The 144,179-nt window shown below is 42.8% G+C and overlaps 1 protein-coding gene across 3 annotated transcripts; it reads left to right on the forward strand.

Moving 5' to 3' along the window:
* Positions 1 to 71,354: 71,354 nt before the first annotated feature.
* Positions 71,355 to 116,447, forward strand: LOC147446103 (SAGA-associated factor 29 homolog A-like). Of its 3 annotated transcripts, none has more exons than XM_086525416.1 (9): positions 71,355 to 71,532; positions 112,578 to 112,671; positions 112,752 to 112,828; positions 113,502 to 113,623; positions 113,713 to 113,798; positions 113,875 to 113,925; positions 115,277 to 115,427; positions 115,560 to 115,573; positions 115,663 to 116,447. In XM_086525416.1, the coding sequence occupies exons 1-9, from the start codon at positions 71,427 to 71,429 to the stop codon at positions 115,772 to 115,774; spliced, it is 813 nt and encodes a 270-aa protein (XP_086381542.1). In that variant the 5' UTR covers positions 71,355 to 71,426; the 3' UTR covers positions 115,775 to 116,447. The 3 variants fall into 3 exon arrangements, with proteins under 3 accessions (XP_086381542.1, XP_086381540.1, XP_086381541.1); XM_086525414.1 differs by having other exon boundaries at positions 71,358 to 71,541; XM_086525415.1 differs by having other exon boundaries at positions 71,360 to 71,541; positions 113,505 to 113,623.
* The last annotated feature ends 27,732 nt before the right edge of the window (positions 116,448 to 144,179 follow it).

Genomic DNA, 144,179 nt, shown 5'->3' on the forward strand with positions numbered 1-144,179 from the left:
GTTCATTGATGATTTCTGCATTTATAGCTCAAAATCATTACATCTACAAAGGGTAGAAGAAGGTTTAAAGAAGCTCTACGACATGGGAGGTCAACTCAACCCCGACAAGTGCCACATAGGTGAGGATGAAGTGATCTTGCTCGGTCACAAGGTTTCCTATAAAGGCATTGAGGTGGATCCTTCAAAGGCAAGGAGGTCATCTCTTTCATTCAGAAGGTGAAGTATATGTCACTCTTCATTCACTTAGCCTCGGAGTTGCTTCATCCTTTGCAAAAGTTGACACAACAAGCAGAATTTGCATGGTCTGATGAGCTTGAAGAGTATTTTTGTAACATTAAAGTCATTTTGTCAGAGCTACCAACACTCATGCCTCCTTGTTGGGAGTACACATTCTTTGTTAGCTCTAGTGTTGGAAGGGAAACAATTGGTGCTGTGTTGCTACAACAAGATCCCCACAGTACAAGGATGCGACCCATCTACTTTGCTAGTAGGGTCATGAATGCTTTGGAGAGAGACTACACAGAAGTAGAACTCATGATGCTTTCTCTCATGTTTGCGGTGAGAAAGTTTAGATCCTACCTGCTACCAAAACCTTTTGTAATTCTCACTGCAGAAAATTTGTTCCCTTGGGTGTCATCTCAAATGAATCTTAGTACTAGGATCTCAAAGTGGATTATGGAGTTGCAAGAGTTCCAATACTCTTTCAAGGTAGAAGATAGTGTGCGTGCACAATTGGTAGGGATTCTCACTTATAGGGTACATGAGAAGGAAATTAAGGTGCCTCAAGTAAAGACCCTACCATTGCCACCACCAAAAAGTATTCCCAATGCTTTTACCTTGTTCTTTGATGGAGCTTTTCGACGAGCCACAGGGAAAGCAGGGGGAGGGCTAGTGTTGCTCAACCCAAGTGGAGAGGTGGTCATGAAAGAGAAGGTCAATCTACCAGGTTCAACTAGCAACAATGAAGCAGAATACGACACACTACTTCATGGTTTGAAGATGTGCATTGGCCAAGGGATAAAACGTCTCATGGTAAAGGGAGATGCACTTCTCATTGTTAAACAGATTTTAAGCATTTGGGCATGCAAGAATGAAAGCTTAAGGACAAAAGTTCATGCCATTCGTAAGATGTTTAATCAGTTTGAAGAAGTGCAACTATATCATATTCCGAGGAAACAAAATGAAGATGCCGATTTACTTGCACAACAAGCAGTTACATGTGTTGAGAGAGAAGTGCAGGTCATCATGGTGGCAGCAGCTGTCAAGCAACCGAGATACCAGGGATTGGAGTCATTGGCTCCCACTATTGGCTACATTTTGGAGGGTGAGTTTCCACAAGACTTCACGAAGGCTCAGAAGAGGAGACTCATGAAGAAGGCAAGTTTCTATCTCTTCCTAGAAGGCTCCCTCTATCAAAAAGGGAAGGATCAAGTGTGCAGAAGAGTACCAACTATCGATGAAATTCCAGCCATTCTAAAAGGTTTGCATGAAGAGGCATGTGGTGGTCATTTTGCCCAAGAATCAACTGTGAAGAAGATTTTGCTTGCGGGGTATGTTTGGCCAAGCTTGCATGTGGACGTTCAACATTGGTGTAAAAGCTATCACAATTGTCAGATAAATGGAAATAGAAGGTTGGTGCATGGCCCGAGGCAAATAGTTCTTGCAAATGGACCCTTTGAAAAGTGGGGCATTGATGCTATGGGTCCTCTACCTAGGACAAAAAATGGTAAACTCTACATTCTAGTGGCTGTAGACTATATGACTAGGTGGGTGGAAGCTCAAAGTGTGGCAAGAGTGAATGAGAGGACAGTTAGCAAGTTTGCGTACAATCACATTTGTTTCAGATTTGGCACACCTTTGGAGATTGTTTCTGATAATGGTCTAGGGTTTAGGAAGGGCTTGCTCACAGAAGTTTGTGAAGAGCTTCACATTCTACATCGTCATAGCACACCATACTACCCACAGTCAAATGGTTTGGTGGAGAAGGCTAATGGTGTCATTGCAGGAATCATTAGAAAGATGGTGCAAAACAAGACAAAATTATGGGATGACTTCTTGGATGGTGCCTTGTGGGCATATCGAACCACATATAGGGAAGCCACGGAGTTCACACCATTTCACTTGGTCTATGGTCAAGAGGCTTTACAGCCAATTGAGCTAAACATTCCAACAATGCGACTTCATGGCAAATCATCACAAGATGATCAAGAAGCATGGATGGATCGACTTCTTACGTTAGTGGAGCTTGAGTGGAAAAGAGAAGCAGCATATGAGTGCTACAAGAGGAAAGCCACACAAGCGAAAGAAACGCACGACAAGAAACTGAAGGACAAAGGCATCAAGGAAGGAGAGCTTGTGCTAAGGTATGACGATCTACTTGACAATCGTTTTGATGCCAAGTTTGAAACTAGACGGCAAGGGCCATACATAGTGAAGAAGGCTTTCAATTCTAGTTACTATCAGCTTATGGACTTGAATGGTAAAGAGCACTCCAGGAAGGTTAACGGGTATCGCTTGAAGCCCTATTTGAGTCGCCTTCTACCAAAGGATCTACCAAAGATCTGTCCAAAGGCCGCTGTCTCATGTAAGTATTGTTACATGAAGCATGAGTGTAACTCCAGCCAAAATTCTGAGGGGCCAAACAATGAAGATCTCGTCAAGGACTCTGAAGCACTCTCTTTGGAAAAGATGCTCTATGATGGTACATGAATATACCATCATCCTGGGGGAGGGCTAATGATAGCCGTTTTTTGGCTCTCCATAATTGCCATAGTAAGTTACTCCACCCTACCAAATTCACCCAAACGCTATGGCTATACCTACCATTTCACTGTACATAGGCGTGTGTGAGTTAGGGGGCTTTTCCCATATCTTCTTAAAAACCCTCAGCTAGCTAGTCACTGGGCTAGTTGAGCCAAAAAAATTAAAAAAAAAAAAAAGTATATTATGGCCTCTTTGTGTGTAAATATTTCATTGTATAAATGGCCTAAATATAAGGATTTTTTATAATTATTTTGGTATTTTATTTAAATATTTTAACTTAGGTGTGTGTTTTATTAAACCTATGTACACCTTCTTTCCTCCTCTTACACCATAATTATATTTTTTGCCAATATGTACATACTCTAACCTCATATTTTTTCTTTATACATATCACTCCCACATTTTCACCCTCACTCTCGTGAAAACAAAAAATTGATTTCTACTCATTGGTTATGTTTATTATATTATTTACTTGCATACAAAAGGAGATCACTTTTCCCTCCCATTTCAGGATGAGATACTAAATGAGGTAGCTGGTCATGAGAGGTACACTGTGTGTGATGGCTACTCAGGCTACTTTCAAATAGGTATCGCATTGGAAGATCAATTGAAAACAACCTTTATCACTCCTTGGGGTTGTTATGCTTTTAGAGTCATGCCATTTGGTCTGAAAAATGCTCCTGCAACATTCCAACGTTTCATGAACATGGTGTTTCAAGCATTTTTTGGAAAGTCAATTAGGGTGTTCATTGATGATTTCTGCATTTATAGCTCAAAATCATTACATCTACAAAGGGTAGAAGAAGGTTTAAAGAAGCTCTACGACATGGGAGGTCAACTCAACCCCGACAAGTGCCACATAGGTGAGGATGAAGTGATCTTGCTCGGTCACAAGGTTTCCTATAAAGGCATTGAGGTGGATCCTTCAAAGGCAAGGAGGTCATCTCTTTCATTCAGAAGGTGAAGTATATGTCACTCTTCATTCACTTAGCCTCGGAGTTGCTTCATCCTTTGTAAAAGTTGACACAACAAGCAGAATTTGCATGGTCTGATGAGCTTGAAGAGTATTTTTGTAACATTAAAGTCATTTTGTCAGAGCTACCAACACTCATGCCTCCTTGTTGGGAGTACACATTCTTTGTTAGCTCTAGTGTTGGAAGGGAAACAATTGGTGCTGTGTTGCTACAACAAGATCCCCACAGTACAAGGATGCGACCCATCTACTTTGCTAGTAGGGTCATGAATGCTTTGGAGAGAGACTACACAGAAGTAGAACTCATGATGCTTTCTCTCATGTTTGCGGTGAGAAAGTTTAGATCCTACCTGCTACCAAAACCTTTTGTAATTCTCACTGCAGAAAATTTGTTCCCTTGGGTGTCATCTCAAATGAATCTTAGTACTAGGATCTCAAAGTGGATTATGGAGTTGCAAGAGTTCCAATACTCTTTCAAGGTAGAAGATAGTGTGCGTGCACAATTGGTAGGGATTCTCACTTATAGGGTACATGAGAAGGAAATTAAGGTGCCTCAAGTAAAGACCCTACCATTGCCACCACCAAAAAGTATTCCCAATGCTTTTACCTTGTTCTTTGATGGAGCTTTTCGACGAGCCACAGGGAAAGCAGGGGGAGGGCTAGTGTTGCTCAACCCAAGTGGAGAGGTGGTCATGAAAGAGAAGGTCAATCTACCAGGTTCAACTAGCAACAATGAAGCAGAATACGACACACTACTTCATGGTTTGAAGATGTGCATTGGCCAAGGGATAAAACGTCTCATGGTAAAGGGAGATGCACTTCTCATTGTTAAACAGATTTTAAGCATTTGGGCATGCAAGAATGAAAGCTTAAGGACAAAAGTTCATGCCATTCGTAAGATGTTTAATCAGTTTGAAGAAGTGCAACTATATCATATTCCGAGGAAACAAAATGAAGATGCCGATTTACTTGCACAACAAGCAGTTACATGTGTTGAGAGAGAAGTGCAGGTCATCATGGTGGCAGCAGCTGTCAAGCAACCGAGATACCAGGGATTGGAGTCATTGGCTCCCACTATTGGCTACATTTTGGAGGGTGAGTTTCCACAAGACTTCACGAAGGCTCAGAAGAGGAGACTCATGAAGAAGGCAAGTTTCTATCTCTTCCTAGAAGGCTCCCTCTATCAAAAAGGGAAGGATCAAGTGTGCAGAAGAGTACCAACTATCGATGAAATTCCAGCCATTCTAAAAGGTTTGCATGAAGAGGCATGTGGTGGTCATTTTGCCCAAGAATCAACTGTGAAGAAGATTTTGCTTGCGGGGTATGTTTGGCCAAGCTTGCATGTGGACGTTCAACATTGGTGTAAAAGCTATCACAATTGTCAGATAAATGGAAATAGAAGGTTGGTGCATGGCCCGAGGCAAATAGTTCTTGCAAATGGACCCTTTGAAAAGTGGGGCATTGATGCTATGGGTCCTCTGCCTAGGACAAAAAATGGTAAACTCTACATTCTAGTGGCTGTAGACTATATGACTAGGTGGGTGGAAGCTCAAAGTGTGGCAAGAGTGAATGAGAGGACAGTTAGCAAGTTTGCGTACAATCACATTTGTTTCAGATTTGGCACACCTTTGGAGATTGTTTCTGATAATGGTCTAGGGTTTAGGAAGGGCTTGCTCACAGAAGTTTGTGAAGATCTTCACATTCTACATCGTCATAGCACACCATACTACCCACAGTCAAATGGTTTGGTGGAGAAGGCTAATGGTGTCATTGCAGGAATCATTAGAAAGATGGTGCAAAACAAGACAAAATTATGGGATGACTTCTTGGATGGTGCCTTGTGGGCATATCGAACCACATATAGGGAAGCCACGGAGTTCACACCATTTCACTTGGTCTATGGTCAAGAGGCTTTACAGCCAATTGAGCTAAACATTCCAACAATGCGACCTCATGGCAAATCATCACAAGATGATCAAGAAGCATGGATGGATCGACTTCTTACGTTAGTGGAGCTTGAGTGGAAAAGAGAAGCAGCATATGAGTGCTACAAGAGGAAAGCCACACAAGCGAAAGAAACGCACGACAAGAAACTGAAGGACAAAGGCATCAAGGAAGGAGAGCTTGTGCTAAGGTATGACGATCGACTTGACAATCGTTTTGATGCCAAGTTTGAAACTAGACGGCAAGGGCCATACATAGTGAAGAAGGCTTTCAATTCTAGTTACTATCAGCTTATGGACTTGAATGGTAAAGAGCACTCCAGGAAGGTTAACGGGTATCGCTTGAAGCCCTATTTGAGTCGCCTTCTACCAAAGGATCTACCAAAGATCTGTCCAAAGGCCGCTGTCTCATGTAAGTATTGTTACATGAAGCATGAGTGTAACTCCAGCCAAAATTCTGAGGGGCCAAACAATGAAGATCTCGTCAAGGACTCTGAAGCACTCTCTTTGGAAAAGATGCTCTATGATGGTACATGAATATACCATCATCCTGGGGGAGGGCTAATGATAGCCATTTTTCGGCTCTCCATAATTGCCATAGTAAGTTACTCCACCCTACCAAATTCACCCAAACGCTATGGCTATACCTACCATTTCACTGTACATAGGCGTGTGTGAGTTAGGGGGCTTTTCCCATATCTTCTTAAAAACCCTCAGCTAGCTAGTCACTGGGCTAGTTGAGCCAAAAAAAAAAAAAAAAGTATATTATGGCCTCTTTGTGTGTAAATATTTCATTGTATATATGGCCTAAATATAGGGATTTTTTATAATTATTTTGGTATTTTATTTAAATATTTTTACTTAGGTGTGTGTTTTATTAAACCTATGTACACCTTCTTTCCTCCTCTTACACCATAATTATATTTTTTGCCAATATGTACATACTCTAACCTCATATTTTTTCTTTATACAAATCACTCCCACATTTTCACCCTCATTCTCGTGAAAACAAAAAATTGATTTCTACTCATTGGTTATGTTTATTATATTATTTACTTGCATACATTTTCCTCTTTCACCCAAAATAATTCAAGGAGGGACCATATCATATGATTCCAATATCTTTCCATATCCATAACTCCTCCATATTTTTATTATTATTTTTACTCATTATTCTAACACCATGTGCTCATTGAGCTAAAGTCCATGAATAGTCAATACACTAGTCCCACCATGTATATATTTCTTTATCCACCAATAATCCTCCTCCATGCATGTGTCAAGGGCAACTTGGATGCTTTGTATTATGATATGACAAAGGAGGGGCTCACTCTTGGATGCATTGTACAAATTCAACAAAGGAGGGGGCCACTAAAAGACTTTTGCAGGCATAAAAAAAGGCTTTTTGATGAGAATTTTGGCACCTATCTCCAATCCGAATTTGGAGCAGTGGTCAAAAGAGAAAATGTAGCCCACGCTCTGAATAATCACCTCAAATTGTTTCATGATTTTTGGAGCTACCAGCGGTGAGATATGATTTTTTGAGTGGACCCCAATCTGTCCACTTTTCTCACAAGTAGCCCATAGTTTTCTCTCACCCTTCCACACACCTACTCACTCTTACACATCCCTCCCTCTCCTTCCCTCACTCAAACCTGCAATTTCCATGGCTTCTCCCACCCTCTTCACCATTACCCTTCTCTCTCATCCCTATAGTTCTTTTATGAACCTCTACATACATACACCCTCTCCATGTCTCTCTCTATTGCTTCTATGTTACAATTTCATTTACCTCTCCTAAAAATATCTAAAATTCAGCATCTTAACCATGATAACTTTTGCAAATTGAGGATTTTTCATCAACAAATCCTCTTTTCATCGTGGTGGTCAACCGTGGCGGCTTCGTAAAGAAGCGAAGAAGAAGAAGAAGACCAGTGGTCATTTTTTCCTTAATCTACACAAGGGTGAGTTCAAGCTTCTTCAAAGCTTCACCATCTCAATGATTCTCTTTTAATTCACCCCTCTTCCTTCATCAAATCAACTCATCCTACCCATTGTAAATGTATCACTAACAATTCTAGTGATTATTACCACTAACAACTAACTTCTCTTGTAAAAATGCACCCACACTATCAACATATGGAGTAGGCAACCGCACAAGTAAACCAAATTCACTCACTCCCATGGAAGTTTCTCTCCTTTCACCACATCAATAATTCTCTTACTTGAGCCCACATCCATGTGACTCAAGAGAAAAGAGAGACCCTACTCTCATTTGAAATTCATAAAAATTCATAATCCTTGATCTTTCCTAATAAAATTGATTAGGCTTAATCCTAATCAAGGATTCTAAAACCTATAAATAGAACCCATTCCTCCTTGTAAAAGACATCACTATACCATTGCACACTAGATTGAGCGTACCACACGCCAGTTCTATCTTGGTTGTAAAGAGAGAGTAAGCTTTCTATACACCATCACCTTGGTGCATAGAAAAGCTTGAGCTAGTTTGAGTGAGTGCGAGTAGAAGATATTCTTCCTACCATTGTTGTATCTACCCCAACATCAATGAATTGGTAGTTTTGGGTGCAATTCATGTCCAAAGGCTCACGCTTCTTCTCCAATTTGGCTTGGCAAACTCATTCAGCTTCATAAGGTGATTTGTTTCATTAAAGGTTGTTGTTTTGTTGCTTGTGATTCATTGGCTATTGTTTGGCTACCATTGTAAGAGGGTGGATGGTGAGAGGGCTCCCATAACCCTAAGACAATGTGCTAGTGATGCTATAACCAAATCTTGTCACTTGATTCCACAAGCTCTAAGTCCCTTTTTGTGCAAAATATAAAGTTGAAGCTAAGTTGTACACCATCTCTCTCTCTCTCTCTCTCTCTCTCTCTCTCTCTCTCTCTCTCTCTCTCTCTCTCTCTCTCTCTCTCTCTCTCTCTCGTGTTTTAGTGTGTGAGAGTGTTCCATTGGTGTTAGGGTTAGTGTAAATTCCTTGCTTGTTTGTGGGTTGCTCTAACGATTCTCCTCTTTTGCGTCCTAGTTCGCTCTTAAACTAGGTGGTGCCCCTTGTGTAGTTGGGATTTGGCTGTGGGTTTGTTGTTTTGGTTTGTGTTGTGTTGTGCCCCAGCCCCATTGAGCAGCACGGGAGCCTTGAAGGGTGTCTAGAGGTTGCTCTTCTTGTTGCCCCCCCCGGACCTCCTCAATTTTGGTGCCCCCACTGAGGACAGACTTGTATATGTTTTGTGAAGGCTCAACCTTTAGCATAATCAAGTAGCTTGCATGAATCACGAGAATTTGTATGATCCCTTCATTCCCATTGCAAGGCAAAAGGTACACATAATTGTTAGTACTAAGTTGCAATTTCAGCGAGTAATTCGTAGAATTTTAGGTCCTCTTAGGTTGGTAGAGATAAACGCATCAGTAAATCCTTTTATTTTGCCTCTCATTAGGTACGACTTTAGTTTGGACGTCTATATTTTTGTTTTGTTTTAAGAATTAGGTCATGCATAGACCATGGATAATGGCCCAGGAATACAGGTTTTTCCCTTTCATTTCACTCCACACATTAGAGTAAACATTGCAATTAGTAGAAAAATCCATTTTCAACAACGTATGGTATTCATGTTTGGTGCCCAAAGAGTAGGAGAAATTCTCGCGTCACCAAACCCTGTCATTCTACCTTTTATTGATTATCATAGGTCATTTGATGTGAATATTTTTATTTTGTTGTAGAATAGATTGCAATTTAGAAAATATTATTGTGTAAATCTTTAAAAAAAAGAAAAAACAAAAACGCGTCACTTTGAAATCAATTCAATGGAGAGCCAACGCCAAATGTCTGGATATCCTCTTTTCTTTGGAGAGCCTGGAGAGGATGCAGAATTATTTCTAGCGAATTTCAAGATGTCTTGCCGTATCAAGAGGATAGTTACTGATCAAGAACGTGTAGAAATGTTGAGGTGGTCCTTAGGAAATATGCTAGCACTTGGTTTGACTCTTTGCCTGAAGAAGTTAAAGGGAATTACACGGAAGTTTTGAATCGTTTCAAGAAATACTTCTTTGATCCCCAAAACACTCAGAAGTTATGGCAAGACATTGTTTCTCATAAGCAAAAAGACTTAGATGACTACTACTTGTACAAGCAAGAGTTCCTACGTCTTTGGGCTCTATGGATACGAAATGTTGCTAACCCTGGTGATGGTGCAGAATTTCTAAAGAAGGAGAGGTTCATAGCCGGACTCTTTCCTGACCTTAAGGTAAAAGTTGAGGCGGGTGCACCTGCTACCTTTGATGCAGCTGAAACTAGGGCTGCTGAGAAATATAGGAAACTCAAGTGCTTAAGGGGGGAGGTTCCAATAGAAGGTCTTAGACCCAAAGGTAATTCACAAGCATCAACATCTAAGGAGCTTCCTGAGGTAACGGCGGAAGTGATTGAGAAGTTAAATGACTCTTTAAGCAACTTGTCAATTCACCTTGCACAAGCTGTAGGTCCAAAGGAACAAGCAAAGAAGTCTGAAGAGCGAGACCCACGACCTAGGAGAGTCTTGCAATGTTGGAATTGCGGTGAGTCTGGACATGGGATGTATAATTGTCCTTGGCCCCGTGGGGAGCCAGGGAGACCTAACTTGAATTACCCAGTGATGAATGCAGGTGAAGGAACTAGTCAGCAACCACGGCTTATACAAAGGCCAAATGGAGCAAGACCACCTTCACAAGGAGTGGAAGGAGTTCCACCTTTGCCAGACCCAAACGTGCATGTGGTAGAGGTGACAAATTCAAGAGAGGTTGACATGGAAGCAAATGGCATTAAGCGTGGCCGAGGGAAAGGTAAGGAGAAAGAAGGAGTTACATCACAAAGTGACCATGGACGAGAAAAGAAGGCAAAGGAGACCAAGGAAGCTAAGAGCACTCGACGTCGTATCAACCTCCAAGACTTTCCTCTTGGACATGGAATGGCTCCATACAACCTGTTGGAAGACATGAGAGGTAAGGGTCCTGATATCTCATGGCCTCAATTTCTTGCATTATGTCCACAAGTTAGGAGGGATTTAACAAGGGCAGTTAGCACTAGGAGAAAGGTAAAAGAGAGTGTGCCAGTTGTAAAAATTGCACAAGCTGAAATGAATGAGGACATTACACCTGTGCTAGATTGTTACATAAAAGGGAGATTGGTTAGGAAAGGTCTAGTGGATGGGGGTGCACAAATTTGCATCATGACAGAGGAACTCATGCAAAAACTAGGCATGCACATCCATGAGACACCTGAAATTAAGGTCAAGATGGCAAACAATAGCAAGGCTAGGTGCGTAGGCATTTGTAAAAATGTTTTTGTGGAGGCCTTTGGCATTAAGAAGGCAGTGGATTTCTATGTCATGTCTACCAAAAGAAATGGTTACCCATTTATCCTAGGGAGACCATGGCTAATGAAAATGCGAGCTTTACAGGATTGGGAGAGTGGAAAGCTAATTTGCAGGAATGACAATCATAAGAAGATTGTCTTTGACATGAAGGAGCAACGCCAAGAGGAGCTCCATGAAGAATCATCTCAAAGTGAGACGGAAGAAGGTTGGACCGATAACACTTCAGAAGAAGAAAGTAGCGGCAGCATTACTGAAGAGGAGTCTTCCATCGAAGTCATGGGGGTAAGGTTTAAGCCAACCAACCAAGAGACCTCTTGTCAAGGTTTGGAGGAGGTAGGTTCCCAAGAAAACCAAAAAGTGGAAGATGAAAGAATGCTAGAAGGTATGCTATCTACAACACTTACAAAGGATGAAAGAGAGGAGTTTAAATGTGTGCTAAGGAAATTTCCTAGGCTTTTTGCTAAAGACTACACCGATGTGCGTGGAGTAGATGCTGTTCAACACAAAATTGAGTTGAAGCCAGAGGCCACACCTAAGGCTCAGAAGCTACGAAGGCTAGGAGTCATCAAGGAGCAGGCTTTACTCAAGGAGGTAAGAAAGCTTCTAGCAGCAGGTTTCATTTATCCAGTGGAGAATTCAGAGTGGGTCTCTCCCGTTGTTGTCACTCCTAAGAAAAACGAAAAGTGGAGGGTGTGTGTGGATTACCGTCCACTCAATGAGGCAACAAAAAGAGATCACTTTCCCCTCCCATTTCAGGATGAGATACTAAATGAGGTAGCTGGTCATGAGAAGTACACTATGTGTGATGGCTACTCAGGCTACTTTCAAATAGGTATCGCATTGGAAGATCAATTGAAAACAACCTTTATCACTCCTTGGGGTTGTTATGCTTTTAGAGTCATGCCATTTGGTCTGAAAAATGCTCCTGCAACATTCCAACGTTTCATGAACATGGTGTTTCAAGCATTTTTTGGAAAGTCAATTAGGGTGTTCATTGATGATTTCTACATTTATAGCTCAAAATCATTACATCTACAAAGGGTAGAAGAAGGTTTAAAGAAGCTCTACGACATGGGAGGTCAACTCAACCCCGACAAGTGCCACATAGGTGAGGATGAAGTGATCTTGCTCGGTCACAAGGTTTCCTATAAAGGCATTGAGGTGGATCCTTCAAAGGCAAGGAGGTCATCTCTTTCATTCAGAAGGTGAAGTATATGTCACGCTTCATTCACTTAGCCTCGGAGTTGCTTCATCCTTTGCAAAAGTTGACACAACAAGCAGAATTTGCATGGTCTGATGAGCTTGAAGAGTATTTTTGTAACATTAAAGTCATTTTGTCAGAGCTACCAACACTCATGCCTCCTTGTTGGGAGTACACATTCTTTGTTAGCTCTAGTGTTGGAAGGGAAACAATTGGTGTTGTGTTGCTACAACAAGATCCCCACAGTACAAGGATGCGACCCATCTACTTTGCTAGTAGGGTCATGAATGCTTTGGAGAGAGACTACACAGAAGTAGAACTCATGATGCTTTCTCTCATGTTTGCGGTGAGAAAGTTTAGATCCTACCTGCTACCAAAACCTTTTGTAATTCTCACTGCAGAAAATTTGTTCCCTTGGGTGTCATCTCAAATGAATCTTAGTACTAGGATCTCAAAGTGGATTATGGAGTTGCAAGAGTTCCAATACTCTTTCAAGGTAGAAGATAGTGTGCGTGCACAATTGGTAGGGATTCTCACTTATAGGGTACATGAGAAGGAAATTAAGGTGCCTCAAGTAAAGACCCTACCATTGCCACCACCAAAAAGTATTCCCAATGCTTTTACCTTGTTCTTTGATGGAGCTTTTCGACGAGCCACAGGGAAAGCAGGGGGAGGGCTAGTGTTGCTCAACCCAAGTGGAGAGGTGGTCATGAAAGAGAAGGTCAATCTACCAGGTTCAACTAGCAACAATGAAGCAGAATACGACACACTACTTCATGGTTTGAAGATGTGCATTGGCCAAGGGATAAAACGTCTCATGGTAAAGGGAGATGCACTTCTCATTGTTAAACAGATTTTAAGCATTTGGGCATGCAAGAATGAAAGCTTAAGGACAAAAGTTCATGCCATTCGTAAGATGTTTAATCAGTTTGAAGAAGTGCAACTATATCATATTCCGAGGAAACAAAATGAAGATGCCGATTTACTTGCACAACAAGCAGTTACATGTGTTGAGAGAGAAGTGCAGGTCATCATGGTGGCAGCAGCTGTCAAGCAACCGAGATACCAGGGATTGGAGTCATTGGCTCCCACTATTGGCTACATTTTGGAGGGTGAGTTTCCACAAGACTTCACGAAGGATCAGAAGAGGAGACTCATGAAGAAGGCAAGTTTCTATCTCTTCCTAGAAGGCTCCCTCTATCAAAAAGGGAAGGATCAAGTGTGCAGAAGAGTACCAACTATCGATGAAATTCCAGCCATTCTAAAAGGTTTGCATGAAGAGGCATGTGGTGGTCATTTTGCCCAAGAATCAACTGTGACGAAGATTTTGCTTGCGGGGTATGTTTGGCCAAGCTTGCATGTGGACGTTCAACATTGGTGTAAAAGCTATCACAATTGTCAGATAAATGGAAATAGAAGGTTGGTGCATGGCCCGAGGCAAATAGTTCTTGCAAATGGACCCTTTGAAAAGTGGGGCATTGATGCTATGGGTCCTCTGCCTAGGACAAAAAATGGTAAACTCTACATTCTAGTGGCTGTAGACTATATGACTAGGTGGGTGGAAGCTCAAAGTGTGGCAAGAGTGAATGAGAGGACAGTTAGCAAGTTTGCGTACAATCACATTTGTTTCAGATTTGGCACACCTTTGGAGATTGTTTCTGATAATGGTCCAGGGTTTAGGAAGGGCTTGCTCACAGAAGTTTGTGAAGAGCTTCACATTCTACATCGTCATAGCACACCATACTACCCACAGTCAAATGGTTTGGTGGAGAAGGCTAATGGTGTCATTGCAGGAATCATTAGAAAGATGGTGCAAAACAAGACAAAATTATGGGATGACTTCTTGGATGGTGCCTTGTGGGCATATCGAACCACATATAGGGAAGCCACGGAGTTCACACCATTTCACTTGGTCTATGGTCAAGAGGCTTTACAGCCAATTGAGCTAAACATTCCAACAATGCGACTTCATGGAAAATCAGCACAAGATGATCAAGAAGCATGGATGGATCGACTTCTTACGTTAGTGGAGCTTGAGTGGAAAAGAGAAGCAGCATATGAGTGCTACAAGAGGAAAGCCACACAAGCGAAAGAAACGCACGACAAGAAACTGAAGGACAAAGGCATCAAGGAAGGAGAGCTTGTGCTAAGGTATGACGATCGACTTGACAATCGTTTTGATGCCAAGTTTGAAACTAGATGGCAAGGGCCATACATACTGATGAAGGCTTTCAATTCTAGTTACTATCAGCTTATGGACTTGAATGGTAAAGAGCACTCCAGGAAGGTTAACGGGTATCGCTTGAAGCCCTATTTGAGTCGCCTTCTACCAAAGGATCTACCAAAGATCTGTCCAAAGGCCGCTATCTCATGTAAGTATTGTTACATGAAGCATGAGTGTAACTCCAGCCAAAATTCTGAGGGGCCAAACAATGAAGATCTCGTCAAGGACTCTGAAGCACTCTCTTTGGAAAAGATGCTCTATGATGGTACATGAATATACCATCATCCTGGGGGAGGGCTAATGATAGCCGTTTTTCGGCTCTCCATAATTGCCATAGTAAGTTACTCCACCCTACCAAATTCACCCAAACGCTATGGCTATCCCTACCATTTCACTGTATATAGGCGTGTGTGAGTTAGGGGGCTTTTCCCATATCTTCTTAAAAACCCTCAGCTAGCTAGTCACTGGGCTAGTTGAGCCAAAAAAATAAAAAAAAATAAAAAAGTATATTATGGCCTCTTTGTGTGTAAATATTTCATTGTATATATGGCCTAAACATAGGGATTTTTTATAATTATTTTGGTATTTTATTTAAATATTTTTACTTAGGTGTGTGTTTTATTAAACCTATGTACACCTTCTTTCCTCCTCTTACACCATAATTATATTTTTTGCCAATATGTACATACTCTAACCTCATATTTTTTCTTTATACAAATCACTCCCACATTTTCACCCTCACTCTCGTGAAAACAAAAAATTGATTTCTACTCATTGGTTATGTTTATTATATTATTTACTTGCATACATTTTCCTCTTTCACCCAAAATAATTCAAGGAGGGACCATATCATATGATTCCAATATCTTTCTATATCCATAACTCCTCCATATTTTTATTATTATTTTTACTCATTATTCTAACACCATGTGCTCATTGAGCTAAAGTCCATGAATAGTCAATACACTAGTCCCACCATGTATATATTTCTTTATCCACCAATAATCCTCCTCCATGCATGTGTCAAGGGCAACTTGGATGCTTTGTATTATGATATGACAAAGGAGGGGCTCACTCTTGGATGCATTGTACAAATTCAACAAAGGAGGGGGCCACTAAAAGACTTTTGCAGGCATAAAAAAAGGCTTTTTGATGAGAATTTTGGCACCTATCTCCACTCCGAATTTGGAGCAGTGGTCAAAAGAGAAAATGTAGCCCACGCTCTGAATAATCACCTCAAATTTTTTCATGATTTTTGGAGCTACCAGCGGTGAGATATGATTTTTTGAGTGGACCCCAATCTGTCCACTTTTCTCACAAGTAGCCCATAGTTTTCTCTCACCCTTCCACACACCTACTCACTCTTACACATCCCTCCCTCTCCTTCCCTCACTCAAACCTGCAATTTCCATGGCTTCTCCCACCCTCTTCACCATTACCCTTCTCTCTCATCCCTATAGTTCTTTTATGAACCTCTACATACATACACCCTCTCCATGTCTCTCTCTATTGCTTCTATGTTACAATTTCATTTACCTCTCCTAAAAATATCTAAAATTCAGCATCTTACCCATGATAACTTCTGCAAATTGAGGATTTTTCATCAACAAATCCTCTTTTCATCGTGGTGGTCAACCGTGGCGGCTTCGTAAAGAAGCGAAGAAGAAAAAGAAGACCAGTGGTCATTTTTTCCACAATCTACACAAGGGTGAGTTCAAGCTTCTTCAAAGCTTCACCATCTCAATGATTCTCTTTTAATTCACCCCTCTTCCTTCATCAAATCAACTCATCCTACCCATTGTAAATGTATCACTAACAATTCTAGTGATTATTACCACTAACAACTAACTTCTCTTGTAAAAATGCACCCACACTATCAACATATGGAGTAGGCAACCGCACAAGTAAACCAAATTCACTCACTCCCATGGAAGTTTCTCTCCTTTCACCACATCAATAATTCTCTTACTTGAGCCCACATCCATGTGACTCAAGAGAAAAGAGAGACCCTACTCTCATTTGAAATTCATAAAAATTCATAATCCTTGATCTTTCCTAATAAAATTGATTAAGCTTAATCCTAATCAAGGATTCTAAAACCTATAAATAGAACCCATTCCTCCTTGTAAAAGACATCACTATACCATTGCACACTAGATTGAGCGTACCACACGCCAGTTCTATCTTGGTTGTAAAGAGAGAGTAAGCTTTCTATACACCATCACCTTGGTGCATAGAAAAGCTTGAGCTAGTTTGAGTGAGTGCGAGTAGAAGATATTCTTCCTACCATTGTTGTATCTACCCCAACATCAATGAATTGGTAGTTTTGGGTGCAATTCATGTCCAAAGGCTCACGCTTCTTCTCCAATTTGGCTTGGCAAACTCATTCAGCTTCATAAGGTGACTTGTTTCATTAAAGGTTGTTGTTTTGTTGCTTGTGATTCATTGGCTATTGTTTGGCTACCATTGTAAGAGGGTGGATGGTGAGAGGGCTCCCATAACCCTAAGACAATGTGCTAGTGATGCTATAACCAAATCTTGTCACTTGATTCCACAAGCTCTAAGTCCCTTTTTGTGCAAAATATAAAGTTGAAGCTAAGTTGTACACCATCTCTCTCTCTCTCTCTCTCTCTCTCTCTCTCTCTCTCTCTCTCTCTCTCTCTCTCTCTCTCTCTCTCTCTCTCTCTCTCTCTCTCGTGTTTTAGTGTGTGAGAGTGTTCCATTGGTATTAGGGTTAGTGTAAATTCCTTGCTTGTTTGTGGGTTGCTCTAACGATTCTCCTCTTTTGCGTCCTAGTTCGCTCTTAAACTAGGTGGTGCCCCTTGTGTAGCTGGGATTTGGCTGTGGGTTTGTTGTTTTGGTTTGTGTTGTGTTGTGCCCCAGCCCCATTGAGCAGCACGGGAGCGTTGAAGGGTGTCTAGAGGTTGCTCTTCTTGTTGCCCGCCCTGGACCGCCTCAATATATTTTTTAAAATTTTATTTATTTATTTGCCTCAACTAGCCTAGCGATTAGCTAATTGAGGGCTTCTAAGGAGATATGGAGAAAGTTTCCTAACTCACACACGTATATGTACAATATAAGAGTGAAGATAGCCATAGTATTAAGGTGATTTTGTTGGGTGAAGCGGCTTACTATTTCATGATTTGAGAGCCAAAAAAATGGCTATCATTTAGCCCTCCTCCAAGATGATGGTACATTCATGTTTCATCAAAAGGCGTCTTTTCCATTGAAAGTGGTTCCAATATCTTGATGATCTTTGTTGGTTCATTGCAATATTTGTTTTGTATCCTATCATCATCTTTGCTTGAGTTACACACATGCGTCGATTGACAATACTTACATGATGGTGTAGATTTTTTATCCTGCTTTTGTAGACCCGATGGTAAAATGCGACTCAAGTAGGCTTCTAACTGATACCCATTCACCTTCTTAGAGTGTTCCTTTCTGTCCAAATCCATGAGCTGATAGTAACTTGAACTGAAAGCCTTCTTGACTATGTATGGTCCGTGCCATCTAGTTTCAAACTTGACATCAAAACGATTATCAAGTTGATTACCATACCTTAGCACAAGATCTCCTTCCTTGATGCCTTTGTCCTTGAGTTTCTTGTCAAGCTTCACCTTTGCTTGTATAGATTTCCTCTTGTAGCACTCATAAGCCGCCTCTCTCTTCCATTCAAACTCTGCTAAGGTAAGAAGTCGATTCGTCCATGCTTCTTGATTATCTTGTGCTGCTTTACCATGAATTGCATTGTTGGAATGTTGAGCTCGATAGGCTACAAAGCCTCTTGACCATAAACCAAGTAAAATGGCATGAAATCTATGGCCTCCATGTATGTGGTTTGATATGCCCACAATTCTTCATCTAAGAAGTTGTCCCACAACTTTGTCTTGTTTTTCACCATCTTTCGGATGATACCTGCAATGACACCATCAGCTTTTTCTACCAAACCATTTGACTGGGGATAGTAGTGTGTATTGTGACGATGTAGAATGTGAAGTTCTTCACAGACTTATGTGAGAAGGCCCTTTCTAAACCCTGGATCATTATCAGAAACAATCTCCAAAGGTGTGCCAAATCTACAACAAATGTGAGTGTAGACAAATTTGCTCATTGTCCTCTCATTTACCTTTGCCACACTTTGTGCCTCCACCCACCTAGTTATGTAATCCACAACCACTACAATGTACAACTTACCACTTTTAGTTTTAGATAGAGGACCTATAGCATCAACCCGACAATTATGACAACTTTTGCACCAATGTTGAACATCCACATGCAGGCTTGGTCAAACTTACCCGCAAGCAAAATATTTTTCACATTAAATCTTGGGCAAAATGGCCACCACATGCTTCCTCATGCAAAACTTTTAGAATGGCAGGAATTTCCTCGATAGTTGGTACTCTTCTACACACATGATCTTTTCCTCTTTGATAGAGGGAGCCTTCTAGGAAGAGATAGACACTTGCCTTCTTTATGAGCCTCCTCTTTTGAGCCTTTGTAAAGCCTTGTGGAAACTCACCTTCTAGAATGTAGCTCACAATGGGAGCCAAGGACTCCATCCCTTGGTACCTATTGCTTTACCACTGTTGCCGCCATGATGACATGCACTTCTTTGTCAACATATGCAATTGCTTCCTGTGCAAGCAAATTAGCATCTTCATTTTGTTTCCTAGGAATATGATACAGTTGCACTTCTTTAAATTGACTGAATAGTTTGCGGATAGAATGAACCTTTTGCCTTAATCTTTTATTTTTACATGCCTAAATGCCTAAAATCTGCTTCACAATGACGAGTACATCCCTCTTTATCACGAGACGTTGTATACCATGACTAATGCACATCTTCAAACTGTGAAGTAGTATATCGTACTCCGCTTCATTATTGCTTGTTGAACTTGGTAGATTGACCTTCTCTTTCATGATCACCTCTCCACTTGGGTTGCGCAACACCAGCCCTCCCCCTGCTTTTCCTGTGGCGTTCCTGAATGCTCCATCAAAGAACAAGATGAATGAATTAGGTATGCTTTTAGGTGGTGGCAATGGTAGGGTCCTTACTTTAGACACCTTAATCTCCTTTTCATGCACCCTATAAGTGAGAATCCCTGCCAACTATGCACGACATTATCTTCTACCTTGAAAGAGTATTAGAACTCTTGCAATTCCATAATCCACTTTGAAATCCTAGTAATAAGGTTCGTTTGAGATGACACCTAAGGAAACAAATTTTATGCAGTGAGAATTACAAAAAGGTTTTGGTAACCGGTAGGATCTAAATTTTCTCACTGCAAACATGAGAACAACCATCATGAGTTCTACTTCTATGTAGCCTCTCTCCAAGGCATTCATGACCCTACTAGCAAAGTAGATGGGTGGGTCGCATCCTAGTACTATGAGGATCTTGTTGTAGCAAAACAACACCAATTGTTTCTTTTCCAGCACTAGAGCTAACAAAGAATGTGTACTCGCAACAAGGAGGCATGAGTGTTGGTAGCTCTGACAGAATGACTTTAATGGTACAAAAGTACTCTTCAAGCTCGTCAGACCATGCAAATTCTACTTGTTTTGTCAACTTTTGCAAAGAGTGAAGTAGCTCCGAGGCTAAGTGAATGAAGCAGGACATATACTTCACCTTTTGAATGAATGAGATGACCTCTTTGAGATTCTAGGGTGATGGGAGCTCAATACGAGTCTTTGCCTTTGAAGGATCCACCTCAATACCTTTATAGGATACCTTATTACCAAGCAAGATCACTTCATCCTCACTTATGTGGGAATTTGTCGAGATTGAGCTGACCTCCCATGTCGTAGAACTTCTTTAAACCTTCTTCTACCTTTTGTAGATGCAATGATTTTGAGCTATAAGTGCAAAAGTCATCAATAAAACCCTAGCGGAATTTCCAAAAAATGCTTGAAACAACATGTTCATGAAGCATTGAAAAGTTGCAGGAGCATTTTTTAGGCCAAATGGCACGACTCTAAAAGTATAACAACCCCAAGGAGTGATGAAGGTTGTTTTCAATTGATCCTCTAATGTGATACCTATTTGAAAGTAGCTTGAGTAGCCATCACACAATGTATTTCTCATGACCAGCTACCTCATTTAGTATCTCATCCTAAAATGGGGAGGGAAGTGATCTTGGTTGCCTCATTGAGTGGCCTATAGTCCACACACACCCTCCGCTTACCATTCTTATTGGGAGTGACTAGGACTGGAGAGACCCACTCTGAATCCTCCACTTGGATAAATGAAACTTACTGTTATAAGCTTTTTGACATCCTTGAGTAGAGCTTGCTCCTTGATGACTCCTAGCCTTCGTAATTTTTGTGCCTTAGGTGTGGCCTCAGGCTTTAGCTCAATCTTGTGTTGAACAGTATCTATTCCACACACGTATGTGTAGTCTTCAGCAAAAAACCTAGGAAACTTCCTTAGCACACATTTGAACTCTTCTCTTTCTTCCTTTGTAAGTGTGGTTGATAGCATACCTTCGAACATCCCTTCGTGTTGCAAACCTTGGTTCTCTTGAAGACCTACCTCTTCCAAGCCTAAGCAAGAGGTCTCTTGGTTGCTTTTGGCTTAAATCTTACCCCCATGACTTTGATGGAAGACTCCTCTTTCGTATTGCTACCGCTATCTTCTTCTCTGAAGTGTTATCAACCCACTCTTCCTCCGTCTCACTTTGTGATGATTCCACATGGAGCTTCTCTTAGCGTTGCTACTTCACGTCAAAGACAACCTTCTTATTATGTTAATTCCTACAAATCAACTTTCCACTTTCCCAGTCCTGTAAAGCTTGCATTTTCATTAGCCATGGTCTTCCTAGGATAAATGGATAGCCACTTCCCTTGGTCGACATAACATAAAAATACACTGCCTTCTTAATGTCAAAGGCCTCCACAAAACATTTTTACAAATGCCTACGCACCTAGCCTTGCTCTTGTTTTCCATTTCACTTTGATTTCAGGTGTCTCATGGATGTGCATGCCTAGTCTTTGCATGAGTCCTTCTGTCATGATGCAAATTTGTGCACCCCCATCCACTAGACCCTTCCTAACCAACCTTCCTTTGATGTAACAATCTAGCACATGTATAATATTCTTATTCATTTTAGCTTGTGCAATTTTTACAACAAGCACACTCTCTTTTACCTTTATCCTAGTGTTAACTGCCTTCGTTAAATCCCTCCTAACTTGTGAACATAATGCAAGAAACTGAGGCCATGAGGACCCTTACCTCTCATGTCTTCCAATGGGTTGTATGGAGCCATACCATGTCCAAGAGGGAAGTCTTGGAGGTTGATTCGACGTCGAGTCCTCTTGGCTTTCTTGGTCTCCTTCGCCTTCGTTCTTTTCTCGTCCATGGTCACTTTGTGACGTGGCTCCTTCTTTCTCCTTACCTTTTTCACGTCATGCTTAATGCCATTTTCTTCCATGTCAATCTCATTTGAATTGTTACCTCTACCACATGTACATTTGGATCTGACAAAGGTGAAACTCCTTCCACTCGTCGTGGAGGTGGTCTTGCTCCATTTGGCCTTTGTAGAAGCCTTGGTTATTGACTAGTTCCTTCACCTGCATTCCCCTGGCTCCCTACGGGGCCAAGGAAAATTATACATCCCACGTCCAGATTCCCCACAATTCCAACATTGTAGTACTCGCCTGGGCTCTCACTCTTCAGCTTTCTTTGTTTGTCCCTTGGGACCTAGAGCTTGTGCAAGGTGAATTGATAAATTGCTCAAGGATTCATTTAGCTTCTCAATTACCTCAGTTGTTACCTCAAGAAATTATCTAGATGTTAATGCTTGCAACTTCCCCTTGGGTCTAGGACCCTCTATTGGAACCTCTCCTCTTAGTCACTTGAGTTTTCTCTCAGTTTTCTATACTTCTCCACATCCCTAGTTTCATCTGCATCAAAGGTAGCAGGTGCACCCGCCTTGACTTTTCTTGAGTGTGGGATAGAGACCGGCTATGAACCTCTCCTTGTTTAGGAACTCTGCACCATCGCCAGGGTTAACAACATTTCTCACCCATAAAACCCAACGACGTAGGAACTCTTGTTTGTACATGTAGTAGTCATCTAAGTCTTTTTTCTTGTGAGAAACAATGTCTTGCCATAGCTTTTGAGTATTCTGGGGGTCAAAGAAGTATCGTTTGAAATGATCAACAACTTCCTTATATTTTACCTTAACTTCTTATGATAGAGAGTCAAACCAAGTGCTAGCATCTTTCCTGAGGACCATTTCAAACATCTTTGAGCATTCCTCATCTCCTAACACCCTTTTTGTGCGGCTAGCCATTTTGAAATTTGCTAAATATAACTTGACATCCTCGTCAGGCTCTCCAAAAAAGAGAGGATATCCAGAAATTTTGGCGTTGGGTCTCCATTGAAACAATTTCAAAGTGACAAATCGTTTCTTTTATTATTTCTAAAAAATATTTACACTATATTTTTTTCTAAATTGCAATCTATTTTATAATAAAATAAAAATATGCAAATCAAATGATCTATGATAGTCAACAAGAGCAGGATTTGGTGACGTGAGGATTTCTCATACTCTTTGAGCACGAAACATGAACACTATACATTGTTGAAAATGGATCTTTCTACTAATTGCAATGTTTATTCTAATATGTGGAGTGAAATGGAAGGAAAAAACCTCTATTCTTGGGCCATTATCCATGGTCTATGCATGACCTAATGCTTAAAACAAAACAAAAATATAGACGTCCAAATTAAGGTCGTACCTAATGAGAGGCAATATAAAAAGATTTACTAAATCATTTATCTCGGCTAACCTAAGAGGGCCCAAACTTCTACGAATTACCCGCTCAAATCGTAATTTAGTGCTAACAATGATATGCACCTTTTTCCTTGCAATGGAAACAAAATGGGTCATACAAATTTTTGTGATTCATGCAACCTAATTGATTATGCTAAAAGCTACACATTCATGCAATATGAACAACAATAGACACCAAGCCCTTCTTGGTGGGGCACCACAATTGAGGCAGTCCGGGGAGGGCAACAAGAGAAGTGACCTCTAAACACTCCTCAAGGCTCCCATGCTGCTCAATTGGGATTAGAGTGATTACAAGCAAACACGACAACAACAAACCCACAGTCAAACCCAACAAAAGAAAGGGGCACCACCTAGTTATGGATGCAAACTAGGATGCAAATAGTATTTAGTCAACCATGCAAAGAGAGGAATGCAAAGTTTCCACACAAACACACACCAAACTAAGTTCTTCACAGCCGTAGGGATTTGGAAGAGATTAAGGTAGAGAGTAGAAATCAACTTGAACAATTAGATCCTAGCATAAAAGATTAGATGATTCCAAGCTTAGAAAAATTAGGGAGACAACACAAAGCTTGATCTTATTGCCATTATACCATTGTCTTAGGGTTACGGGAGCTCTCTCACCATATCACCCTCTTACATTTAGTCCTAGGCAAACAATTCAACAAGCCCCTTAAAACCAAAAAGCATGAAAGGATATAAATAATCTTGGGGACAAGTTCACCTTATACAAGCCAGTGAGCCAAATTGCCGAGTTGCTCTTTTGGAGAGAAGAGGAGTAGCCGTTGTACACAATTTCACCCAAACTATCAATCTTATTTATGAGCAAGTGAAAGCTACAAATGTGATGGAGAGTAGGACATCACTCAATTTCTTTCAAGAGCCTCAAGGCATCTCTATCCACATATGAGTATAATGTGATAGAGAGCTCTCAAAGCTTACAAGCTCCTCACACAACTAGGGTTGGAGAGTGCTATGTTATGTGTGCAATGGATCTATTTTACAAAGAAAAGAAGGGCTCTATTTGTAGGTTTTTGGAAGCCCTAATTAGGGTTAAGCCTAATCAATTTTATCAAGAGAAACAAGGATTATGAATTTTTTTTTTCAAATGAGAGTGGGTCTCTCTTATCCTTTGAGTCACATGAATGTGGGCTCAAGGAAAGAGAATTATTGAGGTTGAAAGAAGAGAGGTTTGAGTGAATTACTTGGGTAGAATGAGTTGGATAATTAGAGATGGTGAATGGAGTGGGAATCCTTGAGATGGTGAATTCTTGAAGAAGCTTGGACCTAACTTGTGTAAATTGTCAAGAATGACTACCAATCCTCTTCTTCTTCTTCTTCTTCTTCTTCTTCTCTTCTTTACACCTACGTTGCCAATGTCGATCACCAATTATGAAAATGATGATTTGGTGACAATATTTTTCAATTTTGTAGAGGTTAGGCATGAACTACATGCTGAATTTTATGTACATAGAGAAGAGGTAAGATGAAATTATGTTTTAGAGGTAATAGACAGAGACATAGATATGGTATATATACATGTATAGTTCATATAAGAGCTAATGGATGTGAGAGGGGAGGTTAGTGGTGAAGAGGGTGAAAGAAACCATGGAATTTTCAGGTTTGAATGAGTGATGGAGAGGAATGAGGGTGTGTGTGTATAGAAGTGTGAAGGGAGGTAAGAGAAGACTAGGGTGACTTGTGAGAAAAAGTGGGCAGACTGAGGTCCACCATAAAACTCATATATCATTGATGGTAGCTCCAAAAATTATGAAAAAATTTGAGGTGGTTATTCAACTCTTGAGCTACATTTTGTTTGTTGGTCACTTCTTCAAATTACAAGTGGACATAGGTGCCAAAAATCTTGTTTTTATTCCTGCAAAAGTCTTCTAGTGGCCCCTCCTTTGTTTAATTTGCACAATGCATCCAAGAGTGAGCCCCTCTATGAGTCATATCATGATAAAAAGCATCCGATTTATCTTTACACATGCATGGAGGAGGATCATTGGTGAATAAAAAAATATATACATGATGGGACTAGTGTATGGACTATTCATGGACTTTATCTTAAAAAGCACATGGTGTTTGAATTATGAGTACAAAATAATAAAAAATATGGAAGAATTATGGATATGGAAAAGATATTGGACTCATATGATATGATCCCTCTTTTGTATTATTTTGGGTAAAAGAGGAAAAATACGCAAGTAAATGAAAATAATATAATAAAAGTGACTAAGGAAGTAGAAATCGATTATTTGTTTTCACAAGGGTGAGGGTGGAAATGTGGGGGTGATCTGTATAAAAGAAAATAAAATTTATGAGATTAGAGGATGAAAGAAGGCATAACATGAGTCTAATAAAACACACACCTAGGTATAAATATTTAAATAAAATACCAAAATAATTATATTAAAAATCCCTATATTCAGGTCTTATATACAACAAAATATTTACACACAAAAAGACCATTATATATATATATATTTGGCTCAACTAGCCTAGTGACTAGCTAATTGAGGGTTTTTAAGGAGATATGGAGAAAGTCTCCTTACACACTCCTATGTACAATATAAGAGTGAAGATATCCATAGTATTAAGGTGATTTTGTTAGGTGAAGCACTTACTATGGCATAATTTGAGAGCAAAAAAAACGGCTATCAATAGCAATGTCTCTATAGCTCAATAGTGAACACATGTAACCTGCATGCTGTATTTTCATGCTCAGAATATGCATCCATGTGAGAACATGAGGCAAATTCAAAGAAAACTGTAACCACTACAAGCATACCATAAACCTCACTCTTGCGAGAGTGGATACGAGAACATGGAAATGTGTCCAAAACTGACAAGAACCTGTAAAAGTGAGACTAGAACTCGATCACTGTCAAAAGAATGGCGAGAACCTGGAGAAAATCCAGAAGAGTTTCCCTGTAAATCGAGCAAAATCTCAAGTCAAATCTCAACCATAAACGGCAACACAAAAGTGTAAACTACCTCAAGTGAAGCCAAGTGAGGCTATACGCATAATCAGACTGCAAGTCTGTCACTGCATAGCTGATGAAAATCAAGTCAACTGACCAAAACACTCTCTATACACGATAGAGGCAAGACAACATATCTGTGATAACAAAGCGCATAAACCTATCAAGAACTGATCCACATAAGGCATACATAGGCCAAAACCATGGCAAAGTGCTTACTCCTGAACGAGTGGCTCTTGGGGACAATCTGTACCTGTCTGTGTAACTGGTACACCTGTGAACCTGTGATGTATGAGCTATCTAGGGTAGCTCACCTGCACAAAACATGTGCCCAAGTGAGAGTAAACACTCGATGACTATCTGAGTGGCAATAAATAGACCACTGTGTGGGAGTCACACTCGACCACTAAAGCATTAGAGAATAACACTGCAGATATGCATGTAATTCCATGGCAAGAACCTGGGAAAAATCTACCAAAGTTCCCCCACAAAGTGATCAAAATCACATCAAAACTCAGCCATAAAATACAATCCACATCATGCATACATCACCTACCAGACATATGGCAATTGAGCTCACTCCTGCATGAGTATCTCTCTGGACAAAGTGCCCAACACTTATATGCACATGAATCTGTCACCTGTGAGCTCTAAGTAGCTCAAATTGTATCCGCACATGCCATACATAGCAAAGCCTCTTTGAATCTTTTACCACACAATCATTCATGTGCACAACAGTTGTGCCACATAATCCGCATGATGGGGAAAAACCTGTGAGCAAAATAGATCCACAACCTACTCAAAGCGTAGAGCACTTGGCTGCAAGGAAATCACCTGGAGAGTAAACCACCTACACTCTACCTTGGTGATGGCTCGAGTCTCACCAAATCAGCCCCACAGTTTCAAATATGCATTCATTCACTTTAAATTGGCTGAAGATTCAGCTCTTCAAACCTTTCCATCACCCTAATCCGAAGCCCCTGATTTAAACTTCGAAACACGTACCTGTGAAAAATCCGCAATACACACAGCTACAGCAGAAAATTTTGTGATCAGAGTTAGATCAAGTGAACATCACCATTGCGTGTGAAACATGCCAAAACCCTAGAAAAGAGTCCTGGGTTGCACAAATCTGAGTCCATATGAGGGATTTATGCCAAAAAAGTGATTTCCGGGCCCAAAAATGCACCTGTGCGAATTTTTTTCTGCAAACCTGTCTGTTGTGTGGTGTGTATGGGCTGATTTGTGGACACAAGGAGCTCAAAATACACTCCTCCTACAAGCCTCTGCAAGCTGGGTCGCAAGCTCTTCGATCTGTGCTCCGATTTATGACCTCCCCACCATGGTCAAGCTCCTACAAAGCTTCTGCTACTGCATATGTGTGCTCTCCCTCTCTGTGCCTATGCTCTGATACCAATTGTAGAGTGCGTGTGCGGTGCACAAAGCGTTCATGCGAAAGAGGTGAGTGCAAGCGTGAGAGGGTGAGGTGCAAGGGAGACAATATGTGGTGGAGCTCTCAGAGGCAATACCCTCTAGCCCCTTATTCTCTATATGTACATAGGAATAAGATGAGGGTTAGTGTGAGTGGTCAGTGTCAGTGGGCGGTCGGGCACTTGGCGCCCAGACCGGGGTGAGGCACATCGCCTTTACCCCAACAGTACTCTCAAGGGCGCCATACAAGATGTCACTTCCAGAGGCTATAGAGCTCAAGAAGCTCAAGCAACTGATTAAACAAGGGTTTATCCAACCAAGTACATCTCCATGGGGTGCACGTGTTCTTTTCCAAAAGAAAAAGGATGGACCTCTTCAACTTTTCATAGATTATAGAGGCTTAAAAAAAGTTACCATCAAGAATAAATATCCAATTCCTCGTATTGACAAGATGTTGGACAGACTACATGGAGCCAAAATTTTAATAAAAATCGATCTTCGATCTAGCTATCATCAAATTCAAATCCAGGAGGCTGATATCTCCAAAACAGCTTTCAACACTTGTTATGGTCATTAAAAATTTATAGTAATGGTTTTCAAACTTACGAATGCTCCTTCAACTTTCAATCATCTGATGCACGATATCTTTAGAGAATTCTTGGAGGATTTTGTCCTAGTATTGTTTGACGATATCTTAATTTATTCCAAATCACAGGAAGAGCATAGTCCTTTATAAAGATCCTGTACCACCCTCTGATACCCTCTGACCTCGTTTTGTGAAGTGGGTTGAGGCCATTCCACAATATCCTAACCAACTTGTTAAAGAAAGGAGCTATGATACTTTGGGAAGAATAACATGAAGCTTGCTCCAAACAACTTAAGGAGTATCTTGCTTCAGAACCTCTTCTAAACCTTCCAGACTTCACCCAAATATTTGAAGTGATCAGAGATGCTAGTGACCTTGCATTCGGAGGAGTCCTTACTCAGGAAGGAAGGCTTGTAGCTTACACTTCTTGAAAGCTTAGGATTCATGAAGTGAATTATGCTACACATGATTTAGATTTGCTAGCAGTTATTCATGCTCTTAAGCTATGGAGACATTATCTATTGGGATGCAAATTCCAATTGATAACAGATCACAAGAGCCTTAAGTGGATTTTTACCCAACCTAACCTTAACATGAGACAAAGGAGATGGATAGAGCTCATGCACGAATATGATTTTGATATTAAATTTAGACCAGGTAAGAATAATGTTGTGGAAAATGCCCTAAGCTGTAAAGGTTTTCTGGGGACAATTGCTAATATCCTATGTGAAGAGAGGGTATCATCAAATCAGCATAAACCTCAACATTATTCCTTGGAAGATGGCAAATTTACTATAGGAATCGACTATGCATACCTAAGGATTCTTCCCTAAGGAATGCTATCCTATATGAAGCACATGATGGCCCAACTTCAGGACATCCAGGTTATGCTAAAACCCTCAATGCAGTTTGCAAAAGCTACTATTGGCAAGGTATGAAGGGTGATGTCCTTTGCTATGTCAAGCATTGTTTTTCTTGTCAAAGGATTAAGGCAGAGAGTCTAAAGATGCTAGATAAATTACATCCTTTAGATATTCCCCATATGAAATGGGAATGTATTAGCATGGACTTTATCATCCGATTTCCTTTTGTTCAAGGTGGCTATGATCCAATCATGTTCATAGTCGACTTGCTTACTAAGGTGGCTCACTTAATCCCAGTTAAGACAACCTTTACACCTTTAGATATTGCTCATCTGTTTGTGAAGGAGGTTTTTAGAATTTATGGTTTACCCAAGAGGAGTGTCAGCAATCATGATGCCAAGTTTACTTCAAAGTTTTGGGTATCTTTGTTTCAAGCTATTGGAACTCAGTTATGTTTTAGTACTTCTTATCATCCTCAAACTGAAAGAGTTAATCAAGTAATTGAAGACATCCTCACAACGTACTGCAATAGAGAACCTCGCAAGTGGATTCGATACCTACCCTTAATAGAGTATGTATACAATTCCTCTACTCATAGAAGTAATGACACCTTTTAATGCTCTTTACGGTCAAGAATGTTTATCACCTCTTGACTTTTTTGGCCCCACTATAAGGGTAGAAGCCTCAAAGAAAATGCTTGAAGAAATGAAAGCTCAAACCAAAGCTATTCAAAGGAATATTCAAGCGGCTCAAGATCGACAAAAGAAGTGTGCAGACTTGAAAAGATCTGCCCGGATTTTCAAGGAAGGTGACAAAATTTTCTTACAAGTAAAGCCCAAAAAGAGAAATATGTCTCTCGGAAGGTATAAGAAGCTTAGCTACCGATATTGTGGACCTTACAAAGTAATCAAGGTTGTAAGTGATCCAGCTTATAAACTAAAACTTCCTTCCCATCTCAAAGTGCATGATTTATTTCATGTAAGTCTATTAAAACCTTATGTACATAACCTTGACCATGTCCTTGATGATGAGCAATTCATTTTACCTACTCAAGGTGTTCTACATATTCAATGTGATACTATCCTAAAAACTCGAGAAAGAAAGTTTAGAAATAGATCTATCAAAGAACATCTTATCTTATGGAAGGATTTTCTTGTAGAAGATGCTACTTGGGACGATGAGACAACCCTTCTTGAAGATTACTCTTCACTGTTCTTGAGATGAGGGCATCTCAAATTGTAAGTTGGGTAGATTGTAAGGTCTCTACTTTTGAATTTCACATAAGTTTTATTATGCGGTTGAATTTTTCAACCATCGCTCATTATATAAGATATTCAAGTTCAAATTATGAATCGTAGGCTGACAAAACCTAGAACTTAAAATTTAGGCTACAAAATTGTGACATGTTTAGCTATATAAAATACTGAGTAACTTATTGCAAGACTTATTTACTGATTGTAGAGTTCTCTCTTACTACTGTAAAGTTTAACTTAAGAATGTAAAGTAATTTATCAGTAAAGAAATAAATAAAATAATTATAAAGTCAAAAGAATACACATGGACGATACATGAAGGCACGTGGACTCACATAGGAGGGGACAAAGTGGGACACACAGACACATGGAAATGAGAGGTTAGTCTTGACTAATGTTAATGAGGGGGTTGTGTGGCCTTATCTTTTGATGATGAGGACAAATTGGTCAAGCTAATGGGTACCACAAGGGGACCAAAAATGCGGGTATGAATTTTAAGAAAAAAATAAATAAATTTTAATTTTAAAAAATTAGGAAAAAAAGTTAGACGTTTTTGTTTTGCTATAAATAGAGCATCCATACTCACACTTGGACATAGAGATTGCCTCTATAATGCTCACGAAGTGCTGCCACTTCTCTTAGAGAGAATGCGTCCACAAACCACTAAGAGAGCAAAAACTCTAGTGGATTAGTAAGGTACATATTAATTAAGCATTCAATTAGCTTTAGAAATGATGTGTGTATTCTCTCGTACTCTAATCTCTCTAATGGATCAATAAGATTGTGGGACGGGTGTCTAACCTCACTCCTATCTTATTGTAGATTTAGCGAGAACCACGATTAAATTGTCAATCCATGGGATGAAGCTGACTCGACTAGTGCATAAAGGCTACAAGAGGTTGTCAATCTCTCAAAAAACAACAGACAACTCGCATCTAACTCAAGCTACACTCAAGTGACCGAAATCACCAAAAGCTAATCGCTCATCGGCAAACAAATCACATCCGTTACAGCATCAAATGGCATCAAAACGTAACGAAACTTCTAGACATGTTTATAATACCTAAGCACACATGCTTATGGTCTCAAATTCCACTTTAGGTCAAGTGCAAAAATCGCAATTATTAACAACAGTGGATTTTGACCTAGTCGTTTTCGACCCAGAATGCGCCTAAATGCTTAGCAATGATGCCCCAAGACCCCGCCTATGCTTAGTTTTTAATTTTGAAGTGTAAATTCTTACTTATGATGAAATTAGGCCGCGGGTCAACAATGCCAGAAGCTACAAAATATCGTGAAGTATTTACGTCAATGCATAGAGCTCTTACCTGCGGTTGCAATGCAACAAACGTGACTGCAATGTGACAATCGAGGAGGGAGTACGAAGCGCGAGAAGGAGAGAAGTGAGCGTCGTTAGCTCATGCTGTGTATTTCATTATCCAAAACTTGAAATTAACTTACAAAAATTGGCTTCTATACCTTAGCCAAGGTTTTTGGTGGTCAAAACTAATAATCTGGGAGCTCTAACTAAAGATGGGTAATAACAGATTGATACAATCTGGAAGCTTGTAGCCCCGGCTCGTCTATTACAAAGTTTATTTGTAAAATAGGAGTTACAATATTCTCGATTTATAAAAAATAATAAGTGTTTTTACAATGAGAGCTCCAAAAAATGGTATCTGAGTTAGCTTGTTGCTAACATTCTTCCCCTCCTCGCCTGTGTCGTCCCTTGACACAACTCTATGAGCTGAAGTAGTCTTCGAGTTGACGACTGGCAAGGCGATCTTTTAGTGCATTTAGAGCCTTTTTGTATCTGATCTTTCTTTCTTTATTTGGCACCTGCAAAAACTGCATAGTGACTCTGTTTTTTAGCTCAACTATGGAGTAGCCTACAAATCTCGAAGTCAGGTTGCTGATCACAGGCCCAAAAATCTTCATTCTCCAAGTGAAGAATCCTATGTAGAATGCTTCCTCAAATGCCAACATATTATGTGAAGGTAAGAACATACATCGAGCGTAGAAGCCATAGAGGACTTCTTTGGAAGGTTAACCACTGAGATCATAGCATAAACCTTTATTACCCTCGAGGAATGACATCCACGGGGTGTCTACTTGCTCTGGCTCATGAAAAACTTTGATGCAGGGGTGAGCAGCATTCGGCAGATTTTATAAAGCATTGCACATGATAGATCAGGTACACTTTTGAAGAATGACATGGCGCCCGTTAGGGTTTTCACCATCTATTCTTCTGTCGGCGGTCCCTTTTCTGGAGCTGGCAATCTTGGGTAGTTCAGCCATGTTGGTTTCTTCTTTGTTATTGCCTCATACGCTTGCTAAGTCCTTACTCTTGGTACATGATAAAAAGTGGGATCCTTTTGAAGTGATGCAGGTGCTCTTGTGAACAGAATCAGGTATCTTGGATTCTTGTTCAACTAGCTCAGCCTCCACTTGGGGTGGTCTTCATCTGCACCTTCTACTTGCATGTCTTTGTACAGCCTCTCTTTGACTTGGAGCAACTCCACCTTTATCAAAGGATATGGCAGGGATTAATGATGCCATTGTGCATTGATTTGATTGGGAGTGAGTTGAGTAACGTTGACAGAGTAAAGGACTCCCAACTCCCAATCAATAGCTGCTTTTCACTGCTCATCCACCTCCTGGGTAATCTTCTCTTTGAGTGCATCTTCCTCAGCTTTTGACAACTGGACCATTGGCACTGTATCAACTTCTATTAATTGTACCTGGAATTCCTCCTCGCCACCTAGCCCTTTTGCTGGCTGTGTCTCCATCTCAGCGAAAGAAATTGAGGGGATATCTATCTGTGGCTGTTTTGAAGTTCCTGCTTCTTCTTGCGTTTTTGGCCGTCCATCTCTCATCATCTGGTTGACTCTTTTAAGCTCGACTATTTCTTTTAGCAGCTCTTCTTCTCATGGCACCCGCATTAATGCCAGGTCTCTGCGGTGAGACTGCTCCAGTTTTAGCTCCAGCTCAAGGTCTTTGTTCTTTTTCTGTATGCTTTGTAGACTTCATATGTTCCTTTGATCGAGGCAACTGTGGGAGTTTCTCGTATTTGTCACAAAAAGGTTGCCTGATCATTTGTTCTCTTCTCTGAAAATTGCAGGGAGGCATTCGCTACATGCACTTGAATCTTCTGAACTGACGGGGTTGTAGTTAGAAGTTCGTTGGTAACTTCTGTCAGTTGTTCATCTTTGGCTTTGCAAGCATTTGACAACTTTGTAAGAAGTTCACCTTATTCCTCCATCTTCTTTGGCTGTTTGTCTCGTGCTAGCTGGTGTTGTTTAGCTTTAGCTTTCAATTCATGCACTTGTTTTTGTAGATTGGTGATGACATTTAATCTGTCTTCTAACTCTCCTTGGAGAGCGTCAATCACCATCTCCAGTTCTTTAGCCTTTGTGCTGCGGCTAAGTGCTACTGATCGGAGTCTTTCCGTCATATCTTGCATTTGCCTTGCATATTTGTTGACTTGCAGGATTACCTCATCATTGGATTGCCAATTCTCATTTCTTGTGAGTTGCCTAGATGTCTCAACAGTCTCTTGTGTCTCTCTCGGTGGTGGCGTGGCAACTGGTTGTTCTTGCCCTTGAGGCTGTGGTTGGCCTTCTTCTGCTTTGTTATCCTGAGGCTTTGTGGATGCCTCGGGGCTGTTTCGTGCTGTGTGGAGATAGAAGGTGTTTCCTCTATTCTATGTTCCTTTGTTTGCTCAAACTTTGTGGTTTGCTATGGTGCATGACTCACTACCCTTTCCGGCTTTGGTTCCTGTGCTTAGGCTTGGTCTTGAGTAGTGTCTTCTTTCTGTTCAGGCTCAGTTTCTTTTGTGGGCTCAGTTTCTGTGGCTTTATCTATTGGTGATGGTGGTGGGCTTGGCATAAGGGTGATCATGTTGTTCTGGAGCAAGTGAAGAAGGTCGGGGAGACATGTCACCTTGTTCATGTTGGGCTTCTCCTTGTGCAGTTGCTTCTTCTGCTTGTTTTTGGTGCTCTACTGCCTCTTTAGATTTTCATTCTGCTTCTTGGGCTTCTTTCAGCTTCAATGCTTCTGCCTCCTGATACATTTTTTCCAATAACTCTGTAGGGTCTTCGGCCTATTTCCTATCATGGTCCTTTGTTCTTGGTCTTTCAATTCAATGGGTACCCACTTTGCAGGGTCCTTGCCTTGAGCTTGGTGGCTATGTTTATAGGAGTGCTTTTCTCTTTTAAATCTGGCCTATTTCTGTTGCAGCTCCTCTTGATGTGCTGCCACGGCTTTTCTTTTCATTTCCTCGATACGTGCTCTTCTTTCCTCATTATCGGAACTTTCACTACTATGCTCGTCTGACGAGCTCTCAGCAGATTCTTCTTTAGACTTGTATGTTCTCTTGGTAGATCTTGTGGCTCGAGGGGAAGGTTGTGCAGACACAATCCAAGTGTTCTGATCTGGGGCAGGTGGCAAGTTGTATGCCATGCCGATAGCATGGTAGGCAATTCTTGTGAGAACCTTTGGTGCTCCCAGATATGTTATTTTACCCTCTTTCTTTGTCCCTTTGAGTGTGGACAACACATATTGTGCGTGGTCGATTGGTTGTCTGGTTGTCAACTTTAGAACTTGTGTAAAATTGGTCGCAACAGCATGATTGGGTGTCGTATACCTTGGCAGTCTCTAGGTGAGGAAGTGGAAGTGTTGGTGGTATAATCTTGCAGGTTCTTCCACCTGTTTTTGGATGAGATTGGCAAATGTGGCAGCAGCGGTTTCCTTGGTGAAGGTTCCTGCCGTCTTTCTATCTCTTGCCATCATGGTCATTCCTTTTGTTGGCAGTTTAAGAGCTTCTACCACTATCTCTTTTGTAATCACCACTTCGACTTTATTCCCTTGCTGGTCAGAGATTTGGGCGGTTCCATCTTCTTTGATTGTGGACAAGAGCTCATAAGCTTTTTGGAAATCCACTCCACATGGCTCTTGTTTGTAAAACTCTCTGAGTCCAAGTCTTCTGTTGGCTTCTTTTGTCTCGAGCTTTGCGGCAACATCATAGACTTCTTTTGGTAGAATTTGCAGTTCTATATGATGTCCTTCTTCGCTTTTGAATCTAACTGTGAAAACCGTTGTGTTGTGCTCTTCAAGCTGTTATTTTGACAGGTAGGTCGCTTTGGCATCTTGATTGAACCGGGGTCCAGTTGGTATGGTGGTAGCTCTTGCAGCTTCTCCTTTTGCAAGAGCTTCTTCTTGGCCTTCTCTGCAACTTGCATGGCTCCTGTTGAGTGAGTAGAGTGTCAAAGTTAGCAAATTTGATAGATTCTTCTCTAAAATGTCCTTCACTTTGAAATGTTGACAAATTGAGTCCAATTTGCTTCAAATCAATTCTTGAACATGCATAGATGCATAAAATTATGTAAAGATCAAAATTGTGAACTCTAAACAAAATTTGCAACAAAAATAAATAATTGCAATTATTTATAGCTGAGTAATTTTTTCATCTTTTTGCAAATTTGGCATTACAAGCTTGAAGTATACATCAATTAGATACTCTTAGTGAAATATAGGCTCATTTGGGTGCACATGATGAAATTGGTGCCAAATTTAGGCTTTAGGTCTCTGAAACAGTAGATGTAAAGAAATTTTGAGATTTTGAGCTCCAAATTTGTTCAAACTTGGTTAGTGGGCTTAGGACATCATGTATTTTGGTCCCATGATGGCAAAGTTGCAATTTTTCCCCATCTTGGCCAAAAAGTAAATAATCACGATGATTAAATTCATCAAAATGAACATTTTTTGGTGCAGCTTGGTTCTAGGCATGGTATAGACCCTGTGTATGTGATATGAGGTGATTTGGATCAAAAAATGTGGCTCATAACTCATGATTTGGCTTGCAAGGACTTCTTTGCGTTTTTTGGCAAATTTCCAAGTTATAATTGATCATTTTGGCTCATACTTGAAATTTGGCATGAAATAGGTGTGTACAAGTGATAGGTGAGGTGATGATACAATTTTAAGTTAAAATATTACAAAAGTAAATAATCATGATTATCTACAACTTTTTCTTGCAAAACTTACATTGTATATATACCTCATAGGTAAGCTGTCTGTGGAGTCAGAATCCAATTATGGCATCTGTCAAAAACCTAGCTTTTCTACTTGGGACCCCCTCGACCCTTGCCGAATGGTCAATTGTTGATATAGAAGTGTTCTATTATCTTGGGGCATGCTACAATTTAAATCTCATCCGATTTGGTTGAGCTGACAGGCCGCTATGGTTGATTTTTGGTCGTAGGTCTTCGTGCATTGCTCGGATTCTAGAGTTTTTTCCAGGGGTTTAGATTAGCTACTAGCCGTACAAAATGGATCATTGATAAGTAAAGAACTTACCCCTCATGTCTCGTTTGAGACATTGCTGAAAACAGGTGACTATGAACTCCGGAAAACACGCACGGAAAGGGTCGAAAAGCTCTCTCTCCAAAGGCAACAAATGGAAATGAGGTGATTTTAACCTACCTTAATGGGTATCTATACTTGGACTTCACGATTCATTATTCCTAGATTTCCCTGCTAGTCCTACTAGGCCGTGAAATCTATGTTAGATTCAAAGAATTTCCCAATCGGATTCCTGTAGCTCATTCTGCAAGAATTCTGCAAAAGTAGGTCTGGCCGCCTAATTTAGGCTTCCCGCTTCCATCTGTCGATTTGATTGAAATTTTTTGTGCTTATCCGTCTTGTCTTTCTGATCATCATTGTGTGTTCACTTTTTCCCATCTGAGCTCCTTTGCTATTTATATTGTTTATTGGAAAAATCAAAGAAAATAACAAAATACGGTAAGAAAGCAAAGTGAATATCCAATAATTAAGAAAATCCATTGAAAAACATAGATTTATTGTTTTTTTTTATTTCTCTGTTTTTAAGTCTCAATATCAAGAAAAATGATAAAAAAAATAACAAAAAATGACTTTTTTTAATGATTTTTTGATAGTATATACACTATTTACACTCATCGGGGAGATATTATCAGTTAAATTTTCCCTGTTGATGATTTATAAAGACATTATTAGGTAATTTGGCAAAAAATCACACGTTCACATCAAACTTTTTCCTCCCTCTTCAAACATTGCCCTTAATTGCTTAGTGCCCTTCCACCCCTCCTAGATGGCGTACTCCAGGACGATTGTGTGTATGGGTTGAACAATCGTGTCTAAACATAGCCGTGGTTGGCTCTACCATGCTTTGAAGATCAATGCAGTTCAAACCATTATGTTGTGCAAGAGTTGGGTCTCGAGTAATTAACTCAAGGGTTTCTGATGTCGAGGCTTTTTGATGTTGTCTTCCAAAGAGCAAATCCAATAGCTTGTGTGCTCTTTGCTTGACTGTACCATCAGGATGCTTTAGCACTCTAATTTCTTAAGCTTTTGATATCAATAATGACTATTGTCGAGCTTTTACCCGCCATTGATATCTTGGTTTGTCTTGGTCAGAATGGTGTGGTTGAGGTTTCTAAGACTTAACTCTCCATTGCTTGATTGATTTTCCAGTTTTTGCAGAGAAGATAAGCACTCCTTTTTCTTCCAAATCCATTTTGTGTTAGGTTCCTTGCTCGGAGATGCTCGTCTCTGTGTTTTGACCTTTGTAACCGTCTTTGATATTTTCAATGATTTTTTGGACACTCAGATTTGAATCGGCTTGTCCTTAAGCTGTGCTTTCACCCAAATTTTCCTGACTCCTTGCATGCTACTTGTAGCATTTGCTTATCGATAGGATGGAGAAGATTGATTGCTTCGTGTTTGCTCTGTTGATAAGATCCTTTTCATTCCTCCTTGCTTGGTGCAATTGGAACAATGAGTTGTCCGCCTTTAGATGATAGCTTGAGCTGATTGGTATCCCAATCTGGTATTGTCTTGTATGTCCGCATCCATGGAATTCCAAGAATCATTGTCTCATTCATGTGTTCATCTAGTAAGCATACAAACTGATGAGGACATGAACATCCATGTACTATCACATTCAAGTTGACTACTCCCAATGTTGGCGTTGGGTTCTTGTTGCATCCTCTAATAGTCGCTATTCCTGCTGTCAGAGACTGACTTGTTGCCTTCTTGTACGTGGAATAACTGATTGTATTTACTCTAGCTCCTGTATCGACCAAAGCATTTGGGTTATGATTGTTGAGCTGTACTTTGATGCGAAGGTCCATTCCATCTAACCATTCATCATCTGTTGACACTGCATCTTTCTGCAATTCCCATTGTCGGTCATCTATTTCCAGTGTGTTGGTGGGAATAGGTATTTGTTGATTCTTGAGATCAGCTTTCCTTTTGAGTACCCAAAGTCGAGCTTCCTCTTGGGATTCATCAATAACCTGCTGTTGTTTTATCTTTCTTTGCTATGCATTCTTTTTAGCAATTCATTGGTTAGCGACAAATTGTACTTCTTGAAACGACATCCACTAATCCAGTTAGCCATTGGTTCACTGTCAAGGCTAGGGACTTGCTACGCGCCGTGTGCGAGCCACAAAGGCTCCTAGCACACAGTCATACAACAGACAAGCTCACAAGGAAGAACGGTGTGTCACTCACCTTCCTGCGTAGTTGCGAATGAAGGATTCCCGCGCCGCGAATAAGAGGGAGACGCCGCTACGCCGCGCTCAACTGCCTCGCCGCCGTCGTGCCACCGCAACTCTCGATCGCACTCTCTCTCTCTCTCTCTCTCTCTCTCTCTCTCTCTCTCTCTCTCTCTCTCTCTCTCTCTCTCTCTCTCTCTCTCTCTCTCTCTCTCTCTCTCTCTCACGCACACACACAAGGAGATGGTGAAGGAGAAGGTGGAGATGGAGCAAGAGCAGCTTCTATTGCACAATGAGAGAATGACTCAATTTTAGGTTTAATTGGCTTTTATGTGAGCTCACCCCATTCACACTTGGGCGCCCATGCTTAGCCAACTAACCCTAGCATGTTCGTGTTAGAGTGCGCCTCTCATCGGCGATCACTCTACCTTTCCCTATTGGACCGACAAGCCCGGTGCCTGACTCTACTTAAATAAATAATACGGTTACGGTGCCGTCGTAGGCGATAGGGTGTCCGTGAGCCATGAGGGTTAACATTGCCCCCCTTCCTGATGTAGATTCCGTCCTCGGAAGCTATTGAGTTGAAGCTTGGTATGTCCATGTTGTAGAGCATCTAGATTTGAATCTGCAAGGCAAAGTCACTGTTTTAGCAAGCGGAATTATATTGCCATAAATCATGAGGGGAATGTAAAGTACATGTGGAAATGAGTAAATGCAAGATTTATGAAATGTTAGACTGCCATTAAGGACAAATAAATTGCACTTTGAGTAAATTAATTAATCAAGAGTTTTGAGCTTATGGGTGAGTCTATCAATTAGTTAGCTATGACTAAGGTTAAAACAACTACTCTATTACTAGCTAAGCTAAGAAGATTATCTAAATGCAAGATTCCCTAATTATGCTTTTCAGCTTTGATTAGCCAACTCGCTCTCACAACTGCAAACAAAAGCTTGAAATGTTAACTGTAAGCTCAATGGAAGTCTTTTAATTTTTCTTTTTTTCTTTTTTTTTTTTTAAAAAAAAATACTTTTTTACTTTGGGTCACAATCATGTGACGTGTGTGCTTATTTTGTATGTCCGGGGTTTTTTGCTTCTCAAGGAAAAGCGCCCACACTGGGAACCTCTAGGGCTCTAGTACCATAGACAATACATGTGAGTAAAGTACCAATTCAAGCCAGGATTTCTCTTCCAGCGTAAGATTTTTCATTTGTGGCACTTATGTTTTTTTTTTTTTTTGCTTCCATTTCCTTCGTATTCGCACTAGTGTTTTTTGTTGTTTAAGTGAGCAAGCCTTTCTCTGCCTAAAACATTCCTAAGGTCTCAAATACTCGGATAATTTTATTAGCTAGGCCTTGTGGTCAAGTAAATGAGTTAACCTAAAGTCACGGTCTCCTAATCTCCAGGCTCATCCATAAGATTAAACTGAAGTTCAATCAACTTAAGCAAAGACAAATTTATACATCTATAATGGCAGATAACAATCATAACTATTGCACTCAAACAAAGCATGAAAAATCATTATTAGCAATTATACATATCCACCAACATGAATCATGGAAAGTAGTACACCTGGAGGTATGGAGTGGCTCATTTCGTTGAAGCAGATGTCCTCAGCCATGTGGATGGAGATCCATATAAGTCCTACCTAACAAATCCAAAAACAGGCACTATACCTCTAGGAGGCATGTCAGTGTGAAAAATTAAAACTCCTAAAAAACAAACTCAAAACACAATCTAGACCCCTAACCTACCTATCTGTCACCCCTTTTAGAATCAAAGAAAGAGGATATTATATAAACCGGGTGGCCACCCTAAGGCTAGGCCTCTATCCTCATCATCTAGATAAATAAAATCGTTGTCCGTGAGGCCATAGTCTTCCTCAGTCTCTATTAGTTCCTCTTCATCATCCTCTTGTGCAAGCATGCTAATCAAGAACCTCGCGATGCGTGGATACTCATCTTGTGCAAAAGAATAAGCATGTGCCACTGGAGACACATTCGCTACTGGGTAGGGATCACTAGTTAGCCATAGACGTATCAACCATTCTAACTCCTCAAAATTTCTCTCACATGCAAGGCTCTCTATCAAATCCCATTCGCAAGAAAGTATAGGGTAGCATATGTAGAACACTTGAGGAAAAGACAAAGGGTACCTTTCATCAAAAATAGAAGTGCATGCCCCTGGTGAAGTAGCCATTTCTGACAATACAAATAGATTTGGTTAGGCCTTTAAAACATAAGAGTTGTTTTTGTGTGTTGCTTGAATTGACACGGTGAATTTGGACTTATATGTAAGATCTGATAGGGTGCTCTCTCGTTGCTAGTCGCTCTTGCTCTTTACTATTTTTGTTTCTTGTGAGTATAAGGCTATATATATACATTCCCTAAGATTGGAATTGAGAGGTCAGGGAGGAAGGTTGAGAGGGGAGCGAATGAATGATTGATGTTAGCAAACACTCCCCCCTTCCTTGGGTAGATCATACCTTTTGGAATGAGGTCGTCACCTTTTGAAACCAATTGTTCCAAGTTGTTATGGGTGAAGGCTTTAACCAATAGTTTTCGACCGCCCTATGCGTTTCATCTAGTTGCAAGGGTGGTAAGGTACTCTCCCATGATTTTATTTGCAACATTGTTGTAGGTGGTGAACTTACCCCGGGAGGTGCAAACTCTTTCGTGCTTGTATGGATATGTACAGTGGTAGGTGGAGGTTGTGTCGAAGCTTCTATTTGCGTATAGGAACTACATGAAGAGCAAGAAGCTTCATTTGATTTCCCTGTTCCTGAGCTAGGTGGAACAAATCGTTCTTTCTTTGGTACCCAAACTAGCTCTAGAGCGGGTGTATAACATTCCATGATTTTTTCTTTTCCGTGATTTTCAATTTTTTCTGGAGCCACAGGATTGGGTTTACATGGGCCAGGTGACAGGTAAGAGTACACTTTACGTTTGGGCACCCAGATTTGATCATTTCCTTCATAGTATCCTTGGGCTTCCAATAGTCGTTTAGGAATCCAACGCAACGTTTCTTTACATTTCTTGGAGTGAGTGGGACGGTTCTTACGAGGTTTCCGTTTTTTTGCATCAACCATGCTCACTACAGAAGCTTTAGGGACCCACTTGTATGTTTTCTCTGTTATATTAGGATGGTTCTTGTGTGTCTCAAGCATTCTTTCAACTACATCAGTTGAAGCTCTAGAGAGTTGGGCTATGGGGACGTATGGTTCAACCTCCTGGACATGCAATGTCTTGGGTTTTATTTCCTTAGGCAATATCTCAGGGACTATGGCTTGAGTGGTAGGGCTAAGAGTTGGCTTTTGCCTTGTAACACCCCCAGTCCCCCAATCAATAGTGCATTTGGTGGCTATCATCCACGTGCGACCTAGGTTTATATTACCCTCCATAGTTCCAGTAGGCATGACCAAAAAGTCTTGAGCTACAATTCCATTGTCATAACTGACAGAAGTGTGCCAGATTCCAAAAACCGTAGTTTTTTTCTTGTTGACACCCTTGACTTGGATAATGCTCTCAGATAGAGGTGGCTTCCCTAACTGACACCACACCCCATAGGATAGCAGATTATATTTAGCACCCGTGTCCAATAAGGCGTTATATAGCACTTTTCCATAGGCACTATTTAACTCAATAGGGTATCGTAGAGGTGTGTCAGAGTCCAACCCATCCTCTTCGATTTCCACGTGGAATGCATTTGTGACTCCAAGGTTAGCCTCTTGTTTTTGTCTTATACGTTGTTGTCGCTCCTTAGCCTCATCTTGAGCTTGTATCTTGTTTAACTCGGTTTGTGCTTTGGCGGCCTTCTTTTGATGAATGGCCCGTAGTTCTTCTTGGCTTAAAGGATCATAATATCTTTTGAATTTACTCCCATTGAGGAATCCAATGGTTTCAACTCCATCAAGAGTTTCCACACGAAGGGTACCTTGTGGGGTAATTTCACATACTCTATATGGTCCTTTACCAGCATATTTCAACTTTTTCTTCTCTTTACGTACTCCATACATAAGGACTTTATCACCAACTTTGATGTCCTTGTCCTTCACATGGCGATCAAACCACTTCTTTCTCCTATCCTTTTCCACAAGAGAATTTTGCACAGCCAACTGTCTCTCTTCGTCTAGTTTTTCTAAGATATACAAACGCTCGGTTAAGGGGTTACCATTCCATCCTTCTTGCGAAGCTACCCTAAGACTAGGAATGACAAACTCCCAAGGCATAACCGCTTCTTGGCTGTATACCATTTTGAATGGTGTACAATTAATAGCCACTTTATAAGCAGTACGATAAGCCCATAGAGCAGATGTCAACTTCAAATCCCAATCGGTGCGATGAGCTTCTACCGTCTTGGTTAAAATAGAGATTAGAGTCTTGTTGGTGCTCTCGGCTTGTCCATTAGCTTGCGGGTAATAAGGTGTAGACTTATGGTGGGATATCATAAAGGTCGTGGTAAGCTCTCTTATTACCTCATTTATAAAATGGGTACCATTATCACTAACAATTTCAAAAGGGCAACCAAATATTGTGATAATGTTCTCAAAAAGAAACTTAGCTGTTGTCCTCGCGTCAGCTTTTTGTGAAGCCTTAGCTTCAGCCCACTTTGTTACATAGTCCGTAGCAACTAGAATATATCGAGATTGAGTGTTGCGAGCTGCGGGACTAATTGGACCTACAAAGTCTAAGCCCCATTTTTCAAATGGTTGGGTTACTTTAATAGGATGTAAGGGCATTCTGTCTTTGCGCTGTGTGGTCTTGTAACGTTGGCACTCATCACACCCTTTTGTAAAAAGTGATGCATCCTTAAATAAAGTTGGCCACCAATAGCCTGATTGCAGCACCTTTCTAGCAGTCAGGTCTCCTGAAAAATGTCCTCCTGCTACGCCCATATGTGCTTCTTGCAAGATATACAAATATTCATCCTCGCGGGCACAACGCCTAAGAATATCGTCCTTGCCTAGTCTATACAGAGTTCCGGCAATCAAACAATAGGGTTCACATTCTTTTACTAGCCTTCGAGCGATATCCTTACGAAGTTCCTTGGGTGGAAAACCATTAACTAAAAAGTTAACAATGTTCTCACTCCATTCAGGCATAGTCTCAACTATGAATAGGGAAGTATCGGGTAATTCATCATCAACTCCTGTAGGGGCTTCACCATTGGGTATGCGAGACAAATGATCAGCCATGACGTGCCTTTTACCGGGTCTCACTACAATCGTGAAATCAAACTCCAGAAGAATTAACAACCATTGTGTGATTCTTCCTGTGGAGCATGGCTTGTTTACCAGATACAGAAACGCTTGATGATCCACATAAAATACAAACTTGTTTGCCAGAAGGTAGTAGCGAAATTTCTTTACTGCATAAACCATTGCCAAACCTTCTCGCTCTGTAGTGGTGTAGTTCCTTTCAGCATCGTTCAATTGACGACTTGCAAAGCTAATGGGATAGTCCAATTTATGTTCTCCTGGTTGAGTGAGAACACACCCAATAGCAAAGTTTGATGCATCAATATGCACATGGAAAATGACATCCCAGTTAGGTGTCCTTAAAATCGGAGCACTTGCTAGTGTTTTCTTCAATTGTTCATAGGCCTGGTCACACTCTTTAGTCCATTTAAATTCAATGAGAAGCTTGTACAAAGGACGTGCTATCTCAGCGAAAAATAAAATAAACCGTCGATAATAACCCACGTGTCCCATGAACCTTTGAACTCCCTTGTAATTGGTTGGTGGTGGTAACTCTAGAATCACTTTAATTTTGCTCTCATCGGTTGAGATACCATTCTTAGATACTATATGCCCTAAAATAACTCCATGCTTGACCCAAAATTGGCATTTGAACGGGTTCAATGAGATACGATATAACCTACACTTTTCAAACACCTTCCGCAAACATGATAGATGTTCTTTCCAAGAAGAGTAAACACAAAGGTCGTCTAAGAAAGCTTCACAAAACTCTCTCAAATATTCTTTAAAAGCAGTGTTTATTAATCGTTGGAATGTAGCAGGGGCATTTCTTAAGCCAAAAGCCGTCACACGAAATGCAAACACGCCAAATTCCGTGATAAAGGCAGTTTTAGCTTGGTCCTCTAGCGCTATCGTGATTTGGTTGTAGCCTGAGTACCCATCTAGAAAGCTATAAGCTTCCTTGCCTGCAACTCTTTCGAGTACATGTTCGGAATATGGTAGGGGGTAATGGTCTCTTCTAGTAGCTGCATTAACTTTTTTGAGGTCCACGCACACCCTGAGTTTCCCATTCTTTTTTGGCACGATAACTATTGGAGACACCCATTCAGAGTGTTCAATAGGATATATGAACCCACATTTGATAAGCTTTTCTAGTTCTTCTTGAATGATCTTTGCGTACTTAGGATTCATCGGGTAGGGTCTTTGTTGTACGGGCTTCGCAGTGCTAATCATAGGGATTGTATGTTGGACCACAGAAGGTGGAACACCTTTCATATCATGGTATGTCCAAGCGAATATGTCCTTGAATTCCTTGAGAAGCTCTTTGAGGACCGCCTCTTCAACTTCTGTGAGGTCTTGGGCAATAAAAACAGGTTTGATTCTTCACCGGGGTCGGCTAATTCTATTTCTTTAACTATTGCCGGACCATCATAGATTCCATTATTCCCATCGATAGGTATTCTTTGGGCTTTTGTGTACACAACCTTTGCTTCCCCTGTGGTGTAAGATTTGAAATGTTCTGGTGCAGGATGCAAGTCTGTGGATTCTGGTTGTGCTTTGGTCTGTGCTTCCATTTCTGCTTTCTTGTGTTGTCGAGCTAACTCTTGGTTTTGACGCCTCCTTGCAGTGCGGCTCAACTTTGGCTTGTCTATGATCTCTAATTGGGCTATGTCATGGGGTCGTGGTCTACACCACATAACATTTTGGAGATATTCAACCCAATCGTCTACCAATTTTCGACGAGCATCACATGCTCCTATATAACTGAGCCATTCTGCTGAGGATCTCTTCTTTTTTATCCTAGCACGTACATTGGCTCGATATCGACGCCTCTTAAAGTTTTTCTTTTTCTTATTTGAGACCTGCTTTTGATTTGCATTTAGATCTGGCTCACTAAAGGAGTCCTCGTTGGTGTCCTCTTCACTCTCGGAGGAGCTATCATGGGTTGATGTGCTCGGTCCTTCCGAATGTTTTGACTCTGAACTTGCTCCACTCTTTAATTCATGAGATTCAGAATCCGTTTCACTGTGGAAGTCAGTGTCTGAGTCGTGTTGGTTAAAGTCTTCTATTGAGCTATCGGTGTCACTGTCAGATTGGTCCACAATTGCCTTGCCCTTAGAAGATGCATGTATGGCACTTATCATGTTCAGAGGTGCAATTTGTGGTACCTCTTCCCCCTCTGGTGTGACCCAAGTGGTTCCTCTATTTCCCCAGGTATCTATGGTTGCAGCTAGGTGTACCCAGTCTACGTTGTCTGATTCCGTCATACCCGGTAACACATCCATGTAAGGAGAATCTTGGCCAATGTCTGTATCCTTCTTACAAGTGTAACAATATTGTAGTGGGGCCGAGTGAACTGTGGTGTCAGAGCGATGATCAATAATGGTTTTACTCCCTAAGGCGTGTACCTTACCAGTCACCAAATCCACTCTAAGGACAGAGTCTTGGAATTGCAAATAGACATGATTTTTAGACCAATCATGAACCATTTGTGCTTCCCTCATGAATGGTCGTCCTAAAATCATTTCATATGACATAAGGTGTTTAGAGAAATCCATTACAATGAACGTATGTCGTACCTTGTGTCCTAGAACTTTGATCTTAAGATCCTTGAGCATCCCCATAGGTTTGGCTATGGTACCATTTTCCATCTTTACCACAATGTTAGTAACACTGAGGCGGGGTTTTCCCATGGATTCCCAACAATCTTTTGTAACGATGCTAACTCCCGCACCACCATCAAGAATTCCCTTTATAGTTAATCCCTTGGTAGTGATGGGTAGGGTCGCATTAGACTCGTCGCCTTCAAAATACTGCCCTAATTCGTTAATGGGTACCTCGATCACGGACTCGTGTCCATCTAAGTCAAGTGATTGCACATGATTTTCCTCATAGATGTTTCACTTGCTCAATCTCGTCTACTGGGTTTGGGTACGTCCCAATCTTCTTTTTACGATTCTTCCCTTTTTGCCCCTGCGGTTTATCTTGGGGGTCTTGGATTGGATTTGGAAACACTTGTGGTGTTTTCAGAGGCTCTTTATGGTTTTCTCTTATTCGGTTTTCATTTGGTTCCATGTTACGGTTTTCTTTGTCGGTCTTTCCCTTTGTGGTATTGGTTCTAGTCTCCATTGTCTTGACTGAATCTGAATCATCCTCGAGGTCATTCATATACACGGGGTCATCTCCTGTTCCTATGTTTGTTTTGGAACTTGGCTTTGAATTTCCCGTATTCTGCAACCTCTTCCTTCGTGTCTTCTTTTTCTTTGCTTGGATAACTGACGCGGTATCTCTCTCTTCGAGGATATGGCCTGGCCCTTGAAGCATGGACCGTGTAATCGCATAAGCGGGTGCGACGAGTGGTATTGGCGATGTCACACTAGCAATTTCGACCAAATTTAGGGGTGTGATTTTAGGCGCATTTGGGTTATAGGGGCATTGGGCAATCAAGTGATCTATGCCACAACGATTACATGTGAGTATTGGCATTGCAGACGTGCTCCCTTGATTCATTTGCATCTGTGCAGCATTCTTTTGCAGCCTAATAGGGCACTCCGCTGCCCGATGTGGTCCACCACACTCGTAGCATTGAAGAGGTGGCCTCCTAGCCTGGGTGTTGATATTTTGACCTCTGGATGCGAGAGCAGCAGCTTGATAAACCGGCTTGACTTGCCCCCAACAATCTTCCATGTAGTATATAGGACACTCTTCCAATGTATCAAGTCCGTAGGCAATACTAGTGTCTATTTCCTCCTCACAGCCATCTGCATAAGCATTTGATGGCTCGCAACCCACTTGGTTCATAGGGGCGACTCTTGGATGCGGGGGATGCGGTCCTAGCACAGGAGGTGGTAGCGGTGTAGCTTGTACAACATTTTGAGATCTAGGGACCATGTGTTGCGGTAGTTGCTCAACACGTGGAGCAGGCATCAATACAGGAGCTCGAGGTGCATCCGTCCAGGCTACAGGTGGTCTATTTGCCATCATACGTTTGATCATTAAACAATCCTTAGCTTGGTGACCATACCTACCACATGCATTGCAAGTTCCATTAAATTTTACTCTAAACGTAGGGCACTCACTAGTGCTATGTGGACCTAAGCAAATGGAACACCATTGTTGCTCCCTTCTTGGATACATGTGACTATTTTGAGGGGGTCGATTATCCTTAAGAGACTCTTGGATTGCCTTGGTGAGGTCTGTCAAGAATGTTTCAAATACCTTTGGCTCATTGGCAATGGGCTTTGCAGTCATGGGTTCATACTCAATGGCTTGTGAGCTAGTGGATCTCGTGTCAGTAGACACCCTCATGCCTGCTATCCTCAAGTTGTCTTCTAATTGGATTGCATTGGCAGTGACATCTTCCCAGGTTGTGATACCTCTAATCACTAGTCCATTATAGATTCCTTCATTCCTCAACCCTCGAATGAATCGATCAAGCAGTTGGTTATTGTTGAAGCGCTCATTTACAGGGCAGCAAGAGTTTAAGTGCTTTAGACGACTAATGAAGTCCCTTACTGACTCTCCTTCCTTACGTTCGGCCTTCTGTAGCTGAGATGCTACACCCCAAAGCACACCTTCTCGTATGTACTCCTTTAGAAACAACCTTCGAAGGGTAGGGTAGATTGTTTTCTCGTCCACCCTTAGGGTTCTATACCAATCTCCAGCCTTCCCACTTAATGTCAAGATTAAGGCATTGCACTTATGTAGTTCGTTGTGTTCCCCTAAGGAATCACATACTTGTTCAAACACTTCAATGTGTTTTCAAGCATCTTCGTCCCCATTGAATTTTTGCGTGAGTTTGGCAATTTGTACTGCCTTACTTCTAGGCTCTCTATCAGATGCATGACGCATATTTTCCGCGATAGATCGACCTATGGTTTGAGCAAACGCTGCCAAGTCACCTATGTGAGGAGGCAGGGCTGGTGGAGGTACTCTTGGAATCATATGTGGGAGAGGGACGGGTACCGGTCTTGGCATATGTGTGGATGATGCAGGATATGGAACATAACCGGGCATAGGTCCACTCGGATAAGGGCTAGGGAGCGGCACTCGAGGAGCATAAACAAGTGGTACAATTGGAGGTGTGGGGGTCATGTGTGCATAAGGGGCTAGAGGCACATACGGTCGAGGCCCCATATTAGGTACTACGACACTAGGTAGTGGCACTACGCTAACCGTAGATGTCATCGGTACATTCTCTGTCAGGCTTATCCCTGGAGTGAGCACTGTGTTTTCCTTAATAGAGGGTTGAGCCAAGTTAGGGAAGCTAAAGTTGTCGCTCGGAGGCTCAGATTGCATAGAGACCCCAGGTGAAATGACGTAAGATGGGTCCATGGGACTCATTAGAGGAGTCTCCATTTGTGATAGAGTAGGCTGTTGAGCCTTGCTCGTATCCAGAAATCTCATGGGGCCAATTGAGAGTATATTTACCCCTCGGTTTTGTCTTTCCGATTGAATAATGCCATGGATAACATTACAGATCATTTTCTGTTGATCTTCGATGCTCGTGGCACTAAAGGTGGATTGTACAATCTCTATCCATCCTACATGGTAGGCATGGCCAGAGTGTAGATCCGTCAACACCTCAGTGTGGAGGTCGTATGTCCAATGATCGTTAATGAACAATCCTTCTAGAGTCGACGTGTTAACGGTTTCTTGTGAGGTAGAAGCAATGTTGCTCCCCGTGGTTTTACTTGTCACCAACGGTACTCTAGAGGGAACTTCTGAAGGAGGCAGCTCAACAGGGCCTTCTTGGTAAGAAGTTGGCAGGATATCCACATGGACACTCTTTGGGGGTGTGGGGTCCACGTGCGATGTGAAAGGAGAGTCCACTTCCCCACCCCCTTCGTGTGCTTCATTTGCATCAGGTTCCGAGCAAGTAGCTCTACCTAATGTTTCCATGAAACGGCTAAACATACTAGTACTAGGCTATGGAGCTTCGGGAGGTGCATGGCCTTCTCTCTCAGTGTTTTGGGTAGGGTATGCTTCCATGATTTCTGAGTCGGAGGAGGAATCACTAGCGGCTATTTTAGGGTCTTGGGTGGTGCTACCTTGTGTCCCCGCTGAGGGTCTAGAGCCTATCGTGGATGTGTAATGGGTGTCCGTATGAACAGAGGCACCCTCAATATGCTCGTATTCTAGCACCCGCCCAAAGCGTAAGTGCATGTGCTTTTGATACCCTAAGGTGTCAAAAAGCTGCTCTAGGAGGCCTTGTGACTAGTTTTTTGCGTGTTTTTTGTTTGTTTTTTTGCTAGATTTTTTAGAGAGTATCGTGGAATGGACCGTGTGATAGCTCGAAATGAGCGTATCGCTAGGAGGGACACGTTGTGCTTTATAGCCCACCGTTTGGTTCTATTTTGCTCCAGAAAAGCCCGAAACAGTCTTTTCCTAGCTGGGGAACTAAGCTCCAAATAGCAAGTCTAAGGGTGCAAGTGGGAAGAGAAGGGAGGAGAGTGGAGGACTTGTCCCACATGCTCTCATTCCCTCTTGAGGGGGTAGGGTATATATATAAAAGTGAGTCTAGTATATATCATAAGATTGAGGACTGAGGCCTGGGCCTGGGCCTGGGCCTGGGCCTGGGCCTGGGCTTGGGCTTGGGCTTGGGGAAATGATCCCGATCTAACTTTTATACAAACCAACCCGTCCGTTTTTATAACTCACGTTTATATCATAAGAGTGAGTCTAGTATATATCATAAGACTGAGGACTGAGGCCTGGGCCTGGGCCTGGGCCTGGGCCTGGGCTTGGGCTTGGGCTTGGGGAAATGATCCCGATCTAACTTTTATACAAACGAACCCGTCCGTTTTTATAACTCACGTTTTTTATTTTCGAAAATCTAACCTCCCCCTCACTCACGTTTTTATTTTTCGATTTTTTTATTTTTATTTTTTTTCGAAAAAGCTTTTTTTTTTTGGATATTATTTGGTACGCGTTTTTGGTGCGCGTTGACCTCACCTAACTATTTACTGTCCCACCTACCTACTTACCTGCTAATCAGTGGTTCACCTAATTACTAACCTGCTTAATTAACTAACTGTGTGCCTAACTGTGCACAAACCAGAAAACACAGAAAATGCAGAAAATTGAAACTTGACAGAACTGTGCAGTGCAAACCAGAAAATGCAAAAAAAAGCAGAAACGCAAGAAATGCTAACTGTGTAAGCTGAAATCGGAGCTTAATAGAGCTAACAAAATAGAGCTTAACAGAACACAGAAAACTTGAATGCAGTCAACAACATTGTGTCTTTCTCTACTGTTTTTGCATAACAACAATGATCAAACTTAAGCCGCGCCTTTCCTACCTAAAAAATAGCTTCAATACAATTTACAGGTCACCATTGGAGCTTCACGCACAGCAGCTCCCTGGCAGCGGCGCCAAAAATGTCAAGGCTAGGGACTTGCTACGCGCCGTGTGCGAGCCACAAAGGCTCCTAGCACACAGTCATACAACAGACAAGCTCACAAGAAAGAACGGTGTGTTACTCACCTTCCTGCGTAGTTGCGAATGAAGGATTTCCGCGCCACGAAGAAGAGGGAGACGCCGCTACGCCGCGCTCAACCGCCTCGCCGCCGTCGTGTCACCGCAACGCTCGATCGCACACACACTCTCACACACTCTCTCTCTCTCTCTCTCTCACACGCACACACACACAAGGAGATGGTGAAGGAGAAGGTGGAGATGGAGCAAGAGCAGCTTCTATTGCACAATGAGAGAATGACTCAATTTTAGGTTTAATTGGCTTTTATGTGAGCTCACCCCATTCACACTTGGGCGCCCATGCTTAGCCAACTAACCCTAGCATGTTCGTGTTAGAGTGCGCCTCTCATCGGCGATCACTCTACCTTTCCCTATTGGACCGACAAGCCCGGTGCCTGACTCTACTTAAATAAATAATACGGTTACGGTGTCCGTCGTAGGCGATAGGGTGTCCGTGAGCCACGAGGGTTAACATTCACCATCTAGGGTGGACAATTTAACTGCTCCACTCAGAGATACATCTTTAATATAAACGATCCGTTTCCCTTTTTCTTAAACTTGGGAATGTGTTGCTTAAGGGAATAGATTAAAACTAAGTCCCCTTTTTTGAAGATTTTTGTAATTAGATGGGAATCAAAAAACTGTTTTTGTTTTCGCTTTTGTGCTTAGATGTGAGCTACAACAGTTAGCCTTTGCTCATCTAGCTTCTCTAAATCTTCAAGTCTCTCTGACAATTCATGTCCAGTCCACTCAAGATCCTTAGCTACCCGTAATGTTGGCAATAGAAACTCTATTGGCAATATGGCATCGAGACCATAAACAAGGTTAAAGGGTGTAGCATTTAAAGCTGTTTTGAATGAAACTTGATAAGCCCATAGAGCAGCATGTAGATTCATTTTCCAGTCAGTTCTTCCTAAACTAACCACTTTAGTCAATACCGAGCTAAGAATCTTATTCGTATGCTCAACTTGTTCGTTTGCTTGTGGGTGATAGAGAGCTGATTTGTTATGGATGACCATAAATTGATTAAGCAGATACTCGATTACCTCATTGAGGAAATGAGTTCCCCTATCACTGACAATTTCTATTGGCAGTCCATATCTTGTGAGTACATACTCATATAAGAATGTGGCAGTGATTCTGCCATCATTCTTTTGAGTTGCTTTAGCCTTGGTCCACTTAGTAAAATAGTCCATAGCTACAATGATATATTGAGGTTGGATTCTATAATCAGGTGATTGTATTGGTTCAACAAAGTCTATACCCCATTTTGCAAAAGCTCTAGCTCCCATCATTGGTCTTAAGGGCATGCTATCTACACGTGTTGGCATTTTTGCTCGTTGACAAGCATCACACCTTCAAACATATTTTTTGGCATTTGCAAAAAGTGTTGGCCAACATATGCCTGCCATTAAGATTGCTCTTGTGGTGGTCTCACTAGAAAAGTAACCTCCAGCTAATCCAGCACGTGCTTACTATACAATTGGAATATATTCATCTTTATTTGCACAAAGAAGAAAAAATTGATTCTTACCTCTCCGATACTATTGGTTTCCAATAAGAGCATAGTCTCTTGCTTCAGTTTCAATTGCTCTTTGATGGCAATTACTCATATCCTCAGGAAATGTTCGACTAGATAAGCAAGTAACTAGATAGTTACTCCACTTAGGAACATGTGAAATTTAGAACAATGTCACATGAGTTATGGGTGTTTGTGTTTGACATTGAGGACAATCCTTTACAAAAGAGCGAACATCACTCCTCATAGTTGGCCAAAATACTCCAAGTCTCAAGATCCTTTTCTTAGTTTGTTCTTCCGCAAAGTGAAGTCCTACTATGGTAATATGTGCTTGACTTAGGTATTGGGTTTTCTCATCAAGATTAATGCATAAGAGCAATATTCCATCTCGGTTTCTTTTGTATAGCTGACCAACTAGTAATTGATACATAGCCAATTGCTTGATTAATTAATCCAATTGTAATAGGATGCGGTATTTGCGAATCCACTTAAGCTATGGTCATCAATGATACCATATTTTCCGATCATTGAGGTATCATTTCCACGGAGAACAGATATGCATCTGGTAGATCATCGTCTACTCTTTTAGGTGGATCCCCTGAAACAATTCTAGACAAATGATCTGCTCTTTGATGAGTAGTGCCCTTTTTCACAACTACATTGAAAATCAAATCCTAGAAGAATGATGAACCATCTCACTATTCTTCATGTGTTGCATGGCTTATTGACCAAGTACAATAAGGCTTGGTGGTCCACAAAGAACACAAATTTGTTTGCTAATAGGTAATGTCTATACTTTTTTACAGCATAGATCATTCCTAATCCTTCCCTTCTTGTGGTGATATAGTTCTTTTCCTCCATGTTCAACTATCGGCTAGCATAAGAAATAGGAAAATTAAATTTCCCGTCTCTTGGTTGAGCTACTATACACCCAATGGAAAAATTGGAAGCATCTACATGTATGTGGAATATCTTATTCCAATTTGGTGCTTTCAATATTGGAGCTGAAGTGAGAGATTCCTTAAGCTTCATGAAGGATTCTTCACACTCATCAGTCCATTCAAAGTGTGTAATCAAGCTATACATGGATTTTGCAATTATAGAGTACATATAAATGAATCGTTTGTCATATCCACAATGTCCCATGAAGGCTTGAACCCCCTTGACTACTGTTGATCTAGGAAAATCAACAATAACATGAATTTTATCCATATCAGTAGATATGCCATTTTTAGACACTATATGTCCAAGAATTTTTCCTTGTCTACCCATGAACGTGCACTTTTCAGGATTTAAGCAAATCCTCTAAAGTCTACATTTTTTGAATACCTTTTTGAGGTGTTCAAAATGATCAGCCCAGATTGATGAATGTACGCATAGATCATCCATATATACTTCCAAGAATTTTCTAAGATATTCTTTAAAAGCATGGCTCATCAATCTTTGAAAGGTGGCGAGAGTATTAGTTAACCCAAAAGGCATAACCCGATAGGCAAAAATACCCCATTCCGTTGCAAAAGCAGTTTTATGGTGAGCTTTTGGGTCAACCAAAAGTTGATTGTATCCTGAAAAGACATCTAAGAAACTGTAAGCTTCTTTTTCTGCAACTCGTTCTAAAACATGCTCAATGATTGGAACAGAAAAGTTGTCTCTAATGGTAGCTGCATTCACTTTTTTGAGGTTGACAAACACTTGTAATTTTTTATTTTTCTTGGGTACTACCACAATTGGAGACACCCAATCTGTGTGTTCAATTTCATACATGAATTCGGATTCCTTTACTTTTTTAATCTCTTCTTTGATCTTCCTAGCAAATGTTTCATTGTATGTGTATGTCCTTTGTCTACTTGGTTTTGCATCATCTCTCATGGGTATGGTATGTTGACAAATTTTTGGATCAACACCCTTGAGATCTTTGTAAGACCAAGCAAAAATATCTCGGTATTCTTTCAGTAAGCTTAACAAAAGCTCTTCTTCTTCTTTTGTTAAGTCATTGGCAATGTAGGTAGGCCTAGTATCTTCTGCTGGTTCAGCCAAATCTATCTTTTTTGCATTTTCAAGCCCTTCGTAGGACTCGCCTTGTTTTCGTAGTTCTCTAACAGGTTGTTCAACTATGATTTTTTTATCTTGGAGAGTATATTTCTTGTAATGAGATGGAACACTCGTTACATCTTTACAATCCTCTTCTGTGGTTTCCATTTCGGTCGTATATATCTTCTTTAGAGCTTTTTTCAACTCTTGATACTTCTTTTTTCCGCTCAACTTGTGTCATGGTTGACTCCTTGTCCTGTTTTTTTGGCTTTGTTTGAGTATCTTTTCTCGTTTTTCTTGTTTTTTTTGACATTCCCGGACTTTTGTTTGAAAGATATCTTCCAGTGATTTTGTCCTTGACACAATCATGTGCATCTATCTGCATTAGGAACTGTGTTCTACTGGAGACTGATGAAATAGGTATAGCTTTCACGTTTCTGGTGTCTCTTTTTCGTCTATACCATTTCTGTCTTCTTGATTTCTGGTTAGGAAAGTCAAAAAACTTTTCCTCCCCTCCTTTCATGAGTAGCTTAGCTCTCACATATTCTTTTCTCGACCGCGAATCCTCTGAGGTAGTTGAATGTTCTTCTAAGTCATATGTTGCATCATAGTAGAGGTCTGAAAAGACTTGTTGATCTTTCATCAAGTCCTTGGGTTCCTCAATTTCATCTTCAATGTGGAGGGTTGAGATCATTTGTATGGGAGTTATATCATAACCGTCCTCATTGCAAAATTGAGTAGGCATAGACGTATTCACACATACATCCATTGTAGCTAAAATTTGAGTCCACTCAAAGGGCTCAAACAGATGCTCTGGAAAGGATTCAGGTACATAGGCTTCGTCGGTGCAATCCCTTTCTAAGATACATTCTTCTCTTTTTAAGCTCTCATTTTTTGAAGCTCCGCACATCCAAATAGAAGTGTCTTTGTTCAACCAAGATGGAAGCTTAGTTTCAGCCGAAGAGACTGAATCAAACTCTTGTATGGGCGTTTTTATGACATCTCTATAAGTGTGATCCTTTAGATTAACCCTTGTTATTGATCCCATTGCTTCAAGTATAGACAATTGTTTCCCCAATCTTGGATGAGCTATACCTGTCGCATGAAAGGTCTTCCCAATATAATTTCGTAATTGAGTTTCTTCCCATAGTCTACTATGGCAAAAGTGTGTTGATATTCAATCCACGGGAATTAACTATCACTTTTTCAAGCAGTCCTAAGGGTCTTTCAATATGTCCATCAACCAATTGCAATTTCTTTTGAGTTTGTCTAATGGCTGGTCATCCCCAGGATTCCCATACTGCTTTCGTGGCTATGGCTATGCCTGCCCCACTATCCAATACTGCCATGGTTTCTATGTCATTATATTGCACTGGAAGGTGGTGTTTCCTTCTTTCCCTTCATAGTATTCTTCGACTTTGTTCATTGGAACAGATCAAATCTATTTGTTATCCATTTCATGTTTCAATTTTCATAAATTTTTTGCGATTAACCCTATTATCCCCACCTTCTCTAGAGTTTTCTGTAGATCATTCCATAAATATGGGCTGAGTTTTAATAGTCCTCCCAAAGTAAGATTGCATTGGATGGGTGTAGACATGATTGAATGAATGTTGTCTACTTCTAGGGTTTGTTCCGCTCTTTTTACTTGAGTGGTCTTACACACTATGGATTCATCTTCGTTATCTCCCAAGTAGGAGGGTAATGTTTTCAAGGTCAATGGTTTAAACATTCCTGAAGCTTCAGATCCGCAATCCACATACAAGGATTGTACATCCATGTCCATATCAGGAGGTAGGTTGTCTAACCAAACTTCCTCTATAAGAGCTGACTTTAAGGTTAGGCTCCCATCATTGATCTCTCTAACTTTTTTTCATAAGTGTCCTGGCCAATCTTCCTCTACGAATGGAATTTTGTCTAAGGCATCATCGTTGTCCGACACTATAAGTTCTGGCTCTTTTGTTTCAAGGTGGGGTTCTACCACCACTTTGGATTTTTCATGATTGTCTCTTACCACAAGCTCCTCAGGTTTTTTCATACTTTCGAGCTTGGTTTTTTATTTTTCCAATATTTCTTGCGTGATTCTTATCAAATTTTGATAAGCTTCAAAGCTTAGCTGCTTCCATGTCTGGAGAAGGATAGTTTTTCCATTTGTTTTTCATGTTTTGGCATGCTTTAAGTTCTGCTTGGTAAGCTTCCAAGGCTACATTAATAGGCTCAAAAATTTTATCAACCAAAATTGATCCTCCAGATTTCACGGTCGTTTCTTTGATTTCACTTTCAGTTTCTTTTACCTTTTTTTGGAATAGTTATTTTTGCTTTCTCCTCAATTTCGGCCCTTTGTTTCTGTTTTCTCATCTCATACCTTTTGCTTCTATCTTCTTTTTGTCTTTTGAGAGGAAATTTTTGTATTCTCCGAATCATCATAGGAGTTATGTTTCTTTTTCTTAGCCTGAGCTCTAGTGATTACCTTGATTGGAACAATCGGTTCACTCTCAGATGAGCTATTAGGTATCACTTGAACTACGTTCACTATTGTTTTACCCTTGTTTAAAGGATTTTTAGGACAATCTTCCGGAAAGTGTCCTTCCTCTTGCAACATTGTACGCAATAAGCTTCAACTGCCTTGAGGTTTTTTTCAGGATCTAGGCATTAATTTTTCCAATGATCGTCTGCACCACAGTTATGACAGTTTCCCGTTCTTGGCTTAATCATGGGTCTTACCATAGGAGGTCTAACACCTTGATTAGCCACATAGTACATTGGTACAAGCTCTGGTGTAGTATAAGTCACAGGTTCTTCCAATGGTGGTGGATGTGAATTATACCAATCTCCTTCTACCATTATTGTAGATGGACTAGGCTCAGCATAGGGTGTAACAGGCACTAGTGCTTGTTCATCTATGACTCCCCCTGAATGCATGTACTTTACATGCACTGCATTATGTCCCGGATATGGAGGTTGTTGACCCAACACGGGTTGAGGTCTTTCCATACCCATCGGTGGTCTTTGAGTTGGTGCCATATTAGACTCATATCTGTACATGGGTTGTCCTTGTGGCCTCATGGGCCCGTACTAAACATTCTCATCATACTTTGGTCGGTAGTAGCACTCATTTGTTTCATGGTTGGTCCATTTACCCTCGATTGCACACCATTTCTACGGTCTGATTGGTTCTCCCTGTTGAGGTATCCCTTGTCCTGGTCCCCTCATAGGTGCTTTTTTGCATGTTATTTATCATGTTATTTATCCTTTTGAGCATATCTTCTATAGCTGAAAGTGGTGCTGCAGTAGAGCCGTTCCCACTTGTTTTCTCACTTTGTTTATCCTTAGGGACATCTTCTTCGTTGAAAATGTCACAATTGTCTCTTAAGTCAATAGCATCTGACACACACTCTTCTAGGGTCGTATGCTTCTTGCTATACAGTATAGCATGAAGTTCTTTGATTAGCAGTCCCTCTAGAAACAATGATACTAGTCGTTCCTCTGCACGTATCTCTAGCTCTAGGAGTGTGACAATGTATTGTTTCATTCGAGTTGCACAATCCCTAACAAACTCACCTTATTTCTGCTTAAAGCTATAGATTTGATCTACCGTATTGTGTTTGATCCCCGTTTTGAAACAAGCAGCTACAAATCCTTGAGCTAATGTATTCAAGTCCATGATTGACCTTGGTGGAATGTTTTGGAACCATGTTAATGCTTCCCCTTATAATGTCATTCCAAACCCCTCGAATTGAGTATGGAAATCAAATATGCTTTATGCTCTTAGCACTTGCTTAAAGCTTGCTAAGTGGTCATATGGATCCCCCGATCCACTGTATTTTTTGACCCATTTTTTAAAACCAGCTGGTCTAACGCGTCTATTTGGTTCAACTCCCGGTCTCTTGGCAGCTGTACCTGTTTCGAGTCCTTCAAATCAGTCTATTAGAAATAGTGACTCATGTAGCACTGGACTGGCTTTAGTGTCACTCGGTTTTCTGTGTGAAGAAGTGGTTTCTAGTTTCTTAACATTACTCTCAAAAGATCTCTCACGGTGTTCATCTCTTGGATTAGTTTCTGGTCCTTGGCCCAATATCCAATCCCTTATAGAATACCCTTGATATTTGGTTTGTTCTACCTCCTCAGGAGTCATCATAACAAGGTCGTTGTTATAACAATCCCCAAAACAAGTAGGTTGGTAGATCTGTTGATCCCTTATCCTTGATCTTGAAGATATAGATGATCTTCATGGGTGTTAGTTGTCCTAATTTGGCATGCGAAGTCCATAGAAGATCTTTTGCATTTCTATCCTCCCAACAATAAACTCCGATCTTAGGATTATTTATACTAAGCCGTTTCAAAGGCTTCAAATCAACTTGATCGTATCCCTCGAATTCTAAAGTTGGTGGTCCTTCTTTGGCTGCCATATATGGAATTATGGTGTTTACTTCTAACGCCCATTTGTCTATCACGTCAGGGTTTTCGACTTGTAAATACTGAGTTCCATTTCTATCCATGTACACCTTTCCTTGTTTGTTTGCCCTGATCTCTTCTTCGATTTAAATACCATAGTCATCAATGCGAATAGCATACTCTTCGTTAGGATCTAGGTAAACCTGAGCTCCATGGCGATTAGTCTTATAAAATGAGAATATATGCTTATAGCGCATTGTCGTTCCGGTTCATGAGTGAGTCAAATAAGAAAACATTTCAGATGTTGAATCTGAAAAAGTGTGAGACTTCTTCAAGGATAGTGTGCACAGAATTGCCTTGATTCACACTTTCTTCAGTGGATACTCTACTGGAGGTTTCTCCAAATATGCCTTGATTTCCTAGTACACGACCAGATCTAAGGTTCATAAAGACTTGTGAAGCCCTGGATAGAGTACTTACCGTCGGACTGACTTGTTGTCAATTTCCTCTAAAAAACTTGACTTGATTGCAACTTCTCTCAAGCTGCCGCCGATTCCTTGTCTGCAACCTGATTTCTGTATCAATTTTGATCAAGTTAGCTATTCTTTCACAAAGACTGTGTAGTTTTTTCTAACTATTCTGATTAGTTTGTGTGGATCACGTCAATTTCAAGCTATTTGAGTCAACAGTTGAGATTTTCAAACTCGACTTTGGCAAAAAAATCAAACGATTAATCTACAATCTGAAAATTGAGTGAACATACCAATTTGGATTCGATTGAGCCCAAAATTGTCCGGTGGCTTTGTATTATGCTGGTCTAACACTGTACAAGTTCAAAAGTCAAAATTGGTGGCTCTGTGTAGCAGTAGTATATAATCGTGATTATTTACTTTTGTCAGTTTTTTGTACTTTTTGGCTTGGTTTGCCAAGTATATAACCTGTTAAGATCCTTGGACAAGTTTCACTAAGTTTGGACAAAATCTGTTCAAGTTTATCCATTGTTTAGTATCCGCAGACTCTGATTTCAAGAATATTGCTTAAGTCTCACTTTTGTGATCCAAATTTCACCAATATTGATTTGTGTGGTCTACTTGATATGCTTGACCTTGTAATATGCTCAAATATGCAAGATTGTCAATTTTTGAAGCAGATGTAAATAATCGCGATTATTTACTCTAGCTAATTTTTTGCAAGTTTTTGTCCTAATCTTGACACATATATGTAAAGAACCTCAACTTAAGGTCTCTAACCAAGTTTCATCAAGTTTATGCAATTTTTTGTCAAATGGTCATCAATTTTGTGTCCGCGGACTGACTTTGCAAATTTGGTCACAATTTTCAATCCAATGATCCAAATCCTAATCCTACCAAATTTGGTTTGTGAGTTTATTACAACATGGTAAAGCTAGTGGTATGCTAACTTGGTCAAAAAAGTTGAAAAATGGAAATAATCACGATTATTTACTTCTGTCAACTTTTTGCATCTTTTTGGTCAAGTGAGCATGTACACATGTCTATCATATCAATATAAGCCGAATCAAGTTTCATTGAATTTGGACAATTTTTTTCCCAATTTGCACTCAAGTACTTGAAAGTCAGTACAAACTTTAGTTTTTACCCAGTTTTTTGCCAGTTTGGTGATCCAAATCTAATGTGCCTTTACAAAAGTTATTTGTACACATGAAATAAGTCACTGGTATCAACCTTGGTCAATTTTGAGATGAAAGTAAATAATCACGATTATTTACTTCAGGCTTAACTAAAAAAAAATTTGCACTTTTCCAATGGACAGTCTTTTCATGAGTTATTTTAAGGCTATGAATCAAGTCAAAACTTATTTTGGACTAAAATGTCAAGAAAAAGTATCTGAGTTTTTGCAAACTCCTGAAATTTTTATCTCAATGTGTCCTTGAGCTTACCCACTGGTTTATACAACTTTTAAGCATACTCTCCAGTTGGATCGAGTGGTTTGGAGTCTTTTTGTGCTATTTCTAGCCGTATACAACTTTTAAGCATACTCTCCAGTCGGATCGAGTGGTTTGGAGTCTTTTTGTGCTATTTCTTTTTGTGCTATTTCTAGCCGTAGACCTGAAATTCTACAGCTTCAAATAACAACTCACAATGATTCTTTCGGAGAGAGCAATTTTATGAAATCCACATCGGATCCTACTTACCCTACTCCTAGGTTCTCATGCAATGGGGTTGTGGAATGTGTCCACAAACACTTGTTTTCTTGTTTTTTATATTTTTTTGAGCATTGATCTTAAGACTTGTCTCGTCTATCAATCATCCTCAAAATCCTAATCTAGTTCTACAATCCTACAATCCTAAAGGCACTCGGCAAGTACAACTTACCTCCAAACTACCTCTGTACAGCAAAAGACGACAATCTTAAGCTATGTGGTTTCTAAAAAAAAGTTTTTATTCTAGAAGATCCTAGAGGAAGTTAAAGGATAAGTTGACAAGACGCTCGTGTTTTTCTCTCGTTTAGGTCTCTTCGATCCTCAGCAATGGCGCCAAATGTGGGACGGGTGTCTAATCTCACTTCTTATCTTATTGTAGATTTAGCGAGAACCACAATTAAATTGTCAATCCATGGGATGCAGCTGACTCGACTAGTGCATAGAGGCTACAAGAGGTTGTCAATCTCTCAAAAAACAACAAACAACTCGCATCTAACTCAAGCTACAGTCAAGTGACTGAAATCACCAAAAGCCAATCGCTCATCGGCAAACAAATCACATCCGTTTTACAGCATCAAATGACATCCAAACGTAATGAAACTTTTAGGACATGTTTATAAAACCTAAGCACACATGCTTATGGTTTCAAATTCCACTTTAGGTCAAGTGAAAAAATGGCGATTATTAATAGCAGTGGATTTTTGACCTAGTCGTTTTCGACCCAGAATGCACCTAAATGCTTAGCAATGATGTCCCAATACCCCGCTTATGCTTAGTTTCTGATTTTGAAGTGTAAATTTCTACTTACGATGAAATTAGGCCGCGGGTCGACGACGCCAGAAGCTATGAAATATCGTGAAGTGTTTACGTCAATGCATAGAGCTCTTACCTGCGGTTGCAATGCAACAAACACGACTGCAATGTGACAACCAGGGAGGGAGTAGGAAGCGCGAGAAGAAGAGAAGTGAGCACCGTTAGCTCACACTGTGTATTTCATTATCCAAAACTTGAAATTAACTTACAAAAATTGGCTTTTATACCTTAGCCAAGGTTTTTGGTGGTCAAAACTAATAATCTGGGAGCTCTAACTAAAGATGGGTATTGACAGATTGATACAATCTGGAAGCTTGTAGCCCCGGCTCATCTATTAGAAAGTTTATCCGTAAAATAGGAGTTACAATATTCTCGATTTATAAAAAATAATAAGTGTTTTTACAATGAGAGCTCCAAAAAATGGTATCCGAGTTAGCTTGTTGCTAACAAAGATTCAATTAGCTTCAGGAAGGATGTGTGTGTTATCTCTTACTCTAATCTCTCTAGTGGATTAGTAAGATTCAATTAGTTTTAGAAAGGATGTGTGTGTGTTCTCTTTTACTATAATCTTTCTAATGGATTAATAAGATTCAATTACCTTTAGAAAGGATGTGTGTGTGTGTTATCTGTTACTCTAATCTCTCTAGTGGATTAGTAAAGTTTAATTAGCTTTAGAAAAGGATATGTGTGTGTTCTCTTTTACTCTAATTTCTCTAGTGCATTAGTAAGATTCAATTAGTTTTAGAAAGGATGTGTGTATGTTCTCTCGTACTCTAATCTCTCTGGTGGATTAGTAAGATTCAATTAGTTTTAGAAAGGATGTGTGTGGTCTCTTTTACTCTAATCTTTTTAATGAATTAATAAGATTCATTTAGCTATAGAAAAGATGTGTGTGTTCTCTCTTACTCTAATCTCTCTAATTATACCTATTCTCTCTACTTAGTACATCTTAACTATTGACTTATGCATAGTTAATTGAAAGTTAATACATAAGAGTACTCATCACACTCTTATTATGCATGATGAAATTCTCATTCACTAATTTTATTATCAATTAGATTAATTAGTATTCTGAATAATACTAAAAACTAATTTTGTTGAAGTACAGGAATTGAAGTTAGAATTGGATTAGGAATGTCATGTATAAAAGTAATGTATGTCAAACTTTCAATTTCATAGTTTACACACTTAATTTTTTATTAATTAGGATTAGAAAAGATTTTAATTTATAGAAATTAAATGTAGTGTAGTAACACTAAGTGCGAATCCAAATTGGCAAGGGTTCAAATTATAGACTCTTTTTGGAAAATTTTAGTAAAGTAATATTAAAAAAAAAAAACACGGTTACTTACATGTAAAAATGACCTTAGATTTCAAGGAAATTACTAGGAAAATTGACCAATTTAAACTTCTAAGTGTATAGCCTAAGTGTAGTACAAAAAAATGACTCCAAAGCATGCTCGAACCCAAAGCGCTAATGATCATGAAGCCGATACAAGTAACGGGGGAACTCCTACGGAACATGCTATGTCTCCACCAATCGGGCCAATCGGAGCTATGGTACAAGTTAGTATTGCATTTTCAAATTATGCATCATTCCGTATGCTAGACCATAGACATATATTAATCACCTTAGGAAAGGAAAACACGGACCAAAATCAAGGGGCTTAACCCCAAGAAACTCGGCATATGTATGAAAATTATGAAAAAATGTTTGGTTAAGTTGTTTTCCATAGGAAAGAATGATGTCCAATACTTTCGGTATGGTTTCCCACAAGGCTCTCTACTTATTAGCAATGGCATTAGGTGGCAGTTGTTGAGGCGTGAGATGACGTCCAGGGTGGTACAACTGATGCTGCGGTGGGAGTATACCCATAATGGCCCAAATGGATATTGCAATTATGTTTTGCCATGGCGTGAGGATGACGCTTGGTTTGGTACTGTTGTTGCTGTGGCGAGAGTATGCCCAGGTTGGCACAACGAGTACTTTTTGAGCGGTATGGGACGCTCAGGATGACAAGGGTTTTTTGAATAATGTATATATCGATTGGACCTAATGGTGGAAGTAAAGATTCTTAAGTGAACCTAATCCAAAAGTCATTGGTTTAAAAATGGACTACTTCTTGCTTGATTACTGTTTGTAATATTGTTTGAAGGGTTGTTTTAATGAACGAGTATCATGAATAAGGTAAAGGAACATTGTGTTTAAACAATGTGGTAGTAATTAGGTAACAAAAGAAGGGTGAGTACGGTGTGTAAAGTGGGAGAATGATACCCTCATGGTATCATTCTATGGACGGGTGGACCTGCTGAGTCGCGTAACTTTCCAACGCTAGAAATTTTCTTTTTTTAAGTCATAAATCTTAGAAGAGGCGAACCTTGGCGGCTGTGCTTCTGAAACATGGGGAAAAAAACGCACAGGTTGGTCACTCTAAGGTTATACTATTGGGTATAATTAATTACATGCAGTGTTTAGATAGGGTTATGGTGGTCACCCTCCGGCATAGCGAGATAGGACCAATTCTTCACTAACGGCTCATGCTCGTGGCTAAGGCAATGTCCATTGGTTTTTATTTCTTAGGATTGGAGACCTATCAAAGGTACTCCGCTCCTCTCAGAAGGAAGCAGGGACCTCACGGTCTAGCTTAATCCTTAGATAGTTGTCTATCGCAAATCTCTGAACCGTATCTACCGTATCTTCCAAGCATTCAACTATGGAAAACCTGATTGGTGAACCCCGCCAGACTCAAGTGCTCCAGTTAATTATGCACATGGCTTGACCATCAAGCTCGATTTAGGGAACTCGGTCAAGCTCAAGTATGCCTTAGTCTGTCTGCACATGGAATGGTAATCAAGTCCTTCTTTTCAAGTTTTGGCAACAGAACTGACTCAAAAGATGTGAAGATACTTTATCATTTGTACAAAGATGTCAATTGGTAGATATCCATGTAAGCATATTTACCACAAACCTAAAAGTCATCCCACTTAACATAAATCAAAATGCAAAATCTACTACCAAGTAACCTGCTACTACAAGAAAATAACTTATGTCCCTGAATCTGCAGCATGTACTTCAGTAGCCCCCGAGATCAAATGGAATTATAAGAATTGCCCAAATACTAGAGCAAAATAATATCCACATGAGCATACATTTCTTGTATCAATCAATATCAAGAATTTCTGGTGCAAATATGCTATCCCTGGTTCAAATAGCACGCAATTACTATGCATACTTAACAGTATCCATCCATATTGAATCTACTTATGAATATCCTTAGAATCTCCTGGATCAAACACCATTGAGATCACATAGCATTGAGGGACTCACAATATACTAGAGCTTCGCCTGAAGCATAGTGCAATACCCACATTTCATAAACTTTTGGTAACTTAAGCTCGTTACTAGCAAGCATTAAATAATTCTGACTCCCTTTCACTGGCAGCTAGGACATCACTGACATAAGCATCAATAGGAATAACATCCAAATCTAGCCATATTTGGCACATTGTCCAAGGAAATGAGAAACCTTGTGCACTTTCTGCAGTATCAATGATGATTTAGCATCATCACCCCCTCTAGCTTCATAGCCATCACGAAAAACCTTGGGAGTCTCTGGACCTGTATCATTAGAGGAATTTTTGTTTGTTGGGGTTTCAACTTGATCATGAAAAAAATCTTTATCCTGTAGATCTTCATCCATAGCATCCATAGCAAAGGTTCATCTGGCACCCCCTCTAAAAAGGTACATGCGTCACAAAGCTCTCCTATACTGTTATAACCATCTCCTTCATATCTGACCAAAAAACCATCAAATATGGCATCTTCTTTTGTGATAACAGAATCTGCAAACATATTGTTAGGAGCAACCATAGGCTCATCGGCATTCTCAGGCTCATCATGTGTTGGCTCCACAATCTTTGTCACTTCATCAGCTGTTGTAAATATAATAACTTTATTAATGCAATCATCTACAATAAACCTGTTGTCCTGCTCCGCTATACTGCTGATAGATCCATTAGTATCTTGTAGAGACTCATCTTCTTGATGAACTCTTGGAAAACATCCCATGCCAAGGTCAGTTGCTTGTGAAACACTTGCTGTACAATCTACTTCCTCATTGGAATCATTATTGTAGGTAACTTCCATGCGAGAATCTTTGAAAAAATTTCGTCTATTTTTGTTTTAGCGTTAAATTCATTTTTTTCCTTTTCAAGGTTGCTCAAAATATGGTCCTCTGAAGCTGAATCTACTACCACCAAAGCTGTATTTACTTTGGCTTTACTTCTTGCAGAAATGTGTTCCCAAAATTTATCATAGTTGAGGAACCGCATCTGATCCCCTTCACCTTTACTGAAGACAACCTAGCTTTGTTCAGTAAACTCTTTTATTTCCAGATATTCCCACCGTGTGGGATATGCTTTTGCCGGTTCTTGAACCTGCTTTTTAAAATCTAAGTTTACAACCTCTTCAAAAGCTGCAATCATCCGATTTTTTGGAACATTTCGGCTCTTCATCTTGGCTTCATAACATGCAATAAAACCTTCTGGATCATATCCCTAAAAATTACGATACTGCTCCTATACAACATCAAGTTCTAGCTCTTCAATATCATCAATCTGCTTTTTTATTTGCATGGCTTTTGCTTCCTGCGGACATCCCTATACGAATTCTAGGATTTTTGGTAATTGTGCAACTGCTAGATTTTTATCAAATCCATTGGAATTGAAATCATCAATAAACTCCTTCAATTGTTTTGGCATCTCCATCTTTATCTTCCACCCCAGCTCGTTTCACATCGGGTTCACCAAAGATGTCGCGGGATATGGGTTTGAACGTGAGCCTGGTAGGTGTGGGGCCTCTGGCTGTGAGAGGTGTGAAAGAGAGAGAACGAGAACAACATATGCAAATGGCTGGAAATCATCATAAAATTCAATTAATTGAGTCAAGCTTTGAGTACAATGTAATGGGTAGTCAAGCGGGCTGTTAGCAGCACCAACACTTGGAGAGGTGTGAAAGAGAGAGAACGAGAACAACATATGCAAATGGCTCTGGAAATCACCGTAAAATTCAATTAATCAAGTCAAGCTATGAGTACAATGTAATCGGTAGTCAAGGTGGGTTGTTAGCAGCACCGACACTTGGATTAATTGGTAAATAGGAGTTTAAGCTCCCTTTAAAGATTAACCGGGCCATTAACGACACCAGGGTTTAATAAGATGATTAATTAATCTTTGGACTGATGACGCTGATGGAAATTTTTGCATGTCGCTTTACCTACTTCAACAGCCCTCAAGAGCCTCTACACCCTCTGCTGCTTCCTTCCATTGCTCTAAATAATCTTCGTACTTCCCTTCTCTAATGTTCCCAAATCAAGGTCAAGAGAGACCATGTTTCTTCTTCCTTGCTCCGAGAGAGAGAGAGAGAGAGAGAGAGAGAGAGAGAGAGAGAGAGAGAGAGAGAGAGAGAGAGAGAGAGAGAGAGAGAGAGAGAGAGAGAGAGACTCTTCTTCCTTGCTTTAAGAGCGAGAGAGAGAGCGAGTTCGTCCTTGCCGAGCTCTGATCGAGAGAGGGGAGGTTTCTCGCTTGCAATTCCCTCCCTATTGCCTATCACACAATACTCATGCCATCCTATTTTCGTCTTCTTCCTGCTCTTTTTTTGCCTCCAAAACTCTCCTCCTCGCTCTTCTATTTTTAGGCTTTAAAAATACCCCTTCTATTGCTTGTCACGACGGCGTGACAAGATGCCTGATGATGTGGCAACCTGCGGGTCGAGCAACACAAAACTCGGCGAGAAGAGCTCCGAAAATGGGCGCCAAGGCGAGCTGAAGACTTTTCCCTTCTAGGCCGCGCTCAGCCGAGCTAACTTAGCATAAAAAACATAAGTTTTGGCCGCTTAAAGCGGCATCTGGCATACATTTAGCATTAAACTTGGTCTGTTAACAAGCCGTGATCACTGCTCAATAAATGTGTAGGCTTCATAGAAGCTTAGCTTGCATTTCTTTGCTCTTTTTTCCATCATGGAAGCGGAGCTGCACGACAACGCATGTGGCAAAGCTTGGATTTTGGCCATACATCATGCCATCTCCATATGTAACCCGTTTCTCCTCTCTACAATGCCATTTTGCTAAGGGGTATACAATATTGTGCATTGATGTTTTATCCCACGACTGGCCATAAATACATTGAACACTTTCGACATATACTCTCCACGCTAATGACAACGGATGGCCCGGATGGCGGGTGACCACACTACAACCAGATACATTTTCAGCCACAATAAGAAATTACTTGAAGCACATAAATACTTTGGACTTTCCCTTAAGTGCATACACCCATGCATGCATAAAGTAATCATAAATGAAAGTAACAAAGTATAAATAATCTCCAAAGGAAGGTGTGTACATCAGACCACAAATATCATTGTGTACAAGTTGCAATTTGTAAGTAGCCCATACAGAACCATCCTTTGGAAACTTAGAATGTTGGAATTTTCCAAAAATACAACCTTCATATACATGCATCAATGGTGCCCGAAGAGGGTGCAATGAAGCAACCATATTGAATTTTTGCAAATGTAGCAAACTAGTGAATTCAGATGATCAAAACGAGGAAACCAAGGTTTTGCATCTAAAATAGCCTTCAAATTAGAAACTATACGTGCTAAATCTACCACACAGTGCATTGAGCTTATACAACCCACAAAACAAAGTACTAGATGCCACAATAGTATCACCAAAACTGAAATCATGCATACTACACCTACCATCACAAACTTCATTACAAAAACCAAATTTTGTGAGTGGAGACATAGACAAAAGATTATTCTTGATCCCAAGTATGTACAAAGAATCCAAATCTGTGAAAGAGCTAGCACCTATATTAGTGAGCACAATCCTCCCAAATCCTTGAACTAGATAAGAGGCATTGTTAGCACACATGATAGTACATTAGGATTAGTCTAGAGAGAAGTGAATGTCATGATGTGACACAATGTGCGTAGTTGTACCACTATCAAAGTGCCACACATAATCCATAAATTCTGCAATACATGCACATGAATAGATGGGTCATAATGACGTTGCACACTAAAAGCCCATTTGGTATCCTACACAACATTAGCCGAATGTGCATTGGAAGAAGCGTTGTAATGGCTACATTTGCCTCTTTCTTCCGAGCCTCTTAGCCTTGAGTTTAGGGAATTAATTGATGAGATCACCATTTTCCTTACAATAATTGCATTTCAGCTTCTTTTTGGGTTCTGATACGTATTTCTATTTGAAAAAGTAGTAGCTGTGGGGGAAGATGTGTTACCTGTAGAAGCATGGAAGTAGCAACAACAGAAATCTTCTTTTCCTGTGTAGACACAAATTCTTATTTTCATGTGTAGCCACAAATGCTTGCTCAACAACACACTGCTCAATCCTATTTTATGATTGGGCCCCTCGAGGACAATATAGAGACAAGATCAGTAAACTTCACATCATCTTTACCCTCGGTCACAAGCCTAAAGGTGGAGTCAAAAGTCTAATAAGAATTTGGCAAGGCATCAATAATTGTGCGCAAGAGTATTGAGGAATAATCTCACCTATCGTATTGTTCATTGAGATCTTTAATCCCCATGACAAACACATCTATATCCTCCTCCTCATGCATAACCTTGGACTCTAGCTCCTTACATAGATAAGCAACTTTTTCCAACTTCATAGTGACATACTAAGAAGCTAGCCTATCCCATGCTTGTTTTGCTATTCGTGGTGAGTGAATGTGTGGAGTAACGGAACACTTAACAAAAAGCTCAATAAATGCATGAGCCTATGCATCCTTTGCATCCCAACGTGCCTACTCCATAGTAGGCAAAACAACTCTAATAGCAACATTGGTAGAACATGCACCATCATCCATAGAATCCCGGTCTTACATGAAAACCCTACACAATGTTCCAAATGCCCTTTGCAACAAGGACATGTTGCATTATGTATGCCCAAAGTGGGTAGTTGTCCCTATCTAGTTTATCCTCAACATACAACATGCACAAAACATCATTGTTGTTGGCCATGGTCTATGATTGCACCTGATGCAAGAATTGCCTGTATCAAAGAAAAACTACACAATACCTACATGTGCTATATAGCATGCCCATACTTGAATACGCAGCTCAATGGGTGTTGACATGTTGCTATAGAAAATTAGCTAATTTAGCTCTCTCTCGACTTTAGAGTCAATGATGAACAATTCTAGTAATCTCTCCTCTCTCCCCTCGCCCCCCAATTCACTCACGCATGCTGCATATTGTGGTGTTTGAGCATGCTGGCACGTGTCACAATATTTGCGTACGTACCATCTTGTTTGGTGGAGCAAGAAACAATGGTGGTAGTGAGCGACATGGTTTGGGGTCTTAAAGCTCTCAAGCATACATTCAAAGATCTCACCTTGGGTATTTCCCAACTAGCTTCCGTGATTTGCAAGGGCTTCGTATACGTCTTTAACAAGTGCATGCACATCAAAGAATCCAAGAAAGTCTTCTTGAACTTTTCCTCTAGTGTTGTTTGGGTAGTTTTAATCATGCCACTTCTTTTTAGCTCTCTCCCCCTACTTCTGCACCTTAGTTTTACCAAACCTTGTTTTATATTCTTTCAAAGGCATGTCACTTTATACGTCTTTCCCAATCGTACCAATTTTGGATGAATTGCTTCAACTTCTGCATAGTTTATTCGTTTTGATAATAGAGATGTATCTTTTAAGTGCCTTAGAATTTTCAAATAAGGAATAATGTTATTGCATCAATCTTCTAAAGAAAGTATGCAAGAAATAATTATTCTAGTGGCAAAGTTGAAGGGTATTTTGGTGAATTTTTTTCGCTCTTCCTTCGCCAGTGCTGCGTGTGCGAGACGATGGCCAGCTACGAAACAGCGCATGAGAATTTACGAGAATTGGAACGCCTGCGAAGGAGCCAGGAAGCCGTCATCAACAAAATCAACAAAATCCACTCCAGACTCAGTAGGACAAGTACCTCTCTCTCTCTCTCTCTCACACACACACACACACACACACACACACACACAAAGAGAGAGAGAGAGAGAGAGAGAGAGAGAGAGAGAGTAGACAAATTTTAACGTTGTAGGAACAATCCCAAGAGACCTTGAAGATTCATCCGACTAGTCTTGAACTCAAGACTTGTTTATCAAGACGGAACTGGGATAACCTATCTACTACACTAAAGAATTAGAAATATTTTATTCACGTTTGTGAAAGTCTATGGTGGCTTGTGAGACAAACAGTATACGATGATGTCCACGTCCATCTAGTATCATCCATGAACTTTTTTTTAAATTTTTTTTTTTTTAAGATGATAGGAACTGGACGATGGGGCAATGCAACTATGGGTACTCAACTAAGATTGTGTATACAGGGACTCCCAAAATGCATCCTAACACTAGCATGCTATAGGTGTACAATATGCTCTTTGAAAGAAACTACTCCAATCCCAAGGATATTCTAGGATTAAGGATAAAGTACATAGGAAAGGTGAAATGGAAGCTCTGAATAAGCTTTCATCTTTATATGATCAAGTTTCTCCGATGAAGTGGATAGCTTTGGAGGTGCAATTGAGGACCCTAAATGCCAAACACTCATCTATGAGAGAGCACATCAACAAGATGCAGGAACTCGACGAGATATAGTTCATATGAGAAAGCTGATCAGTTCAGAGGACATGGCCATCCACCTTTTGGCCCAGTTACCTCCTTGGTATTCCAATTTCTATTCTCGCTTATTATCAGATACTATTGTTATTCTAATGGTGTTGGACCAAGAGGAGCGGTTCAACAAGGGGAAGAAGCTAGGCGCCGAAGCCTTGGCTAGTTTTTCCAACAACAACAACAAGAAACAAAAGGGTAAGAAGAAAAGCAACAACAATTCAAAGAAGAGCGATGCTGAAAAGGAAGCTTTGAAGGAGGATCGGCATTGCAATCATTGTGGGGATAAAGGCCATTATTGGCGGAAGTGTCCAAAGTGAGTTGGAGATGCTTTGACTTGTACGGTGGTAGTACAGTCACCAAGCTTCAGTCATTTGGAGATTCCTTTCTTAGAGGACTCACCAAGGATATCGGAGGTTGAGACAGTTCTTGTGGTTCGAGATGGTTGTGATTGGATTCTTGATAGTGATGCTTCATAGTACGTGACACCATCAAAAGATCTCTTGTCCCCAACATGCGGCGGCACTGTGAACTATTTTCATTAGCGACAAATTTGATATACTTGTTCACAGGTGTGCAGGCTAGGCATGGAGGTGATCTTCATAGAGGATGCGATGTCCATTCAGGATCTAGACTCTGGCAAGGAGGTCAGAGGGGACAAAGTGGAGAATAGTCTCTACAAGATCCATGCTCTTTCTTTAGTGACTAGCACTCATATAGGTGATCTATTGCATTATAGGTTAGGTCATTTGAACATTGATGCTCTTCGTTATGTTTTATGTGAATAGATGATTAAAGGCTTACCAGATGTTGGGAGTAAGCATGGGAAATGCATTACTTGCATTCGTGGGGAGCAACATAGACACTAGAGAGGCTATTCAGAAGCACTCTACACGCCAAGCTACTGCTGTTTTGGAGTTGGTTGAACCTATGTAGATCTCTTCCTTGGGTAGAGCTCTTTACTTCATATTGCTGGTGGATGATTTCAGCTGCTTTACTTGGTTATATTTTCTACAACACAAGTCAAGGGCTTTTTTTTCAAGAATTGGCGTGCTCTTGTGGAGGAGAGCAATGAAGTGTTGAAGACAATACGATTGGACAAGGTAGGGAGTTTACCTTAAAAGCATTGATTCAGTTTTGATGTGCGGACCATGGCATCAAACGGGAGCTTGCGAATACCGGACGTCCTCAGAGAACGGAGTCGTGGAGCAGAAGAATAGGACAGAGGTTGAGACGGCATGGACTATGCTTGAGCATTGTGATTTGCTGGGCTTTGACACGTCAGCAATTTGTGACATCAGTTGCAGGGAAGACTCTATATGAGGCTTGCTTTGGTAGAAAGCGCGATGTCTCTAATTTTTGCATATTTGGGAGCGATGCATATGTCCATGTAGCGAAGAAGCAGAGGGGGAAGTTTGACCCCAAGTCCAATAGAATGTTCTTTGTCGGCTACAATGTTCTTTCCGAGGGATATTGACTATGATTCAATGAAAAAGGACGTTGTACTCAGTTGTGATGTGTTCTTCGATGATCATATTCCTTCAAAGGGGGCTAACGCTTCCAAATCTTCCACGACAACCGCAGATTTGCTGATACTTGGAGTTCTTGACAATGATGTTCCTCTTGGGTTGATGAACCCTCTTCTCCTACTCCTGTCCATCAGGCTCCGGAGGAGAATGCACCCATTTTGGATGATGCAAATGATAGTGATTCTCACCATAGTGCGGGTAGAGCTAGATGTACTAGTAGCTCCCTCAATAGGGGGCTAGTCAGACAAGTTACTGAAGTGGCTATTGGAGACCTTGCGAGATGTAGCTACTTCAGATTCCACCAGATTGGCGTGATGTCGGTAGTACACGACGTTCTTAGCGACTTCGGATTGTTGAGACAGATGGGAGTCGGGACTTTATTACAGGTAAACTATGCTTTGATGTCTACAATGATCAAGGACGGAGACCCTCAGACAATTGAGGATGCACTTTCACAACCAAAGTGGAAGTTGGCCATGCAGAAAGAGCTTTATTCCATCAAGAAGAATAACACTTAGAAGTTGGTTCGTGGCTTGCCAAGCGAAAGGTGATTGGTGTCAAATGGGTCTACAAGACTAAGTACAACTTTGTTTTATGGATAAGCACAAGGCATGACTCATTGCTAAGGGCTTCTCTACAAGGCGTGGTGTAGACTATGACAAGACCTTTGCATCGACTGCGAGGATGGTGACCTTACAGACAGTTTTTGCCCTTGTTGCCTTTTTCAGGTGGCCTGTTTATCGGATGGATGTCGTTTCCGCTTTTCTCAACGGCGATTTAGAGAAGGTGTATGTGGAGCAACCTCAAGGGTTCTTAGATCTAGATTTCAGTGACATGGTTTGTAGGTTGTGGAAGGCTCTCTATGGCCTGAAGTAAGCCTTGAGCATGGTATCATAAGTTAAACTCTTTCTTTCTATGACACTCCTTTCGTCGTTCTTTTGCAGACCCAAATTTGTATATTTAAAGTGAGGGAGGATTGGTGACGATGATTATCCTCTATTTGGACGATCTTGTGATTACAGGTAGCCATGTGTAAGGTGCAGCGGAAGTGAATGTTGAACTTTGCTCAAGATGAGTGCTCCAAACTGTGCTCAAGGGTTCCTACTACTTACGGAAGGGAGAGCCTTCCGTTCCTTTAGTGAGAGAGTGCAAATGATCACAAACAAAGTGGATAAACATTGTGAATGAAGGTGCCGAGATTGAGAGAAAGAGAGAGAAGAATACGACACCAAAATGTTGTCAAACCCTCCTTCGAAGGCCCCACTCTCTATGGCGAGAGTGGTCTACTATTGATTGCACAAATCTCTACAATGCTTGGGACTTGCCGACGATGTGGACGACAATGAGGACGACGATGAGACAGGCTGAAATCTGGAAATGCTAATGGCTGAAATCTGCAAATCTTTGTCTGCTGAATTCTGACTCTATGTCGGTGAGGACGGCGATGACGATGCAACGACGATGCGCTGAAAACGCAGATGCTGAAATCTGCGTTTTCCGGGCTGAAATTATAAACGCTCGTTGATCTGACCGTGCGGCGAGGATCTTGCGGGAAGGTGAGATCTGCAAGGTTCGGGACTTCTACTGCAATGTGTCTATGCTGAAAACTGAAAACGCTGATGCTTCTGTGGTCCTGTCGCGACGAATGTGCAAAAACGCTAGGGTGCTTTGCAAACTTAAAAAAGCTAGGGCTGATGTGTATCCAAGTCCTGCTGTTGCCAGGTTTGCTCGCAAATGCAAAACGCTAGGGCTGATCTGCAATGGAAGGAAAAACGCTGGCTCTTCTTGTTGATGGCTGAAAACCCTGAGTCTTCTTGCTTGGGGGGTCTTGCTTAAGAAGGTGCACTGTTGGATGTCAGGTCCCTGTTGCCTCTTCTGCTAGAAATGCTAGCGCTAGGGTTTCTTATATACTTGCTTGGTCAGCTTGCCCTACCCAGTTTCCCAATAAAAGTCACTTAAGAATAATAAGTGAAAAATGGCTAAAATAGGAAAAATAGTTTTTTTGCATGTAAAATGCTCCTGATGGAATCTGATGGTAATGCTGATGATCAGCTGTGTGCAACCAGAGGATATGCATTTACTCTAAGTGCCTGGTCATGCACGGTCTGCAAACAGACTCACAAAAGTGCCAAAACACTTCCTAGGCTAGACTGAACTGAACCCATGTCATGAAGTAGCTTGTCCACGTACACATAGGGTTAGATGTGCGCGTGACACCATGTTGAGCACATTTGCAATAAAATGGAGACCTTGGCTAAGAAGTTTAAGATGATAGGTCTCTGCTTGCTTAATCACTTTCTTGGATTGGAGATATGGTAGACAGAGGGTGGCATCTTTCTCTCTCAACAACGCTATGTCCAACAGTAGTTGGAAGCATTTGGTATGACTGAGTGTAAGCCTAACTCATCTTCTAAGGAACGCAACCAGAAGTTGTCATAATATGACCCCTCAGATGTAGTAGATGCTACAAACAATTGGAAGCTGGGCGGTTCTCTTATTTGGCTTCTCAACACCTGACTCGATGTCAGTTCTCGGTGGGACTTCTTAGCTCTTTTATGCTGAGAGAGACTGTTATGTCCCGCTTAACAGGAGAGGGGATCTAGCCTAGACGTCGTCGGGATGGGCGTTCGGTGTCTGGGCGTACGCAGTGTGAACCCAGCTAGTGTGGGCGTCCATTATTATAAAAGGGAGGCCAAGGCCTCATTTGCAATTATCGACCCCCAGTGATAGTGCCATTGGCTAGCCCGCGAGGCTAGGAGTGCGCGAGGTCACCTCGAGGATTTGAGGTCGAATGGTATGGGATGCTTGGTCTTACAAGTGCACGCCTACGTCCTCGGACGTTGGCCCCAGCATGGGGGAGCTGCCGGATGGTGGCTATGGTCGGGTGGTTCGTCCGACGCATATCTGTAGGGGGTCCGTGTCACTGGGAGATCCACTCCGCGCGTTCGTTTCATGGTATCAGAGCCGGCTTGGCTACACGAAGGACCATGTGCACACCTATGAATTAGTTCGAATCGGATAACCTCAATTTTGAGTAATTTTAATGATTAATTGCTGAATTGATCATTAAATTTTGAGTAATTTTAATGATCAATTGCTGAAATTTGTCTATTTTTCTTCTCACGAGCATGTTTGCAGATGAAAATTAGCGCACTTTTACTGATTTTTGATAAAAAACAGCAAGTTCATTGATGGAAGCATTGACAATTAGGAGCTTCCTGTTAATTTTGCTGATTTTTTAGTAAATTCTTCATTAATTGGCTGATTTAAGAGTAAAATCAGCACACAGTACATTATCTTATCATTCTCTGTACTCTTCTTCTGTGCAAAGCACACACACAGAGAGAGAGAGAGAGAGAGAGAGAGAGAGAGAGAGAGAGAGTATCTCTCTCTGCTGAGCAAGGTGTTGCTGGTTCTTCCGACGTGGAGAGAGGAGGCAGCGTGGGGTTCTAGCATGGAACCAGCGTGGATTTTTTTAATGATTGTCGCGTGTGGGGCACAAGCGTTCACAAGCCTTCCAATTGCACTTGCGCTCACCCTCTCTCTCCACGCGTCGGCAATACCTGCAACCTTCGCTGATTTTTTTTACACTGGCAGATTTTGGCCTTGCGTTGAGTTTCAATGCCACATTTTTTTAATCAAGTGACCCTTTTTATTAAAGGTGACTATGTCACTTTGGGGTTTTTTATAAAAATAAGTGTGAAACCTATTGGTTGATAAAAACCCCTTACAGGGACTGAGAAAGTTTACAGAGCTTCACTTTTTGAGCTCCCTGCTCCTCTCCTGCCACTCCTCTCTCCCACCTGCTCGCACTTCCGCGCTCCCGCCATTACCTGCTTGCCTTTGGACGCTTATGCCGACGCGTAGCGCTCTTTGGAGCTCAACTTTTCGCAAACGAAAAGTGCAGAAAAGGCTTAGTTTCACGTGAAACTTCCAGTTTTTCACGGACTTCGCCATGGATTCCTCCAGCTCAGATACGCAGCGTGAGGACCCACCAAGTAACATTCAAATTCCGTTTACGCATGCTCTATACACATGGATCACAAGCACTTTCCACAGCTCTGACTAGCGTGTTACCGCTCTGGAAAACGCGAACGTTCAAACGAACATTCGCTTGGCCTCTCTCGAAGGGGCCGTGCAAGGGCTTAATTCCCGGCTTACCTCTCTAGAAAATACGGCTCAGTCAATGACTGCGCGTATTTCTGAGGGCGAAACCCATCTCCGGCAACTGCGGACACAGATTGTTGCTTTTGGATGTTGACAGGGTGGTCCTACTGCCACCATTCCGTAAAAAACCATTAATTTCTCAGGAGAAGAGAAAGAATGTACAGAATTGGCCGTAAATAACTGGCTGCATCAATGGACCACGTATTTCGATCTCCATGGGGAGCATGATGAATGGAGGATTCAGACGATTCCTCTTTATTTGCGTAGCAAGGCGCTTACCTGGCGGCGTGATATGACAGAGAAGCCTACGACATGGGCTTACTTTTTTGTGAAATTCAAGAAGGATTTTGCCAAAATGGATCCTTTGAAAGCTTACGCCAAAATGCAGAGTCTTTTGATGAAAGCTCTATCTTTTGATAAGTACACAACGGCTTTCAAAGAAGCGCTCACCTTCTGCAAGGTGGATTCCACGCACGCTGTACACATGTACTTGCTGGGATTACATGAAGATTACCGTTGGACCTTAATCAAGGACAAAGCCCTGATTGACGTCGAGGATGCAGTGGCAAAGGCCAAGACGTTAATGGAGCGAATTATGAGAAGAAAAGAACTTCAGACCATCAATCCGGTGAGGGCGCTTCGAGGAAGCAACCTCGATTCCAGCAAAAGTCCAAATCACCACCGATATCTTCTCAGGAGAAGAAAGCCAAAAATGCTTCAATTGCTGATGCAGTGAAGAAGGGGGCTTGCTTCGGATGTGGCCAGACATGTCACCAATCAAGGATTGCCCCAAGAAGAAGACAAAGACACCACAAGGTCTTCCTTTGGTTCAGATTCACGAGATCTCAGGTAACTCTGATGTCATTCAAGTTGAAATCCATTATTTAGCGCACAGTTTTTGCACCGATTGTACTTTTAGCACCAAAGTGTTTGATAAGCACGATCTTCTCCATTTCCTCGGGAAGATCAATGGTCATGACGTGACCGTACTCCTTGACAATGGAAGCTCACACAATTTTGTGGATGCAAAATTGGTGCAAAAACTGGGCCTGCAGACGTAGGACTGACCATGAGTATCGCGTGAAGATGGCTCGTGGCGAGGACACGGATGTATGGAATCAGATGGTTCCAGATTTGTCGCTCGAGCTGGTTGATTACAAAGAGAACCTGGATTTCCACATTATGCGCATGGGTAGAGCAGACGTTATTTTTAGGAATTCCATGGTTTTATGATAAACAAGACTATGTACATGACTCTTGTTTTTGTTAAGCAAGACATGTTTCATGTATCTATTGTATATAGACTATGTACATCACTCTTGTTTTTGTTAAGCAAGACATGTTTCATGTATCTGTTTCGCTTTGTAATCAGATTTCTGTAAATAATGGTTTTGCAATACCAGTTGTTACTGTTTTGGAAATGTATAAAGATACAAAGTCTTCGGTTGTTGACTTTTATCAATGTGTACCATCTACTTGGTTTGATTCATTAGTGCTTGATACTTCTTCACTGAATTTCATAAAAATGTTTGATGTTCTTCTGTTGAACATGGGGATTCCGACGAATCCAATCTCATCCGAGAAATCATGACCGATTTCAAGGATGTTTTTCTTGATGATCTACCTCCTGGCTTGCCGCCTTCGAGAGGAGTAGATCATAGCATTGACTTGGTGGCTGGTAGTCAGCTCTTTTCAAAGCAACCCTATCGGTTTAGGTCACTATAAGTTTTTGGTCTTGCCTTTTGGTTTGACCAATGCTCCGGCTACGTTTCAACAGATGATGAATGATCTGCTGAGACCGTTTCTAGGCAACTTCGTTGTTGTATTTCTCAATGACATCTTGATTTACAACCGAAGTTTGTCTGAGCACTTACGCTGTTCTCGAAGTATTGAGAACTGAGAAGCTTTATGTCAAGGCTTCCAAGTGTGAAATTCTTCAAGAAAGAGCTTTTGTATTTGGTTCACATCATTACTCGCGATGGAATTCGCGTTGACCCTGAAAAATTGGATAAAGTAAGAAATTGGCCCATTCTGAAGAATGTGGGGCCAAGTAAAGTCCTTTTTAGGCTTTACAGGATTCTTTCGCAAATTTATCAAGGACTACTCTAAAGTTGCTGCTCCACTCACGCAACTTCTAAAAGGAGGGGTAAAAGGACTGAAGACTTCGGGTCCTCACTATAGAGGTAATCCCCCTGTTGTTTGGAATGAGCGACACTATAGCACTTGGTGACTACTGCACCAATATTGCACATTGTGGATCCTAGCAAACCGTTTGTGGTTGAAACGAATGCTAGTGATTATGCCATTGGTGCGGCGTTATACAAGGATGGATGTCTTGTTGTGTTTGAAAGAAACGTTCTGACGTTGAGATGCGTTATCCAACGTATGAGAAGGAGCTTCACGCGGTAGTCCACGCCTTGAGGAAATGGCGACACTACTTGTATGGATCTACGTTTGTTGCATGGATGGATCATTACTCCTTGCACTATGTTTGTGATCAGGGTGATCTTAGAGGCCGGAAGGCTAGATGGGTTGAACTTATGCAAGAGTTTGACTTTGAGATCCGTTATAGAAAAGGATCTAGCAATCGAGTTGCGGGGGATTCCTGAGGTTTATGCCTTGTCTATGGCCGAAATCTCGACGGATTTCTATCTCTCTCTAAGGGCTATGTCGTTCCGACAGCTATTTTGACAAGATACGGAACGAGGTCGAAGCGGGGCATGACTTGCGTACAGGCTTGGGTGGTCCGGAGACCCAAGTGAGTCGTGTTGGAGGGACGAGACAACGACAATATTCCATTAGAGGTGGACTGTTGTTCAGAAATGGAAAGTTCTGCGTGCGATGAGGTTCGACAAAGGATCTTGTTTGAATGCCACGATGTTCCTAGCGTTGGGCACCCAGGTATCCAAAGAACTTTGGCTTTGGTCAAGCGATACTTCTATTGGCCAAGAATGCGCTCTTACATAGAGAGCTATGTGAAGAGATGCACTCAATGTCAGGTCAATAAGGCAGAGCGCCTTAAGAAAGTTGGCCTGCTACATCCATTGGAAATCCTAGATGCCAAGTGGCAAAGTATTTCCATGGACTTCATCGTTGGTTTGCCAAATACTAGTGTGGGCAATGATGCCATTTGGGCTGTGGGTGATAGACTTACAAAAATGGCGAAATTTATACCAACGAAGTCGACAATAAAAAGCCATGAGTTGGCGGTTTTATTTGTTGACCAGCTTTATAAGCTGTATGGTCTGCCAGAGGATATCGTCAATGATCGAGATACTAAGTTCACTGGCCGATTTTGGCGAGATGTGTTTGCTCATCTTCAAACGAAGTTGGGTGTGTCGTCTTCTGACCATCCTGAGTCCGACGGACAAACTGAGAGGATGAATCAGACGATAGAGGACATGTAAGTTTGCCTACAATAGTAGCGAGCATTTTGGTATTGGATTTAGCCCATTCATGTTGATGTATGGATTTGAGCCTAAATCCCCGATTGCTATTGGCACAGAGAAAGTCAAGGAATGCTAAGCTCGTGATTTCTTGTATGACATGCAAGAAATGCTCGAATTGGCTAAGGATAGTATAAGAATAGCTCGTGATCGAGTCACCACTTATGCTAATCAAAAGAGATCTTCAATGACTCTAGATGTGGGACAATGGGTCTATCTGAGATACCCAAAGATTCCAAGGACATGCGAACAGGAAAGCATTATAAGCTTTCAGCTAGATATTGTGGTCCATTCTTGAATACAAAGAAGATTGGCCAAGTTGCCTATAAATTGGCTCTTCCCTCGGATATTAGTGTACTTCCAGTGTTTCATGTCAGCCGCCTTAAAGCAAACTTGGGCGAAGCCGACGTTGTTGTGCCTATCGAGGAAAATGTATGGCAAGATATGCAAACTGAGTATATTCCTCGAGAACTAGAGGCAGTTTTAGATCATCATACCCGTCATTCACGCCAAAAGGCTTATGACGAGTACTTAATTAAATGGAAGGGTCAATCTGAAAGGTTTTATACTTGGGAACTAGTTAGAGCTTTGAAAGCTCAGTATCCCCACTTTATTGATGAGGACATTAATGGTTCTTAAGGGGGGAAGTATGTTATGTCCCGCTTACAGGAGAGGGGATCTAGCCTAGACGTCGTCGGGATGGGCGTCCGTTGTCCAAGCGGACGTAGTGTGAATCTGGCCAGTGTGGGCGGCCATTATTATAAAAGGGAGGCCAAGGCCTCATTGGCATTTATCGACCCCCACTGGCAGAGTGCCAGTGATTAGCCCGCGAGGCTAGGAGTGCGTGAGGTCACCTCGAGGAGGTGAGGCCGCCGGTCGGGTGGTATGGGACGCTCGGTCTTACAGGTGCACGCCTACGTCCTTAGACGCTGGCCTCAGCACGGGGAGCTGCCGGATGGTGGCTATGTTCAAGTGGTTCTTGACCGACGCGTGTCTATAGGCGGTCCGTGTAACTGGGAGATTCACTCCGCGCGTTCGTTTCAGAGACCCACCAAGTCGCATATGGAGTAGGCTCTTCGAACCCTGCAGTATTTAAAGCAATAAAAGTCATAAGGCATTTTCTATGCGTGTGGAGGTAAGGACTCCAAGATCATTCTTCGAGGATCGAGTGATTCAGATTGGGGGATATCTAGATGGACGACAGTCTACAAGTTACACCTTTTTTGTGACGGGTTTTAGGGTCAAGGTTTCTGCGTTGAGCTCCCATCGAGCCCTTGAATTCATACAGCAGTTTGAAATCGCCTTTTCGGGAGGTGGTTTCTTGGAAGGTACGAATGGCAACATCTCTGAAAGGAAACATACGGACATGGTGGTCTACTCTATTGTTACATAGGGAAGCTCCTAAGAAATGGATAAAATTCAAGAGAATTTTCACTTCAGCATGGTTAACGGAAGAATATGAAGAAAATGTCATCACGGCTTGGTATCTTCTGAGAATGAAGAAGGAAGACACTTTGGATGACTATTGCCAAAGGTTTTGGGATTTCCGCGAATTGTACGTAGCAACTTGTACGGACTTCCGCGAATTGCGCATGCTGACATGCCAAATGACGTAGCAGCTTGTACGGACTTCCGCGAATTGCGCATGCTGACATGGCAATTGTGTGGATCTCCGAATTTGGCATTGGCCGCCTTTGGAAGGCTAGATGCTTTTAGAGCTAGATGCTTTTAGAGCTAGATGCTTTTCATGTACTATTTTTGAATAGGCCCATGGCCTTTAAATATGTGCCATGGGCTCAGTCTCTGGCACGTTCCACGTGGGAGTGCAAAGGAGAGAGTACCGGCTTGTACTGAGTTGAAGCAATATAAAGAAATAAGGAAAGGGGCCCTAGGGTTTGGGGCCAGTGCTCTCTTGGGATGGAACTCTGCCACTCCCCGTCTCGTGTGTCGTGTATCTCTTTCAGTTCAGTTGTTATTTGAAGAGCTTAAAGTTTTCAGTCCGTTCCTTTCCGTTGGCACGTGGTGCTTGTCTCGGTACACTTGCCCCGTTGAGGTGGACACTACCTTGTCCGTAGGGTAGGTCAATGAGCTGGCATGCATATGAAAGCCCTGTTTGGCATGACCCATAAGTCTTTGAATGGAGTCAAATTTCTTTTGCAAGCAAAATCGTAGTATCTCTTCTGGCAATCCACAACAAAATTACTCAATCTGGTCCTTTAAAATGATCCTCCGAAACGAGGACACTGGCAAAATGATAAAACAGGGTGCCCGGATAGCTTTCTGGCTGCCAAAATCTCCAAGCGAAAAGCTCCTCCGGTTGCTCATGTGGCTGTATGGACTGCCATGTGGCAACCTGTAATTTGCAACACGATTTTTGCTGGGCTGCTTATGTCACAAATTGCTGACGTGTCAAGCCACTGAAGAACGGAGCTGACTTGTAGATCCCGGCCAAGGGGCCTAAACCGTAAGAGAAGCAACAGAAGCAACAGAAGAAGATCCAAGCGGGCCCTATGGAGGGTGTTGTCGTGAAGGATCCATGGCGTGCAGATGTTCGTGCATAGAACAAGAGAGAGAGATCTAACACCAATTAAAATAACGCCCTTGTAAATTGGTTAAACTATTACATATATAGAGTTGCTTTCCATGCAAACTTCTAAATGAACTAGAGGAGTTTATTTGCATGCCTTAAAGGGAGTTTCCCACGGGATTGACACATTAACCGAACCCGGGCTTGAATACCCAACAACCCCTCCCTCAAGCCCGAACTACATATATCACTCATGATATCTCGAGTTTTTGGTGTACTACCGTGAGTTTTAGGTTCTCTCACAACCAAGGATTTTGGTGTATTCATAACGTGGTGCTACTGTTAGGCTACCATCAAACGGAGTTTTTGGTTTACTGACAAACCTTGGGTTTAAGGTGTACCCAATAACCTCACAAGAAGTGGGACAAAATAGGACGTGAACAAAATTGGTACTTTGGGAGGTTTTACCACTCATGTGTGGCAATGTCTATAACCCGTATAATTTATTTTGACTAAGAAAAACAGAAAAAGAGTTGATCGAAAGAACATCAGTGTCAACATAAAGTATTTGGGATTTGGTGTCTCTATCAATCATGTGAATCTGATTTTTACCCTTTTGACAACACTTATTTAAAGGATGATTTGTCTTACCACAGTGAACACAAGGATTCTTCTTGAAACAGTCCTTTGTCTGATGATTGTTGCGCCCACAAATGGCAGAAGACCTGGTACCAATGGATGGTCGAGATGAAGCTGAGGTAGAAGCACAATTAGTGACTGCATAGGCACTAAAAGTATCAGAAGAACTGCTTGGGGATACTGTGTACGCACTAGGAATAATGAGAGAATTGATACAGGATACTCTCCTGCAATGAATTGATGATACCATCCAAGGAGGGGAGCAGATCTTTCTCTTTTAAAACAGTAACAATCTGATGGAATTCATCATGCAAACGTCTTCAGTCGGTTAGCTAAAGATGTAATGTTTTCATCAGCACACATAGCAAGAGAGTACAACTCCATCTTTAGACTCATCATTGAATACTTAGCTTTAGCACCAAAAACCTTCTCTAGCTGTATCTAGGAAGCATTAGAAGATTGTACGTCATCCAAGTAATGAATAAAGTCATCTTCGAGAGACGTCAGAATAATACCTAGTGCTTGCTTGTCCTCGCGTTGTTGCTCGGCAGATAGCACTCTCGTAACTGCAGCGGATGTGCCAGCTTCGTCGGTTGATAAGGGTTTCACGACACTCCACAGGTTCTTTTGCATCAAACAGCCTTTCACTTTAATTTTCCAGGTATGAAAGCTGACTCCATTGAATTTATCGACTTTTGACGCCATACTAATGTCTTTAAGAAGCCTTGTAATGAGGTTGTGTTGTTGTTTTTGCGTGCACCTTAGAGAGCGTATTGAAATGAAATGACCCCTTGCTTAATAATATTGGATGCTTTATGAGATGTTGCAAAAGATTGTGAGGTCATAAAACCACTCCTTTCCAAAACTGCCAAAACTTGTAGCTTTTTGATATGCTTTCGTTGACAAGCTTGTAAGGTTGCTTTAATGAGCGTTTTGAGAAGCTTTGCAAAGGTGTCTTGCTCCAAGGGCAGCTGTTGAGAAGTGCTGCAATGGGCGTTTTGAAATGCCAACAAAAAGCACCAACCTCTATAGCGCACATGGTTTCAAAACTTCAAGGTCCTTTTGGCAGCGTTCCGAAATGCTTGATATCATCAAACTCTATTCCTGCGTGTGTTTTGAAATGCCTTACCTAAGCTGCATATTGATATGCTGCTTGAACTATCTCCCAGGCTCTTTGCAACTACTTCCTCCCTGCTATGCTGCGTTTTAGAACTCTATGTGCAGTTCTTGCTAGTTCCTTCAGCGCGTAGGAGACTGTCGGTTAGCATTACTTGCATCACCTTGCAGACTTCACAGGGTTTTAAAACGCCAAGTATAGGTGTTCCTGCCTGCCTGCGCCAACTCCTTCGCCTAGGAACCGCCAGTGTCTTGAGATGCAGCACCTGGAGCTTTGATACCAGTTGTAGGGCCCGTCTATGGAGGGTGTTGTCATGAAGGAGCCATGGCGTGCAAATGTTCGTACAGAGAACGAGAGAGAGATTCAACACCAAATAAAATAACGCCCTTGTAAATTCGTTAAAAACTATTACATATGTAGAGTTTCTTTCCATGCAAACTTCTAAATGAAGTAGAGGAGTTTATCTGCATGCCTTAGGAGGAGTTTCCCACGGGCTTGACACATTTATTGAACCCGGGCTTGAATGCCCAACACCAGCCAACTTAAGGTTCCCGTCCGATGGGGCCTAGAGTAAAGCAGCCCACACACACATACAAAAAGCGTATAGCTTGATGACGTGGCAGCCAATACGGATCTCCGTATTTCATGCTGATTGATGACGTGGCAACTTGTATGGATTTTCGTGATTTACATTGTCTTGCTGACGTGGCAGCCTGTATGGATTTCCATGATTTACGCTGGCAGCTTTTGAGCACTTGCTGTTGGACCAAATGCTTTTGAGTTTACTGTTGACGTGGCAGATTGTACGGATTTCCGCGTTTCACCTGGCTGCTGACGTGGCAGAGCTGTACGGATTCCTGCTTCTTGTCTGGCAGCTTTTGAGCACCTGCTTTTGAAGACCAGTTGCTTTTGAGTTTGCAAGATTTTCATGTAACTGCTTTTTCTGGCCAAGGGTCTTTAAATATGAGCCAAGGGCAGAGTGTAAGTGCTGAAAACAGAAAACGCTGGGTTTTTTCAGCTCGCTGCCGTTGCCTCCTCCACCTCCCTCTGCGCACGTTTCCTGTAGTCCCTCTCCCTCGCCATCGCTCTCTCCTCCCCCCCCCCCCCCCCCCCCCCCCCCCCCCCCCGCCCCCCGCCCCAACCCGCTCTCGTGCTGCCCTACCTTGCACTTTGTGCAGCCAGCCAGCGTGCAATCAGCCAGCGCGCAGCCCGCCCACCCCGCCTCAGCCCTCAACCCCTGCCTTCAGCCTGTAGCCTATCCTAGCCCGCCCCTAGCTCTCCCGCCTCAGCCCGCCCGTCCGCCCCTTGCGTTCCCGCATTCATTCCCCCCCCCCCCCCCTCCCTCCTCCTCCTCTCTGATAAGCTTGTAGGAGTCTGTCCCTACAGCCTTCTGGGAGCTTCGCGTCATTTTCGCCCTCTTCGACTCAGCAGCAGACACAGAATGGCGGCTTCTGCTCCACCTCAGAGGGACTCCACTGAAGCCCCCTCGCTCGACACCGCAGAGTAGACCCTTCGACTTGCTCTTTCGCCAGAAGAGCTATCACGTGACACATCCAACCCTATGTGTTCGTGGACAAGCTACAGCATGATAAGGGTTCAGTTCAGTCAAGTCAAGTCTAGAATAGGAAGTGATCTGGCACTTTTGTGAGTTTGTTCGCAGACTGTGCATGTCCAGACACTTAAATTAGATGCATATCCTCTGGTTGCACACAGCATGATCAACAGATTTCCATCAGAACCCATCAGGAGCATTTTTACAGTGCATAGACCTATTTTTCCTATTTTTGACATTTTTCACTTATTATTTTTAAGCGACTTTTGTTGGAAAGTAGGTAGGGCAATTTGCTAAGTTTGTATAAATAAAAACCTAGCGCTAGCACTTTCTGGCAGAAGAGGCAGCAGGAGCACTTGCTCAATAGGCAACTTCTCAGCAGGACCCAGCAAGGCCTAGCGTTTTTGCATCAGAAGCAAGGACCTAGCGTTTTTCATCCACAAGACCAGCCTTGGCGTTTTGTGCACAGCAGATCAGCCTTGACGTCATCACGACACAGCAGATCAGCCTAGCATTTTTCATTTGCAGGACATCCGGCGAGAGCAGAACAGTTTTCAGCCCTAGCGTTTTTGGTTTGCAGATCAGCATAGCGTTTTGCAGATTCACCGCAACGGAACACCAAGAAGCATCAGCGTTTTCAGTTTTCAGCCCTTAGACACCGCAAATCAAGTCCCGAACCTCGCAGATCTCACCTTCCCGCAACAGTTCCTGGCCGCACGGTGGGATCCATCGAAGTTTACAGTTTCAGCCCGGAAAACGCAGATTTCAGCATCTTCGTTTTCATTTCGTCGTCGTCGCATTGTTGCCATCGACATCGTCACTGACATAGAGTCAGAATTCAGCAGATAAAGATTTGCAGATTTCAGCCCTTAGCATTTTCAGATTTCAGCCCGTCTCGTCATCGTCCTCATCGTCGGCAAGTCCAAGCATTGTAGAGATTTGTGCAATCATAAGTAGACCGCGCTCGCCATAGAGAGTGGGGCCTTCGGAGAGGGTTTGACAACTTTTCTGGTGTCATATTCTTCTCTCTCTATCTCTCAGTCTCATGCACCTTCATTCATAGTGTTCATCACTTTTTTTGTGTCCATTGCACTCTCTCACTAAAGGAACGGAAGGCTCTCTCTTCCGTAAGTAAAAGGAACCCTTGAGCACAGTTCGGAGCACTCATCTTGAGCAAAGTTCAACATTCATTTCCGCTGCACCTAACATTGATATCAGAGCTTTGGCAGTGTTCTGTATCACTCAAGGAAAGAACCACAAGAACCACATAATTTTTTTGCTTGTTGCGGTCTCATGAACCCAAGTCCTCCTGGGCGTGTCGATTCCTAATCGTGTTTTTGAAGAGTGATAGGAAACCCAAGAAAGAAGGGCTTTCCAGTCTCCCCTTGTGCCTTTTTTCACTCATTGAGAGCGGACCGTGCAGTTAGCGGCTTGCCAATTGACGTGAGGTGGGAAAAAGCAACCTTGGTGTGAGCGGAAGGCCGCCAAGGGTGAAGAGCAGAAAAGAGCGGAAAAGAGCAGAACTCGGGTGAAGAGAAGATCCTTCTCTAACACAGATTGCAAGCAACAGAAGACCCTCAAGACCCTCAAGAACCTCAAGAACTCAAGAACTTCAAGACCCTCAAGAACCCCAAGACCCAAGACCCCCAAGAATCCAAGTTCTGCGTGAACTTAAGAATCCAAGACCACAAGAACCCACAAGAACCAAAGACTTAAGTGGATGGTCATCACTCAAAGCGGAATGGATACTTTGCTTAGAGGTGATGAGCATGAGAGAGGCGACGAAGAATTTTCCCCACCAGGAGGTTTTTTCGACCCTCCCCCTTTCCCATCTACGCCAAGGATTGCACTAACTCCTTTGAAGGAGTTGCCGCAGTTGTTTATGGACAGGAAGTTAGAACACGAAGAAAGCAGAGCAGCCATAGATCGTGCCTACGAAGAAAGAATGGCAGCCATAGATCATGAATACGACGCAAAAATAGAAGCCTTAGAGCGTGAGCACGAGCGCAAGAACAAAGAAAGACAAGCAAGATTTGATCGCGAGAACAAAGCAAGAATGCAACAGATGTTGCGACTCTTTTCTCAAGTGCAGGTACAGATGCAAGAGATTCGGGAAAAGGAGACTCTCTCAGTCTCTCCTTCTCCAAAGCATGACACACAGGAGCGCAAGAACACGAAGAAAGCAGAGCAGCCATAGATCGTGCCTACGAAGAAAGAATGGCAGCCATAGATCGTGAATACGACGCAAAAATAGAAGCCTTAGAGCGTGAGCACGAGCGCAAGAACAAAGAAAGACAAGCAAGATTTGATCGCGAGAACAAAGCAAGAATGCAACAGATGTTGCGACTCTTTTCTCAAGTGCAGGTACAGATGCAAGAGATTCGGGAAAAGGAGACTCTCTCAGTCTCTCCTTCTCCAAAGCATGACACACAGGATTTGCATAATGATTTGAATGATAATGACAAGCATGATGAATTGCATTACAATGACAAGCATGATGATTTGCATGATGATCAATATGTGATTTCTCACGAGCATGATGGTTTGCATGAAGATGATGTGATTGTTCACAAGGATGATGTGTTAGTTGATGCTTTCTCTAGTAAAGCTAACCTCATTGCAGATTCAATCAATCACGAAGAACCAATCTTGGCTCTCGAGTCGAGGTCAACAGAACCCCCAAAGGAATATTCGATCAAACACGAAGAACCGGTCTTGGCTCTCGAGCCTCGGTCCAAAGACCCCCCACAGGAAGTACTATGTGTTCGTATGATTAGTCAGCACGCATTGTTCGAGTGTTTCATTCGTGACCGTTTCCTGTATTTTAGTCAGCGTTTTTATGTGATCCCTTTTCCTAGGCATGACATATTGTACGTTGAGCACGTTTCACTCATGAATGAGCACGGATGTATGCGGATTATTCATGAAAAGCTGAAAAGTATGCATTTAAGGAAGACACATTCCATCTCTCTTCCTTGGCATGACACAGTATCCGAGAGAGCACAAGAAAGATTGAGCATCAAGCATCGGCATTTCCATTGTGATTTGCCACAGTTGATTGATTTAGATCAGCACGACAAGATTCGATCTCATTGTTTGCGTGTGTGTGGTGAACGGTTTGGCACTCCGTCTCTTTGCTCATCTACATTGCATGCACAGCCTTTAGAAAAGACTAGAATTTTTCCAGTCACTTTACATGGAATGGGTATGTTCATGTTTTTGTGTTGAAAGTGGTTTCAGGAATTTTTAGCCATGGAGATTCTTGAAGAAGAAAGAAGCATGACTCTAGACGAAGTTGAAGCATTGAAGGAGCCACAGAAGACTTTGTCGCTTTCGGCGTGGCCCAAAGAAGAAGGCATTGCAGACCTTTATGAATTTCAAGTACCGCACGACCCACATATCAGAGTGGGCCGGCGAAGAGTCCCTTCTAGGATTCCGGATGCTATTGGCGATCTCCCTCGACGCTATACAATTCGGTACCAGTACCCCACTTTGAAAAGGAGGGGATGTCACGTGACACATCCAACCCTATGTGTTCGTGGACAAGCTACAGCATGCTAAGGGTTCGGTTCAGTTCAGTCAAGTCAAGTCTAGAATAGGAAGTGATCTGGCACTTTTGTGAGTTTGTTCGCAGACCGTGCATGTCCAGACACTTAAATTAGATGCATATCCTCTGGTTGCACACAGCATGATCAACAGATTTCCATCAGAACCCATCAGGAGCATTTTTACAGTGCATAGACCTATTTTTCCTATTTTTGACATTTTTCACTTATTATTTTTAAGCGACTTTTGTTGGAAAGTAGGTAGGGCAATTTGCTAAGTTTGTATAAATAAAAACCTAGCGCTAGCACTTTCTGGCAGAAGAGGCAGCAGGAGCACTTGCTCAATAGGCAACTTCTCAGCAGGACCCAGCAAGGCCTAGCGTTTTTGCATCAGAAGCAAGGACCTAGCGTTTTTCATCCACAAGACCAGCCTTGGCGTTTTGTGCACAGCAGATCAGCCATGACGTCATCACGACACAGCAGATCAGCCTAGCGTTTTGCATTTCAGGACATCCGGTGGACAGCAAAACAGTTTTCAGCCCTAGCGTTTTTGGTTTGCAGATCAGCATAGAGTTTTGCAGATTCACCGCAACGGAACACCAAGAAGCATCAGCGTTTTCAATTTTCAGCCCTTAGACACCGTAGATCAAGTCCCGAACCTCGCAGATCTCACCTTCCCGCAACAGTTCCTGGCCGCACGGTGGGATCCATCGAAGTTTATAGTTTCAGCCCGGAAAACGCAGATTTCAGCCTCTGCGTTTTCAGTGCATCGTCGTCGCCATCGACATCATTACCGACATAGAGTCAGAATTCAGCAGATAAAGATTTGCAGATTTCAGCCCTTAGCATTTTCAGATTTCAGCCCGTCTCGTCATCGTCCTCATCGTCGTCGACATCGTTGGCAAGTCCAAGCATTGTAGAGGTCTGTGTAATCATAAGTAGACCGCTCTCGCCATAGAGAGTGGGGCCTTCGGAGGAGGGTTTGACAACTTTTCTGGTGTCGTATTCTTCTCTCTCTATCTCTCAGTCTCATGCACCTTCATTCATAGTGTTCCATCACTTTGTTTGTGTCCATTGCACTCTCTCACTAAAGGAATGGAAGGCTCTCCCTTCCGTTATTAAAAGGAACCCTTGAGCACAGTTCGGAGCACTCATCTTGAGCAAAATTCAACATTCACTTCCGCTGCACCTAACAAGAGCAAGCGAGCTTGATGGCCGAAGTGGAGCGCTTGCAAGCCACTTCGGTTATACGTAAGATCATTGGCACTCGGCCAGTCGGGGCTAGGTTCGGGATTTACTACATGCCCGTCTTTTCTCCGATGTGGGCAAGATCACCAATGTCCAGATCCTCGGGAGAGGGTACTACGAGGTCGAGTTCGAGTCTGCAGATATGGCGACCAAGGTGATTTTGATGAGCCCACTCGGCATCAGAGCAGCTTGAGCTTACTTCCGACATTGGCAACACGGTTTTGACCCTACTACAGATGTGCTCGAGGAGGAGGCAGACTTGCCGATTTCGGTTTGTTTCCCAGGCTTGAGGCGAGAGTACGATCCCCTCCTACCCAGATTGGTTCCATGTTCGGGACAGTTCTGGAGTCTCCACGCACGTCAACTTCAGTTGTGGCCAAGGCCGCAGGTCTACCTACTGTGCAGGTTCTCGTTCCTGACATGCACTCCCTCCCCAAGGTGGTACTGTTGCCTAGGGGAGTGGGGGATGGATCAGACAGAGTGTGGAGTATTCGGGTCTCTTGAACCAGTGTTTCATTTGCAGGCAGATGGGCCATATGGCAAAGGCCTGTCCTCGTAGGAGACCTCGACCCACAGCGCATACACAACCTCCCAAGGCTGAGCATGCCAAGCAGCCAGATACACAGGATGCACAGGCTGGTACATCGATAGAGACCAGTGATCAGCCAGCTGATGGTTGGCAGCAGGTGCTTGGCCGCCGCCGTCATAGGAGAGCTCGACCCACTGTTCCCGACCTTCTGCATCTCAGGAGCACTGGGTTCCGACTGGGAATCGTTTTGACCCTTTCATCAGAACTTGCTTGAGGAGGCCCCGTCCACTTCAGTTCCTCCACCACCACCGCCTCCTCCCTCAGCTGCTGCCACCCCGCCTTCCCCGCCTCCTCCCCCCCCCGCCCACCTCCACCTTCGCTATAAGGTGCAGCGGAATGAATGTTGTATTTTCTCAAGATGAGTGATCCATATTTTGCTCAAGGTTCCTTTTAGTTCTTATGGAAGGGAGAGCCTTCCGTTCTTTATGGAGAGTGCTATGATCACGAACAAAGTTAGTGGATATTGTGCGTGCAAGTGTATGAGACTGAGAGAAAGAGAGAAGAGAGATACGACACCAGAGACGTTGTAAAACCCTCCTCCGAAGGCCCCACTCTCGTCGGCGAGAGTGGTCTACTTCTGATTGCACAAAGGTGTACAATGATGATGCATCGTGACTATGTCGGTGACGACGATGATGACTTTATGGCTGAAAATTGGTGCTCTTCTATCTGCTGTCCACAAAGAGACTATGGCTGAAAATCTAGGACCACTTGGGGGTGCTGAAAATGACTGTTTTGCTGCTGTTTTTGTGGCTGAAAATCCCTGTTTTGTTCGCAGTTCTTATGGCTGATATAAACGCTGAAGAATAGCAGGGTTAGGCTGCGTTTTTATGGTTGCAAATCCAAGGCTGAAAACGCTGATGTCTGCTGCTGCGACAAGGGGCTGAAAAACGCTGTCCCTTTTGGTCCTTGCTGCAAACAATGATCTGCTGCAGACCCTTGAGAGGGATCCCAAAACGCTAAGAGGTTGTTGATGAGGGCGATCCCAAAACGCTAAGGGCTGGTGATCTGTCGGCGATGCACTGCTGTGGAAACGCCAAGCTGCAGGGATGTATGGCGATAGCAAAACGCTAGGGGCTGGATGGGGATGGGCTCACCAAGGGAGGCTTGGAGAGGGTCTTGTTGAGCGAGGGGGGAGTACCTGTTGCCTGGGGGCCTGTTGTGCTCCTTGCTCATCTGCCCAAAAGTGCTAACTTGGGTTTGCTCATGTATTTTCTTACCCAATTTGCCCTACCTACTTTTGTTGGGAAGTCACTTAAATTAATAAGTGAAAAATGTCAAAAATAGGGAAAATAGGATAAAGTTACTGGAGAAATCCCCAAATTGACTCTGATGGAATCTGATGGAAATGCTTATGCTTATGCGGTGTGCAACCAGAGGATATGCATCTATACTAAGTGACTGGGCATGTACGGCCTATGAATAGACTCATAAAAGTGCTAGATTACTTCTAATCTAGACTGACTGGACTGACGGGAACCCTGTTATGGTATAGCTTGTCCACGGACACATAGGGTTGGATGTGTCACGTGACATTCGCCTCCTGCCTCTCCCCTCTCCCCGATGGGCCCTCAGCCTCGTCTCCCGACCCTTCCGCCATTCCTCCTCAGACACAGGATACTGGATACACTTCTGCTGTGAGGCGTTCTCTTGGTCGTGCTTTCGCTATGAGCCGTGTGGCTCGAGAGGGACAGTGTCATAAAGTGATGACGTGGCGGACAGCAGAAACCCTAATTTTTGCCGGAAACCCTAAAATTCCTGCAAACCCTAATTTCTGCCAGAAACCCTAATTTCCAGAAATAGCGGAGGCTTTAATTTAAAAAAAAAAAAAAAAAGACGAGCGACGCAAATTTCGCTTTTTCTCTACTTAATGAGAAAGAGAGAGAGAATGCTTTTGCTTTCAAGTTTTGACTCTCTGTGAGAGAGAGAGAGAGCAATTGCTTTTGATTTGAAGCTTTTGGGGCTTTGTTTTTGGGCATCCCTTGTAACCTTTAAATTAGTGATGAGGGCCTCACTTCTCAGAGCATCTGGACGCAGAGTCTGAGAGTGAAACCCTAGCCACTCTCTTGTACTTTGATCTGATTAATATAAAAGAAATACCGAAAGGGGCGCCAGTCTTTGGGGCCAATATCTCTAGGCACGGAACTCCGCCGGGCCAGTGCAAATCTATTGTGATCTGTGAATTGTTTTGAAGTGGTTATTTGGTGCTGTCGCGGTTGATTCTTGACTTGGAGTGTCCAAGTCTGTTACATTGGTATCAGAGCACGGCCGATTTCTCTTCTACGGGAAATCCGATCCCCGAATTTTTTTTCCGCGGCACATATGGCTTCAAGCAATGATCAGTAGACTCTCTCTGCATCTGGAGATGCGGGCTGGGATCACAACGAAGATTCAGACAGAGAGTATGGCCCGCCTCGGCCTACTCACGCGGAGCAAAGAGAGATGGAGCGTCGTCAATTGATTGGCGATGCAACAAAGATGATGCTCAATTTTGCCAAGGACCCGAAGATGGCAAAATATATGAACCAGACCTCTTTGGAAGAGGTACATATGGAGTGGCAGAGAACCACAACACCACTCCCGAAACCCGCTCTCAAGAAACCTTCTGCCTCCAAGAAATATACGGAGAAGGAACTGGAGAACGTGGTTGATGCACGGATTGCTCAGCTTTTCGACATGCGAAAGAAAGGCAAAAAGCACGACAAAAAGCAGAAGAAAGGCACTGACTTCCCGGGATATTTGGGTCGTCGGTCGACATTTGACAAGGCAAAGAAACAGAAGAAGCGTGTTCGATTTGAAGGAGTGCCCAGTTCTTCTTCTTCTTCTTCTTCTTCTGATAGTTCTGCTAGCTTTTCAGATTCGAGCGAAGAAGACAGAAAAGGTAAAAGCGACGCAAGAAACAAAGCTTCGGAAAGGGCAAGAAGAAGGCTACATCTCGCCCAGAGACTGACAGTTCTTTTGAGGACTCGTCTACAGACAGCTCAGATTCCGATGACGGAAAGTTTTATGCGAACAAGAAGAATTTTTACAAAGCCAACCAGTATGACTTTCTCGAAGATAAAAGCAAGAAAGTCCGAGAGTTTAAGGAAGGTGGCCACTCGATCAAGTTTGATACTTTTCAAGATATTCAGATGCTTTGAAGGCTTTGTCTTTTATACAGCAGTTTGACATCGCTTTCGCGGGAGGACGCTATTCAGAGCACTCCAAGATTCGGAGAGCTACCTCTTACCTTAAGGGGAATGCTCGTACTTGGTGGTCCACGCTTCTTTTAAACAAGACTGTGCCAGTTAAATGGCTGAAATTTAAGAAGCTTTTTATTTCTTCTTGGTTGACGCAAGAATATGAACGAGATGTACGAGCTGCTTGAAACCATCTTCGGATGACCAAGAAAGATACAATCAATGCTTATTGTGAAAGATTCTGGAGCTCTTTTCTACCCGCCTCTTCATTCAAGAAGATCTCGTTCAGAGAACAGATTGAGCGGTTTACCTTGGGTCTACCTACAGAGATCCGAGATCACTGCTTGGAACAGAAGTCAGCTTCTATTCAGGAGTTGATGAGTCATGCGAAGCGGGGCTTTGCCATTCACTTTGGTAGTCTGACCTACCCCACAGATGAGGCCATGACACAACGAGCCGAACAGACTTCTGGGAATGAAAGTAGAAAGAGAAAGAGCAACCTAGAGAAAAATGATGCACGACCCAAGCTTACTCCTGAGGAGAGAGCTCGCTTCATTAGAGAGGGGAAGTGCTTTGGATGCGGGGAACAAGGACATATCTCCGCGAAGTGTCCTAATAAGGCACAGAAAGAACAGAATGATAAAGACGACGACAGGTCTGAGAGTTCGAGAGCAACTGAGGAATGTGGCAGAAAAGGCAGATAGAAAAGCAGAACTGGTACCACATGGTGTGGGACTTGTACCGAATCAAATGAATGAAAGTACAAACTTTGCCGCTTTTTGGGGCAAAGTGAAGGATCAGGAAGCTCTTTTGAAGGAGCCAAGGCCAACTTCTTTTCACTTGGAATTGGCGGCTCGATTTGGAATTACGCCCGACAGACTGATGCCACAGGCGGAGGTAGTTCGACTGGCACTCGGATGGGATATTGCCATTACACTGAGGATTGGCAAACTTTGTTTGCAATGACACGGGTGTTCAGGGCACGCGAGTGACGCTCTACTCAGGCTCCCTTGGTACCACAAGAACTACGCCGTGGTTGACTACCGGGCCGAGAAAGCGACTTTGATAAATGAAGGGCTTAGAGATTGTACTTGATGAACTTCAGTTTTCTTACTCATTCTTTTGGGAGAACTGAACGATGGATAAAGGTTGAATATGTTCTGACCTGAAGAAAAGAACGCCAAGATTTTTCTCCACACTCATGCCGATTGCTTTTCAGAGGGCCTGAAGATCAAACCATTGATCTGATACTTGGAAGCACGCCACCGAATCGGCCACCTTATCGTGTGAGCCGAGTACAGAATGAAAAGATTATGAACCCAATGAAAGACCTCTTGGAAAAGGGTCTTGTCCAGCCTAGTACTTCACCGTATTGCTCTCCAGTGTTGTTGGTTTTGAAGAAAGACGGATCTTGGAGAATGTGCATCGATTATAGCACTCTCAATGAAATCACCATCGAGAACAGATTTCCGATTCCTAGGATCGATGATATACTCGACAAGTTACAGGGATCCTCGTGCTTTAGCAGGATTGACTTGAAGAGTGGATATCATCAGATCAGGATAGCGCCAGGAGATGTCTACAAGACAGCTTTTCGGATGACTTTTGGGTTATTTGAGTTTTTGGTGATGCCTTTTGGCTTAACCAATGCTCCTGCGACATTTAACCGGATGATGGACAGGATTTTTCGAGAGTACAGGCTATTTGTTGGCACTTTCTTTGACGACATCATTGTTTTCTCCAAGAATGAGACAGAACACAGAGATCATCTGCTTCAAGTCTTTCAGGCATTACGAGATCACACGTTAGTGATTAATGCAAAGAAAAGTGAATTTTTCCTACAAGAGATACACTTTTTGGGACACATTGTGTCAGCAGCAGCAGGAGTGCAAATGGACCCGACCAAGATAGAGACTATCCGTGATTGGCCCGATTTGAGGAATGTCCATGAAGTTAGAAGCTTCTTGGGACTGTGTTCGTACTACAGGCGGTTCATACGAAAGTTTGCAGAGGTTGCTTCCCCTTTGCATACCTTGACACAGAAAGGAGTACCTTTTTCGTGGGGACCCACAGAGGTGACTGCCTTTCGGACATTGAAAGAGAAATTGACTACGGGACCTATTTTGACTTTGCCGGACTTGCAGAAGTCATTTGAAGTATATTGTGATGCTTGTGGTCGTAGTCTGGGTGCGGTCTTGATGCAAGAAGGCCATGTCATAGCTTACGAGAGCCGTTTGTTCTCTAGGCCGGAGATGACAGCACAGATCTATGAGAAGGAGCTTTTGGCGGTTATCCATGCTCTTACTCAGTGGCGGCATTACCTACTCGGAGCGGATTTCACTGTCTTTACAGACCATCAGAGTTTGCGCTACTTCTTGTCACAGAAGCAGCTTTCGGAAAAGCAGATGTGGTGGGCGAACATCTTGTCACGATTTCACTTCCAGACTGTCCATGTGCAGGAACAGAAGAATGTGGTGGCAGATGCTTTGTCTCGGAAACCATTGGTTCTGGCTGTTTCCGCGATACATCATAGGAGCTTCGAGGATATGGTCGATCAGTATGCCACAGATACAGATTTTGCATATATTTTCACACGGATACGGGATGGGGAGACAGTAGCTGGATACTCCCTTCGGGAAGGCTACTTGATGAAAAAGACTATGTTGTGCGTTACACAGCCGTTGAGGGAAAAGGTTATGACTGAATGCCACTGTCCACCTTTTACGGGTCACCGCGGCATTGCTACCACCATGAAGGGGGTAGAGAGATACTTCTTTGGGCCGAGACTCAAAAAGGATGTGGAAGAGTTTGTGCGCAGTTGCTTGGTATTGCAGAAGGTCAAGTTTGACAGGCATAAGGCACAGGGATTGTTACAGCCTTTACCCATACCCACCCACCCCTGGGAAAATATTGAAATGGATTTCATTTTTTGATCTCCCGAGAACACAGAATGATCACGATGATTTTCCGATTACATGGCACGTCTGAGACGATTGTCTCCGACAGAGACCCCAGATTTATGAGTTTGTTTTGGAAGGCAATTTGGGAGAACATTGGCACGCAGTTGCAGTTCTTGTCATCGTTCCACTTGCAGACTGACGGGCAATTTGAGATTGCCAATTCAGTGATTTTAGATTTATTGAAGTCTTGTATCTCGGATCAGAAGACTCAATGGGAAAAGAACTCATCTTTGGTGGAATTTGCCTACAGGAACACGATACACTCTTCGACGGGGAAGACGCCATGTGAGATTGTTGAAAGTGCTGCGAAGGTTCCATCCTTCCTGAGCACAAAAGATTAGATATTGGAAGCGGATGAATATTCGCGAGATTTGGATACGGATTTTGCCAAGGTTCGCGAGACTTTGCAGGAGTCTCAAGAACGACAGAAAAAGGCAGCGGATCGCCATCGTCGCGACTTGAAATTGAAGGAGGATGATTGGGTGCTCTTACTTTTGAGAAGGCACGCCTACGAAAGAAAAAGGGAAAGGAGAGGCTTTTTCCAAAGCTTAGTATGCGATACTACGGACCTTTCCAGATCACTGACAAGATATATGATGTCTCCTTCCGATTGAAACTGCCAGATACTTGGAGGATTCACAATGCATTGCATGTGAGTCTCTTGAACCCTGTTAAGGGTGATGTGCATGATGATGGGGAGCTTGATGAGCAACCCGCAGTGGAAGAAAAAGAGGAGATCCTTGTTCCTGAACAGATTTTGGCACATAATGATACGAAGAAAGGTAAAGTCCGAAGGCGGTTCTTGGTTTAGTTCAAGAACTTTCATGCATTTGATGCGAAGTGGATGGAGGAGGAGGACCTATCAGATACTCCTCGGATTGTGAAACTTTACCTCGATGTTTTGGTTTAGCATAGTCTACTCCAAACGGAACCCAGAATTCAGCTTGGCCGGAGATCTGGTGCAGTGGGATGCACAAGAGGGGAGTCACTCTGCTCCTTTGTCAACAGATGCCTCGATTTTGATATTAAAGTCACTGATGTCTCTTTGAGCTTCAGGGATACTGAGAGCTGACAGTATTCTGCTGGATGACTTTATGAAATGGAATTCCTGATTATGATACTGATTTGTTCTTGACTTCTTGTTAGTGCAGGAACTGATAGACGAAATGACTGCAGCATTTTGGTATGATTGATCTCGAATAGACATGGTTGCAATAGGGGTTAGTCAATCGGACATCGATGAGGTCCCGATTGGACCTAGATGTGATTGCTAGCTACATTGCCGATAAATCATGGTCTAAGATCCGAATGAATGTTGAATGTCATGTGATGTCCTGTGATGTCTGGTGATGTCCTGTGATGTCGTGTGATGTGACTGTCGATTTTGTACATGTGCTAGATGTGTGTTCCTAGTACGTAGGTACTAACAGTCAGTGTCTGCTAAGACGGTTTATGGCTTTTGTCGGTTTTGCAGGCGTAATCACGGTCGATTACAATGCTTTCAAGAGGGGGGTATGTCACAAAGTGATGACGTGGTGGACAGCAGAAACCCTAATTTTTGCCGGAAACCCTAAAATTCCTGCAAACCCTAATTTCTGCCAGAAACCCTAATTTCTGGAAATCGCAGAGGCTTTTTTTTTTTTTTTGGAAAATTATGAGCGACGCAAATTTCGCTTTTTCTCTACTTAATGAGAAAGAGAGAGAGAATGCTTTTGCTTTCAACTTTTGAGTCTCTGTGAGAGAGAGAGAGAGCAATTGCTTTTGATTTGAAGCTTTTGGGGCTCTGCTTTTGGGCATCCCTTGTAACCTTTAAATTAGTGGTGAGGGCCTCACTTCTCAGAGCATCTGGACGTAGAGTCTGAGAGTGAAACCCTAGCCACTCTCTTGTACTTTGATCTGATTAATATAAAAAGAAATACTGAAAGGGGCGCCAGTCTTTGGGGCCAATATCTCTAGGCACGGAACTCCGCCGGGCCAGTGCAAATCTATTGTGATCTGTGAATTGTTTTGAAGTGGTTATTTGGTGCTGTCGTGGTTGATTCTTGACTTGGAGTGTCTAAGTCTGTTACAGACAGTCCCACCTGAGGCCGCCTTTTTTGGTGCTCACTTCTCCCTTTGCAGCGGTCCCTAGAGGTCTGACCAGCTTTGACATTCGTAGACGTTGGGACTTCTTCGACTACAGCTTCACTCGGTTTCTGGGTAACTCCTCTTCCGACTTGGACGAGGCTAGCTTTCGAGTCCACGTCCTCTTTCTTGCAGCTAGAGGCATTGAGGCCTTGGACACAACGGTGGGTTTTTCCTTTCCGTTGTGTGTGGCAGGGATCTTAGAGAGTGGACCCAGCACACAGTCCTTGACTGGCTCCAGATCCAAGCTACTGAGTTCTCACACCACACAGGGGACTTAGCAGTGACAGATCTGGTGCAGACACTTTGGCCTTTTGCCAAGTTTTGCGTGACACCTCCAGATGCAGTGGGTTGCAGGCACATTGTGGTGCATTTGTTTGCTGACACTCAGTGCCCTCCGTGTTATGTTTTTGTGCATGAGGATTCTTGGACAGAGGATGTAGCCCTTCGGGCTGCACGCTTGGCTTGGGCCTGGGCGGAACAGTCACTTCTTGCGTGCTTGTCTAGAGGTCGTTCGGATGCGGATTACTCCCCATCCGAACCAGCCTCAAAGATAGCGAGGTTGGTTGCTGTGGCAACATCTGTTTTCTCTCACTGACTCCATGAGGATCATCTCATGGAATGTGCAGGGATTAGGAGGGCCCCAGTTTCAGCGTCAAAGGAGTCGGCTACGTCAGGAGCTGTAGAGATGCCTTGTGGGTGGTGTGTCACGTGACACATCCCAACCCTATGTGTCCGTGAACAAGCTATACCACAGCAGGGTTCAGTCAGTTCAGTCAAGTCTAGATTAACAGTGATCTGGTACTTTTGTGAGTCTATTCGTAGACCGTGCATGCCCAGTCACTTAGCATAGATGCATATCCTCCGGTTGCACACAACATGATTATCGGAATTCCCATCAGAATCCGTTCGCATCAGTTAGGGGAATTTTCCAGTGCATTTAGCCTATTTTCCTATTCATTGGGATTTCCACTTATTATTTTTGAGTGACTTTCCTACAAAAGTAGGTAGGGCAATTTTGCTAAGTTTCTATATAAGCAAACCCAAGTTAGCACTAAATGGCAGAAGAGGCAGCAGGAGCACCTTGCTCAACAGGCAACTTCTCAGCAAGACCAACCCCCGCGACTACTCTGGCGTTTTCTCCACAGAAGACCTAGCGTTTTTGCATCAGATCAGCCTTGGCGATTTGTGCACAGCAGATCAGCCCGGCGTCATCACGACACAGTAGATCAGCCTAGCGTTTTTGCATTTGCAGAACCCCGGCGACAGAAGGACCAATGTCAGCCCCTGGCGTTTTTGGATTTCAGCAGCAAATTAAGACCGGCATTATTCACCTAAAGTGTAGCAGATTCAGGCCGTAAAGACCCTCAGTTTTCAGCCCTAAGAAACCTCATTTTTCAGCCTAGAAAACGCAGCCAAAACAGTCATTTTCAGCCACCGAAACAGTCCCGAAATTCAGCGATTAGAAGATCTCAGATTTCAGCCATCAAGTCGTCGTCGTCACCACCGTCGTCGTCATCGGCATAGTCCCATTGCATCAATCCATTGCATTCACATTGTACACCTTTGTGCAATCAAGACATAGACCACTCTCGCCGACGAGAGTGGGGCCTTCGGAGGAGGGTTTTACAACCTCTCGGTGTCGTATCTCTTCTCTCTCCTTCTCTCAGTCTCATTCACTTGCACGCACAAGATCCGCTCACTTTGTTCGTGATCATAGCACTCTCCATAAGACGGAAAGCTCTCTCTTTCCCTAAGAACTAAAAGGAACCTTGAGCAGTAAAGATCACTAATCTTGAGAAAATACAACATTCATTCCGTTGCACCTAACATGGTGAGATTGACATTCTTATGCTGTAGGTGCATCATCTTTGTGAGAGCCGCATTCGGCGATGTGGTCAGATTTTGTGTGGCCGCTATGAGACTTTTCGGTCAGCTGCTTTTGGACCTGGAGGCATCTAGGGTGGGGTATGTATGACCATTGTGAACTCTTTGCAGCAGGCCATTGTGCGCAAGGGGGTTATTGTGCCAGGCAGGGCCCAGTGGATTACTATGCAAGTTCAAGGTTCCCTGATGGGCTTCCTGAACATTTACGCGCTCTATGTGGCATCGTACGTACAGAGTTTTGGGCTCACATTGTAGACTCTCTGCCGCAGGCAGAGCAATGGTGCATTGGGGGAGACTTCAACATGTTGGAGGACCCAGCTGACAGGGTTGGTGGTAGCCATACTATTGTGTATGGAGATGAGTTGGCAGCTTGGGAGAGGTTATGTACGACTCTGCGAGTTTCAGATGTGTGGCAGCATTCTAGCTTTGTGAGGCCACCTGACAGCCTGGCCTTCTCTCGTTCGGACCGTTGAGTGGGAGCAGTGAATCTATCTCGGATAGATTGCTTCTACACTAGTGATCACTTCTGTGACTTGGGTGGGACTGTTGGCATTTTGGCTGGGACTTTCTTTTCGGACCATGCACTCGTGATCCTCACAGTGACTGATAGGCAGAGGAGGGGGAGCACGATGCTACACATCCCTGAGAGGGTCTTGCTGAACTCTGCGCTGAGAGAGCGAGTGGAGGTTCTTTGGACAAAGAGCTTAGACTTACAAGATTCTCGTGCTGACAGAGTGGCCTTTGGACTTGCTTAGCTTAGTCGTCTGTAAGGTGCTGCAGAAGTGAATGTTGAACTTTGCTCAAGATGAGTGCTCCGAACTGTGCTCAAGGGTTCCTTTTACTTACGGAAGGGAGAGCCTTCCGTTCCTTTAGTGAGAGAGTGCAATGGACACAAACAAAGTGAATGGACATTGTGAATGAAAGTGCATGAGACTGAGAGATAGAGAGAGAAGAGAATATGACACCAGAGATGTTGTCAAACCCTCATCCGAAGGCCCCACCCTCTATGGCGAGAGCGGTCTACTTATGATTGCACAAATCTCTACAATGCTTGGACTCGCCGACGATGTCGACGACGATGAGGATGACGACGAGACTGGCTGAAATCTGAAAATGCTAAGGGCTGAAATCTGCAAATCTTTATCTGCTGAATTCTGACTCTGTGTCGGTGACGATGTCAATGGCGACGGTACGTCGATGATGCGCTGAAAACGCAGATGCTGAAATCTGCGTTTTCCGGGCTGAAATTGTAAACTTCGATGAATCCCACCGTGCGGCGAGGAACTACTGCGGGAAGGTGAGATCTGCGAGGTTTGGGGGTTCTGTTGCGGAAACCGAATGCTGAAAACTGAAAAACGCTGGGGTTCTTGATGATTCAGTCGCGGAGGAACTGCAAAACGCTAGGTGCTCTGCTGTCCCAAAAACGCTAGGATTGAAATTGGTCCTGCTGTCGCCGGTTGTTCTGCAAATGCAAAACGCTAGGCTGATCTGCTGTGTCGTGATGACGCCGCGCTGATTTGCTGAACAAAACCGCCAAGGCTGGTCTACTGATGCAAAAACGCTAGTGTAGCTGCTGTGAGGCAAAAACGCTAGGGATCTTGCGGGTTTTGCTGAGAAGTTACCTGTTGAGCAAGTGCTCCTGCTGCCTCTTCTGCAGAAAGTGCTAGCGCTAGGTTTCTATTTATACAAACTTAGTGAACCTACCTACTTTCCAACAAAAGTCACTTAAAAATAATAAGTGAAAAATGTCAAAAATAGGGAAAATAGGTCTAAAATTGCTCCTGATGGGTTCTAATGGAAATCTGATGATCATGCTGTGTGCAACCAGAGGATATGCATCTAATCTAAGTGTTTGGACATGCATGGTCTGCGAACAGACTCGCAAAAGTGCCAGATCACTTCCTATTCTAGATTGACTTGACTGAACTGAACCCTGGTCATGCTGTAGCTTGTCCACAGACACATAGGGTTGGATGTGTCACGTGACATCCCCTCCTTTTCAAAGTGAGGTATTGGTACCGAAAGTATGGCGTCGAGGGAGATCGCCAATAACATCCGGAATCTTGGAAGGGACTCTTCGCCGGCCCACTCTGATGTGTGGGTGGTGCGATACTTGAACTTCATAAAGGTCTGCAACGCTTGCTTCTTTGGGCCGCGCCGAAAGCGACAAAGTCTTCTGAGTCTCCTTCAATGGTTCCACTTCTTCTATGGACGTAGGTCCACCTGTCACAAATGCGGGCACCACGTGCCAATAGAAAAGAACAGACTGAACAGACTTTTAGCACTTCAATAACAACTGAACTGAAAGAGAGAGACGACACGCAACACGGAGTGGCGGAATTCCACCCCAGAGAGTATTGGCCCCAAACCTTGGCGCCCCTTTCGGTATTTCTTTATATTGCATCATCAAAGTACAAGCCGGTACTACAAACTCTGCACCTTCTCCCGGAAACGTGCCAGAGAATGAGCCCTAGCCTCATATTTAAAGGCCCTTGGCCTGAAAAGCAGTTATAGTAAAAAACCTTTAAAACTCAAAAGCTTTTGGTCCAAAAAGCAGTTTACATGAAAAACTTTCAAACTCAAAAGCTTATGGTCCAAAAAGCAATGCCAAAAGCTGCCAGCGTAAATCACGGAAATCCGTACAGCCTGCCACGTCATCATGTCAGCGCAATTTTTGGAATTTGTCTGCTGCCTTAGGGTTAGGGCTTCTGGCAGAAATTAGGGTTTGCAGGTTTTAGGGTTAGGGTTTTCAGAATTAGGGTTTGCAGCAATTAGGGTTTCTGGCAGAAATTAGGGTTTGCAGGTTTTAGGGTTAGGGTTTTCCAGAATTAGGGTTTCAGCAATTAGGGTTTCTGGCAGAAATTAGGGTTTGCAGGTTTTAGGGTTAGGGTTTCCAGAATTAGGGTTTCAGCAATTAGGGTTTTTGGCAGAAATTAGGGTTAGGGCTTTCTGCACTCGGGCAACCACGTCATCACTCTGTGACACTTCCTCCGTTGCTTGTTCTTCGTAGGGTTTAGGCCCCTCGGCCGGTAGCTCCGTTCTTTAGTAGGTCGACACGTCAGCAATTTGTCCCACCACCTCCTTCAAGAATCTCCTTGGCTGAAAATTCTTGAAACTACTTCCAACACAAAACCATGAACATACCTATTCCATGTAAAGTGAATGGAAAAAATCTCGTCCTCTCTAAAGACTATGCATGCAATGTAGATGAACAAATAGACGGAGTGCCAAACCGTTCACCACACACACGCAAACAATGAGATCGAATCTTGTCTTGCTGATCTAAATCAATCAATTGTGGCAATTCACAACGGAAATGCCGATGCTTGATGCTCAATCCTTCTTGTGCTCTTTCTATGACTGTGTCGTGCCAAGGAAGAGACATGGAATGTGACTTCCTTGAATGCATACTTTTCAGCTTTTTATGAATAATCCGCATACATCCGTGCTCATTCATGGCTCAACGTACAATATGTCATGCCTAGGAAAAGGGATCACATAAAGACGTTGACTAAAATACAGGAAACGATCACGAATGAAACACTTGAACAATGCGTGCTGACAAATCATTTGAACACATAGTACTTCCTGTAAGGGTTCTTTGGACCTAGGCTTGAGAGCCAAGATCGGTTCTTCCTGAAGGGGTTCTTTGGACCTATGCTTGAGAGCCAAGATCGATCCTTCGTGATTGATCGAATCTGCAACGAGGTTAGCTTTGCTAGAAAAAGCATCAACTAACTCATCATCCTTGTGAACAATCACGTCATCTTCATGCAAATCATCATGCTTGTCATTGTCATCCAAATCATCATGCTCATCATTATCATTCAAATCATCATGCAAATCCTGTGTATCATGCTTTGGAGAACACGAAATTGAGAGTCTCCTTCTCCCGATTCTGTTCAAACTGCGCCTGCACAATTGAAAAGAGTCGCAAGAACTCTTTCATGTGTTGGTCGCTCTCCTCTTTTCTTGCTTTGTTCTCGCGATCAAACGTTGCTTGTCTTTCTTTGTTCTCGTGATCAAATTTAGCTTGTCTTTCTTTGTTCTCTATTTGTCTTTCTTTGCGCTCACGATCCAATTTGGCTTGTCGTTCTTCGGCTTCCAAGCGTGCTTGCTCGCACTCACACGCTATGGCTGCCATTCTTTCTTCGTACTTACGATCAATTTCTGCTTTTCTTGCTTCGCGTTCTAACTTCCTTGCTTCGTTTTCTAACTTGCTGTCCATAAACATCTGCTCGAGCTCCTCCATAGGAGTTAGTGCAATCCTTGGCGTAGATGGGGAAGGGGGATGGTCGGAAAAACCTCCTGGTGGGGAAAATTCTTCTTCGCCTCTCTCATGCTCATCACCTCCAAGTGAAGTATCCATTCCGCTTCGAGTGATGACCATCCACTGAAGTCGTGGGTTCTTGTGGGTTCTTAAGTACACGAGGAACTTGGGGTTCTTGTGGGTCTTGGGTTCTTGGGTTCTTGAGGGTCTTGAGTTCTTGAGGGTCTTGAGGTTCTTCTTTTGCTTGCAATCTGTGTTAGAGAAGGATCTTCTCTTCACCCGAGTTTTGCTCTTTTCCGCGGGCGCACCCCTTGGCAGCCTTGCGCTCACACCAAGGTTGCTTTTTCCCACCTCACGTCGATTGGCTGGCCGCTAAGTGCATGGTCCGCTCTCAATGAGTGAAAAGCGGCACAAGGGGAGGCTGGACAAGCCCTTCTGTCTTGTGTTTCCTGTCACTCTTCAAAAACACGATTAGGAATCGACATGCCCAAGTGAACTTCGGTTCGTGCGACCTCAACAAGCAAAAAATATTATGTGGTTCTTGTGGTTCTTTCCTTGAGTGATACTGAACACTGCCAAAGCTCTGATACCAATGTAAGGTGTAGCTGAAGTGAATGTTGGAACTTTGCTCAAGATGAGTGCTACTTACGGAAGGGAGAGCCTTCCGTTCCTTTAGTGAGAGAGTGCAATGGACACAAACAAAGTGAATGGACACTGTGAATGAAAGTGCATGAGACTGAGAGATAGAGAGAGAAGAGAATACGACACCAGAGATGTTGTCAAACCCTCCTCCGAAGGCCCCACCCTCTATGGCGAGAGCGGTCTACTTATGATTGCACAAATCTCTACAACGCTTGGACTTGCCGACGATGTCGACGATGATGAGGATGACGACGAGACGGGCTGAAATCTGAAAATGCTGAGGGCTAAAATCTGCAAATCTTTATCTGCTGAATTCTGACTTTGTGTCGGTGACGATGTCGATGGCGACGGTACGACGACAACGCGCTGAAAACACAGATGCTGAAATCCGCGTTTCCCGGGCTGAAACTATAAACTTCGATGGATCCCACCGTGTGGCGAGGAACTGTTGCGGGAAGGTGAGATCTGCGAGGTTTGGGGGTTCTACTACGGATACTGAATGCTGAAAACTGAAAATGCTGGGGTTCCTAATGATTCAGTCGCGGAGGAACTGCAAAACGCTAGGTGCTCTGCTGTCCCAAAAACGCTAGGGCTGAAATTGGTCCTGCTGTCGCCGTTTGTTCAGCAAATGCAAAACGCTAGGCTGATCTGCCGTGTCGTGATGACGCCGGGCTGATTTGCTGAACAAAACCACGAGAGTTGGTCTACTGATGCAAAAACGCTAGTGTAGCTACTGTGAGGCAAAAACGCTAGGGATCTTGCGGGTTTTGCTGAGAAGTTACCTGTTGAGCGAGTGCTCCTGCTCCTGCTGCCTCTTCTGCTAGAAAGTGCTAGCGCTAGGTTTCTATTTATACAAACTTAGTGAATTTGACCTACCTACTTTCCAACAAAAGTCACTTAAAAATAATAAGTGAAAAATGTCAAAAATAGGGAAAATAGGTCTATGCATCGTAAAAATGCTCTTGATGGGTTCTGATGGAAATCTGATGATCATGCCGTGTGCAACTAGAGGATATGCATTATTCTAGAGTGACTTGACTGAACTGAATCCTGGTCATGCTGTAGCTTGTCCACGGACACATGGGATTGGATGTGTCACGTGACATCGTCTCTTCCGTCAGGAGCCTTCGGCTCGCCTGGCTACAGCGAGAGAGGTGAAGTAGCGTCTCCGACAGGGCGTTGCTTCCCTGCAGAGGATGCAGGAGCAACATCCAGACAGTCCTTGGTTGGAGGAGTAGTTGCAGCAGGCTCGCCAGCACAGAGGAGAGGTGCCGTGAGTTTGCTTTCCATAGACAGACATCTCAGTGGACCAAGGTGGGTGACAGAGTGACAGGTGCTTTCTTTGAGGCAGTGGGACGTAGGCATACGCATGCCAAGATCAGTCAATTGAGGAGGCCCGACGAGTCAGTCGCTTTAGAGCCAGAGGATATGCGTGCAGTGGCTATTGACTTTTATCGATATCTACTGTCTATAGAGCCCCAGTCAGAGCGCCAAGGCATGCAAAGAGCAGGTGTGGGCACAAATGCCTTGTCTTGTGACTGAGGAGATGCGCCAGAGGCTTGAGCTACCTCTACAGCTAGAGGAGCTACACGAGGCTCTCAGAGCACTCGTGTGTGGTAGCTGTTCAGGTGAGGATGGTTTAACTTCCAGCTTTTTCCTGGAGTACTGGGACTTGCTTGGCTCAAATCTTTGCAGCGCTTTTCATTACATCTTGCACACAAGAGAGATGCCTGACAGCATGAGTGAGGGCCTGATCTACCTCATTTACAAGGAGGGTGGCTCCTTGGATGAGATTCGACAGTGGCGACCCATTCACTTTTTGGGAGGCTTCTGCCCTCGCGCGGCTCCATGGTGAGTATCTAGTGATACTTCTTCTCGATTTTGAGAAGGCCTACGATCGAGTTGATTGGGACTTTTTGGAGGCACTCTACGCAGGATGGGCTTCTCAGATGCTTGGATCAGAGGTGTGTCAGCTCTATACAGACTGACACACAGTCAGGTACTTGTCAGGAGGTAGAGGTGATCATTTCATGCTCACACGTTCGGTCAGACAGGGTTGCCTGCTTGCTCCCTTCCTCTTTCTGTTCTATGCTGAGGTGATGAGCAGGTTTTTGGTTTCATAGCAGGTTGCTTTACGAGGCTTAGCGCTCCCTATTCGGGGAGATGAGCTACTGGACGTTGAGTTTGCAGACGACTCAGCCCTCTACTTAGATGGCCAGGAGGCCAACCTTCACAGGTGTGAGCAGGCTCTTGAGACCTTCTGTTGTGCATCAGGCGCACTGATCAACTGGAGAAAGACTGTGCCTTTCTCGGTTGGTAGTGCTCCTACGCCTGATTGGATGCCAAGTGAGGGTTTCAGGTGGATACCCCCAGGGACTGCAGTTCGTTACTTGGGTAGTCAGGTTGGCTTGGACTTGTCTCCTGAGCAGCAGATAGCTCCCCTCCTCCTGTCCATGAGGAGGAAGTTGTTACATTGGAGCTCCGCACGACTTTCTCTGCTAGGAAGAGTTGTAGTGGCCAACCAGGTGTTGTTGGCTACTATGTGGTACATCACTTCTTGTTGGATCTTTTTCGAGTTCTTGCATCAGCCAGGTGGAGAGGCTGATCAGGAACTTCCTTTGGTCAGGGCGTGACACTCAGATAGCCCGGGCCAAAGTAGCATGGCAGGTCATCATCCTTCCTTGTTCTCAGGGAGGGTTGGGGATCATAGACCTAGCGCAGCAGAGCAGAGCCCTTTTAGGGAAGTTCATCGTCAGAGGACTCCTTCCAGGGCTCCTCTCTTGGAAGGAGTTCTTGCTTCAGCGGCTTAGTGCTAGAGTGCCTCAGACAAAAGGCCCCTGGCGACCTTCGACCAAATGGATTTTCACAGAGATGCCCAGAGTTTGCTTGAGCAGGAGACCGGAGGATCGCTTCGCTGTGAGTCTGCTCCGATCCTGGGAGCAACTACGGAGAGGCCTGGAGCAGCGTTAGCCTACTTGCACGGAGGAGCGCCTGAGACAGCCCCTTGTTTGGAACCCCATGGTTAGCACTTAGAGACCTCATGTTTCCTGGGGTCCCATGGCAAAGGGTGCAACACGCACTTTAGGTGATTGGCTTCAGTTTTCAGGATTGTCAGTCAGAGGAGCTTCAGGGCATCCAGCTCTACAAGGCATGAGAGGGGTGCAGAGCATGTGTCAGGACATCTCAGAGGCACTACTTGCTGAGTGGCTCACACCTCTCGAGTCAGCAGCGCCCAGATGGATGGGGGCCTTCATGTGATTGGAGGTTTTCATCTGAGTTCGGGCTTACTCAGAGACTGTACCCTCCCTGTTCTTCGAGCTACAGGGTGGGGGACGCTTACACCGAGTTGCAGGCTGTTTTCAGAGGATCCCAGTGGTGGGCATCTGTGGTAGGACTTGTGTCATTGATCTTGACCCAGCAGCTCTTGCGACTGGCCACTGGAGATTGTGGGCTTGGGAGAGTTGTCCACTGGCACGGGTGCAATGGGACCCTGGAGAGTGGTTTTGGAGGGACCCCTTCTCCTCAGCAGATCATCCAGGTGTCCCATTCTTTCAACACTGTTCGACTGGGACGTCACACACTGGTAGCGTAGAGAGAGGCTCGTCTTGCTGCAGCACCTCATTGGCAGGAGGAGGGTCTCACAGCTGAGTTCTTGGCAGCTTTTTGGGAGAGGTTGTGGGACTCCAGACAGCCGAGGCGAGTCACGTTTTTCTAGTGGCTGGTTGCACATCGAGCTACAGCAGTTGGGAGTCGGTTGGTACATAGTGGTCTTTCGGCAGCATGTGCAGCTTGTTACCATCTTGTGGAGAGTCAGTGGCACTGTCCTCTGGCACAACAGGTTTGGCTTCGTGTTCGGCTGATGCTAGCTCTTTACACTGCTCGGAAGTACACGTGGGGGCCAGCTGTGTGGTCCACTCTCACGGGCCTGGCACTTCAGTGTGAGCTATCCTCCACCAGCAGGATGATAGTGATGCAAGGGGGGGGGGGGGGTCGACCTACACTCCATCCTGCTACAGAGCTTACGTCACAGGAGTGGTGCAATAAGAGAGAGGAGTGTTGGGAGCTCATCTGCGACCTGACACTTTGGTTCATCTGGCGGGCCCGCTGCTTCCGCATCTTCGAGGGTCGCCCTGTACCACCAACAGAGACTGTTAGGGATTTTTGGCTAGAGCTGATCCATACTCTCAGAGGGTAGTTCGAGAGACTCCAGGGCAGCTCCGATCGCATGAGGGAGCGCAGAGAGGCTTTCCTTCGACTCTGGCGTCCTGGGCTTTTCTTCACCATGGTCCAGGGTGTGCTCAGATGGCACTACCGTCCACCTGTGTGGCTTTTCCCTCCTCCCATCTCTTGATTTAGCCTCACTATGCATATGCTGTTTTTTCATTGGGAGTCTCCCCATCATGATTGTTGTAGCCCTCTCTTGTAGAGGTGGTTGTAGCCCTATGGGCAGTTTCATTAACTAATAGAAGGATCTTTTTCTCGGAAAAAAAATATGAGCCAAGGGCTCATTCTCTTGCATGCTTCAGTACGAAGGTGCATAGGGTGGAGTACCGGCATTGTACTGAGTTCAAGCAATATAAAGAAACACCGAAAGGGGCGCCAAGGTTTGGGGCCAATACTCTCTGGGGTGGAACTTCGCCACTCCCCGTGTCATCTCTCTCTTTCAGTTCAGTTGTTGAAGTGCTAAAAGTCTGTTCAGTCTGTTCTTTTCCGTTGGCACGTGGTGCCCGTCTCGTGACAGCTTGCCTTTCGCAAATTGAGTGTCATGCTTTCTTTTTTTTTGAACGCTCGACTAAGTTGGTACACTTCAGTGGGCAAGGTGCCCATACGGTCTTGCCACATCATCTCACTTGTGACACGTGCTCTCTACAAAAAGTTTAAAAGGGAGTCATTCAATATGTGTGACAGAAATGGTTTCTTCTGCAGGTGCAGAGGTGGCTGAAAGGTATGGAGATACGCTTTGGATGAAGCTTCGGCACTTGTATTCTGAAGCTAAGCAGTTTGCAGATGACGAAGATAGGTGCTTTTCTCTCTCTCTTTCTCTTTAGAGCTTATGTTTGTCTTTTTGCCATCAATACTATCTTTCTTTGGTGCATGAAGAGTGTCACAAGCATTGATTGCGCAAATTGAGACCTTCATGGTGCCAGGGCAGACCACAACTCATCGGAAAAAATCAGGTTTGTTCATTTCTAGCAGTAAACTTAGGGAGCGCGTTCTTTTTATTCTTTTGAAAAGGTGTCAGAGTGTGATGAACGGCCTGTCTTCTATTTAATTTATTTCTTCATTAGTGATAGTAGAATAGTTACCTTGTATGCAAGACCTTTTGAGAGGCTGCAAAGATCTGTCTGGGGAGATTTTTGGAGGTTTATTGGTTTTGAAAGCTCATGGATGACATGCATAATAAATCTGAAGTGTGTATTCGTTGTATGCCTGAGTTAAGTGATACATATTGTAATGGTCACTGGAAGTGCAGATTTGAACCTCTCTTGTTGAAAAAAGACAAAACAAAACATGGAGTCCTTAAGACTCTTTGCAGCCTATCACAAAACAGCCATGCCCTCCCTGCATACCTAGAGCCAAGACAGAAACTCACTACAAGTATTGATGCATTACCATGTGTGTGTGTGTGTTTTTTTTTTGTTTTTTTGGGGGGGGGGGGAGAGGGTAGAGTGTGTAGTGGAACTTCAGTCCTATATGCGCTATTGGGCGTTGATGACATTAGTGGGGATACATCTTCGATAGTTTCGAAAGCTTCTAGTTGATCCAGAACAGGCGGCTACTTATGGACCCACGTCTTTTGATGCTTAACTATTTTATGTTCTTTTTTCACTTCGAAAATTTGTCATTCAGCAGATGGTGCTGAGCAGAAACGCAGACGGGTAAAAGCAGATGCAGATCCTTCTCGCTTGTCGTCACCTTCTGTTAGCCTTCGGTGCTCAACTGACCATGGAGTAGTACTTGTTGGGGATCAGGTGTTGCAAAGCATCCCTTTTTACTTAAAGTTCTCCCCGTGCTTCTTTATCATATGTCAGTCAACACATGGACTATTTGTGGCTTGCAGGTGGCTGCCAAAATATCACCTGATAATGCTGAGAAGGATGAGTGGATTGTGGTTAAGGTCACCCGTTTTGATCGTGAATTGAACAGGTGTGGTATTCAACGGAATTTGGTGCCATGCTTATAATCTGTATTTCATTCATTCTTACTTTTAACACTCATGCAGGTTGGAGGTCATTGATGAGGATCCCGGTGACGACGAAGACAGTGTTCAAAGGTTTCTACCACTAGTTTATTTATTTTGGAACATATATGGTCGGATCATCTACAAACATCTCTCAGTGCCAATTAAGGGGGACACTCCCAGGATACGAACAGAGAGGTGTAACATGTAACAATGAGCTCAGAGGGCTACCCTAGAAAATTTGAGGTGGGAAGAAGTAAATTGGTGGCCTGTAAGGCCAGTAAAACATGCCTAGCTGCAATAGATGAGTGACCCTGAAGCTGTGCGAAGAATCTTGAGAGCCTGTTCACCTTTGTGTGAGACGCCATGTGGGTTGGCCTTCTAGTCATGCATAAAGAAGCTGTCACTGCATCTACCAGCTCTCACCCTTAATCGGAACCTGTAGATGAGGAATCCCTTGTACTTGAGCAGATGAAAAGGACTCATGCCTCTGTAAAGATGGAAGTGTGCGAGAGACAACCTTCTCAAACATGCATTGCGCAAGGGAAACTTTCTCCTATAAGGTAAACCTCTGTAAAGATGGAAGTGTGCAAGAGAGAACCTTCTCAAACATGCATTGCGCAAGGGAAACTTCCTCCTATAAGGTAAGGTATTGTCAAGGATATTAAACTCCTTGATGAAACCTTAGTCCTAGACCTCAAACTCAGTTCCTCTACAAGAATTTTTGTAGGCTGAGCTACGAGTTGAGGATTGTAATAGGTTTGCATTGTCGAATGTCATCACCACAATTGTCCTTGGGGATGAGATAAATGAGGCCCCTAGGCAAGCTATGAATCTACAATTTACTGAAAAGCCTGACATAAGCCAGGACTCAGGGTGTCTCAAAACCAAGGAAAGCAAGCGGGTGTAAGCCATCCTCACCTGGGTGATTGCCATAAGAAACAGCCGGAAGCACCCCTCCCAACTTGTAACTTAAAAGGCCAGGCCAAGGTTGTCCTCACCTCATAGGTGTCACTCTGCTTGACGTGAGCTCACACTGACACTAGCTTGCTTCTCTACTCTTAGTGAGTGCTCAGTGAAAAGATGTATGTGAAAGTCTGTAGCCTTTTCCCGATTATCGTGCAGCTCCTTAGCCATTGAACATATGCGGGGCAAAGGCTCGGACCCCCCACAGCCTACAGGAGGTTATTGTTAAAAAGGTCATTTGCAAATCTTTCGTTTCACATCCCTTGTGTACATCATCATCATCATGATTCGATCTAATTATTGAAAGGGTGTGCGTCTTTCTCTATCCCTTGTTATCAGTCCAAGTTTGGAGCTCAGATCCTTTTGACATTGTAAATGTGTAAGGTCTGGCAACACTGACGTTGTGGCCACGGGTTATTGCAATTTGTTCGTTAAACTAGCTAAACAGAATCTTACAAAATTATTGGTGATTTGGCAGAAAGTACAAACTTCCCTCTGCGTGCATCATTCCGTTGCCAAAACCATCTGATCCTTCAAGTGCTCTGGACTTTGCAGCAGGTTCTCAAGTTCTTGCAGTGTATCCCGGTACTACTGCTTTGTATAAAGCTACAGTGGCCGCTCATAGAAAGGTACTTAACCGCAAGCGAGCGCACAAACTTTTTTCTGTGTGTTTTTTTCTTGAAAACTGGTTAGACACTAACAGGCCCTTTTTGTCTATATGCGATGATGTCGAGACTTATTGATGATTTTCGGAGTTGCAGAGGAAAACAGACGAGTTGGGTTCATTTTACTGTCCAGAATTTGATTACTATAATCATTTTGTTTCTATTTAGTGAATTGTGTGGACTTCTTTGTTTTTCTTAGGAACTATGTTCTGGAGTTTGATGATGACGAAGAAGAAGGTATGGATGGCCTACCTCAGAGAAATGTGCCCTTCTATCAGGTAGTTCAGCTGCCTGAGAATCATCGACAATGAAGAAGAAGAAGAAGGTATGGATGGCCTACCTCAGAGAAATGTGCCCTTCTATCAGGTAGTTCAGCTGCCAGAGAATCATCGACAATGAAGGTCCTTAGTAGCTTACTTGCCAATGCTGCTATCGACAATGGCAGTGTCATGGAATCCAGCTTCCAGATGCTAGCCTCATGTATTTATGTTGTACGTCTTCACCCACGCAGTAATCCAGTAGTGCAATCCACTTGAAGAAGAGAGGGTTGGGACCATGTATATAAGAAAGACAAGATTAGTCTGTTTCTACATGCGGAAAAGTGTGAGATGATGGCCCATACTTGTAATCACATATGGTTGCTCTTTTAATACGGAGTCTCAGAGAGATTGAAGGCACCTTGGAACTCTGGGCGGCATCTGCAATCTTGAAGAGATCAGAAGTCATTTGCTGTTTCAAAGAAGTTTTCTGATGTTGCAAACATGGGAACATTAGAAAACAAGGGAGGCCCATGCTGGCACAATGAGAAAAGGCTTGATTGTTCATGATTAATCATCTGTGTTGATCTTCAGCGAGTGAATGTGGGTCTGTTGGGAAAATTTTGAGACACTTTCGTTATAATTTTACATCAACACCTCTAAAGGCAAACTATACATGGAGCAATGTGTACTGGTATTTTTTAATTCAGACATTTTAATTTTGATCTCTCCCTCTCTCTCTCTCTCTCTCTCTCTCAAACACACACACACACACACACACACACACACACACACACATGCACTCAACACGTCTATTGTGGCCCCATTACATACCCTAGCCACCTCCACATCCCACACCACCATCTACCTTACACATGCTCTCTCTGACTTAATACACTCAGCACGTGTATAGTGGCATATATCAGCTTGATCCATCCGCACCCTCACTACACAGCTCTCATTTGTTTTGCATGATTCAGCTCTTGATAGCTTTCCGCATCACACACACTAGTGGACCATGCCCCATAATAGATGGTATGATGATGAGTGTAGAGAGCTATATATGCGCCTCGCGCACAATGTGCTCTAGGCGAGATCATGGAGAGAGAGAGAGGCCTGCAGACACATGAGGTTCTCACCCAACGTAAAAAGCGAGAGTTCGAGGAGGCACGAGATAGATCTCTTCCTGATGAGCCACGACTCAGTACTGACTTGATGTCGACTACGGGAGCCTCGCCCATCCACCATGATTGAGGACCCAAATAGATGGCATGATTATGCACAAAGGCTCTAGGACAACCACTCACACTAGAGCCTGTGGAACCTCGTTGGACCACCTCTACTTTCTTCACATGGTAAAGAGAGCTATACATTGCCTACAGCATGGACGCTCCATAGATTACACAAGTATGCAGAGTGAACACGTTATATATGTTGTGATTACAATAGCCTCTTTCATTGGAATGCTCTTTAATAATAGTGTTAAGTATGGAGAAGCCATTGTGTGTGAAGAAAAATCACTCTCTGGAAAACCAAAATTTCCACAGGCAGTCTAGAATTTTCATGTCAGAATATGCCTTTTCGTCGAAATATTATGGCAGGTCAACGGTCGGAAAGTGGTCAGAAAATGGTCGGTCGGTCGGTTGGAAAACGGCCGGTAGTCAATGGCTGGTGGTCGATTTCAAATTAGACTTAGTCTTCTCAAGAGCGGCCACACATAGGCACATGGGAGAATTCAACTCGGACTTGTCTACACAAGGGCGGTTACACACGACTGTCTCTCATAAGAGAGTGCAACCCTTTTGGCCTATAAAGGAGGCCTTTTCTACACACAAAAACGGATTGAAGGGGTGAAGCATTGTGAAGCTGATGCAACAAGGTGGGCGAGGGGTGGTGAGAGTGAAGCAAGGCGGGAGCTCCAAAAGGGTATAGTCCCTTTGTAATCTATTTTTTGTTTTGAAGTACTAAAGCCATTGAGTGATTGTTTTTTCGTGAACGTAGCTCACATTGGGTGAACTACGTATATCATGCTCTCTCTCTCTCTCTCTCTCTCTCTCTCTCTCTCTCTCTCATCTCTTGTGTGTGAAAAATTGTCTCCTCCATTAAGTAACTACGCCCTCTTTCTTAACAATTGGTATCAGAGCAAGGTTTGCTCGTAGCTAAAGTATCTCAAGGAAAGGACTTCTTGAATTGAGTGGAAGTAATGACGGAGGAAGGGAAGCTCAAGATCGAGAAGTTGAACGGCAAGAACTACCAACACTGGAAGATGCAAATTGAAAACTAAATCTCTACCAGAAAGACCTTTATTTGCTACTCCTTGACCAAAAGGCATTAGGAACAATTTGGCTAACCTTGACGTCAACGGTGGCCTTCAATATTTTGGAGATGAAGACCACGGAGGATTTGATGAAGTCACTTGACAGCTTTTATGAGAGACCATCGACATTCAATAAGGCATTTCTCATGAAGCGCTTGTTCAATCTAAAAATGGTAGAGAATGGTTTAGTTGCAAAACACTTATATGACTTTAATACCAATATAAGTCAACTTGGATCGGTGAAAATCAATTTCGATGACGAAGTGTGAGCCCTCCTTATACTATCGTTTCTACCAGATAGTTGGGACAGCCTTGTGATGGCTTTAAGTAACTCTATCTATGACACAAATACTCTTAACTTTGATGATGTTATGGGTGTTCTCCTAAGCTAGGAAATGTGAAGGAGAAGCACATGTGAATCATCAAGTGTTGCACTATCAGTGGAAGCAAGAGAAAAGCCTTTTAAGGAGAGGTTCAAAAATCAAAAGGATCGTGATCCCTAAGACAGAGCAAGTCACACACAAAGTCAGTTTTTGATTGTTGGAACTGCGGTAAGAAAAACCACATTAAGAAGGATTGCTGGTCAAAGGAGTCAGAGTTTCTAAACAATAAGCCAATATCGGAGGCCAATGTGGCAGGTAAAGTAGAATAAGATTCTCTAATTCTCTCATTAAACAATGTGTCTAATTCCTGGATAGTCGATTCTGGGGCTTCAGGTAAAGTAGAACAAGATGCTCTAATTCTCTCATTAGACAATGTGTCTAATTCTTGGATAGTCGATTCCGGGGCTTCATTCCATGAGACACTGCACAAACAATATTTTTAAAATTACACAAAAGGTAATTTTTGGTATGTATAGTTGGAAGATGAAGAAGCTTGTGAAATTGTCGGCAAAGATACAGTTTGTGTCAAAACTTGCTAATGAAAATGAATGGAAGCTTAAAGATGTTAGGCATGTTCCTTCTCTTCGCAAGAATTTGATCTCTACAGGACAATTGAATGATGAAAGTCACAATATTGCATTCAGAAACAAACATTGAAAGATCTCAAAGAGACCTTTGGTGGTTGCCAAAAGAGAAAATGTTGATACACTTTACTTGTGTACTATCAATTCGCAATCTTCAACTTGTGCAACAACTACGGAAGTCGACAATGCAGTGTGGCACTACTGGCTTGGGCATATGAATACCAAAGGAATGCAAATCCTTTAATCAAAGAAGCTTCTACCAGGTTTGAAAGAAGTGGACTTAGAGTTCTGTGAAGATTGTGTTTATGATAAACAAAAGAGGGTAAAATTTCTAAAATCAGAAAAAAAACTTGAATTGGTTCATTCTTATGTTTTGGGTCCTGCAAGTACACCATCCCTTGGTAGCTCATTGTACTGTGTAACATTCATAAATGATGTACTAAAAAAATACGGGTTTATGTCATGAAGAATAAATCCGATGTGTTTTTCATATTTCAAAGATGGAAAGCCTTTGTGGAGAATGAAGTAGGTACCAAGATTAAATGCTTCAAACCCGACAATGGAGGCGAATATTGTAGCCAAGCTTTTGAAAGCTTTTGTGCTAGCAATGGCATTCGGAGGCAAAGACAACCTCAAGGACACCTCAACAAAATGAAATTTTTGAAAGAATGATAGAAAAATCATGAAGCGAGCACAAAGCATGAGACTACATGCAAGCTTACCACTTGAGCTTTGGACGGAAACAATAAGTATGTCTGTGTACTTGATCAACCGATCACCCTCAACGACATTGGACGGGGGAGTTCCAAAAGAGGCATGGACATGTAAACCGATAAATTATGCATTTCTTAAAGTGTTGGTGCGAGGCTTTCATGCACATAGATAGAAGCCTAAGATCAAAGGTAGATGTAAAGTCCAAAAAGTGTTTCTTTATTGGCTATGGAGAAGGTGACTTTGGGTATTGCCTATGGAATCCTGAAGATCGTAAATCTTTAGGAGTAGGGATGTAATTTTCAACAAATAAAATATGTACAAAAGATTACTTGGAAAGAAAACAAACAAAAGAAACAGACAATGAGTACATGGAGCTTGATGATAGTGAAGACTCAAGGAGTACAAACGGTGACAACATGCAACAACGTCAACCAAATGAGGAGCCTCAACCTATTCTCTCAAGATCTACAAGAGCAAGTATACCTCTAGAAAGATTCATTCCTTCCTTCAACCATCTATTGGTCTTAGATTTTGGAGAGCCGGAATCTTACGGTGAAACTATGCAACACAAATCCAAAGAAGAATGGGTGAAAAGCAAGCAAGTGGAGATGGACTCATTACATCGCAACCAAACATGGGAGTTGGTCGAGTTGCCTCAAGGTAAGAAGGCACTTCAGAATAAATGGGTGTACAAGTTGAAGGAAGAAGAAGGTGGGAAGGAAAGGTACAAGTCTACGCTTGTGGTAAAAGGGTTTTCTAAAAAGAAAGGTATTGATTTCAATGAAATATTTTCTTATGTTGTAAAAATGAACTCAATTAAGGTCGTCTTAAGTGTTGTGGCTGCTCATGATTTAAATCTTGAGAAAATGGATGTAAATACGACATTTCCTCATAGTGACTTAGAGGAGGAAATTTACATGCTTCAACCAAAGGGGTATGAAGCAAAGGGTAATGAGAAAATGGTTTGCAGATTAAAGAAGAGCTTTTATGGTTTAAAGAAAACATCAAGACAGTGGTACTTGAAGTTCGATCGATGTATGTTGGATCATGGATTCAAAAGATGCAACTCTAATTGTTGCGTCTACACAAAGAATTTGGGAGATGGGAAGTTCATCATCCTAATGTTGTATGTTGATGACATGCTGATTGCAAGTGCTAACTTGCAGGACATCAAAGACCTAAAAGAGGAGCTAATCTTTTTCAATGAAAGATTTAGGTGCTGCAAAGAAGATACGTGGTATAAAGATATCAAGGGACAAGATGAAGAGACAATAAAGCTATCTTAGGAGGATTACATCAAGAAGGTACTAGAAAGATTTGTGTTGCAATTAGGGTTGCAGAGAAGCGCACACAGCTTGGAGAAGACGAAGGAAGCTCAAGGTACACAACTGAGAGTATATTACTTAGTGTGCAATGGAAAGATAGATAGCCCTAGAGTGATGGGCGTATATAAAATGCACAAGGGAAAAAACTCCTAAAGAGAGAAAAAATACCCCGTCGGTCCTAGTGTGTTCACATACATCACTACCACATGTATATGGTAACAAATCTCCTTTGGAGTGATGTGGTGAACGAGGGCTGGCACATGAGTAAAGGGAAGTGCCATGCCCTGAGGACATGATCAGTCCACAAAGGGAAGTAAGCCCAAAGCTTTGCGGAAAGCTTCTCACTTCTCACGAGACAATGCCTTTGTGAAAAGATCTGCAAGGTTGTCTTGTGTTGGCACATAAGCCAAGCTGACCTCTCCTGCTGAGAGCCTCTCCCTGACATAGTGGTAATGCACCTCAATGTGCTTTGTGTGAGCATGAAAAACTGGGTTCCTCGCAACTGCCAATGTGCTCGATTGTCAACGTAGATAGTGTTGGCAGTGTCGTGTCCAACACCCAAATCAGCCCCATAAGGCGTCTGAGCCACATACACTCAATCGTAGCTGTGAAGACTACCCTGTACTCAGCCTCACAACTAGAAGTAGCCACAGTAGGTTGCTTCTTGCTCAACCATGATATACATGAAATGCCAAGCATGAAACAAAAACCACTTGTGGACACTCATGTGTCAAAACAACCAGCCCAATTTGAGTCCGAAAAAGCATGTAAGTCTGGCGGCAATGATCCCCCCTTGGGATAAAACAAGCCAAGATGTAAAGGGCCACTAATTTAGCGAAAAATCCTCTTGACAGCCTGCCAATGCTTAGACTTTGGGCTATGCATAAATCTGCTGACCTGTGAGACTACAAACTGAATATCCGGCCTCGTGTTGCATACATAAATGAGGCCTTGTGTTGCATACATAAATGAGGCATCCAACACCAGTTTGGTAAAGAGTGATATTTAAAGGATCACGAGCATCATGAAGACTTAATTTCAAACCTGTTTCCATGGGAGTGTCAATAGGTTTGCAATCCTCAAGTCCAAACTTAGATAGTAATGTCTCTATGTAACTTTTTTGACACAAAGAAATATCACCATCACACTGCTTAAACTGTATACCCAAGTAATGATGCAATAGTCCCAAATCTTTCATCTTGAAAGTAGCATTCAAATCAGCCTTAAATTCAGCAATATGTGCTTCATTGGGACAAGTGATCAACAAATCATCCACATAAAGAACAACAATGAGAAGTACGTCACCCTCATGCTTTACATACAATGTGCTTTCTGTTGGACTGTTATGAAATCTTTGTTTGACCAAATAAGTGTCAGCTTTCTCATACCAAGCACGATGAGATTGCTTTAACCCATACAAATCTTTCTTACATCTGCACACTTTGTCCTCTTGTCCTTTCTTGACAAGACCGCAAGGTTGCATTACATAAACTTCCTCAAAATTTATGTCACCATTCAAGAAAGCAATAACAATGTCTGATTGATGTACATCCCAACCAAAATGAGCTGCCAATGCACATAGAAAATGCACAGTAGTCATACGACAAGTGGGAGAAAAAGTCTCTTCATAATCTATGCCTTTTTGCTGTGCACAACCCTTTGCAACAAGTCAAGCCTTATGGCGATCAATCTCACCATCTGACTTGCGTTTAAACTTGTAAACCCACTTTGTACCAATGGCCTTTTTTGCCAGGAGGAAAATCACATAAAGTCCATGTGTCATTTTCTATAAGTGCATCATATTCTGATTGCATGGCAGCCATCCAATTTTTTGAATTTTGTGCTTCATCAAAAGAGAGAGCTTCCTCAATATCATGTAAGCTAGACACAGCCAAAGCATAACAATTTGATGCATAAGATGCATAGCCAGAGCCTGAACGAGTACGACCAGACAAAGGTGCATCCAATTTACTGTCACGCAATGGATGCACCAACCATTTTGGCATACCTCTAGCCTGCTCATTTTCAGTCCTTTCCTCATCAAGTACATCATGAACATTTGCATCAGTAATAGACTAATCCGTAACATTTTTGAAAACCCCCATAGGCTGTACATTTGCCTCATTAGAATTTACATTCATATTTCCACCACTGAAAAGAGGCAACAAAGTGTCATAAATGTCCAGTGACCCTCCATTACTGTCTCTAGTACATGACAGCAAGGGCTGAACAAAATCTTCCACAAACACGACATCCCGTGAAACCAAAATACGCTTTGTTTGCGGATGATACAACCTTAACCTTTTCTTTCAACACTAAAACCAACAAAAATACATTTGACAGCCTTATCATCCAATTTTCTACGCTGTGTTTGTGGCACCAAAGCATATGCCAAACAGCCAAAAACACTCATGTGCTCAATAGAAGGCCTTTTATCATGCCATGCTTCATATGGAGTAATAGATTGCAAAGCTTTCGTAGGACACATGTTAAGTACATAAGTGGCACACATGATGGCTTCAAGCCAAAAAGAATGCGGCAAAGCTTGACTTTTGACCATACATCGTGCCATTTTCATCAGTGACCTGTTTTCCCTCTCAGCAACACCATTTTGCTGAGGTGTATAAGGCACTGTACATTGGTGTTTTATCCCACGACTAGCCAAAAATGAATCAAATTCATGAGACATATACTTCCCCCCTCAATCGGAACGGAGGGTGCCTATAGTACATTTCGATACATTTTCAGCCATAGCTAGAAATTGAAGCACATAAAAACTTCACACTTTGCTTTAAGCAGAAATACCATGCATGCTTGGATTAATCATCAATGAAAGTCGCAACGTACAGGTAATTGCCCAAGGACGGAGTTTGCATGGGCCCAGAAACATCACTATGCACAAGCTGCAACCTTCATGTGGTCCTAACTGAACCATCCTTTGGAAACTTAGAATGTTGCATTTTACCCAAAATACAGCCTTTACAAACAGGTGCTTCAAGCGGCGACAAAGAAGCAACCATATTAGATTTTTGCAAATGCAGCAAACTGGCAAAATTCGGATGCCCAAAACGTGCATGTCACAGTTTTTCATCTGAAACAACCCTCGAATTGCAACTGCATTTGCAAAATTTTGTCCACACTTGTCATACAAAGTGAGCTTATACAGCCCACGACATAAAAGGCTAGATGCAACAATTTTATCACCAAAATTGAGATCATGAACTGTACATCTGTCATCCACAAATTTGACTACAAGTCCAAGTCTAGCAAGTGAAGATACAGAAAAAAGATTCTTCTTGATCCCAGGTACATAAAGTGCATCAACAAGTGTGAAGGAACTACCATTTGCAGCAGTAAGCACAATCTTTCCAACTCCTTGAACCGGATAAGAGACATTGTTGGCATAAGTGACAGAATTCCCATGAGGGACAGACTCGAGAGAGGTGAACAATTCACGATGTGAGGTGATGTGCTTTGTAGCACCACTGTCAAAATACCACACATGTGAATCTGCAGCAACTCACATGCATGCATCATGGACAGCAGGATTGTAAGTGCAGTCTGCACTAAAAGCCCATTCTTCATCAATATTAACATCATAGTCTCCGTTTAGAGAAGACGTAACAATGGCTGCATTTGTAGTGGAATTTGCTTTTGCAGTGGAACCACCCTCTTTCTTCTTAGCCTCTTTGGCCTTCAACTTCGGACACTGCTTGATCAAGTGATCATTAGATTTACAATAATGGCAACGTATCTTCTTTTTGCCCTTATCACCAGAATTTCTAGATGAATTACTGCCAACAGAAGCATTAGGAACATATTTTTTGCCACTCACAGCCAGAACCATAAGAAGTGGCTCCATTGCTGCTACCACCCTTTCTTTGAAAAGCAATAAAAGCCTATTCAACTGCACGTTGCCTAGTCCTGTTTTTTCTGCAAAGTGACTCTTGCAACAATATTGTGCATAATGCATCAAACTTAACAACTTCAGGATTTCCTTGGGTCATATGTCTCCAAGTACTAGCAAAAGTCTGGTAAGAATTTGGTAAGGCATCAAGAACGGTCTACACAAGGGAACTTTTTGAAATGACTTCACCTGCAGAAATAAGTTGCTCATTGATATCCTTGACACCAGCAAGGAAAGTGTCCATATCATCTTCCTCATGCATAATCTTCGATTCCAACTCTTTACGCAGCAAAGCAATTTTTGCCTCATTACGACTTGTACAAAGACCAGCCAGAATATCCCAAGCCTGTTCAACAGATTTTGCTGAACAAATGTGTGGAGTAATGGTGCGCTTCAGAGACAACGCAATCAACACATGGGCTTGCACATCCTTTACATCCCAACGAGCTTGTTCTGCCATAGGCAAACAAATCTAATAGCAGCAATCCTTGCAGCAAGACCTGCAACATCCTCAACATCGCCTACATCCTCAGAACCAGGACGTACATCAATGCCCTGCACAATATTCCACACGCTGGAGAGGGGGAATAGGGAACACACCTAGCACACAAAATATTTTCCTCTCTATAGCCCAGGGATTCTCCAACACCCCTAACCTCTCTAATAACACCTTCAAATTGGATAATTTGCACTAACAACTACACTTTAGCATACAAAACAATTGTCTCACACCTTGCAAAAAACACCTTACAGCACAAACACACCCACACTGCTCAACTCACCCTTGTCGACTCACAAGACACCCCGATTCTGCCAAACCCTTTGCAAACACTGGCAAGTACACAAAGAGTGAGCGAAAAAGGGAGGGATGGGGAGAAGCAACACAAGAAATAGGGGCAAAGGTTTGGTAATATTGCATAGGGAGATAATACAGTCAAGTATGCTGCTCCAATGGCAAGCTTGCAATACACAGCTTGAAGACCTCTAGTGACTCTCTCTGGAAAAAAAGCCCCCAAAAAATCACTTCTATGACCTTTTATAAGGCTTGGCTAAGCCTAAAAAGAAAAAACAAGGAGCTATCAAGCTCGTACAATTAACTGAAGCTCTCTTTAGAAGTTTTTTTGCATGGCCACCACTTGGCACACTTGGTGTTTTGGTATCTGCATGGTGCACACCTCTTTGTTCCTCGCCCGTTCAATTTGGATTGGTTTCTTCTCTCTCTTCATTTGCTCCCTTTTGGTCCGGCTTCCACTTTGCCTTTGCCTTTACTCGCCCTTGCTCTTGTTTTGCCTTGTCTTTGGCTTGCCTTACTTCGTCGGGTGCCCTGGGAATGAGCCTTGCCCTTGCCCTGTACACATTGTGGCCTTCAGGCTCTTTCTCTCTCTCTCTCTCTCTCTCTCTCTCTCTCTCTCTCTCTCTCGTGCCCATTGCCTGCGAGACTGCTCCCCATCTTATGCACCGGGGAGGGGGGGGATTAGCGAGGTCGCTATTGCCCTTCCCCCCTTAACTCCAAAGGAGGGCCTTCAAGGCCGTGGGAACGGGCCCCTGGCGGGCTCTGCCACGTCATCACTATACTACAACCGCAGGCGCCTGCACAGCCCGACAAAGTGCGCCACCGGTGCAAGACACCGTCGCTTACAACTTTCAAAACCGCCGCGTGCGCCACAGGCGGACCACCCATGCAGCGAGCGGCCATAGCCATAGCTCACCTCATGCTTCACATCCCTCAATGGGCCATGGGCCAACAGGCTAAATACCCCACATTTCCGGCTCCACCTCTCGCATGTGGGACTAACCTCCCTGCCACGTGGCGCTTTCAATTTCATTAGCCTTCCAAGGCCTCCAAAAAAAATCACTTTTATGAGAGAGAGCCCCCTCTTCTTGGGGTGCCAACTTGGCTCCATTCCTATTCTCTGCTCACAGATCCCATTCCAGAGTCGTAAAGCCCGGCCACAAATTCATATACTCGGCTGCATTCTACACAATCCCCATCAACTTTTGACTTCTTCAAGCCTACTATCCGAAGCCACCAAAACTTAAAAAAAATCATATGCAAATACTTCCCCGTCAACTGCTCAGGTTTTGGCCATACCATAACTCGGTGCTCGAGGCTCAGAATCACAAGCCGTAACTTCATGCTGACTCCACCTCGCATGCTTTATATGCTTGAACCCTATTGAGGCCTACAAAATACCAGACGGTGCATCCTTCGATGCGGGCAAGTGGGCCTAGACCCGACCCCCGGAAAATCTTCAAATAACCATAACTTGCTATCCCGAGCTCTGATTTGCAATTTAAAAAGAAGGGTAGGCTCCATACATAGAGCACTACATGCCTATACCCTGACTTCCACTTGGACCACCTGTCCCCATATGCCATGTCCGGCAAGAATCTGCAACACATTGAACCTTCAACCTTCAATAACTTGGTCTCCGTAGCTTGGTTTGATGAGCCATTTGGACCTCCTCCTTCAGCACTTCAAGCTCTTCAGTCTTGGACCCAAAGACTGCACCTCACATCTCCTTCACCTGCTACCCAAATTAACCCCTTATGGAGCCTTCCTTGGCCTATAAACTGCATCAGACATACACTTCTGCTGCTACTTGTCAGCCCATGATCTTCCTAGCTGCTCCAGTCTTTTGCCATGCTTCTGGTAGCCTGCACATATCTTCCCATGCCATCTTCTATGGTCGACACACTTTGGCTGCACCATCATTGCCCACCCCCTAGTTGAGCATTTATGCTCAACCATATAAGAGCGTTATTATCCTACAAACTACAAACATTGAGCACATTATGAGGAAACCCAAAAAAACTCGACTGTATGTACATAGTTTTATTCCCAGCACATGAGAACACTGCTTAGGTTGGTTGCCCAACCCCCTCCATTAGAACCTGATGCACTGTTGACACCAACTCTCTCTCAAAATATAGCTTGAGATGCACACCATTAACCCTGTTCTTGAGAGAACGACCATCCATCCTCATTAATGCATAAGTTATATTGGGAAAAGCTTGATGGACTTTGTAAGGCCCTGTCCACTTCTTTTTGAACTTCTTCTGAAAGGTGAAGTCAAGATGGCTCTCGTACTTCATCACTAGATCGCCCTTCTCAATCAGTTTTCGTGGCAAATGTTGGTTGAACTTTGCTACTCTTTTCTCTCGATGCTGTACATAAAAATCTGATGCTGCCTCATGATCCATCTTCAAAGTTTCAAGACTTGTAATCCTATCCTACAAAACATCTTGATGAGCTTTATCCATCAGCCACAAACCTTTGAGAGCCCCTAACTGCACATGTACAGGTAATACTGCTTCCTTGCCATATACCACCTCATAAGGAGTAAAGTTGGTAGCCACTTTATATGAAGTCCTGTAAGCCCACAAACATTTGTCAAGGTTAGGTTCCCATTCTTCAACCTGTTGGTAGATGTATTTAGTAAGCATCTTGACTATCCGTCCATTGGCACTTTCGACCAAACCATTGCAATGTGGATGGTAAGGAGGTGAAAATTGATATTAAACCCCCAATTTTTCCACTAGGACACGTACCAACTTACTTCTGACCCCTTGTCCTCGATCCGATATAAGCACTCAAGGTACTCCAAAACGATAGCATATGCAATCAAAAACAAACTAAGCAACAGTATGTGCATTTACCTCTTTGACCATTTTAGCCTCGACCCACCTGGTTAGGTAGTCTATGGCCACCACAACATACTTCTTACCGCTTGTTGCTGATTTGGGCAATGGACCAATTGCATCCAAACCCCACTTCTCAAAAGCATCATGTGCAATGATAGCCCCTTGCTGCTCGGCTACCAGTCTTCTTTCACCCATTACTTGGAACTGATGGTAGGTTTTGCACCAATAATGCACATCTTGCACAATAGAAGGCCACCAAAACCCACTTCTTAAGATACGAAACAATACTTGATCCTTACCCTGATGACCGCTTTCTTCATGCCACTGCTCCAATACCATACCGATCTCCTCCTTGTAAAGGATTTGACGTAGCACCCCATCTCTACCGTGCATCATAAGGTCCTCTCCTATCAGAGTGAACTCTTGAGCTCTTTGAACAATTCTCCTCTTTTGTAGCTTGGAAAGCCCTTTAGAACATTGACCTGTACTCAAGAAATCATCTATGTCCTTCAAAGTCTCTCTACCTGCATAAGTAGCCGGCGCCACATACAAACTCGACACATGAGTCTGAGCACGACTGCTAGCGAACTGATTTGTTTCCTGGCTCTATTCCCTTCTCACATGTTTGAAGTGCACTTCCTTAAAAAACTTCAACAGCTTCTTTATAGAGAAAAACCAATTCTTGAGAGAATCCCTCTTTACTTGCCATTGGCCCAAAAGTTGTTTGATAACCAATAGAGCATCACCTTTTACTACTACCCTTGATATGCCAAACTCAATACACTCCTTTAGTCCTAGATGTAGAGTAAGATACTCCGCCTCATTGTTGGTATGCACCTCTTCCAAGTCGTAAGCTTTGGAAAAAATGACTGTGCCATGCGGATCTCGAATGACCACACCTCCACCTGCTTTTTGGGTTACCCTTCTGTAAGCGCCATCAAACCACATAGTGAAGGCTCCTTATCCTCCTCTCGCACTACTCTTGGATAAATTGGTAATTCGACCTCCTTGTTGACTAGGATATCCGCCAAATGAGACCGACTAGTGTGATCTACTTTGAACTCAAACTCAAACTCTTGAAGCTCTATCACCCATTTCATGATTCGCTTCCCTCACTTCAAGTGTAGCACCACTTCAGGCAAAATATTGTTAGCCGTCAACACATAAAGTTTATGAACAACCAAATACACTTTGAACTCTCTGCAGGCAAAGACTAAAGCCATCACCCACAGTTCCACCTCCGTATAAGTAGTTTCCCCTGGACTAATGATCCTGCTTTTGAAGTAAATAGGCTTATAACTTCTCTCCACCTTTTGTAGCAATACTGCTCCAATACCCACCGTTCCCACCGTCATAGCAATATAGAAATCATCCTCCTGGTTAGGAGGGTGCACTGTAGGTAGCTGACATAGAATAGCTTTCACTTTGTCAAAGGCATCTTGAGCTTCCTCATCCCAATGAAACCCATGCATCTGTTGAGCCCTTTTTTGAAGAGGGTAAACATATTGTGATAACATCCAAAAGAAGCGGGATAATTACTTTAGCTTATGTACGAACAATGCCAACCTTGTCGCACTGGTGGGAGGCTCCATAAGAACCAATGCCTTCACCTTCTTTGGATCTGCATCTATCCCATTCTGTGATACCATGTGACCCAACAGCTGAGCCCTTGCTTGTGCCAACTTGCACTTCTTTGGATTCAATTGACCGCCTTCTTCATCTAGCCTTTTAAAACATAGCCTCAACTTGGACAAATGTTCGGCCCTGGAACTATAACAACCAGTATCAACCAATATGGCCCGAACACTTTGTTCATCCAACCTTGAAACGTAGCATTTGCATTCACCAGTCCAAAAAGCATCCTGCGGTAGGCAAAGCACCCCCATGGATAAATGAAGGTAGTCTTTAGCTGATCCTCCAGAGCAATACCAATTTGAAAATATCCTGAAAAACCATCCATAATAGAATAGCGTTCGTGTTCGGCCACTTGGTTTAAAATCTCATCCTGAAAACGGTAGCGGATAGTGATTCCGCTTGGTCGGAACATTCAAAGGCTTATAGTCTACACATACTTGCCATTTTCCATTCTTCTTTGGGGTAATGACAACAGGAGAAACCCACTCAGAATCTTTCACTGGATATATAGTACCCGCCTCGAGCAACTTGTTGATCTCCTGCCACCATAGAGCCTCCTTCTGAATAACCTCCTAGCTTTTGGGCTTCTGGCCTGCATCCGTCTTTAAGTAGGATCTGATGCTCCACTCCTTTAGCTCCTCTCAAATCTTTATACTCTATCGCAAATAGGTCGGGATAGGATGCACATAGATCCATATAGCCTTCCTTCTCCTGCTTGGTTAAGTCTGTACCTAGCATATATTCCACCTCTTTAGCCTTCAGACCACAGACATGGGATTGCATACCTTTCCTTGCAATGGTAGAGTCTACGGTGACTCTGAATAAATTTGTATCCAGCTTCAATAAATCTTCATTGCTCTCCTCCTCTTTGACACTGGTGAACCCTTCATCATAAGTCGACTCAGTTTCATACTCAGAAGTGGTGCTAAATTCTTGATTATCTCCCCCGACTGATGGATGAAAGCGGCTCTCCTTGGTCTTTAGATCCAATACAATCTGTCCTCCATTTTATCAGTCCGACAAAGTAAACACCCCCTTCTCCCAGTCTTGCTTGGCCCCAATTGCCAACAACCATGGCCTTCCCAATAAAATTGGATAAGCATTTTCTCCTGCTTTCATGACAAAAAAATCGATTAAGCACTCCACTCCCATAACCTTTACCTTCATATCATGTGCCACCCCTAAACACCGAGCTTTGGCATGGTTGGCCATCTTCATTCGCACTTTGGACCTGACAACAGCTTTAATACCAATATCCCTCATAACAGATTCGGTAATCACACAGACTTGGGCACCACCATCAATATAGGCTTGAACATGCTTCTTGTTTTCAAGCAAAACATCCACCACTGGAAGCACATCAGTCAGACTCTCCACCCTCAAAACGTCCACCACTGGAAGCACATCAGTCAGATTCTCCACCCTCAAGGCTAGATTCTGCATGCACATCTCCTCCTACTTGAGGAAGCCTCGTACTGGCGCTGGTTGACCATTGCCTCCTTAATTTAGGGTTTAATGCAAGTAGCTGCCCAAAAATGATATTAGCCTTTTGATTTTGGACATCTCTTACCAGATCATATTCCGGATTACTGCATCCCAACTGAAAATCCTTTTGAGTAATTCTTCATCTTCGTCTTCTTCTGCTCGGCTCTGGATGCTCTCTACCTTCATTCACCTTCTGTTTACCCTTCTTTTCTCTAGTTTCACGTTCCATCTCGGTCTCTCTTTCGCTTCGTGCTCTTTTGTTGGCCATAATATCAACCTCCTGCCTGTCAACACCAATAATATTAACCCTTTGCACTTCATCATTACCTAACGGAGCCGCCTGTCCCTTTCCCTCAGTGGGTGAGGGAAATCTAGAGCATAGTGTCCCTCCTCTCCACAATTGTAACATCTGGCAGGCAATTGCCTAGCCCTGCCTCTTCCTGTCCTTGCTTGACCTCTGTCCATAACACTTAAATGCAACTCTTGCATTTGCTCAGACAAATCTTGAACTGTATGTACCCATTGTTGAGGAACGGTCGCTACCCCTCGATGAGGCTGATTCTCCATTTTGAACTTTTTCCCTCGGATTTGAGGTCAGATTGGGAACCATCGCTTCGTACCCCAACGCACCTTGCTCAATCTTTTTTTTAATTTTTCGGCTCTTAGACCGTGCAGTAGCAACAAACCCGTTATAATTCTCCGGGTCCTCGAAATCCACCTTTTCACGAACTTTGGGATGAAAACAAGCGATAAACTTTTCCAGTTTAAAGTACTCACCACCATTGGCCAGCTACATGGCGACTACAAAGTCCCTCTAGCACTCTTCGAAGCGGGCAAGGAAAACACCAAATTCCTTGTTCACATCCTACTTCAAATTCTTCAACCTTGTATCCAGATCGACAAGAGATACCTCTTTTCAAAAATCATGTAGAAAATGGGCCTGCAACACCGGCCACATAAGTCTTGGCTCTCCTTCCAAATCATAGAACCATGTCTTTGCTCTTCCCCGCATCAGCAACATTATCGTTTGCATTTTGCTATCTTCATTTGGCATATGCAATGATAGCATATACAACTCAAAATTTGCCATCCACTCTTCTAGATCTTCCTCTCCGATGAAAACTGGTCCATAACTATGCGTTACCATCTCTCCTTGATGGAAACAACCATCTTTGATCAACACCGATGAGCGATCAGTTGTTCCTCAGTGGGGGCACCAGAAGATGGAGAGGGGGAATAGGGAACACACCCAGCACACAAAATGTTTGCCTCTCTATAGCCCAAGGATTCCACAACACCCCTAACCTCTCTAATAACACCTTCAAATTGGCTAATTTTCACTAACAACTCCACTTTAGCATACAAAACAACTATCTCACACCTTGCAAAAAACACCTTACAACACAAACACACCCACACTGCTCAACTCACTCTTCCCGACTCACACGACACCCCAATTCTGTTGGAATTAGGGTTACAGAGAAACGGACACAACTTGGAGAAGATGAAGGAAGCTCAAGGCACACAATAGAGAGTGTGTTACTTAGTATGCAATGGAAAGATAGATAGCCCTAGAGTGATGGACGTATATACAATTCTCGGGGGAAAAAACCTCCTAAAGAGGGAAAAAATGCCCCGGAGGTCCTAGTGTGTTCACACACATCACTACCACATGTATATGGTAACAAATCCCCCTTGGAGTGATGCGGTGAACAAGAGCTAGCACATGAGTAAAGGGAAGTGCCATGCCATGAGGACATGATCAGTCCACAAAGGGGAGTAAGCCCAAAGCTTTGCGGAAAGCTTCAAGCTTCTCACGAGACAATGCCTTTGTGAAAAGATCTGCAAGGTTGTCCTGTGTTGGCACATAAGCCAAGTTGATCTCTCCTGCTGAGAGCCTCTCCCTGACATAGTGGTAATGCACCTCAATGTGCTTTGTGCGAGCATGAAAAACTGGGTTCCTCGCAACTGCCAATGCGCTCTGACTGTCAGTGTATATAGTGTTGGCAGTGTCCTGTCCAACACCCAAATCAGCCATAAGGCGTCTGAGCCATACACACTCAATCGTAGCTGTGAAGACTGCCCTGCCTCACAACTCGAAGTGGCCACAATAGGTTTCTTCTTGCTCAACGGTGATATACATGAACTGCCAAGAATGAAACAAAAACCACTTGTGGACACTCGCATGTCAAAACAACCAGCCCAATCTAAGTCCGAAAAAGCATGTAAGTATGACGGCAATGATCCCCCCTTGGGATAAAACAAGCCAAGATGTAAAGTGTTACTAAGGTGGTGGAAAAGCCTCTTGACATCTTGCCAATTCTTAGACCCTGGTCTATGCATAAATGTGCTGACCTATGAGACTGCAAACTGAATATCTAGCCTCGTGTTGCATACATAAATGAGGCAGCCAACAATAGTTTGGTAAAGAGTGACATCAGCAGGATCTCCAGCATCATGTAGACTCAACTTCAAACCTGTTTCCATGGGAGTGGCAATAGGTTTGCAATCCTCAAGTCCAAACTTACATAGCAATGTCTCTATGTAGCTTTTCTGACAGAATGCAATACCACCATCACACTGCTTAAGCTGTATACCAAAGCAATGATGCAACAACCCCAAATGTTTAATCTTGAAAGAAGCATTCAAATCAACCTTAAAGTCAGCAATATGTCTTTGATTTGGTCCAGTGATCAGCAAATCATCGACATAAAGAACCACAATGAGAAGTACATCACCCTCATGCTTTACATACAATGTGCTTTCTGTTGGACTGTTATAAAAGCCTCGTTTAACCAAATGAGTGTCAGCTTTCTCATACAAGCACGAGGAGATTGCTTCAACCCATACAAAGCATTCTTACATCTGCACACTTTGTCCTCTTGTCCTTTTATGGCAAAACCGCGAGGTTGTGTTACATAAATTTCCTCAAATATGTCACCATTCAAGAAAGCAGTAACAATGTCTGATTGATGTACATCCCAACCAAAATGAGCTGCAAATACACATAGAAAACACACAGTAGTCATACGACAAGTGGAAGCAAAAGTCTCTTCATAATCTATGCCTTTTTGCTCTGCATAACCCTTTGCAGCAAGTCGAGCCTTATGGCGATCAATCTCACCATCTGGCTTGAGTTTCAATTTGTAAACCCACTTCGTACCAATGGCCTTCTTTCCAGGAGGAAAATCACATAAAGTCCATGTGTCATTTTGTATAACTGCATCATATTTTTTGAATTCTGTGCTTTATCAAAAGACAGAGGTTCCTCAACATCATGTAAGCTAGACAAAGCCAAAGAATAACAATCTGATGCATAAGATGCATGGCGAGAGCCTGAACGAGTATGACTAGACAAAGGTGCATCCAATTTACAGTCACGCAAAGTGTGCACCAGCCATTTTGGTATACCTCTAGCCTGCTCATTTTCAGCCCATCTTTCCTCATCAAGTACATCATATACATCTGCATCAGTAATAGGCTGATCTGTAACATTTTCAAAAACCCCCATAGGCTGTACATTTGCCTCATTAGAATTTACATTCATATTTCCACCACTGAAAAGAGGCAACAAATGGTCATAAATGTCCTGTGAGCTTACATTACTGTCTTTAGTACATGACAACAAGGGCTGAACAAAATCTTTCACAAACACTACATCCCGTGAAACCAGAATACGCTTTGTTTGCGGATGATATAGTATGTAACCTTTTCTTTCAGCACTATAACCAACAAAAATACATTTGACAGCCTTATCATCCAATTTTTTGCGCTGTGTTTGTGGCACCAAAGCATATGCCAAACAACCAAAAACACGCATGTGCTCAATAGAAGGCTTTTTATCATGCCATGCTTCATATGGAGTAATAGAGTGCAAAGCTTTCGTAGGACACAGGTTAAGTACATAAGTGGCACACATGATGGCTTCAAGCCAAAAAGAATGCGGCAAAGCTTGACTTTTGACCATACATCGTGCCATTTTCATCAGTGACCTGTTTTCCCTCTCAGCAACACCATTTTGCTGAGGTGTATAAGGCACTGTACATTGGTGTTTTATCCCACGACTAGCGAGAAATGCATTAAATTCATGAGACATATACTCCCCCCTCGATCGGAACGGAGGGTGCCCATAGTACATTTCGAGACATTTTCAGCCATAGCCAGAAATTGTTTGAAGCACATAAAAACTTTGGACTTCGCTTTAAGCAGAAATACCCATGCATGCCTGGAGTAATCATCAATGAAAGTCATGAAGTATAGGTAATTGCCCAAGGATGGAGTTTGCATGGGCCCACAAACATCACTATGCACAAGCTGCAACCGGCATGTGGCCCAAACTGAACCATCCTTTGGAAACTTAGAACGCTGCATCTTACCTAAAATATAGCCTTCACAAACATGTTTGACAGGTGCTTCAAGAGGCGGCAAAGAAGCAACCATATCAGATTTTTGCAAACGCAGTAAACTGGCAAAATTCAGATGACCAAAACGTGCATGCCAAAGTTTTGCATCTGAAATAGCCCTTGAATCTGCAACAACATTTGCAAAATTCTATCCACACTTGTCATACAAAGTGAGCTTATACAGCCCACGGCACAAAAGACCAGATGCAACAATTTCATCACCAAAACTGAGATCATGAACTGTACATCTATCATCCACAAATTTGACTACATGTCCAAGTCTAGCAAGTGCGGATATAGACAAGAGATTCTTCTTGATCCCAGGTACATAAAGTGCATCAACAAGTTTGAAGAAACTGCCATTTGCAGTAGTAAGCACAATCTTTCCAACTCCCTGAACCGGATAAGAGGCATTGTTGGCACAAGTGACTGAATTCCCATGAGGGATAGACTCGAATTAGGAACATAATTTTTTCCACTCGCAGCAGAACCATAAGAAGTGGCTGTATTGCTGTTACCACCCTTTCTTTGAGAAGCAATAAAAGCATGTTCAACTACACGCTGCCTAGTCCTGTTTTTTCTGGAAAGTGACTCTTGCAACAGCAATGTGCATAATGCATCAAACTTGACGACTTCAAGATTTACTTGGGTCATAAGTCTCCAAGTACTAGCAAAAGTCAGGTAAGAATCTGGTAAGGCATCAAGAACAGTCTCCACAAGGGAACTGTCTGAATGACTTCACCTGTGCAGAAATAAGTTTCTCATTGATATCCTTAACACCAGCAAGAAAAGTGTCCATATCATCTTCCTCATGCATAATCTTCGACTCCAGCTCTTTACGCAACAAAGCAATTTTAGCCTCATTGCGGCTTGCATAAAGACCTGCTAGAATATCCCAAGCCTGTTTTGCAGATTTTGCTGAACGAATGTGAGGAACATTGGTGCGCTTCACAAAAATGCAATCAATGCATGAGCCTACACATCCTTTACATCCCAATGAGCTTGTTCAGCCGTAGGCAAAACAACTCTAATAGCAACAATCCTTGCAGCAAGACCTGCAACATCCTCAACATTGCCTACATCCTCAGAACCAGGACGTACATCAATGCCCTGCACAATGTTCCAGACGCCCTTTGACACAAGAACATGTTGCATCATATAAGCCCACATAGGGTAGTTGTCCCCATCCAACCTGTCCTCAGCAGTAAACATCTTGAACACATCTGTGTTGTTGTCATGGTAAATGCTGCACCTGATGTGAAAACTGCCCAAAAATAGGAGAAACAGAGCGGGAAACGACACGTGCTATATAGCATAAATCGTAGAAGACTATAAGGCACCTGTTATGCAGAAAACGGTAATGACAGAAATTCTGCACAAAATGACGAAATAACCTGTGCAATACTACCTGTAGTGGAAACGGAGGCCGAAATGAGCCCGAATCAAAAATCTAAGCAGACCAAGCCTTACGAGCTCTCCTGAAATTTTTGTCGACCTGCGAACGCTTGCCAAAGCTCACTGAAATCGGAGAAAGTGAGCAGGCGTGTGCTAGAGCAGCTGGCGACTAAGCCCAGGAGGACGTAACCTGCTCTGATACCAATTGTTGGAATTAGGGTTGCAGAGAAATGCACACAGCTTGGAGAAGACGAAGGAAGCTCAAGGCACACAATAGAGAGATAGATAGCCCTAGAGTGATGGGTGTATATACAATTCTCGGGGGGAAAAATCCTCCTAAAGAGGGAAAAAATGCCCCCGCGGTCCTAGTGTGTTCACACACATCACTACCACATGTATATGGTAACAGGGTCTGCCCTCTTGGTAACACCATTCAAGACTCATGCAAACCCTCTGCAAGCATTGGCAAGTACACAAAGAGCAAGAGAAAAAGGGGGGGGGGGGGGGGGGGGGGGGGGGATGGGGAGAAACAACACAAGAAATAGGCGCAAAGGTTTGGTAATATTGCATAGGGAGATAATACAGTCAAGTATGCTACTCCAATGGCAAGCTTGCAATACACAGGCTTGGAAACCTCCAGTGACTCTCTCTGGCAAAAAAGCCCCCAAAAAATCACTTCTATGCCGTTTTATAAGGCTTTGCTAAGCCTAAAAAGAAAAAACAAGGAGCTATTAAGCTGGTACAATTAACTGAAGCTCTCTTTAGAAGTTTTTCTGCATGGCTACCACTTGGCACACTTGGTGTTTTGGTATCTGCATGGTGCACACCTCTTTGTTCCTTGTCCGCTCAATTTGGATTGGGTCCTTCTCTCTCTTCATTTGCTCCCTTTTGGTCCGGCTTCCACTTTGCCTTTTCCTTTACTCGCCCTTGCTCTTGTTTTGTCCAGTCTTTGGCTTGCCTTACTTCGTTGGGTACCCTTGGAATGAGCCTTGCCCTTGCCCTGTACACATTACGACCTTCGGGCTCTTTCTCTCTCTCTCTCTCTCTCTCTCTCTCTCTCTCTCTCTCTCTCTCTCTCTCTCTCTCTCTCTCTCTCTCTCTCTCTCTCTCTCTCTTGCCCACTGCCCGCGAGACTTCTCCCTATCTTATGCACCGCGGAGGGGGGGCATTAGCAAAGCTGTGGGAACGGGCCCCTGGCGGGCTCTGCCATGTCATCACTATACTACAACCATCAGTGCCTACACAGCCCGACAACGCACGCCACCGACGCAAGACGCTACCGCTTACAACTTTCAAAACGGCCACATGCGCCATCAGCGGACCACCCACGTAGCGCCCACGGGCGAGCGGCCATAGCCATAGCTCAACTCATGCTTCACATCCCTCAATGGGCCACGGGCCAGGCTAAATACCCCACATTTCCGGCTCCACCTCTCGCATGTGGGACTAACCTCCCTGACACGTGGCGCTTTCAGTTTCATTAGCCTTCCAAGGCCTCCAAAAAAAATCACTTTTATGAGAGAGAGCCCCCTCTTGGGGTGCCAACTTGGCTCCATTCCCATTCTCTGCTCACAGATCCCATTCCAGAGCCATAAAGCCCGGACACAAATTCATACACCCGGTTTCATTCTAGGTAATCCCCATCAACTTTTGACTTCTTCAAGCCTACTATCCGAATCCGCCAAGTGACTTAAGAAAAATCATCTGCAAATACTTCCCCCTCAATTGCTCAGGCTTGGCCATACCATAACTCGATGCTCGAGGCTCAGAATCACAAGCCGTGACTTCTTGATGATTCCACCCTGCATGCTTTATATGCTTGAACCCTGTTGAGGCCTAGAAAATACCAGACGGTGCATCCTCCGATGCGGGCAAGTGGGCCCAGACCCGGCCCCCGAAAAATCTTCAAATAACCATAACTTGCTATCTCGAGATCTCGCAATCTGAAAAGAAGGGTAGGCTTCATACATAGAGCACTACATGCCTATACCTTGACTTCCACTTGGACCACCTGTCCCCAACTGCCCTGTCCGGCAAGAATCTGCAACACATTGAACCTTCAACCTTTCAATAACTTGGGCTCCGTAGCTCGGTTTGATGAGCCGTTTTGACGTGCTCCTTCAGTGCTTCAAGCTCTTCAGCCTTGGACCCAAAGATTGCACCTCGCATCTCCTTCACCTGCTACCCAAATTAGCCCCTTACGGAGCCTTCCTTGGCCTATGAACCGCATCAGGCATACACTTCCGCTGCTACCTGTCAGCCCATGATCTTCCTAGCTGCTCCAGTATTTTGCCATGCTTCTGCTAGCCTGCACATATGTGCCCATTCCATCTTCTATGGTCAACACACTTTGGCTGCACCAACGCCCTTTGACATAAGAACATGTTGCATTATATAAGACCACATAGGGTAATTGTCCCCATCCAACCTGTTCTCAATAGCAAACATCTTAAACACATCTGTGTTGTTGTCAGCCATGGTAAATGCTGCAATTGATGTGAAAATTTCCCGAAAAGAGGAGAAACAAAGTGGGAGCAACAGTGCTATATAGCACAAACTGTAGAAGACTATAAGGCACCTGTTATGCAAAAAACGACAATGACAAAAAGTTTACACAAAATGATGAAATTGCCTGTGTAGACCTGCTTGTAGTAAAAACTCAGGTCAAAATGAGCCCGAATCAAAAATTTGAGCAGACTAATCTCTACGACCTTCAAACACTGGCCAAACCTCACTGAAATCGGAGAAAGTGAGTAGGAGTGTGCTGGAGCAGCTGGCGACTAAGCTCGAGAGGATGCAACCTGCTCTGATACCAATTGTTGGAATTAGGGTTGCAGAGAAATGCACACAGGTTGGAGAAGACAAAGGAAGCTCAAGGCACACAACTGAGTGTATGTTACTTAGCGTGCAATGGAAAGATAGATAGCCCTAGAGTGATGGGCGTATATACAATGCACGGGGAAAAAAACCTCCTAAAGAGGGAAAAAATGCCCCGACGGTCCTAGTGTGTTCACACACGTTACTACCACATGTATATGGTAACATTTTGCAATGAAAATGTAAAAACGGTTTCTACACCTTTGGTTTGTCACTTTAAACTAACCCAAGATATGTGTCCAAAGACACAAGAGGAGATAGCCTATATCTCTAAAGTTCCATATGGTGCAGTGGTAGGTTCTCTTATGTATGCTAGACAAGGCCAGAAATTGCACATGCAAAGTGAGTTGTAAGTAGGTTCATGGACAAGTTAGTAAAGAGCATCGGCAAGTTGTGAAGTGGATACTTAGTTATCTAAAAGGGATAACAACAAATGCTTTGTATTTTGGAGGCACTGATATTTTTTTGCAAGGGTATGGTGATGCAGATATGGCAGGTGTGACAAAGATACTCGAAGGAGCACTATTGGCTCTGTCTTCACAGTTGGAGGAACATCAGTAAGCTGGTCTTCAAAGCTGCCGAAAGTGGTCTCACTTTCTACCACAGAAGCAGAGTATGTAGCCTTGATAGAGGCAAGCAAAGAAATTTTGTGGCTTCACAGATTCTTAGAAGAGCTTGGATACAAGCAATGGATTTAGCAAGTACACCTATTACGTTATATGCTATATGCTGATGATATCATACTAGCATCTGAGTCACAGGATGTGTTACAACATCTCCAGATCTTGGATGACTTCTACGCACATAGAGGTCTCACCGTGAACCTTCGTAAGACCAAGGTTCTTATTTTCCATACATCCATGAAGATCAGGAGTAGAGCATGTTTTACACTAGCAGGCGAGCGAGTCAAGGTCACTGAATCATATGTATACTTGGGGATCACTTTTACTACGACTATAGGACAATTATCCGTGGCGAGTGTAGCTAGAGATAGGATCACATGAGATATGCGGCACTAGTGATGCTAGAGTGCCAATGCCGCCAGGCTTGTTTTCAGGAGCCCCATACCAAGGAATGACTCTTTGACACCCTAGTCACCCCAACTCTCATGTATGCAGCACGAGTTTGGGCACCGAGCCTTACAAAATCTTGGTGGACATAGGTTGAGAGGCAATAGATCATTATGCTATCCCGCTTGATACATGTAAAACCTTGAGTGCCGCATGTCATGATCATGTCATGAGAGAAGATCTAGTTGCACCACCCATGCTAGTGGATGCTCTTTTTCAAGTAGTATGTTCCATCTAGAGAGTACCCCCCCCGGGTGTTCACCTGATGGAGGTAGACAATCTTATCTTAGAGACTTTTTCCATCGAGTGACCCTAGTACCGCTTGTCATTACCACACCAAGGAGAGTCATTCTACAGTAGGCAAATAAGGTCCGATCCAAAAAACGACCTAGAGTGGTGGCATATCGTGCTCAATAAGCACACTAGAGAAAGATTCATTAGATTCGGACACATCATGAGCAGGCTAGACAAAGAGAGATACAACTAGCATTCTTCAATGATAATATACTACATGGGCTTTTCTTACCTAATCCGCCTATGCATTATATACTACACTCCCCAATTTGGTACTTGATGGAGCTAGTTTTGGATACATGGTTGTACTCCCTGAGCATATAGTTTTTTCACATCATCCACTAGAAATAGATCTCCGTCCCCTCCTCATACATGCACATGTACTTAGTCCACCATTATTGTAGCCACGTCTAGCAGTATGTATCAATTTTTTTAGCGATTTTATCCTTTTTTGGATATCCAGTGGATACACACATGTATATGGTTTTGTCTCATAGGCCGACTTTGGCCTCTACAAAAATTTAATAAATCTTTCTTTTCTTTCTTTCTCTCTTTTTGGCGGTGCCCCCTAACTGAGCAACATAAATTTATATTCTATTTATCAAATAATCTTGTTGGCCTTTACTTTTACTATTCCATGGAATTATTGTGCATTATTCCCCCGCTGCCTGTTTTCCACCCTATTCAAGAACGCTAATATGCATACCACATAATTTTTCAAATCCAAATTCTTATTTGCATGGTAATTGTAGATGCACGTGCGCACACATCGATGCAACTTTTGAAGTATCAAATGGAAGCTTTTGTAGTATTAACATGAGCTTTGAGTTCATTAAGATTATGAGAGAGTGTGCAATAATGTTCATTTCAAGGCCAATTACTACACATGGAGCATCATAATAAGTGATTCAAATACATGGAGCATCATCATAAGTGATTCAAGTACATCCATGGAGAGATGTGGAGTGCATGTGTGAAGACCTTGGATAGATATTTTAACCATCTTGTCACCTATTTTTGCCTATGTTGTGATGTACAAGAAAAAGTGTACATTCTCATCTCTCGCCCGAGCTTGTGTGTGTGTGTGTCCCCTACCCCCAAAAAAGAACATAAATTTTCATTTGAAGTAAAATTTAAAATCAAAATTTATATTTGCATGTAATTGGGCAAGCACATGTGCACGCACATTGAGCCCCCGATTCTACTGTGAGGCTTTATCATACACTGAGTACAATATATAGAGTACTATCGCTCTTCATACATGATCTTGCACATCACTCTTATATAGAATCATTGAAAATGGGTATTCCATGTTTGAAAGGTCTTTCATCTACTTGTGGGGTGGGATTGAGTGGGTTATAACCTCTCAGCTACTAACACCTTGCCATAATTGTAAGCGATTGTATAGTGCTTCTAAGAATGTGAGATTTCATCATGTGACCATGATTTGCGTGAATAATCAATGTTGCATTTGCTTGCTCTTTAAGCTCTACTAAAGATTGTAGAGCATGTAACCTTGGTTTGGCTATGTAAGCAACATTGAATTTACATTGGCCAAAAAATTGATGGTTCTGTAGTTCAATAATGACTATGTTCTTGGTGGTGGTTGAAGAGTTTGAGGCACCTTTTGTAGTATAAACTTCAAGCTATAGCTGCTAGAAAGCTTTGTATAGTAGGACAATGACGTCAGCTTCGAGTCTAATATGACATGAGAGTGTGCAATAATCTCATGCCAAGGCCAGTTTGGAGCATCATAATAGGTGATTGAAGTACATCCATGGAAGGACCGGGATGACATGTGTGACAACTTGGAGCGTATGTTTCAATCATTTTTCCACCTATTTTGTCCTATGTTTGATATGCAAGAATCATTGTACATTTTCAAGAGTATCAAGTGGCAATGTAGATGAATTTGTAATTCCCTATGTTATCAGATGCTCTACTATGGTACAATTTACTACTTCACATCTTCTAAAATTAGTTTTTGTAGAGCACGGTCTAACAATGCATATGAAAATCCCAAGTATTGTGTGAGTATGTGAAGATATGAAATGGCTTCTTGCTCTGCCTTTAAGCTCAAGCTCTCAAATCTTCAAGCTCAAGCTCTATATAGCTTGTGTCATTAATGCATGCTAATGTAGTGGTTATATAGGTGATGGGATTCTTATGAATGGTCACTCTTTTTGCTCTTTATTGATGCTATTATTTCTCTATTTTCAAGTGTATACCCGTGTGTGTGTGTGTGTGTGTGTGTGTGTGTGCGTGCTTGAATGGTCACTCTCTTTGCTCTTCATTGACGCTATTATTTCTCTATTTTCAAGTGTATACCTTGCGCACGCGTGCATGTGTGTGTGTGCGTGCGCATGCTTGATTGCATTGAGAAAGGTGCTCTCTCCATTGTGTGTCTATGTATTACTACAAGCTA

The sequence above is a fragment of the Adiantum capillus-veneris genome, chromosome 12 (genome assembly GCF_014529385.1).
Source record: "Adiantum capillus-veneris isolate H3 chromosome 12, ASM1452938v2, whole genome shotgun sequence".
Taxonomy (NCBI): Eukaryota; Viridiplantae; Streptophyta; class Polypodiopsida; order Polypodiales; family Pteridaceae; genus Adiantum; species Adiantum capillus-veneris.

Bases quoted from the DNA above. Each gene is read 5' to 3' on its own strand.
- LOC147446103 (XM_086525414.1), top strand. From the start codon at position 71,427: ATGGCCAGCTACGAAACAGCGCATGAGAATTTACGAGAATTGGAACGC. The intron at 112,829-113,501 runs GTTTGTTCATTT...TTTGTCATTCAG, and splicing joins AACTCATCGGAAAAAATCAG to CAGATGGTGCTGAGCAGAAA. The intron at 113,799-113,874 runs GTGTGGTATTCA...ACACTCATGCAG, and splicing joins TTTGATCGTGAATTGAACAG to GTTGGAGGTCATTGATGAGG.